Source organism: Muscardinus avellanarius (assembly GCF_963383645.1).
Source record: "Muscardinus avellanarius genome assembly, chromosome: X".
Classification (NCBI taxonomy): domain Eukaryota; kingdom Metazoa; phylum Chordata; class Mammalia; order Rodentia; family Gliridae; genus Muscardinus; species Muscardinus avellanarius.
In genome coordinates, this window is record NC_137792.1 from 31297070 (window position 1) to 31441248 (window position 144179).

Genomic DNA, 144179 nt, shown 5'->3' on the forward strand with positions numbered 1-144179 from the left:
CAATGAACATAAAAGTGCAGTTATATCTTCTTCAACATTCTGATTTCATTTTAATATATATTAAATAGTGTGATTGCTGGATCATATGATAGCTCTAATTTCAATTTTTTGAGAAGCCTCTAATGATATTTTCCATAATAGCTGTACTAATTCACGTTCCCACAAATGGTGTGCAAAGGTTCTCTTTCCCCACATCCTCTTTACTTGTTACCTTTTGTCCTTTTGCTAACAGCGATTCTAACAGGTTGGAAGTGATATCACACTGTCATTTTAATTTACATTTCTCTGTTGATTAGAAATTTTGAGCATTTTTCATAAACCTGTTTTCTGCATGTCTTTTCTTGAGAAATACTATAAATATGTTTCTCATTTTTAATCAGGTTATTCATTTTCCTCCTATTGAGTTTTTTTAGTTCCTTTATGTATTTTGAATACTAACCTCTAATCAGATGTATGGGTTAGAATTGGCATCCTTTCACTCTCTTCTCACGCTGTTGATTTTTTTTTTCTGGGCAGAAGTTTTTAGTTTGAACCATTTCTCTATTTTTGCTTTTGTTGATTATGCTTCTGGGGTCATATCCAGAAGAATAATTGCCAAGACCAAGCTTTCTCCCTATTTTCTTTTAGAGATTTTACCATGTCATATTTTACATTTACATTTCTAATCCAGTTTGACTTGACTTTTCTATTTAGTGTGAAATAAGGATCAAATTTCATTCCTCTGCATGTGGGTATACAGTTTTCCCACAACTATTAAGACAATAGGGATTGTCCCTTCCCCATTGTATAAACACACAATGGTACCTTTTTTGAAAATCAGTTGTCCATAAGTGTATGGGCTTATTTCTGGACTCTCCATTCTGTACCATTGGTCTATATGTCTCTTTTTATGCCAGTATTATACTATTTTAATTTCTTCAGTTTTTCAATGCTTTTCTTAAACCTTTATGTTTAATTTAAAATAAATAAATGCACATTCATATGCAAGTGTGCCAATATAGAGATAATCATGTTTAAATATGAATTCAGCAATTAAAATTCTGGCACATATTTTTGACATTAATTCTATTTTTAATGCATCATAATCAACAGATTCTAACTTGAGTTATTCTAAAGTAAAACAAGAAATTAGCAATACTTTCAAAGTAGCCTGAATACGAAATTCTTTTAGTCATAATTTTTTCTGATCTATTACAGCTTTAAGCTTGTGTATAATAAATCAATAGTAACTTTGTTTTCAAACTCTTGGTTCTTCTAAAGCACTCAACTTAATTTTTATAGTAACAATTGTCTTTTGCACTAATCAATTTGTGTGACATTAAATTATATAATTAAAATCACTACAATGCCTGCTATAAAGAGCTTGGGAGACTGATGCAGCTGACTTTTTGTGACTGATTCACCCAATCGAAGTACATACGTGATGGTCTTTATAAAGAGGATCCTTCCTGTTCTTCATTGAAGATGAAGAACATTAATCTTATGATTTATTTATTTATTTATTTATTTGCTAGTCTGGGGATGGGACCCAGGGGCATTCAACCTCCAAGCTACACCCCCTGCCCTGCTTTTATTCTTTATTTTGAAACCAGATCTCACTGAGTTGCAGAGGGCCTCACTAAGTAGCTGAGGCTGTCCATGAACCGCGATCCTCCGGTCTCAGCCTCCCGAATGCTGGGATTACAAGTGTGTGCTACCACGCCCAGCCTTTCTTATTATTCATTTAAATATGGGTAGATTAGCCAGGCGTGGTGGCACATGTTTGTAATCCCAACATTCAGGAGGCGGATTGTGTTTCGCGGCCAGCCTCAGCTACTTAGTGAGGTCCTTTGCAACTCAGTGAGATCCTGTTTCAAAATAAAGTATAAAAAATAGGGCTGGAGGTGTAGTTCAGAAGTATAATGTCCCTGTGCACATGCATGTGTGTATATTTGGTTCTTTGCAACAACTATTTTATCACACATGTAGCTTTGTGTATCTACTACCACAGTCAAGACACAGACCAGTTCCATTCCCACAAATATCCCACAGATTGACCTCCCTAACCACACCAACCTACCACCCACTTCCCCCATCCCTAATTTGGAAACCATTAATATGGTCCCCAAATATATAATTTTATCATTTTAAGAATGTTACATGAGTGGAACCATATAATGTGTGTACTTTGGAGACCAGATTTCTTCACCCACATTCTCTAGAGATTCATTCAATTTGTTGTGTGTACCAATAGTTTGTTTCTTTTTATTTCTGGTTAGTAGTTCAGGGTATGAATGTGTCATAATTTTTTAACCATTCACCTCTTATGCTGTTTCCATCACAAACAAAGTTTATATGAATACTAATGTTCAAATTTCATATGGACATAATTTTTCACTCCTCTGGGATAAACACCCATGAATATAATCTTTGGTTTGTATAGAGTTGCATGTTTAGTCATACAAGAAATTACAAAACAGTTTTCCAGAGTGTTTTCACCTTTTTTATTCCCATCAGTGATGTTTAAGTACACGGTTTTCTCTGCATTAAATTTTGATAATGCAAATTATCAATATTGGCTTCAATAATTGGCAGCCCATTGTGAATCAAGCATTTGTGACAGTTTTCCCTTTTTGGTCACTTAAAAAAGCTTTGAGACAGCAAAGTCAGACAGGAAAAGTAACTTCTGGGGCAGTTTTCAGTGGCAACTTTATTCCCGCCTCAAACTCCTACTATACGTGTAATTCAATAATAGGTCAATCCTCAATCTATCACAGATACTCAATAGCCATTGGTGGACAAGACATATGTATACATCTTCTTTCAAATTTCTTTTGTTTGAATGGTAAGAGTTATATATAAATATCTTAATGGGACTTTCCAGTCTTTCTTTTCTCAAATCTATGGCATCCCCAAACAATAAAATCTAACATTTTTTAATAGGATTGTATTGCTGCATTTAAGCCACCAAATAAATATCATATATTCAAACATGGGTCACAATATTACTCTTCCTCTCCATCTGTCTCCCCTTGGCCAGGTGGAGTTTGCTACTGACATTGGCCTTCAATACAAAGGAGAGCTAACAGTTGTTTTGCGTTATATTCCTCCAGAGGAGAATGTGGTGCTTCCACTAGGACAACTTCAAGGTAAAGTAAAATTGGATTCTGATCAATGACATTCTACAAATATGGGGTTGTAGATCAGGGATAGGTTAGAATATATTACTTTAGTACTACATAGATGAACATAAAGGGTAGTTAGGTGTCACTGTCTTTTGAAGAGAGTTCAGAAATACATACTAAATATGGAGAAGTATGTGTGATTCAGGCTTTGTGGTGAAATTTGTTTCCTATCATTTCCAGGGAAGGGCATGTAGGAAGCTGTTGTATAGATTTATCATTCACTTCTAGTCTTGAAGAAGCTGATGTAGAATGAAGAATTAAGAAGGAAAAATCTAGATGGAGTCAAGTTGTAAATCTCTCTGTCCCTTCTCCTTCCATCAAATAATCCAGGAAACCTCCATTATCCTCCTATTCATAATTGCCCTCTTCAGCGGGTCCCTGTGCTAGGAACTTACTATCTTCCAGCTTCAGTTAGCTCACATCAAAGGGCTGTTCTGAAGATTAAGTAAATACATTCATATAAATTCCTTCAGTTTCTGTTTGTCATGGAAGCTTCTTATTTCTCCATCTAATTTGATAGAAAGTTTTGCTGGATAGGAAATTTTTGGCTGGAAGTTGTTTTCTTTCAGAGTTTGGAATATGTTACTCCAAGCCCTTCTGGCTCTCATGACTTGGTTTGGGAAGTCTGGAGTGATTCTAATTGGTTTGCCTCTGAATGTCACTTGGCCCTTTGTTTTTGTTGCCTTTAAGATTCTCTGCTTGGCTTCCACATTGGTCATTTTGACAATTATGTGGTGTGGGGATCCTCTTCTCCGATCCTGTCTAAAGGGAGTTCTATAAGTTTCCTGGATCTGTGTATCAACCTCTTGTTCTATATTTGGAAAATTTTCTGCTATTACTTCCTTGAAGAGATTGTTGATCCCTTTGGTTTCACTTTCTTTTCCCTCCTCTATTCCAATTATTCTTAGGTTAGCTCTCTTAAGATGGGCCCATATTTCTTCCATGTCAGATTCCTGCTGTTGGATATTTTTTTCTAGATTAGAAACTATGCGTTCATTTTTGGATTGCTCATCTTCTAAGAGAAAACCAGCGTTAGAGAAAATATTCAAAGAGATTAACTACAAAGAAGAAATAGGTAACACTCACCAGAACCAGAGAAACAAGATTTTCCATCCAACAGACAACTAAGATTGGTTATCTGTGGAGATTCATTATTTTTGTTAGTCTTTACCTATCTCTAAATTGTATTGTTTGCCTTTATTGTTGTTAATTTTTAGGATTTCTAGTTGGAATATTAATATACCTTCAGATATAGCATTTGGAAATATTTTATCCAATTCTATTAGTAACTTTTAACTCTGTTTACATTGTCTTTGGATATACAATATTTTTTTTTTATTTTTTAGGGAGTTTGTATATTCTTCTGTTGCCTGTGCCATTGAAATCATATCCAAGAAATCACTGCCAATTTCAATGTTGTGAGGTTTTATGACCCAGATTTTCTTCTAAAAGTTTATAGTCTTAAGATTTATATTTAGGTCTTTTATCTATTTTGAGTTAATACTTGTATGTGGGATTAGGTAAGGGTCCAATTTTATTCTTTTCCATGTAATTATTATTTTTCAACAATATTTAGTTAAAAGATTATTATTTCCACCACCAAATGTTCGTGGAAACCTTGTCAAAAATAACTTGACAATATAGGGAAGAATTTAGCTCTAGGCTTGTATTTAACTCCAATGGTTTATATATCTGCCTTTAGAACAGTATTACACTGTTTCAATTATTGTAGCTTTATATGGTTTGAAATCAGAAAATATATATCTGCTAGCTTTGTTCTTTTTCAAGATCGTTTTGGGTATCTAGAATTCATATTCCATATTAGAATAGATTTTTTTCTGAAAAATAAATATATGAATATGATAGTTTCACCTAAAAAAACAGAAAAAATATGCTCTGGTAAGAAAGAAAGCAAAAAGAAATATTGAAATGTTATCTTTAAGTTATCAAAAGCTTGGTATCAGACAAATGAAACTGTTATGTGAGATTAACATTTTTAATTTTGGATAAATTGCTATAATACTAGATGTCAACCACTAAGCCAAGCATGGGAAGGAGGGATGGGGAGGGAATGGGGGGGATCGGGTGGGGGCTGACTGGGTGATGTGTGCATATGTGTCTACAAAAGTTTGTATCCCACTATGATGTATGAATACAGTGCACCAATAAAATAAAATTTAAAAAAAATACATTCATATAAGATGCTTAAAAATGTACTAAATAAAGGAGGTGGTTGCTATCCCTGTTGAATATATTTCATCAGAATAATAGTGTGAGGTGGAGCAGAGGTTTTTTTTTAAATGTGCCTGGGCTACAGCCTCTAGAACTGGCCCTCCCTGAAGTTGACAGAAGTTCAAGAAGAAAATTATGAAATTTGCTCTTTTGGATTCAGCTTAAAATATCAAAGAAATGTCTATTTTGGAGTCTTGGTATTTGTTTCTGGTTTCATCTTAGTTTCATCTTTCATCACTAGAGCAGCTTTGGTGAGCCAAGTGGCTCTCATAATCTTTTAAAAATATTTTTATTGATTCATTGTAGTCATACATCTTAATGGAGTATGAGATAGTACAGGCATACATGCACACATCGCTTATTTAGCCTCAGGATTTTTTTATTCCATTTCTTTAGACTCTTTGAAAAGATACACTTAATAGGAGAGTGGTTAAAATTTTTAAATATATTATTCATTTTCTTTTGACAAACATAAATGAATGATTTATCTGAAAGGAATGCCTCACAATGTAGTTCAGAGTTATAGTGATATGCATGCACATAGCACTTGGTGAGATTCCCCCAGCTTTCTCCCTACTTCCTCCCCTTCCCCATATAGGACATTGAGACCAGCATTGATATTCTCACATATGTACATAAAGTCAATGGAAGAGCTTCCTTTGTTAATTCTTCCTACCCCCATGGCCACACTACCCTGGACCACCTTCCTCACTCCACTGGGGTTTCTCCTCCACTATCTAAGGTCCCTCTTGTATTCCAATTACTCCCTAACTTCTGTATATGAGAGAAAACATATGACCTTTCACTTTCTGTGACTGGATAATCTCACATAACATAATATTTTCCAGGTTCATCCATTGTCCTACAAATAACATAATTCTGTTATTCTTTATGCTGAGTGCAATTCCATTGTGTGTATATCCCATAATTTTGTGATCGTTTGTTGATGGACACAAGGGCTAGTTCCATATTTTGGCTATTGTAAATTCTGCTGCTATAAACATGGACATGCATGTAAAATGAATATAAAATTTATGATAATGTTTATCCATCAGTAAATGAAATTTTGCAAATGTTCTTTGTAAATTTTGAAGTGGAATTCATGATCTCTCTCTCTCTCTCTCTCTCTCTCTCTCTCATATCTCATTTTTTGTGGCTGATATAGGAAAGAAGACCATTAAAAAGGGAAAGAAAAAGGAATCACCTGTAATCTCTGGAGGAATACTAGAAGTATTTATCAAAGAGGCAAAGAATCTGACAGCTGTAAAATCAGGAGGCACATCTGACAGCTTTGTGAAGGGGTAATTTTGTTTTATCACATTTTAGATACTTATTGATAGATGAAAGGATATAGGATCCATGATACTGTAAGAGTTCCACGTTATGCATATTGAAAATGTCCTGAGAAAGAGCTACCCTTAAGCATTGGCTCTTGCATCTAAAATAACATGAATGTAGAGGGAACTTCTTATCCTGGCATACACTGTTTCTAGCAATATTGGGGGAGTTTTTATCACTGTCACCCTCAAGACTGGCAGATTTTCCTATGATATTCATTTGTAAAAGGAAGAGAAAGTATGATTTTCTATATGTAATATAATTTAATTATACTATGTTAACATTTTACAATATGTAACCATAAAATTTTGGATAAATGCTCTTTTACTCTCTTTTACTCTCTTGGGGAAATTTTTTTAAATTAGAGAAGTCAGAGCATCTATTCTGGAGATATCTTCTAGAGAGTGCTTTGGAGAGCCTCAAGCATTGCCTTCTGGAAATTTATTCTCTTTTTATAGTGCACAGGGCAATTTCTTGAGGGAATATGGCACTTTAAATGGATATTCTTGCTCATTCTAGGCAACCAAATCAACAAATCCCTCTTGATTTCTGACTATTGGAGATTTTTATCCTGAAATTAGAGAAGCTAGTACTGAAAGAATATTATTCATTCATTCAAACAAACACATAAATGCACATATAACCAAGCATCAGATGCTGTGTTATCACAATTAAGTAAGACATGAGACCTGACCTCATGAAACACCAGAAAACACATGAGGTAAAGAAAATTCCCATGGTGCCAGGCCATGAGACTCATTCTTTGAGTCAGATGACAGTTTTTTCCTCTCTTCGAGACTTGGTAGAAAAGTGTATTTTTTTTCTACAAGAAAATGAGTCACGCCTCTATCCCCACATGTTCTAACTTTGGTAAAGCCAGTAGTGAGGAGAAGCAGATATTTGGGGCTTCCCCATTGGTGAATGTCTGTGCTCAAATTCTGGACCATCTATTCTTCATTCTATTTTGCATTAGATTTACACATAGGATAAATGATTTCTTGGGATCTTGATGCTATGATTTGCTTTACTAGCCGCTCCATCCAGTTACAGCCTCTGCTACCCACTATCTCTTGGGATGAGACGATGGCTCCTGGACCATGGCTTCACCTCTAAAACAGTTTTCACTTTCTCTTATTGAGGATTTATAAAGCAGAAGTGTTAAAGAGCAGTATCTTTGATCTATTTTTAAAAAGCCCAACTTTTGAGTAAATTATCCTCTACTTGCATTTAAATATTAAACTGACTTTAAAGGAACCTGGGATTTTCAAAAAAGAGTAAGAGAAAAAGCAATAGTAGACCTTTATGCAAACTTCAATAGTATAAATTTTTTTATTTATTTTCTTTTAACAATTTTTTTATTGAACATACATAGTATACATTTAAACTATATTTGGTGCCCTCTCCCCCTGCCCCCGTTTTCCCTTCCCCCCTCCCACCAATGGTTGTCCAGGTTAACCATGTCTTATTCATAATTTTACACATGTTCAGGTGTAGACCCTCATTAATCAAGATCGGCCTTCCTCCTCTCCTATCTTTCCATTCAAACTTAGCTAGTATTTCAACATTATGTTAAGTGAGATCAGCCAAGCACAGAAGGAGAAGATACATATGTTTCCTCTAATATGCCCAAACTAGGAAACACAAAGGATACCAGTGGGACTCCAAATAGTATAAATTTTAAAACAACATAGTTAGCTAATTATCTAATCACATTAGATCAGTCTGTGAGCCAAAATAACAGTGACTTAAATAAGAATTTTTTTTATTTCTCATACATGTAAACAAAGACTGAATGTAATGTACCCAAAAAAGTTATGAAAACATAACTAGCGGGACACAGATTCAATCGCGCTCTCTCTCTCTCTCTCTCTCTCTCTCTCTCTCTCTCTCTCTCTCTCTCTCGGTAGTACTGTAGATTGAACCTAGGGAATTCTAACTCCAAGAAACTATGTCCCTAGCCCTATTTTTTACTTTTAATTTTGAAACTGGGTCTCACTAAGTTGTGGAAGTCCTCACTGAGGCTAGCTGCAAGCCTGTGATCCTCCTATTATAGCCTCCCAATTACTGGGATTACAAGCACGTGCCACCATGCCTGGCTTTTTTTCTGTCTCTTTATGGTATCTATGTCCTGGGCTGAGATGACTAAGGTTTTAGCTGCTCCAGCCAAATTAGAGGCAGCAGGAAATTTTCCATAAGTTTTAATGCAGAACTCTTTCATATAATCCATTGCACAGAACTTAGTCATATAACTATACTAGCTGCAAGGCACGCTCAGAGGAAATAGTCTGTATTCTGGGAAAACTTATATCCACATTTCAAAATGGTCAATTTTTAGAAGAAAAAGGGGAGAACAAAATATTGGAAAATAACAAAGATTCTCTGTTCCATTAAATGAAATCTCATGCGATATAATTTATCTCTTTATGGTCACTTGATAGTGGTATTTTTCATTATTGTCCGATGTACTGATTCTATGTACATATCTGCCTCCTTCCTTTAAGCATGCATTCTGACAAAGTTAAATATAGCGTTCATCCTAGTAAAGTGTTTTGACCATAGAAAAGGCCTTGGGTACAAGTGTCCGTGTGTGTGTGTGTGTGTGTGTGTGTGTGTGTGTGTGTGTGTGGTATTGGGGATGGATCTCAGGGACATTCTATCACTGAACTACCCCCAGCCCTATTTTTTATTCTTTATTTGGAAATGGTCTCACTAAGTTGTGGAGGGCCACACTAAGTAGCTGAGGCTGGCCACTAACCTGTGTGATCCTCCTGTCTCAACCTCCCAAGTTCTGGGATTACAAGCATGCACTACCACACCCGGCTGCAGATATTCTTTTTGAGAAGAGATTCCAGGAAGCTACAGTGAAAGAGTGGAGGTAAGATAGAAGAGGGAGAGAAGCTCATAAAACAGATACCTTAGTGGATAGGTTTTCACTGAAGGTAATTAGGGCTCAATTCCACCAATAAAGCAACAAGAAACTTTGTGGAATGCTTCTTAGTATTGTCCCTTCTGGGGACAAGGAAGCTAGGGGATTTATCCACCAATTTCCAAAACTCATTGGTTAGAAGTTTCCCTTCAAGGCATTAAATCTTCAGTAATTGCAGGGTGCTCTGAACAGAAGGGGAGCCAGGTCATGTAGTGCCAAAGAAAGTCTATAATGGGAAGAGCTGAGGCACATAGATGCTTGAGGTAGGAAGCTGGAAGTATGCTTGAAACTGTAGAGCCTGGCTGCTAGTTAGCTCAGAGATGGCCCAAAAAGATACAAATAAGGGCATTCAGTAGTGTATGCCACAGGGGATATTTTCTTTACAGGATGGGGGGAAGCACCAAAATAAGAAAGGAAAGAGAGAGCATTTTACTATTGCCCCACTTGAAAAAATAATAAGCGATTCTACAAAGTAAATTCAGATTTTAGCATATAAGAACTTGGGAGAGAAAGATAAATACATGTGTCACACTTGTACCTACACACACATATGTGTGTTCCAGGAATTATGGGAAATTCAAATACTACGCATAAATGGCACTTTCTGCTTTCTGCTTCACTGATGGTTTCATTGGGATTGCTCTCCTGCAGCTACCTGCTCCCTGATGATAACAAAGCCACGAAGCACAAAACTATGGTCGTCAAAAAGAGTGTGAACCCTCAGTGGAATCATACATTCATGTTCAGTGGCCTGCATCCCCAGGATATAAATAATGTTTGCCTTGAACTTACTGTCTGGGACAAGGAAGCCTTTTCCAGCAACATCTTTCTAGGAGGCATTCGTTTGAATTCTGGAAGTGGTGAGGAATTTGGTAACCCTGAGATGGTTTATGACTGGGCATGACGTGAGGGTGCAATTCCTTGAGGTGTGGTGCTTAGTGGATGTTTATATAGTTTCAGAAATAACTGAGTCCTGAAATTACCACATATGCTCCATTCCTTTAGCTAAAGGTCTGTTCATTGTTAAAATATAAATACTATTGCTGCAACTTTACATCCTTAAGCTAGAAGTTCAGGAGGTATAAAGTTTATAGAAATCCTTCATAGCAATATATTTATTCATATTTTAGTCATATGCTTTCAGTATTTCTTGTGCCTTATTTTAGGTCTTGCTCAGGAAAGGCTCACCAAGACAGTGTAGGCTCTTTATAGGGCAGAAAAGAGGTTGATCTCATTGTCTTCTCATTTCTGTGTAGCACTTGCAGCCATTATTCACAGTGGTTGAACTGAAGGAAAATAATTTTTCTCTCTAAAAACAATATCTAATGTTTTGCATACAGGACATGGAAACATACTGGTATCAGATGGCCTAGCTATAACTGGGCAAATGAGGAGGACAAATCACAGTATTTGAGCACATGGACACTAGTAAAATACATACAGTCCTGCAAACTTTCTTTATTCCGTTGCTTAGGCCAAATGTAGGTGGTCTGCATGCATTGTGTCAAAATTTTTATTGATAAGGACCCAACTTCTGTGATACTTTACATGTATGTAGATTGTTTCCATCAGCATTCTCACTGTTGTAATCCAAAATAACTTACTACCACAACTCACAGTTCTGGAGATTTCAGGGGTTCTGTCTTTTTATGCCAGGGCATTGCAGCAAGAAGCAGAGGGAGAGAGCAAATCTTTTACACTCACTTCGTGCAGACCAGAAGCAAGAAAGAAAGCAAGGAGAGGGGGCCAGACATGGTGGTGCACACTTGTAATCCCAGTACTTGGGAGACTGAGAGAGGAGGATCGCAGATTTGCAGCCAGCCTCAGCTACTTAGTGAGGCCCTCCACAACTTACTGAGACCCTGTTTCAAAACAAAGAATAAAAAATAGGGTTTGGGTGTAGCTTGGAGGTAGAATGTCCCCGGGTTCAATATTCAGTACTGCAAAACAAAAACAAAAACAAAAACAAAAACAAAAAGAAAGAAAAAAAGTAAAAAAATAAAGAGAGAGAGAAGTTTGAGTGACCATATATAATCCCAAGACCAAAATCCCACCTCCAACATGGCTGCCTCATTTCTATGAGGGATAGGAGTTTGTCTGAATCCAAACCATTACATAGATTATGGATATCTAAGGATATCTATGTCACTAAAACTAAAAGTTTCAGGGTAAGAAAAGTGGGTGTGTTAGCAAGCAAAGCTGAAGTCAGCCTATTCTGTCATTCTGCCATATTAACTGAGTTCAGATGAACCAATTCTGTAGAACTACCAAAATGGGAATGATATGAACCATAAGTGCCATTCTGATTTGGCTCACATTGTCTAGATATAAGAAAGTAGTTCAAGCTGCAAAGGACTGATTCTATTCTAATATCATTCACTATACACAGGAAGTGAAAACATGCCAATTCGGGTCCCAATAAGGGCCCCTTAGATATCAACAGATTACTTCTAGAATGTCCAAACATCTCATCTGTGAAATGTAATGTTCCATTCTCCCTTTTTCAGGTCTGAGCCATGGGAAGAATGTGGACTGGATGGACGCTCAGGGGGAAGAGCAACGCCTTTGGCAGAAGATGGCTGATAACCCTGGAACTCCTGTAGAAGGGACACTCATGCTCCGTTCCAGCATGGGGAAGTGTAGGCTCTGAAGGTACCAGTTCTTCTAGAATTGGGCCTCTGGATGCTGTCTGGTTGCCATTTTCTAACAGTAGCAAGCTGGGACCTTGGATTCTGCTTCCCTGCAATATATTCATTTTTCATCTGAGTATATTGGGACATGATGGAATAGATGTCAGTGTTATGAACACTTAGGGTCTTGCTGAGTGCTTAAAAGCCCATGTGCTTCTCTATGTCCATAGACCAGGGCCTCTCTGATTGGACAATAGAAACTGTACCTACTGTCCTGTCAATAAGCAAAGTGTACAGTGATTTATAGGCCTTATAACAGAAATCACACAAGCTTGTTTGAAACTATAGTTGAGATTGAAGGCCCTGAACATTCTTTTTTAAATTATGAGTTACTTTAGATTTCCTCAAGCAGTTTGAGAAGAAAGGTGACCACAAAGAGGCATATTACATTAAGAGTACAAAAGAGGGATGCCAGCTACCTTTGCCCACCTTGGGAATCCCTGTGTTCTAAAGAAGACATAAGGGGTATTGTCGCTGGGTGAGGGGGGTGGTTATTTTAAGGTAGCAAACTTGGTTATTGACAAGGTAATGTTTCAAGATGGAATGACTGGTTTTTCTACAGTGACCATATAATTTATTGTCTAAATCAGATTACTCTTGAGAGTGAAGGGAGATCAGTAATTACAACAGAATGGTAGATGTAAATTAGGATCGACCTGGGGAAATTAGAATGCAGTGTCACCTTACTGATGACCTAGCTATTAGAGAACTCTGTTGTAAACATTCATTTTGCAAACTATTCTAAGCCATTAACTAAATGGAAATAAGAAATAATTGTCAATCAATACATCTTTTCACATTTTATTCATTGATAAGGCTAGTTTAGTGAAAAAGGAGGCACTCTATCTGCTGTTTCACTTCTCTCTTCTGCCCTAATATGGGGGAGTCAGAGGCTCTATTTGCTCTCTCCATTTCATTTTCTCCTCCCTAAGTTCTTGTTACCTCCTAATTCTATAATACTGAAGTTATTAGTTTAGCATAGCTTAGTAAGTATGCTACTTTTAAAAACCTTATATTCATATCCTTATCCTACCTTTCTTAAAATCAGAAAATATAAATATATTATCATCACTCCTTCACACACTGAAAAAAATATCTTCATACTTGATGTGAGTCATTCTGTTTTCAGTGACAATTTTAGGGGCAGTGAGAGAGCAATGATGGTGAAGTTTAGAGATGTCTCTGAAGTAGATACAACAAACTATAATTACTCACTAATAATAAATGTGGCAAAATAACAAAACCCAAAATTTATAACTTGAATTCAAGAAGAGCATGAACTTAGCTGGGCATGGTGGTGCACACTTGTAATCCCAGTACTTCAGAGGAATGAGACAGGAGGATTGCATGTTCGAGGTCATCACTATAACTTAGTGAGACTCTGCTTCAAAATAAAAGGTAAAACAAGGGCTGGAGGTTTAGCTCAGAAGTAGAATGCCCTTGGGTTCAATCCTCAGAACCACAAATAAAAATATCATACTTACGTATTCAGTGCTTTGCTGCACTTAGAGCAATTTTCCCTATCATGGTTTCATAAAATCCAACATCTAACTCAACATCCCTATAAGAGTGAAACCCAATTACACTGAAGTCTATCAGATACCTATTTATGTTCTCTTGAAAACAAAAGGCATTTTATTTTACTAAGTAGAGGTATAAAATAATATTTCAAAATATATCTAATTCTTGTAAATGACACAGAAATCAAATAGTTCAAAATTGAAGAAACTACATTTTTTCCTCCCTTTCCATATAAGAATATACTGACAGTTTTATTCTTTTTTATGACTATAGGATATTACATTATTGGAAAATATTAAATTTATTTAACCAAGCCTATCAAATTCCATATTAAATATGGTTAATCAAGCCACCTATATTTAATGGCTTTTCTAAGCAATCTTTTTTCAAAAATAAATACTTTGAAATTTAAATGAGGTATATATTTTACCTAGACATTCTACTACTGGGTATTTACCTTATAGAAATATATGTGTATAAGAGAGATGAATGCATACAAAGGTCTTTATTGCAAGAGCATGAAGCAACTCAAAGTCATAGATCATAAATGTCTACTCCAGAGCTTATTTTCCAAGCCCAATCCAATGAAATGATCTGCTGTAATTTTAAGATAAATTTACCTAGCAACTACCACTGTTCACCAATCAGATCTTTCCAGATCCCAAAATACATTACCTGCACCTATGAACTTGTTCCTGTAACAGCCTGTATAATGTTCTTTATCCATTAAAACAGTAATCTTTTCCTTTATTCTCTGGGCACTCCAGAGACTACCCCAGTTTGTATATATTCTGATTGTATGTTCCTTTACTTCCAAATAAAATGCTTTTGCTTGAAAATTTATTTCTATGGTTTTATTTGAATTTAACAATCCACATCCAACTCCCTACATGACATCTCCACCAGGGTAGTTTGCGTTTTCAACATACTCAAATCTGAACTCTTCTTCCAACCCTCATCCTCACACCCACATTTTCATGATCCAGTGTGTCTTCTCTCGGTACTTGGTATCATTATCTACCCAGGTAAAGTAACCAAGCATCTAGTGATTTTCTTTGATTTCTCTCTTTCCCTTGCCCTGATAGAAAAATCATATTGAGAAAATCATATTGACTCTACCTTCCAGATATCCTATAAAACCTGTGAACATCTCATCTCTGTGGCATCAAACAAGTCCAAGCTGCACTCAACTCTTCCCATGATTATTTCAACAGTCTCCTAGCTGTGATCTGTGTATTCATTCTTGTCTTCTTTCCATCCATTCTCCATACTGTGGTAGAATGATTTATCATAAAATGATATTTAACATGTCATTTGACATGCAGGAAAGCTGAATGTTATGATGAAGATATTTATACTAACACCACCTATATTCAGCGTCTACCACTTGCACTTGATCATATTTGCACATCATTGGAAATCTGTCCATCCTCAGAAGGATTTTGGCTTTCTATTATTCTGAGAATAAAATAAAAAATCTTGTTCATGGTCCTTCATACGAAGCCCACTGCCTTCTTTCCAGTTTGTTCCAGGCTGTGTTTACCCTTCTTTCTCTTCAGCCACACCACATTATTATATTTCTCAATTGAAGGCTCTATCTCACCTTGTAGTTTTTGCTATGAACCCCCTTGGCTCTTCTCCTTAGCAGCCTGATTCCTATTAATCATCCTGGTCTTAAATATTATGTTTTCAGGAAAACCTCCCTTGATCCTTTGCTGAACTAGCTCATAACATTCTGCCTCCATTTCCCTTTCACTGTACACACCACATTTAGAATACATTATTCAAGTAGTGAGTCCTTTAATATCTATATCTGTTCTTTCCCTACCATGTAAGATTTATAAGGACAGAAACAATATTTTTTCACAACTTTGTTGCCAATGCTTAGTTCAGAGTAGGTAGTCAAACATATTTATTAAATAAGTGGAAATAAAATATGACATTGTAGAATTTTAGAACAATAGGTATCTTAAAGACCACTTTTTTCCCAGTGCTGGGAATCAAACCAGAACCTCACACATGCTAAGCAAGCACTGCACCCTGAATCATATCCCTAACCCAAGATCACCATTTCTTTTTTTTCTGCAGTACTAGGGATTGAACACAGGATAATTTTATCCACGAGCTATATACCCCAGCCCTATTTTTTATTTTTTATTTTTGAGTTTCAATAAAATTTAGCAGTTTTAATAGACCCTGTGGTTAAGTCTTTAGTATCAGTTTTGCTCCAGATTAATGTAGGAACAATTAACAGTCATCCCAAGTATTCTGACCGGCCAGTAAATGAAGACCTGACTGGCCTAGCCATTTCAGGAAAGACAACATAGATGTATAATGCCATCCTACTCTCTTCTGAACCACTAGTTGTAGGGTAAAGTTAGCGTTGTAGATAAGAACAAGAATTGGAGTCCCTTTACCACATTATTGGTCTCTGGATGTACTCACCTCAAGGGCAGTCCTTCTATAGGGATATAGTTCTACCTGTTGGAGCTTATCCATTTATTTTTTTTTTTTTTTGGTACTAAGGATGTATCTCCGGGGCATTCTACCTCTGAGCTATACTCCCAGCCCTATTTTTTATTCTTTATTTTGTTTTTTTTTAAATTGATGCATTGTAATCATATATCACATTGGAATACAAGACTTGAGAGGATATACAAGCACACATCATCCAACTAGCCCTCATCCAGCCCCCATCCCATTCCCTCCCCCTCCCTCGATTCCATGCTTGTTTGGTGATTAACTTTGATATATTTGTTTATGCACCTCCTGAGTTTTAAAGAGGCTCCATCCTCCCCTATTCCATACCCTCTGATTGGTCACCTTAGTTGCTTTATTATAGGTCCCTTTCTATAGCTCGACCTCTACCTATTGCCCCTTTCCTCCTAGGTTTTGCTTATTGGGGGAAGCATTTGATTTTTATTTTCTGTGATATTTCTCTGTGCATGCCGTGTTGCAAGTACCGATCCCACTCTTGACGGCCCCAGTAGTGGCCTGGCTACCCGGTGGACTGATCCAGACCTCACTGGCTCAGGCAGCGGCCTTGCCTCATGGGAGGTCCCGATTCTGGCCTCACTGGCCCCCCACAACAGCCTAACCCCTCGGCTGGCCCCAATCCCAGCCTCAGTGGCCCCAGCACCTGCCTTGCCTCAAGGCAGGCTCTGTCCCAGCCTCGGAGGCCCCAGCACCAGCCTTGCCTCATGGTGAGCTCCAATCCCGGCCTTGCTGGCACCGGAACCGACCTAACCCCTCGGCAGGCTCCAATCCCGGCCTCGGAGGCCCCAGAATGGCCTTGCCTCATGGAAGGCACTGATGCCAGCTGTTGGCCCTGGCACTTGCCTAACCCCTCAGCAGGCTCTGATCACAGCCTCGAAGGTCCCAGCACTGGCCTTGCCTCACGGTGAGCTCCCATCCAGGCCATGCTGGCCCTGCCACCGGCCTAATCCCTTGGCAGGCTCCGATCCCAGCCTCGGAGGCCCCAGCACCAGCCTTGCCTCACGGCAGGCTCCGATGCTGGCCGCTGGCCCCGGCATCAGCCTAACCCCTTGGCAGGCTCCAATCCCAGCCTCGGAGGCCCCAGTAGCAGCCTTGCCTCATGGCAGGCTCCGATGCCCAGCCCTATTTTTCTTTTTCTTTTTTTCTTTTTTTTTCTTTTTTTAAATTTTATTTTATTGGTGCACTGTATTCATACATCATAATGGAATACAAACTTTTGTAGACATACATGCACATATCACCCAGTCTGACCCCACCCGATCCCCACCCCATTCTCTCCCCATCCCTCCTTCCCATGCTTGGCTTAGTGGTTGACATCTAGTATTATAGCAATTTATCCAAAATTAAAAATGATAATCTCACATAACAGTTTCATTTGTCTGATACCAAGCTTTTGATGACTTAAAGATAACATTTCAATATTTCTTTTTGCTTTCTTTCTTACAAGAGGATATTTTTTTCTATTTTTTTTAGGTGAAACTATCATATATTTATATATTTATTTTTCAGAAAGAAATCTATCCTAATATGGAATATGGATTCTAGATACCCAAAACGATCTTGGAAAAGAACAAGGCTAGAAGATATATATTTTCTGATTTCAAACCATATAAAGCTACAATAATTGAAATAGTGTAGTAATATTCTAAAGGCAGATTATAAACCATTGGAGTTAAATACAAGCCTAGAGATAAATTCTTCCCTATATTGTCAAGTTATTTTTGACAAGGTTTCCACGAACATTTGGTGGTGGAAATAATAATCTTTTAACTAAATATTGTTGAAAAATAATAATTACATGGAAAAGAATAAAATTGGACCCTTACCTAATCCCATATACAAGTAGTAACTCAAAATAGATAACAGACCTAAATATAAATCTTAAGACTATAAACTTTTAGAAGAAAATCTGGGTCATAAAACCTCACAACATTGAAATTGGCAGTGATTTCTTGGATATGATTTCAATGGCACAAGCAACAGAAGAATATACAAACTCCCTAAAAAATAAAAAAAATATTGTATATCCAAAGACAATGTAAACAGAGTTAAAAGTTACTAATAGAATAGGATAAAATATTTCCAAATGCTATATCTGAAGGTATATTAATATTCCAAGTAGAAATCCTAAAAATTAACTACAATAAAGGCAAACAATACCATTTAGAGAAAGGTAAAAGACTAACATAAATAATGAATCTCCACAGATAACCAATCTTAGTTGTCTGTTGGATGGAAAATCTTGTTTCTCTGGTTCTGGTGAGTGTTACCTATTTCTACTTTGTAGTTAATCTCTTTGAGTATTTTCTCTAGTGCTGGTTTTGAAGACATAAATTCCTTCAGTTTCTTTTTGTCATGGAAGCTTCTTATTTCTCCATCTAATTTGATAGAAAGTTTTGCTGGGTAGGAAATTTTTGGCTGGAAGTTGTTTTCTTTCAGAGTTTGGAATATGTTACTCCAAGCCCTTCTGGCTCTCATGACTTAGTTTGGGAAGTCTGGAGTAATTTTAATTGGTTTGCCTCTGAATGTCACTTGGCCCTTTGTTTTTGTTGCCTTTAAGATTCTCTGCTTGGCTTCCACATTGGTCATTTTGACAATTATGTGGCGTGGGGATCCTCTTCTCCGATCCTGTTTAAAGGAATTCTATAAGTTTCCTGGACCTGTGTATCAACTTCTTGCTCTATGTTTGGAAAATTTTCTGCTATTACTTCCTTGAAGAGATTGTTGATCCCTTTGGTATCACTTTCTTTTCCCTCCTCTATTCCAATTATTCTTAGGTTAGCTCTCTTAAGATCGGCCCATATTTCTTCAATATCAGATTCCTGCTGTAGGATATTTTTTTCTAGGTTAGAAACTATGCGTTCATTTTTGGAATGATCATCTTCTAAGAGCGAGATTCTGTTCTCCATGTGGTCTAATCGGTTGTTTGTGCTTTGAATTGAGGCCTTTACTTCATTAATTGCATCCTTTATCTCTTTTTGGCTCTCTCTGAGTTCTTTTCGAAGCACCTCTATTATTTCTACAGTTATTTTCCTCATTTGATCTTCTAGAAATCTCTGATTTTCTGTTTTATCGGGTTCTGATGTTGTGGGGTTGTGGGCATTCATTGCTCCAGTGTTATTCCTCTTTCCCATGATTTCAGAAGTTTGTGCCTTCTCTGGGTTCTTCCCTTGGGTCACTATGACTTCACTTAAGGAGCTCTGGATCTCGAGTCTGTAGTATCTCAGACCCCACTACTTCTTTACTGGGTTGTATCACAGAGTCTCCGACCCAGGGAGTCGATAGAGGCTGCTTTAGACTATGGGGGGTGCCAGGTTGCACGTTCTCCTAGGGTGTGATATCTCTGCCACCGCCACTCCCCCACTGGGTCAAGTCCCAGGGAGTACAGTACTGGGATTTCTCCTCTGTGACCCGCAATTTGACTCACTGTTCTTGAGTTCGCAGATGTAGCTGTACTGGACTCGGTGAATTCACTGCTGCTGCAGCCGGTGACAATATGGCGCCGCTGTCACGCCCTCGGCCGTGAGGCTGGCGTATTTTTTCTTCTCTGGTTTTGAGTTCCACTTTGAGTCCCTGCAGCGTGTGCTGAGCTCAGCCACTGGGAGCTTTAAATACTCTCTGCGCCGAAAGATCCCGCCTGGCTGTTCCTCAGCGGCTCACCTCGGCTTGCTGTAGCCATCCGGTGAATTCACTGCTGCCACCGGCAGTATGGCGCTGCTGCTGCGTCCTCGGGCGTGAGGCCGGTGTATCTCCTCTGTGGCTCTGAGCTCTGTTCTCAGTCCGCTTTCTCTCTGGAGCCTGATGGGTTTTTTTGTTTCTCTGGTGATGGTGTTTTCTGGCTATGAAAGGCGCTGATTTTGTGGTAATGGAGATTGGTTGTTAGCGGGGCTCTTAAGCCCCACTTTTCTCGGTTGCCATCTTCCCGGAAGTCATCCTATTTTTAAATCTTTATCTTGATACAGGGTCTCACTAAATTTCAAAGGGCTTCACTAAGTAGCTGAGGCTGGCCTTGAACCCACAGTCCTCTCTCAGGCTCCCAACTAGGATTATAAGCATGTTAAAGAATTAGTCACCAAGTTGGCACTATAGGAAGTGGTGGAAACTTTTTTTTTTTACTTGATGGTACTGGGGTTCCTGGAAACCCTTCTACTTCCGGGCTACACTCCCAGACTTACTTTTATACTTTTTTATTTGGAAAAAGTCTCTTAAGCCAGCTTGGCTGGCTTTGAACCTGTGCAATCCTCCTCTCTCCACCTCCCAAGTGCAGGGATTACAAGTGTGTGCCACCACGCCCGGAGAAGTGGTGGAAACTTTAAGAGGTGAGGCCTACTGGAAGGTCTTACAATCATTGGGGGTATACTCTTGAAGGGGATATTGAGAACTTGGCCCTTTCCTCTTTTTCTCCTACTCATCCCAACCATGAAGTGAATAGTTCTTCCACACATTTCTTTTGCTCACAATAGGCTGCCCTTTTCACCAGAGGCCCAAAAGCAACAGAGCCAATAGATCATGGACTGAAACCTCCAAAACTGGGGGCCAAAAGAAGCCTTTACCCTTTATTAGTTGATTTTTCTCATGTATTTGTTATAGTAATGGGAAACTAACACAGATGCTAATTATTTATAGGCTAGAATTTTTATCCTTCATCCTTCATCCAATGAGATAATGAATATTACAAAAGGTGTTTATTTTGATGAAGATCAAAATCAGAGTCAGCTTTTTGTCAGCAGGTTGCATAACTTGCTACCCAGCCATCTTTCCTCCCCTTTCCACAAATCCTTTTCCAGAGGAACATCTCTTTCTATGGTCCATATCCTATCTACCTATCTACCGCATCGGAGAAATGAAACCTGCTTTTCTCACAGGGATGTTGTTCAAAAAAATTTTTTTTTGGTGTGTGTGTGGTACTGGGGTTCCTGGAAGCCCTTCTAACTCCAGGCTACACTCCCAGACCTGTTTTATTTTTGGAAACAGGGTCTTTTATGCCAGCATGGCTGGCTTCGCACTTGCGCGATCCTCCTGTCTCCGCCTCCCAAGCATGGGGATTACAAGCGTGCGTCACCACCCACGGCAAAAGTGTTTTTTTTTTAAATCTATAGAGACAAATGCACCATTCTTTCAAGACAAATTCCATAGAAACACAGACTAATGTTGTCCCTATGAGTTATACATAGTGTTTCAAAGATTATCAACTGTATCTCATTTACCTGACTAGAATTCATCAAAGTATTCTGGGGGTATATATAGTTAATAGTGCCTATGAATGGCCCAAAACTTTTAAAGTGGTAGATCACATTTTTCTTTCCAGTATTTCAGCACAGAGACTTGCCTCTGCTCTCCTTTTTCTCTGAATGAAACAGAAATTAATGCAGCACATAAATCAAACATGATTGTAGTAATTAAAGCAAATGTCAATCACTAGAATTTGCTGAGGAAAAAAGTTTCCTTCTAGGAGGGCAGAGAATTAGATATGGGTTTAAATCAAATATTTTACTTCACCTATTTATTATCATGCTTAATTTGAGGAAGAAATATCATTATACCTTCTAAGAATTTTTTCTCCAATTAGGCAATGGCTCAGTTTTTTCTTCAGAAAGTTGAAATTTCTTTGTACAAACTATGGGAATTGATGAGTCTCAAAAATAAAACTGATTTTTAAAAATTCTTTCTCATTTGGAAACAAGAAGGGATCCAGTCCATCAAAAAGTGATCATTTCAGTCACTAATGGTTGAACTGTAGTTAGAATGATTGGGAGTGTGAGTATACTTTTCAATCCTTTTTTAGTATTCATTATTCATAGATGGACATTCATAAAGAGGGATTATTGGCTTTCAGTTGATATAAATAGATATCTGGACATTTTCTGAATCTTTTCTGGTGTCTATCTAGCTGAAGGGCCACATGATAGAAACTTAGGAATCCCCATTAATGTTTTCACATAGGTTTATAGGAATATTATTACTCATTTTTAACTTTTTCCTGTCACCTTGGTGTCCAGATCTGTGAGAGTTATTTGCTTGCAAAGAACCTTAATGCTCAGAGTCAAGAAAAGAAGTCCCTGGTGTTCCAATTATAAGAGGCACTAAACATCACTGGAAATGTAATGAGTAAGAATATAATATTAAGCCTGGTCTGGTGGTGCACACCTGTAATCCTAGTACTTGGGAGGCTTAGATAGAAAGATCACTGGTTCAAAGCCAACTTCAGCAATTTAGCAAGGCCTGCAGCAACTTAGCAAGACTCTGTTTCAAAATAAAAAATAAAATAGGCCTGGGTGTATAGCTCAGTGATAGAATGCTCCTCCTTTCAATTCTCAGAACAGAGAGAGAGAGAGAGAGAGAGAGAGAGAGAGAGAGAGAGAGAGAGAGAGAGGACATGGTATTCACAGGAAGAAATATCTATTTGGGTTGATGAAGTATGGACCCCATGCCCGAAGAACAATTCATGATTGATAAATAGGCTTCTAAGGGACAAATTTGGTGAGAGGAAGGGCTTTTATTTTACTGAATGGAGCATACATTTCTAACCAGACATGAATTGATAGGAACACAGGGAAAGATGGAGTTTGCCCTTACTTAGGACTTCTTTTGTATCCTTTTCACCAGGTAAGTAGAGATCAAAATAAATGCTATATAAACATTTAAAGCGCATCTGAAAAGTGCACCACATCATCAGCCCAGGTACTGGTTCAGCTCTCTGGGAGCTTACTAGATTTGCATTCCAGGATTGCACATATTATTCATGAGCAGGCTAGGTATTTCTCTGGGACCTGAAGATGAGTCCATACCTTTAGTGGGCTGGAGAAAAAGAATGCACTTTCAATATCCTGTAAACATCTACAAATCAGTGGGTCACTGGAATGTTGAAATATTGACTCTTTGAAATAAATAAAAGGGGTAATTTTCCAAACTTTGCCATATATTAAGTAATCTACATGTATGTTCATTCCTACTTTGCCACCTACTTACTTCATCTGCCAATTTACTTTCCTAAATCCCATGCTCTTTTAGAAAGTTGATCTCTTTTGTTTATTAACACATATTCTTTCTTGGAACAATTTTATGTTTATAAAAATTGAACAGAAAGTACAGAGTTCCAATATATTAGTCCCACCCTCAGTTTCTGTTATTATTAATGTCTTTTTCAATTGATGGACCAATACTGATATATTATTTCAACTAAAGACATTATTTATATTGGGGTTCAGTCTTTGTGTTTTAGAGTTTTGACAAATATATAACGTTATATACACACAAGTACACCAAACAGAATACGCCCATTGCCCTTGAAATCTTTTGTGCTCCAGACCCTGGCAACAACTGACATTTAACTGTTTCCATAGTTTTTCATATATTCAGAATGTCATATAGTTAGAATCATATGGCATACTGTCTTTTCTTTAACTTCTTTTGCTTATCAATATGCGTTTCAGGTTCCTCCATATCTTTCTGTGACTTGATTCTTCAGTTTTTTTGTGGTGAGAATACTTAACCTGAGATTTATCATCTTAACACATTTTAAGTACTTTTATTAGTTTATTTTAATTAAACATCATAGTAAGGTTCAAAGTGATACAACCATACATGCACACAGATCCCACTCCACTTCCCCCTCCCTGTGCATTTTAATGAGATTGGTAGTAATACCTTCATATAAGAACATATTTTTATATGAACTGTCTCCTACATCCATTGTAATGTACCATACATAATTTGATTTTATGCTGTTGTTATTTTTAAGTAGAGAGAGGAAAAATATGGAAGAAACAGCATTTTTTAAATCCCAGGAGATGATGAGACACCTACATTCAATTTGATAAAGTTTTTGTTTGTTTATGTGGTACTGGGATGGAACCCAGGGACTCTACAACTGAGCTACATTCTTAGTCCTTTTTATTTTTGAGACAGGGTCTTGCTAAGTTGCCAAAGCTGGCTTTGAGCTTGTCACCCTCCATCCTCCTGCCTCAGTCTCCTGAGTTGCTGGAATTACAGGTATATACCACTGTGCCTGGCTTTATGCTGGATTCATTGTTGTTAGTGGTGATGATGTTCCTTTTCATTTATCTTACCATGTTTAGTGAAAAAGTAGTAGCAGTACTTAAATGTTAATATTCTTTTGAACATCTGTATGGAATATATATCCTAGATCAAAGCTTTGTGCCATACTCTACATGCCACAAATTGTTGTGTTTTCTTTATTAAATTCACTTTTCTAATAGCTCTAACATGCTCTATTATGAGTTATTCCTGAGTTCTAGAAGATTGATTGTATGTCCTTGAAGATTATATGTCACCTATTCCTCCTTTTCATACTTGTCTTTGGAGAAAACTGACACACACAGATTGGATGAGTGTCTAGTTTCTGATTTTAAGGAGAGAATCATGTTGAACACCCTTTTAGTGTTCACCTATTGAATTTGCCCCTTGTTCCATTTTTGCTCGCTCATCTTCCTCTAAGTAAGAACTTTGACACGATCCACCATTCACTTTGCTCTCCCCTTAATGTATCATAAGGAATAACAAGGATCAGCATACTATTGTGTAGGTAAAGACAATCAAGTTTCTAACAAAGAGTGAGGGAGATAATATAGTCCTGAGATTGAAAAGCAAAAGTACCCTGTCATGTGAATGTACTACCACACTTATATTAAAAAAATTACATGATTCTGACCAATAAACTCACTTTACAATGGAGAAAGAACATCTGTGGGCTCATGATATGGAATGCATCCATCATACCACATGCCTCATCACCCCAAAATAGCTTATTTAGTGAAACAATAGAATAATTTGTTCCAAGTTCAGTTATAGAATCAACTGATAGGCCGGGTGTGGTGGCACACGCTTGTAATCCCCACACTTGGGAGGCAGAGTCAGGAGGATTGCGCAGGTTCGAAGCCAGCTATGCTGGCTTAAGAGACCCTGTTTCCACATTTAAAAAAAAAGGAATCAACTGATAGACAATACTTAGTGAGGCTGAGGTGGTAATATACTTTATGTAGAATATGCCAGCAGCCAATATATGGTGCTATTCTCCTTGTATGCAAAAGGAATGGGTGCAAGAACCACTGCATAGCACTATGAATGGCCCTTATTATTATTATATTTAATAGCCCAGCCAAAGATTTTTACCCATATTTTCCATGCACTTGTGTTCAGTGAATCTAAGTATTTTGGTGCCCAAGGAACAAATGCTTACAGAAGAAACATGGTTTATATTCTGCTGGAGATTTAAAATGCCTTTTAACCATTTCTGGTTCCTCATACCACTGAACCTATAGGAAGAGAAAGAGATTCTTATATTGGCTGGAGTGGTTATCAAGAAGATATTGAAGATTTTCCTCTTCCTCCCTCCTTTCTCCTTTTTTAGATTGTCTTGTTTGCTCCTCTATAGGATTTCCTTTTTCATCTAGCGTTCCTCCTATCACCCATTTCTCCTTAGCTATCACATATTAGGGAAAGCATATGATTTCTTATTTTTTGTGACTGACTAATCTCACTTAGCATAATGTCCTCCAGTTCCATCCATTTCCCTGAAAATGATGTAATTGAGTTTTTTTTGATGGCCGAGTAAAATTCCATTGTGTATATATCCCACAGTTTTGTAATCCATTCATCTGTTGAAGGACATCTTGGCTGATTCCATAGTTTGGCTATGGTGAATTGTGCGGCTATGAACATAGATACACATGCATTAGTTTGGTAGTTTGGTTTCTTTTCTTTTGGGTAGATACCCAGAAGTGGTATTGCTGGATCAAATGGTAGATTTGTTCCCATTCTTCTGAGTATTCTCCATACTGTTTTCCAACGTGGTTGCACTAATTTGTAATCCCACCAACAATGTTTTAGAGTTCCCATTTCTCCACATCCTCACCAGCATCTGTTGTTGTCTAAGCCAAGCAAGGGAAGGAGGGATGGGGAGGGAATGGGGTGGGAATTGGGTAGGTATTAAATCAGTGGTGTGTACATGTATGTACACACAAGTTTTTTTTTTACCCCAATATGATGTTTGAATATAATGCACCAATAAAAATAAAAAAATAAATAAAAATTAAAAAATAAAAAATAAAAAATAAAAAAATAAAAAAGAGGATATTGGGTCACTCATGCACAATGGTTACCAGAAGAACTAGGTCTAGTGGTCACGGGATTTACTGAGAGATCTCTTATTATTCCTTTGATCAATAGTGCTGGCCAGTGGAAAACTGCAACAATGAATAAAGCCAGAGCCACTAAGTAATTGTATCCTATAGGATTGAAGGTTTGGGTCAATACCCCAGGATAAAAAATACATATAGCTGAAGTGCTGACAAAGCATAAAGAATTGGAATAATTATCAATTCAGATTACATGAACAGCCACAGAAGTGGGACAGAAGCACTGTTTTGTTTAATGTTTCCTTCCAACTTCATTCTTCCCCAGCTTTCCTATATATATATAAAAAAAAAAAAAAAAAAAAACCTTGGTAGCAAAAGTTTTAGATTCTGTAGGGGAGAGTAGTTACAGGTCAGAACATTTTCTTAAAGGACTACATAATAAATCAGGCTTTATGGGCCACGTGGTCTTTGTCACAGCTACTCACCTCTGCTGTTGCAGCACAAAAACAGCCATAAGCAATACATAAAAGAATGAGAATAGCTGTGTCCCAGTTAAAACTTTACTAGTAAAAACAGATGGCCAGACTGTGGGCTATGGTTTGCTGCTTTCTGGAGTAGATGATGAGGAAATACTGTGATCTTTGGACTGAGAAATGAGATTTTTCTTCAGATGAAAAAAAGTAAATGCTGAAAACTCTCAATGTACTTTTTTCTGCCTTTTTGAATCGTAAGGTCATTTATTGTTATCTATAGCAATGCTACTGTACAATGGTGCAGCAGAACTTCTTGCTCCTAACTGATAAGATAAAAATGCTCAAAAGAAAAGAATTGATGCCGAGAGTAAAGGGATGAACCATACTAGGTATTTCCAGTTTGCTCTACTACATCTATTCACTACAGCTTTCCAAACTGCTCCAGTGCCCTCTGGCTTTCAGATGCTTTTAACCAATTGCAGCCAATGACTGGAGTTCTGAGGATTGGAGTAGAGAGAAAAAGGCTAGAGTGTTTATTTCCCATGCTTCCCATGATGAGCTGAAATTTGTTAAAGGTTGTGTTCCTGTCATAGCACCTCACATGCGGTTTCTCCTGAAACCTCTCCATCCCTGTCTCCTTTAAATATCCTACAGCAGCTAGCTTTGACATGCTTTAATATCTCTTACTGAGTCCCTTTAACCATGCCCACATCATTATCAAACAGCCCTTTCATTATGCCTTCTTCAATTCCCACTATAGTCTGTCATCTCTTTCCCACCAGGGCTTTGACTGAGAATAATGTCATCAATATTAAGATACTATCCACTTCAGAAGTGTTAAAATGTGGGAAAAATGTGCACTCTAGGGTCAGTTAACTATGCTAGTTGGCAATACATTGCTGGTGAATGAATGAATCACTGAGTGATTAGCATTCACCGGGAAGCTTATCTCAAAGACCAATACAGTGAGTGATGTAATCAATTGGATGTTGTTCAGAATGAACTAAAAAGTCAGAACAAATACTGCTTCTTCCTGAGTAACTAACAAATAGATCATGGTCTTGCCCAGGACTCCTAGCTGTTATACCAGGAGTCAAAACATTAAAATGCTATTTTGTCATTTCTCTTTCTCATGAAATGAGGTTGTTCCAAAGCAAATGCTACCACATGGGTAGTTTTGCTTTTTGTGAAGCAGCACAAGTTACTGTTGTTTGTGACTCTTTGAGAACTGAGATCTGAGCTTTCTGCAAGAAGAGAATGGCCCACCACTGTGGGGACATATCAGATTCCTTAGGGGTTACAGTTAATTCACAATCACTTCTCTATTAGAAAACTGGCATATATTCTGGCCAAGCCTATTTTATTTATTTTTTAAACAATTTTTAATTGAACATAAATAGTATACATTTACACTATATTTGGTGCCCTCTCCTCCCCGCCCCCATTTTCTCTTCCCCCCTCCCACCAATGGTTGTCCAGGTTAACCATGTCTTATTCATAATTTTACACATGTTCAGGTGTAGACCCTCATTAATCAAGATCGGCCTTTCTCCTCTCATATCTTTCCATTAAAACTTAGCTAGTATTTCCCCTCTAATATCTGGAGTCCCACTGGTATCCTTCTGTTTTCTAGTTTGGGCATATTAGAGGAAACATGTGTATCTTCTCCTTCTGTGCTTGGCTGATCTCACTTAACATGATGTTCTCCAGGGCTTTCCATCTTCTTGCAAATGATATAATTTTGTTCTTCTTTATGGCTGAATAGAATTCCATTGTGTGTATTTCCCACAGTTTTGCTATCCATTCATCTGTTGATGGTGATCTGGGTTGGTTCCATATTTTGGCTATTACAAATTGTGCTGCTATGAACATAGGTATGCATATGTTGCTGTAGTTCTCTGAATTCAACCCCTTTGGAAAGATACCCAGGAGTGGTATAACTGGATCATATGGTGGATCTATTCCCACCTTTCTTAGGAATCTCCACACAGATCTCCATAGTGGCTGAACTAGTTTGCACTCCCACCAACAGTGTAAAAGAGTTCCTCTTTCCCCACATCCTCGCCAGCATTTGTTGTTGTTTGATTTCTTTATGCTTGCTACTCTGACTGGGGTTAGATGAAATCTCAGTGTAGTTTTGATTTGCATCTCCCTGATGGCCAGTGATGAAGAACATCTTTTCATGTATCTATTAGCCCTTTGTATCTCTTCTTTGGGAAGTGTCTATTTAGTTCATTTGCCCATTTCTTGATTGGGTTGTTTGTTTTGCTAGTGTAGAGTCTTTTGAGCTCTTTGTATACTCTGGATATTAGCTCCCTATCAGAATGGTGGCTGGTAAAGATCCTTTCCCATTCTGTAGGCTTCCTCTTTAGGTTATTGATAGTTTCCTTTGATGAGAAGAAACTTTTTAGTTTGATGTTATCCCACTTGTTTATTCTTGCTTTAATTTCCTGAGCTTTGGAGGTTTTGTTGAGAAAGTTACTGCCTGTGCCAATATGTTGTAGTGTTGAACCTATGTTCTCTACTAACTTCACAGTCTCAGGTCTAATTTCTAAGTCTTTGATCCATCTTGAGTTGATTCCTGTGTTAGGTGAGATATAGGGGTTTAGATTAATCTTTTTACAAATGGTTAGCCAGTTCTCCCAGCACCACTTGTTGAAAAGGCTGTCTTTTCTCCAGCATATGTGTTTGGCCCCTTTATCAAAGATTAATTGACTAAAGATGTGTGGGTTTGTTTCTGTATCTTCTATTCTAATCCACTGGTCAGTATATCTGTTTTTGTGCCAGTACCATGCTGTTTTTACTACTATTGCTCTACAGTATAGTTTGAAGTCTGAGATTGTAATGCCTCCTGCGTGTTTCTTGTTATTGAGAATTGCTTTGGCTATTCTAGGTCTTTTCTTTCTCCATATGAAGTTCATGATTTATTTTTCTAGGTCTCTGAAGAATGTCACTGGTATTTTAATGGGAATTGCATTGAACCTATAGGTCAGTTTTGGCAGAATGGCCATTTTGATGATATTTATTCTGCCTATCCATGAGCACGGGAGATCTTTCCATCTTCCAAGGTCTTCTTCAATTTCTTTCTTTAATGTTTTATAGTTTTTGTTGTAGAGGTCTTTTACATCGTGGGTTAGGTTTATTCCTAGGTATTTTATTGGTTTTGAGGTTATAGTGAATGGAATTGTTGTTTTTGTTTCTTTCATTGTGGATTCATTGTTGGCATAAAGAAAGGCCACTGATTTCTTTAGGTTGATTTTGTAACCTGCGACTTTGCCGAATTTGTCAATCAGCTCCAGAAGTCTTTTGGTTGAGTTCTTTGGGTCTTCCAGATAAAGGATCATGTCATCTGCGAATAAGGATAATTTTACTTCCTCTCTTCCTATGTGGATTCCTTTTATTTCCTTCTCTTGTCTGATTGCTGCAGCAAGAGTCTCAAGGACTATATTGAAAAGGAGTGGTGATAGTGGGCATCCTTGTCTTGTTCCTGACTGTAGCGGAAATTCTTGCAGTTTTTCCCCATTCAATATAATTTTGGCTTTGGGTTTGCAGTATATTGCCTTGATGATGTTGAAGTACTTTCCTTTTATCCCAATTTTTTGCAGTGTTTTTAACATAAATGGGTGTTGGATTTTGTCAAATGCTTTTTCAGCATCTATTGCTATGATGATGTTGTTTTTGTTCTTGGTTCTATTTATGTGGCGAATAACATGTATTGATTTGCGTATGTTGAACCAGCCTTGTTTTTCTGGGATGAAACCGACTTGGTCATGATGTATTATTCTCTTGATATAGTTTTGAATGCGTATAGCTAGTATTTTGTTTAGAATTTTTGCATCTATGTTCATTAAGGATATTGGTCTGTAGTTTTCCTTTCTTGAGGTATCTTTATTTGGTTTGGGGATTAATGTGATACTGGCCTCATAGAAGGAATTTGGAAGAGTTCCATCTCTTTCAATTTCCCAGAACATGTTTTGAAGTATTGGTATTAGTTGTTCACAAAAGGTTTTGTAGAATTCAGCTGGGAACCCATCTGGGTCTGGGCTTTTCTTTGGTGGAAGAATTTTTATTGCCATTTCTATTTCTTTGGTTGTTATTGGTTGGTTTAGGCTTGCTATGTCCTCTTGGCTGAGTGTAGGAAGGTTAACTGTGCTTATAAATCTATCAATTTCTTCCAGGTTTTCAAGTCTATTGGAGTATAACTTTTTAAAGTAGTTTCTGATAATCTTTTGAATTTCTTCACTATCTGTGGTGATATCTCCTTTTTCATTTCTAATTTTGATAATTTGAGTTGATTCTCTTTTTCTTTTGGTTAGGTTGGCCAGGGGTTTATCAATTTTATTAATCTTTTCAAAGAACCAACTTTTTGTTTTATTGATTCTTTTAATTGTTTTTTTTTTGTTCTCTATTTCATTTATTTCTGCTCTAATTTTGATGATTTCTTGTCTTCTGCTGGCTTTGGGAATAGACTGTTGCAGAATTTCTAGATCCTTGAGTTGTGTCATTAGGTTCTTTACTTGGTGGTTCTCCGTCCTTTTTATGTGGGCACTCAATGCAATAAACTTTCCTCTTAGTACTGCCTTCATGGTGTCCCATAGGTTTTGGTAGATTGTGTCTCTGTTTTCATTTGTTTCCATAAATTTCTTTATTTCTTCCCTAATTTCTGCTCTTACTCATTCGTCATTCAATAGTGTATCATTCATTCTCCATGAATTTGAATACTTTCTTTCGAGTTTCCTGTTGTTGATTTCTACTTTTATTCCATTGTGGTCTGAAAAGATGCAAGGAATTATATTACATGTTTTGAATTTGCTGGTATTTTATTTGTGTCCCAGGATGTGGTATATTTTGGAGAAGGTTCCATGAGCTGCTGAGAAGAAAGTGTATTCTGTAGTTCCCGGTTGAAATACTCTGAAAACGTCTATTAGGTCTATTTGGTTTATGGTTTCCTTTAGTTCTAAAGCATCTTTACTCATCTTTTGCCTTGAAGATCGATCCAGTGGTGTGAGAGGTGTATTAAAGTCTCCCAGAATTATTGTATTTTGGTCTACTTGGGATCTTATGTCCAGAAGGGTTTGTTTTACAAATGTGGTTGCACCCATATTTGGGGCATAAATGTTTACTATCATTATATCTTCTTGGTGTATTGTTCCTTTTAATAAAAGGAAGTACCCTGATTTGTCTCTTTTGATGTGTTTTAGTTTAAAGTCTGTTTTGTTGGATATCAGGGTTGCTACCCCTGCTCTTTTTTGGTCACTGGTGGCATGGTATATCTTTTTCCATCCTTTCACGTTCAGCCTGTGAATGTCTTTGGCTGTGAGGTGAGTTTCTTGCAGACAGCATATATTTCGATTATGTTTCCTAATCCACATTGCCAGTCTATGTCTTTTTTATTGGTGAGTTAAGTCCTTTGAAATTAAGAGATATTATTGAAATATGATTTTTGTTTTCTGCCATTTTGTGTTCTGTCTACTCTTGGGTGGTGTGATCTTTCTTCTTTACTTAAATGGCCCACTTATTAACTTCCTCTCTTCTCTGATTCTGAAGTCTGCTTCTTTTTTCTTCCTTATGGTTTATTTCTTTAAGAATTTTCTCTGGTGTTGGCTTTGAATTCATGAATTTTTTGAGATTCTGTTTATCCTGAAAGACTTTGGTTTCCCCATTGATCTTGAATAGTAGTTTTGCTGGATAGATGAGCCTTGGTTGGAAGTTATTTTCTTCCAGGGTCTGAATCACGTCGTACCAGTCTCTCCTAGCATTCCTGACCTGGGTTGTATAGTCTGGGGTGATTCTTATTGTTTTACCTCTATATGTCACCTGTCCTTTTGTTCTCACTGCTTTTAAGATTCCTTCCTTGGCCTCTATGCTAGTCAATTTGGTTATTATGTGGTGTGGAGTGGTTTTTCTTTGGTCCTGTCTCAGTGGAGTTCTGTATGCCTCCCGGACTTGAAGATTCAAGTCTCTTTCCATATTTGGAAAATTCTCTGAGATTATTTCCTTGAAGATATTACAGATGCCCTTGGTCTGTACCTCTATCCCTTCCTCAATGCCTATTATCCGTAAATTAGGGCGCTTCATATTATCTCATAATTGCTGGATGTTTAGGTTTTGTTGCTATAAAGATTTCTGTATATCACTGACTCTGTTTTCGGTTTGGGATGTACTGTCTTCTAATATTGATATTCTGTTTTCCATTTCATCTAATCTTCCAGAATTTCTTTCTATTGCTGTCTTCATTTCACTTATTACCTCTTTCATTTCATTCCAGACCTCTTTCTGATTCTTTTTTAGTGTTTCTAACTCACCTTTCACCTCCTCTATACTTGTTTTAAATCCTTTCATCATATTGTACATCAAGATTCTGAACTCCCCTTCTTGCATTTCTAGTAGGTCAGTATTCGTGATTTCTGCTGTCTCTTCATAATTCCTGGTTCTCATATTTATAGCGTTCTCTGTCCTGTTTTTCTGATTTCTACCCATCGTTCGTGAGTAATGTGCTTAGGCAAATCTTAATATTAGGAGTTTAGGGGTATTGGCTAGTCAGCAGAGCCTTTCCAGTGTTGAGGGCGGGTGATGTGTGAGGAGCTGGGATGATTGGTAAAGGAGTTGGATTAGGTAGAGGATATGTTAGGTTGAGAAAGACTTTAAGTATGATAAGGTAATAACTTGCTAGGGATGAGAGAGAGTTAACTACTAGGACTCTTGTCATTAGTAGAGTAATTATGGATATAAGAAATACTTTGAGTATTAAACCAGGAGGTATATTATGGGGAAAAGTTTTGGGGGAGAAAAGTATGTAGGTTAGTGTGGGAAGGTTTGTAAATAGGGGTGATGGAAGGAGCAGACAGACATAAAAAAAAGAATCCACACAAGATACCAAGACTATTATGTAATCCAAGAAAAAGGAAGGAAAACCAATCAAAGGAGGAAAATGAAAAACAAAAGGAAGAAAAGAGGAAGAAAGAGGAAAAAAGAACAAGAATAAAATAAAAGGAACTAGCAGCTGTGTGAAATAAAAAAATAAGGCAAACTATCCAATGTGTATATATATATAACAACAAGTTAAAGTAAAAGAAGTGTGGGTTAAAAGAAAAAAAATAAAACAGCAATAACCATACCAAAACAAAAGCACTGTAAAAGCAAAATAAAACAAAACATCCACATTAAAAGTAAAACAAACAGTCCTCCTTATTTACGCATATGGGGTCAGGTCCATATAATATGTGCGTATCTGATTGCTTTGGTAGCTTTCAGAATACCATCCAATGTCTCTTAGTTTTCTTTGTACTCTATTTTTATCTTCTTAGGTCACTCTGGGTGTTTGGACACCTTTCTCTCCTTTAGCTGCTTTAGGTTTATGTGTCCAGATGTCTGGTTTCACTGTTATTTGATTCTGTACAATTCACAGGTTCTGCGAAATTCTAACCTGTGGTCAGCACCTCTGCACTCACCACCCTAGCCTCCAGCCTGTGCTTCCCTACAGCAGGGGTGGAGAATGACCAAAGTATAATTGGAACCTCCCCCTGAGGTCCTGTGCAGATATTGTGGCCCGATGGATTTTCTTGTGTCTCTGGAAATTCCAGCTGGGCTAGCCGGTGTGGTCCCAAGATGTACCCTGGGCAAATGGATGCTGGTTCCTGGATGCCCACACTTACTTCCAGAGCTCTGCCTATTCCAAGAGTGCAGGCTAGATGCGCTGCTAATACTGGACCCAAGTGAGAGTGGATGCAGCTGTCTATTGCTGCTGGTATGCTCTTCCAAGGTGTATTGAGCTATGTTCTCTCTTAGAACTAAGCATCTGGCTACCAGGAGGGTGGGAACACCCAGCGGTGGGCCAGGGGTTGGCCAAGCCTATTTTAACAGACATGGTCTTTCAACCTTGATTTCTTTTTTATTGCTTACAATTTTTATTGGTGTGCTGTAATTATACATCATATCAAGGTTCAGAATTATAAATACATACATGCACTTAGCATTCATCATATGTTTTCCTCTAGTTCCCACCCCTCCCCCTCTCCCCATACACAGTCTTCATATTAGTACAAATGACTTCATGTATGAACAAAGGGTTACTTTTACCATCATCAGATCTCCCCCTTTCCTCCCCTACTTTCTTCTTTCTAGTTCCCTTCCCCCATTCCACTAGTGTCTCGCCTTATTTTTCTGAGGTTTTAATTTCCCAATTTCTCTCTAGCTTCCACATATGAGAAAAAACTTATGTGCTTTTACTTTCTATGATTGGCTAATCTCACTAAACATAATATTTGAGTTTCATCTATTTTCCTACATTTACCATAATTGTGCTATTTGTTATGGCTGAGTAGAATTCCATTGTATGTATGTATGTGTGTATATATATATATATATATATATATATATATATATATGATTTACAATCCATTCATCTACTGATGGACACCTAGGCTGGTTCCGTATTATGGCTATTGTAAACTGAGGTACTATAAAATGGAAGTGCATACATTCCTATAGTAACTTGATTTCAATGCCTTTGGGAGTACCCCCAAAAGGGATATGATTGGGTGGTAAAGTGGCTTTATTTCCTAGTCTTTTAAGGAATCTCCACATTGATCTCCACAGTGGTTACACTAATTTTCCATCCCATCAACACTGTATAAGAGTTCCTATTTCACAACATCTTTCCCAGCATTTATTGTTGCTTGTATTCTTGATGATTTCTGCCTTGATTTCTAAAATACTTAGTCTAAGCTGCCTGTCTTGGACTTACCAACTCTTCAGCAGTACTTACCCATCAGAACTGCACAGGCTGTCAGATTACAGAATAACAGGAACCACTGAGGCTACTCTATCCAAAACAAAAACTATTATACCTTTGAGAACGTCTATTGCTTTTCTATCCTAATTTCTAACCTCCTAATTGTTTGTATGTTTGTTTATTATGGTACTTGGGGTTGAACCCAATGGACATTTTACCTCTTAGCTACATCCCAGTCCTATTTTTATTTTTTAATTTTGAAACAAGGTCTTAGTGAATTGTGAAGAGCCTTGCTATGTTGCTAAGGCTAGCCTTGGACCTGTGATCCTCCTGTATCAGCCTCCCAAGTACTGTGACAAGCATGCATCATCACAGCCAGCTCTAATTGTTTTTATAGAGATAACAAACAAGTGTCTTACCTCTGACCTTTCTCAATGCTATGCAGAGTGCTGCTCGTGACTAGATATGGAGCTTGCATAACAATATAACTCAATGTGCTATTTCCTTCACTGAAAAATCTTGCTATTTAAAAAATAATAGCTGAACTAAATAATGTTTTTATTTACATTGCTGATTAAAATTCTTGGGCAAACTCCTTATCTCTTTGGGAGCTCTAAAGTATCCAGGGACCAGAAATCAATAGGAAGATCACACTATGAGGAGCACTGTGTTGAAAATCTTAGAACACAGTACCTTCACAAGTTCACCTTCTACATTGCTGCAAAATGTAGAGAAATAAGAGCATTTCTTCCTATTCTCTGTCTTATATATAGCAGAATGAGACATAATTAACTTTCGTTTCTGGCTTGTTACTTTCATTGCCTACTCTGCCACGTGAGAGCTCTGTTCAGTTGAGTTCCTGACATGACTACATATTCCTGTTCCTAAAATATCATAAAGAATCACAGTCCTAAAACCACTGAAAAAGTATGGCTGATGCTCAGTCAACAAAATGAATTGTAATAAATTTGCTCCAAAACATTTTATTAAGAAAGTTTTATGTGGACAACAAAATAGAAGAAAGATATGTGTTACACTGGATAACATGTTGAAAGCATGTGTATGATCATAGTTTATAATTTTTCTACAATGTTAACTAGTCAAGATGGAATAAGGAAAGTTAGACTGAGTAAATATATTCATATATTTGAAACATTTCAAAGTAAAAAAGTGAGCATTGTGCCAATTTTTAAGGGCGAGGAAAGCTCATAATAAAATAGACTTTTAAAATTACAAATAAAATCTGTACATCAAGGATATTATTAAGGCCTTCTTATGTGCATGGCACCATGTAGAAAGAAAAGAGGCACCAGTGAGAAAGAAACATCACATCAGGTGTTACAGGTCTGGCCCATTTCAGCTTGCAGAACCATCTCCTCTTTTCTCAGAGGGAAAGTATCGATCAGATTGAAAAGGGCCACAGGTGTCACCAGGGAGATGTAGCGTTCCTTGTCCATTCCATGCTTATCCACTAGCACCATACTGAAGGAGTAGAGTGGGATTCGCAGCAACAGCCTGGGGAAAAGAGAAAAGAGAAGGTGAGGTCAAACCCCCAACTCCCAAGAGTTCTGGTGAGCCCTGTGGTGACACCACCTGGAGAGAAAGTCTTGCTATCATGAAGGACCTGAACTATCTTTTTTATTCAAAGTATGGTCCCCCTCCCCGCTGGACTAGCAGCATCACATGGGAAATTGTTCAAAAAGGAGATTCTCACATCTTAACCCAAACCTGCCAAATGAAATTGTATTGTTGGAAAGATGCCCAAATAATTGGTATACACATGAAAGGTTCTGCTTCAGATTATGGTCAGGAGGACTTCAGGCCTGCAATGAGGCTCTGTGTCAATAGATATTTCAAGTCATATAAAACAAGGTTAACAGATTTGGGGGTACATTAAATTGGAGAGAATATAAGTTTTTAGACTAGTTTTGATAACCTTATATACACTAGGGCTGTATGTATCAGTGGTTGTCAACAGGGATGATTTTCATCCCCCCAAGAGATATTTAGCCACCTATAGACACATTTTTGTTCATTACAATGGGAAGTATAGATGCTAGTGATATCTAGTGGGTAGATGTCAGAAATGCTGCTAAACATCTACAATGCATGAGAGAGCTTCCATGACTAACAAATCCAGCCCATATATGGAAAGGATCAAAGCTGAGAAACCCTGATCTAGATAAAATTGAATGAAATAATTTTCCATACATTTTATTATGTCCTATTCAGTGGCCACCTCAGGAGAGCATACTTAGAAGGAACTAAGCTTAGTTTTCATCCCAGGTATTCTGACTTTGTTAATTATAATTTGTACCCCAAGTAATTCCAAAAAACTAATTTGACATAGTTTCATACGTCTGGGGTTCTTTCCACTCTACTATGCAAGAATTTAATTTGTGTAGATGTTTTATATCAATACCAACATGTTCAGATAAGAAAAGTCAGAGAAATAAAAATTATTTCATTGAACCCAATAAGATAATGAACCCACTTTGTCACGTGTGTGTGTGTGTGTGTGTGTGTGTGTGTGTGTGTGTGTTTTCAGTTGAGACATCTTGAGATTTTGTGTGAGGCAGAATGTATGTTACCATCTGGAGTTAAAGAGAAACATGTTTCTCCTCATACAAATGGTTCAAAGTTGTTTTTTTTTTAAATAATTCCATAAAACACAAAATGACTGCACTTTTTCTGCCTTTTAAGAGGTTTTTCAAAGAAGAAAATGATAATTTATATTTTATTTCAGTGGGAAGCTAAATTGCTAATCCATTTCTAGTGGCTAGAAATAAATGAAAAATAACATCACACTGCCTCCACCAGGTGTCTTGTGGTGCTGAGAGCATGAGAGTATATGACTTAGTAGAGCATACTACTGATCCTAAATATGTTAATATAAACTGTGTGGATAAGTAAGGAACAGAAGAGTAAGGTGGGAATAGAGAGCTAAATTTCTCTGCATCTCTTTTTGAGGAAGGGGTGTACTGAGAATTGAACCCAGGGACATGCTACATCTGCATGCCCCTCGGCCCTATTTTATTTTTTATTTGGAAACCAGAGCCTAATTAAGTTGCAGAGGGCCTCATTAAGTTCCTGAGGCTGGCCTTAAACCTGCAATCCCCCTGCCTTAATCTCCCAAGTACTGGGATTATGGGTATGCGGCACCATGCCTGGCTTGCTCTGTGTCTTTAAACAGAGGGACAATAAGTTTTTGGGAGAAGACCTAACACATGGGGTTTCCAGGAAAATAGAAGTTCAGGAAATTAAGATCTTGAGGGAGAGAAGGGCCAAACACAGGGTTGGTTGGAGCCTGTGGGAAAGGGTGTCTAATGGGACATTAAAGCATTTGGTTTTGAGTGTTGATGAGGCTAGTATGAAACCACTCCCATGGCTACTATACACAGTTCTCACATAAGCCTCATGCTATGATTGACACTGAATATAAAAAGGGAAAACTGCTATGGGATGACATGAGTTGTGGGATCATCAGGGTAGCAACAGCTATAGGAACGCATCCCAGTGGGGCCAATAAACCCTGGAAGTCTCAGCAGTGGATGATCAGATACCTCACAGTTGGTAGGATGAGGGCTGGTGCCTGTAGGGTGTCTGAGTTACACAAATATCTGTCATCAGATTGTTAAGTTCTTCCTGGAAAACTTCCCAGGGCACTCTGGCAGACTGAAAGATTAATGTGAATATTAAAATCATGACTTGGTCCTTATCATCTTTGGGATTGGTAGAAAATCATGCTCTAGGGAGTATGAACTAGCCCATGTATCTAGATCAAAAGGAAATGAGGGCCAGAAAAAGACAGGTAGTACAACAGGTTTCCTGCTTCCACTTTCTGCTGATTCCCTTCAATAGTTGTGTCATGGTATCTAGCTATTTGAAAAAGAGTGTTCTAACTGGCCAAAGAAAAATTTAGGTTATGCAGGCATTGTTTCTCCTTCTCTTTTTTCCTGTTTTCCACTCTTCATATAACTCTAACTCATTACCTTTGCTCTGTGCTAGACCTGAAGCTGGAAATCAAAGGGCAAAAGAAGATAGCATCCATCTGCCAAGTTATTTGTGCCTCACTGATATATCTGATAAAGGAAGCATGTGGCCTGATATGGAATCCATTAAGAATGCATTTGAGTAAAAAAATAAAAAGAACATATCTGAGTGATGACCTCTGTTTTATGTTTATTTGAACTATCTTTTAGCTGACTCTCTTCTTAAAAGTTGCTTGGCAAAAAATTTCTATTTCAAAACTGACACAACCAAGTGTGGTGGCTCATACTTGTAATCACAGTACTTGAAAAGCTGAGACAGGAGGATTGAAAGTTCGCAACCAGCCTCAACAACTTAGAGAATCCCTCTGCTAAGAACTTAGTGAGACACTGCTTTAAAATAAAAAATAATATAGGGTTGGGGAGTGTATCTCAGAGGTAGAATGCCCATGGGTTCAATCCCCAGTACCAAACACACACACCCCTACACATATACAAACTGTGACACCTTTGGTAAAACACTAAACCAGCTGTTCTCATGGTATGGACCCCTGGGAACTTGCTAGAAATGCAAAATTTGGGGGCCGCACCCTAGCCTTACTAAATCTGAAACTGTGGGGGTAGAACCCAACAACATGGTTCAATGAGCCTCCCTCCCAGGGGATCTTATGCAGGCTTCAGTTTGAAAACTACTGCATAATTAATTTAAATGACTTACTCCTTACTTAAATCATTCTCATCCTAAAAAGTTTATAGCTTCAATATTCACAAACTAAATAATGGGATTTTTTCCCTTAAACCAGATTTTTCTGGTTCTCAAGTTTAAACAAACTTAAAATGATATCAAAATGTTATGAATGTATGTATTATGAATATATATATATGAATATATATGTATATACTATTCAGAGGAGACCATTTGGCAAATTCTGTAATAAGTTTCTAAAAAATTCATTGACACAGGAAATAACCAGGTAATTCTGAATAAGCAACAGCTTTACAAGGGCTACTTTGGTATGTTCATTATAGATTTTTAGATATCGGCTCAATCCTTTGTCTTGAGTTTTGAAGACTTCAACTCAAGGTATTAGTAATTATAAATACACTTAAAGGCCCTTCTCATACCCTGGAAATAGTAAGGTTGTTTCTATCACATTTAGAGTCATTTAATCCACCTTACTTAACACCAAGGAAGTGCCAGGAAGTATGTGATGCATTAAATAGCAAATTGGGGAAAACATCTGGTATTGACCTGAGTGTCACACTCTGGTGGTACTAGATGCAAATGCAGTAGGATAAAAATACACAAATTTGTGAATGTGCTCAACCTTCTCTCATTGTCATTCAACTAAAGAGAGCTCACACATTCTTTCCACCCTCCCACATCCCTAGATTGCTGAATTTTTGGCCTTGATAGTCATGGAACAGACACCTTTTGGTTGCAGAGAAGTATGAATCAAACCCAGAATGGGTCAAAGGCAGCTGGAAAATAGAGAAATAAGAGAAAGAAGCTATTAGATCCAACTATAGCATATTTTGTTAAGTGTATGTTTCTATTATAGTGTTATAGTGTTTACCAAATACCATTTCATTTTCCTCCTGAGAATATAGAACAATTGAATTTCCCAGCCTCCCTTGAAAGTTCAGTCGTAAACAAGTGACTTGTTATGGCAAATGTGCTAGAAGAGCAAGCAATGAGTGATACTCCGGGAGTGAGCCATAAGAGTGGGTATATGCTATAGTTTGGATGTTGAAAGTCTTCCAAAAGTCTATATGTTATAGGCTTGGTACCTTGGATGGCACTATTGAGAGGTGGTTGACCCTTTAAGAGGTGGGACCTAGTTTAAATCTCTTACGTCATTTGGAGGTATTCACTAGCAAAAGATTATGGGACAGTGGTCTCTTTCTCTCCCTGTGTCCTAGCTTTTTATATAAGCAGGTTTTTCTTCTATGTGTTCCCACTATGATATGTCACTCCCACCAAAATCCCAAAGAAATGGGGCCATCTGACCCCAGACTAGAATCTTCAGAATCATGAGCTAAATAAACATTTTTCTCTTTATAAGTTAATTGCCTCAGGTATTATGTTATAGTAAGATGAAGCTGACTAATATGGTGTGGTTTGTTTTTACTCTCCTTACCATTTTGCAAAATCCTGGAACTTTGTGTTCTGGAATTTGATCTACAAGATAATATAGCCATCTGGGACCCTGAAAGCCAGGGAGAGAACTGGGACCCTGATGTGGGGACAGTCAAAATGTGGTGAGCTCTCAACTTCCTCACCTCCTTCTGGTGAAGGCCACTGTTTTATGAAAAATAGCTTATCATGTTCTTGAGGGTGCCCTTTTGTCTTATGTAACTCTGTGCCCTGGCTAGTTGCCACTTTTGTTCTGAATTGTTATATAAACTGGACTGAAAGTCCAGTGCACAGACAAATGGGTGCATGGACACAGAGATATTTGGCTGTGCAGCTAGGCAGATATGTAAAAATCTCATGAGAAACTTACATATACTCAGTAGTCACCCCCTACCTCCCAGGTACTAGAGGCCTAGGCCTCATATTCTAGCCTGCTGCATTTGGAATAAAGGTATGTCTTATCCTCTGTCATCTCCTGCTTCTTCTTTAGACTGATCAGATCAAAATCACAACTTCTCAGCCTTAGTCAATTGTACAACACCTAAGAACAGAGATCTGTACTCTTCCCTGCAGGATGTGAGCGAAAAAGTTAGGCTGAAAAGGAAAATTTTAAGGATAATTAGAACTTTAGCCTAATTATCTACTTCACAGTGGTCAAGAAAAACAGAGATTTATTCTGAAATTACCCTTTGGCTGTTGAATACTGCTTCTTTAACATATTATTATTACTCAGTCTGAATACTATGACTCCAACTTTGTAAGTGTGATAAAAATCAAATATACTTGTAAAAAATAGTATGACTGGTGCTCTGGAATCATGGAAGAAAAAAAGGCCAAACCTGGAAAGGCTAACTGCATGTTTGCCCTTCTAAGAGCAAAGATTGCTTAGCTCCCTTTTTTTCAAATCTGCCTCCTCAACCCAATACACACACACACACACACACACACACACACACACACACACCCCAAAAATATTTGGGTGGTGAAGGAAAGAAGAGAACACTGGTAATTACTTACTGCATAATTTACTTGGCCAAGTAACAACATACCAATTAGTATGGTTATAATACTCCCAGAATAAAAGCAATTAAACCTTGAAGGTTGCCTGAACTCAATACCAAATAGAAAGAAATCAGGGAACCTGATAAAACACGAGTGCATTCAGAGAGGATCAAATTGAAGGGCAGCATGTACGAGGAAGGGGAGGAAGTGGGCTGGGAGCCGGAGGGAGGGGACTCACAAAGTATGGTGTGCATGTATGTCCCTATCACTCTGAACTTCATTATAGCATGAGATTACAATGCACCAATACAAACGTATTAAAAAGAGAACAAACAAAAAAATGAAGGGCAGAACTTCCCCCTACCTGAGCTGCAGAGCTAGGGCTGGAGGCATAATCTTTGTTCTTATCCTGCCGATGAGGGTTGGGAACACACCCACCAGCTCCACCACCGTGATGTGTCGAAGATCCAGACCACACTGTGCTTGCTGAAAGAGGGGAATCAACAGGGTATATATGAGTATGGCTAAGGAAAGGGACCTTTGTGTTAGACTGCAGACTGACAAACAATGGTCTGTTTGTGCAATATTATTTGCCCACTTCAAACTTCCCTGGAAACAGCTGAGAAATTGGATTAAGCTAGTGGCTATAAAAACTAAATACCTTCCGAGAGGGATCATTTAGAGATGGCTTGGCAAAGGGATTTTGGAAACCTAAGCAAAATGGCAGTCTATGGTATTTCCAAACAGGGTGAGACCTTGCATGAGTCAAATTTCCTAAAAAGCATCCAAGACCACCCCAGAAAATTCTAACATTTTGCAGGGAGAGAGAATATTTCCAGTGTCCCACTCTTTGCCCTTGTTTCCATCCTCCACATCTCCTGTCTTGTGCCTCCCCGCATCCAAACCCAGGGGAAAAATATATAAGGTTATAGACCTCTGATCTGGCCCTAGGCAATAGTCTTGGGAATATGACCCAATCAACCATATACCAAGAGGACTCACCAAGAGCATCAATGTCAATAAGAAACAAGAAATTAACATACAATGAATAAGATGAATCTGGATAAATAGAAAAATGTCCTAAATTATTGAGAATCAAAATGACTGTTGCCATAGTTCCACTAAAACATCCCTATATGGAGTGACAGAATTATTAGGAAAGTTAGAAATAATACTCTTCTATTATTCTAATTGAAATGCCTAAGCCAATAAACCCTTTCTTGAGGGCTTTGGTTTAAATGCAAATATTAAGTATGCTAGGAGAGAAAGACATATATAAAAACATCTTGATTGAAAATATTAGATCCAAGCTAGACATGGTGGTGCACACATCTAATCCCAGTACTTGGGAGGCTGAGACTGAGATGTGGAGGCTGAGAAAGGCGGGTCTCAGATTCAAGGTCAGGCTCAGCAACTTAGTGAGACTGTTTAAAATAAATAAAAAGGGCTTGTGGTGTAGCTTGGAAGTAAAATGCTCCCTTGACTCAGTCCCCAGTACTAAGAAAAAACCACACCAAAATATTAGATCCAATTAGTTGCTTCAGAATTTATCCAGTATCTGAAATGAATAGGGATAGACAAGGGTAAAGGGTAGCAAATATTTTCTGCAATGAGAGAGTAATTATTTTAGGCTTCTAGAGGCCATATGGCCTCTATCTTAAGAATTCAAAACTCTGTCATTATAGTGCAAAATCAGTCATAAGCAATGCACAAATGAATTGATGTGACTGAATGCAATAAGATTTAATTCACAAAAACTAATAAGGGGCCAAATTTGGCCTATGGGCTATAGTTTGATGTTGTAGAGGAAAAACAAGTTGTTTGGCTTATTCTGTTTCCTATGGAATTAGAAGAGGCCATGGAATGTATGATCATGAAACAGGTCATAATGCCAATACCCCACAAAATAGAGAAGTGTAAGCTTGTGTTTCACTAAGAGTAAGCCCCTAACTGAGACAAAGAAGTGCAGGGAGAGGTAAGGTAGCAGGACTAAGAATAGAAATGCAATAAAGTTAGTCCTTATCAAATGAGCACAAAAATGTTTCATATGGCTCTTCAGAGCTCATGGGCAGTCCATCAAGTACATAGAATAGTGAATAAAAACTTATTAATTTTATTAATCCCATCATGAATGACAAGTTGTAGCTTTGATTATACCAAGATTATTCTAAACACTCAGTTCTAGTTGCAGTAACAAGTGAAATATTCTCAAAAAATACATGAAGCACCACTGTGTCCATGACATAGCTTATATCCTGTTTCTTTACCATTTTGTCAGAATGGTCATTCTTACCACAATCCAGCCTCATGTTGAACATCTATCATCTTCTTCTTTGTTCCTTATAGGTTCTAGCCCAACACACCTACTCCAAGTCCAAGATTCTGGTTATTTCATGTAGTACCCACAAAATTCAAACAACTCAGAGAAACATATTTCCTGAATATAGGTTCTTGAAAGTTTATAATACTTATATATCACTTGGGCACCTTATTAAAATATAACTTCTGATACAGTATGACTGAGGTGAGGTCTGAGACTTTGTCTTTCCAATAACCTCCCAGGTGGTTCATAGATCACATGTTGTCAATCACTCTTCTGAGAAACTATGTCACTCTCTGAGAAGCTTTGAGAATTGTTGAAATTCCTTGGGGAAGGATGTAGAGCTTAAGGTCTCCTGGACTTCCCTAATCTCCTGGACCAGCTTTCTGGGCAGATGCTAATTGACTGCCTTTGGCTGAAGCATATCCTATATAGATTCAACAAGAACAATTGTTCCAAGGCCTGGACAGTATGTCAATTAAGCTTATTAGTGAAAACAGACAAACCTCATTAGTTGGAAAGCAATTGGGTTAGCTCGGGAGAGTCAATGTTAATCAGGTTATGTTCCAGCACCAGAGATGAATGGGTTGCTCTAAAGCACTGGCTCCTGAAACTCACTCTAAATGGACTAGGCAGTGAACCTTGTCTTTTCTTTTAGTGAAATTTCTGGGCTTTTCCTGCTAGGACCTCCTTCTCACCTTCCTCAAAGACTCACCTGAAGCATCCCCAGTTGTAGCCGGTAGAGGAGGTTTCGGGCTGTGGGTGTGGACACAATGAGAAGTCTTCTTTTCTCATAAAACTGATCCAGAAGTGCAGCAGCTGTTCGGACGCCCACATTGACATTCATGGCTATAAAGAGAAATGACCACATGGGTCAGAAATATTATGTGTGTTTTTGCTTGACATAGCCAAGGGTAATACAGTCACATGTGTAAGAAGAAGACCCGGAGATAAGGATTCAAGTATAAGTTTACCTGGAAGGTGATCCCAAGAAGTACAAGTGAAGAAATGGGAAAATGCATTAGTTTCCTTTTGCTGCTATAACAAATTACCTTAAACTTAGTGGCTTAATATAACACAATTCCATTCTCTTCAGTACTAGAGGTTAGAAATTTGAAATGGGTTTCACTCGGCTAAAATCAAGGTGAGTGGTCAGCAGGTTGTTGTGTTCTAGGGGAGAATATGTTTCCTTGTCTTTTTCAAAATTTAGAGGCCACCTTTCCTTGGTTCATGGTCCCTTCCTGCATCTGCAAAGGCGATAGTGTGGTATTTTCAATTCTGTCTACCCTCTGCCTTCTCTTTCATCATCTCTCTATGACCTTTTCAGCAGTTTTGGCTGCCTTACAAGAGGACCCTTGCAATGGACCCAAGATACTATTCTCACTTCAAAATCTGTAACTAAATCACACCTGCCCTATTCCTTTTTCCATGTAAGATCATATATTCACAACTTCGGGGGATTATGATGTAGATAACTTGAAGGAACGTTATTCAGGCTACTTCAGGAAATGGGACAGGGAAGGAAAGAAAGCAATACAGAGCAGGTTACCAAGCAAATTATTTCTGTAGGTATCCGGAGTTCAATCCCACTGGGTGACTCTGAAAGGCAGTGCATTGCAGACTTCAGAGTTATCTCACTAGAGGAAATGAAATAACTGATGCATTTATACATCAACTACTCTATCATTGTTTCTTGGCTGCTTCAGGGAGGCACAAATTCTCTGTCACTTCCAGGTGGACTTTGTGCATGAGCACATAATGCTCTCACAGTCAAGATAAAGCCCTGACAGAGAGAGATAGACAGCCGCAGTAAGTAGCTTGTGAACATACATGGGAATGTCAGAGGTATATGGGCCAAGTACTACAGTGCCTGCTGGGAAAAAGAATATGGCGAGGCAGAAGAGTGAAAGGATAAGCAATATTTTTCATGGCTTTGGAATAGCTCAGAATCCCTGAAGTCTGACTCTTTGGTACAAGAGAGACATAGAAATATGGCACACAAAGAGACCCATAGCAAGCAACGTGAGCATAGAGGACATGAGACAAGACTGATTAATAATAGGTCTGCCATTTAAGCAAATAAATGGTGCCCAATCTCAAGCTGATTGTCCATCCAGGATTAATTAAGAATGCCTAACATATAAGTCAGCAAATAAGTCTGGCCCTGGAGAAGAAATAATACAAGAAAAACAAGGAAATTTCATGTATGGTTTATAATCTTGATACTCATATCTCAGCTGAAGATTTTTGCATTATTTGTTAATTTCCACATGCATTCATTCAGCCATCATACAGTGAGTGCCTGCAATGTGCAAACCTCCGTGCCAGGCATTAGCTTATTTTACTAAGTGATAAAGAGTTCTTACTCCGTCCTCCCCTCAGGGGCTCAGAGTCTACCACAGCCATGGCCAATAGAAATATAATGGAAACCATAATGTCATTTTAAATTTCCTGGTAGTCTCATTACAAATTACAAAGAAATAAGTGAAAATAACTTTATGGTATATTTATATTTTTGTTAAACCCAGTATATCCAGAATACTTAATTTCAACAGGTACCTGATTAAAAAAAAGTAGGGATACTTAATACTGTTTTTGTACTAAAATTTTGAAATCAGTATGTTTTTCACATTCATAACACATTATAATTCAGATTAGCCTTATTTCAAGGGCTTAATAGATACATATGGCTAGTAGCTACCATATTGGACCACACAGGCCTATTAACTCATTAGATGTCATATGCCAGGCTTTAATGTCAGCATGATGGGCATGATGTTGGAGGACAAATATGTTCTTTCTACCTTAATGTACAAAACTGAAGAGCCTTGGGCACTTAGTTGATGGTGTATACATCTCCCATCTGACTCTGGAGAGCTGGGATTAAAGAAAGTGGGTAAAGATGAAAAGGTACCAAAGAAATGAGAAAAAAAGAGAAGTACATAAACACAGAGATATGTCTAGAGTTTTCTAGGTAGTCCAGATTTCATGCTATTATTTTTATCCAGCCAGTAAGAGTAGCTGACATGTATTGAGGGCTTACCCTGTGCCAGGCACTGCTTTATTCTACTTTTCAATAGATGACCTCATTTAATCCCTTTCAACAAAAGAACTAGGTGAGGCACTGTTTTCCTTATTTTAAAAAGTGGGAAAAAATCTAAATGCTCAAGTTCTCCGTGAATTTAAGTCAGTGCAGCCACACAGGCTTTATATTGTACATACACAAGAGCATTCTGGCTTTGTAAACAAGATCCCCACATTTGTGGAAGAGAGGAACAAGGATAACTAGGGCAGATTCTGCTGCTTCATCATGTCACCAAAGGCTGGTCCTAGGTTCCCACATCCAGCTTCTTCCTTAAAAGACATAAAAAGAAAACCAGAGGACAAGCAGCAGCAAAAGAGAAGGACAGGTGAGATGAGTTGTAGCAAGAATTTAGGGAATATATTCACCTACTCAGATCCAAAGGGCAGTGAGGAACTTTACAAAGTACATAGAATGAAACCCTCTTTTCCTTCACTGGAATCTACAATAAAGAGGTCTTCAAATTCTTTTGCTCTCTGGAGAGAAGGCTGCACACATACCTGCACAGGTGGGCTCCGTGCCAGACCAAGCCAGGTTGGATTGACACACTCGGGCAGGGCTACCTTGGAGCTCATAGCCGCCAATACAAGAGAACTCACATGTGGCTCCATAATTGTCACCATCACTAGAACACTTCATGTAACCATTCTCTGGAGCATTGAGTTTGCCACATCTTCTCACTGTAAGGACACAAGCCCAGAGGAGTGTCAGTGCTAAATCACCCTTCCATAGGGTAATCGGGGAACATGAGGACTCGGAGACCCCAGCTTTGCAATGAGGCCTCCACATTGGCCCATGAAATGAGTGAGGAGCAGGGAGAGCTATTTGGTCAGTGAGTGCGTCTTGGACTGGTCACCATCCATACCAATGACACTGAAATCAATCAGTTTAGCTCCTTGTGTTATAGATGAGAAGGCTAATCCCAGAAGGGCAAATACAATTAGTAATTAGCTAATTGTTTATGAGGCATTAAAAAAACTTTTTTTGTTTAGACAAAAAGAAACATGATCTCCTAGTAGTCCAAACTAGGAGACTCCTAACCACCCTAACTAGAAGCACTTGCGGGCTTTAGCTAGTCACTCATCCCCAGGAATAAAAAAGTTATCAAGAAATATTATGCTGGAGCAGCCAACTATGAAATCATGTCATTCTAGTCCCATGGAATTTCTTAAATAATCCACCAGTACTAAACCATAGCAGTGAAATCCAGGCATTAGGATGGGACACTTCCCCCAGCTTCATCAGAGGCAAATTCGAATTCAAAACTGCCAAGTATCCGTGCTCTGGTGGGCACTCAGGGAGTTCATGCTTGAGGTCCTGCTTCCCTTTTTCCGTTGCTTTTCTATAGAGAGGAGAAAGGCCCGTAGACTGCGCCACTGCAGCCTCTCCATCAGTAGTACTCTTACCTCTTACTTTAACTCGAAATTTGCATGTGCCCTTGTTCTCAGCTCTGTCATAGACTGTGTATTGGATCTTGTGGTCCCCTTCTGGAAAATTTGAACCTGGAGGGAGGCCTTTTAGAATAACACTGAGAAAAGAAAAACACAAACACCAAAGATGATCCTTATGGCCCTAGAATGCATTTGTTGAAGCCTCACTTTGCATAATGGGATCATTCAGGATCCATTTTAACCAGAGCAAAGATTTCTTAGCCAGGCCTGGTGGCACACACCTGTACTTGGAAATACTAGGCCGAGACAGAATGTTAATGAGTTTTAGTCTCAGCTAGTGAAAACAATAAGATTTCTTGTTTTTTTTTTCGTTTTTGTTTTGTGTAGTGTGTGTGGGAGTACCAAGGAGAGAACCCAGGAACATTCTACCTCTGAGCTCCACTTTCAGCCAGATTTTTTATTCCTTATTTTGAAACAGGGTCTCACTAAGTTACAGAGAGCCTTACAAGTTACTGAGGCTGGCAACAAACCTGCGATCTTCCTGTTTCAGCCTCCCCAAGTACTAGGATTACAAGTGTGCACCACCAAGCCTAGCTTGTTTTGTTTTGTACTGGGAATTGAGCCCAGGGCCTCACACATGCTAAGCAAATGTCCTATTACTGAGCTACATTTCCAACCATACAAGAAAGATTTATTGAAAAAGAAAATCTCCTGAGTTTTCCTTTGTTTCAAAATAGCAGTTTGGAACTTTAAAGTGGAAGTCCCCAACTATTGGAAAGTTTAGATTATTTTTCCTTGCTGGAAGGTACAACAGATGATGGGGACTCAAATCTTCCTCCAATTTCAATTCAAGGCAGACCTGAATTGCCTCCATGTTGGGAAGACAAGTGAACTTTTTTGTAAGGAAAATCATTTAAGCATATAGTCAAAGCAGTCATTGGCAATTTGAGCATGCAGGGGTCACTAGAACTTTCTTTGCTCTTTTTTATCTGGGCCAGTGGAGAACTTTCCAGAGCAAAAGGTAAAGTATCTGTTAGTCTTCGATTATCCTAATAATATAATAATAATAACAATAAATTTTCTTTGTACTTACACAAATCTTATGTATGTTATGCATGGTTCTAAGATATTTTACATATATTAGTTTATTAAATGCTCACAAAATCGCTCTTAGGTAGATAATAGTCATATTTCATAAATGAGGAAGTTGAGGCACCAAAAGATTAGAAAGCTTCCACAAGATCACATAGCTAAGGTGATTCCAGTACTTTTACTCTTAACTATGTGTTGAATAGACACCTCACAAGCATGCTTTTTGCATGTGTGCTTAAATAAATCCACAAAAATAAAAAAGAACACCAATAGGTACAATATAATAAAATGCCAGCTAATGTTTGTTTGTTGTTCAATATACAGATAATTTTCCTTCTTTCTACAGACTTTGAAATTATGATAATATTTGTTCATAATAGACCACTGAGAAAAGCCTTATACATAGGCAGGCAAGGTGACTTCTCTGTTTTGGGGGAAGAAAGGGATCACAGGAGAAATGCCAGAGAAGCAAGAAGCCAAGTAAAAGCTGAAAAGGGAATGAGACCGCCTTGTCTCAACTCTTCATTTTGTTCATGCGCCTTCCCTAGGGCAGCCTGCTCCAAGCTTACGTAGGCTCTGGGCTGTGGAAGACGGGAGGCAGACAGCTATGCTGAACAGAAGAGCATGGGGTTACTAAGGTGCTCTTTTAAAATGTCACATTTCTCATCATAATACACAGGTTACCCACAAAAATCCCAGGGTGAATATCTTTGCAAAACTTTTAGATAAATGGGGACATGTGGTGTCTTAATACTATGTGTTTATTATATAGGATTTCAACCACAAGCACAGTTGCAAAAATTTAAGAACCCACTATTTGCTGGGAACAGGGCTGGGCATCATTCTAGACCCTGAAGAGTCAAAGATCAATCCCCGATTATGTTAACTATGACTTACAATTTTTTTTTTGTGTGTGTGTGTGTATGCGTGTGTGCATGTACACATGTGTCGTGGATTACTTTTAACTCCTAATCATCTAAAGTTTCTCCTAAAGGATCTATGACAAGTGTACAAGACAAAAAACAAAAAAAGTTTAGACAGGGTCTTGCTGAGTCACCCAGTCTGGCCTCAAAATCTTGATCCCCTGCCTCAGCCTCCCAAGTAGCTGATATTTTAGGCATGTGCCACTATGCACAGCACATGCCTGTAATATCTTTATATTTAAAGATAATATCTTCATCTTTTAAAACTTTATCTTTGAGAAGTTATAATGAGAAACACAACTAATACTGTTACTTAAATTAGATGATGCACTAGGGGAAGATTATCAGTTTGTAGGAACAAAACGTCCTGCTAGGAGTGAGAGTCTTGACTCTTGGTAGATGTTTTGCTATTGTTGATAACTGTATAACAATGTCTTGCACAACCAAGATCAATAAGATTCTAGAAAGTGTCCCTGTTTTATGGTTCACTAGGGGATAAGTTGGAGGCATCATTTTTTCCATAAAAGGAAACTCTATTGGAAAGTCTGTTGGGCCATGAACTTTAATACGTAAATGTAAGAATGCTGACATGAAGTAGTGGCCTCCAGAGAACAAGCTTCCAGGGTACAGGCCCAAAGAGCAGATTAGAACAACACATGCTAAACTTCACCAAAAGGAACCACCCATTTCCTTATTTTTTTGTGGTACTGAGAGTTGAACTCAGGGATGTTCTCATTTGAACCACACTCTCAACCCTATTTTATTTATTTATTTATTTATTTATTTATTTATTTACTTACTGGTGCATTGTAGTCATACATCTTAATAAAGTACAAGATGGTAGAAGCATACATGCATATATCTATCACTCATTTAGCCCTTACCCAATTCCCATCCAGTTCCCTCCCACCTCCCTCCTTCTCATGTTTGGATTACTGATTGATTTTTGACAGATCTCACTAAGTTACTGAGGGCGTCACCAAGTTGATGAGGCTACTCTCAAACCTGTTATCGATCCTCCTGTCACAGCCTCCCAAGTAGTGGAATTATAGGCATGTGCCACCATACCCAGCTGAAACCACCTATCTCTTTCTTTCTTTCTTTCTTTCTTTCTTTCTTTCTTTCTTTCTTTCTTTCTTTCTTCTTTGGTGGTAGTGGGGGTATAGGCTATACTCCCAGACCTATTTCATATTTTATTTGGAAACAGGGTCTCACTAAGTTGCTGAGAGCCTCACTCAGTAGCTGAGGCTGGCTTAGAACCTGTGCGATCCTCCTGTCTCAGCCTTCCAAGAGCGGGGATTACAAGCATGTGTCACCATACCTGGTGAAACCACCCATTTCTAAAAGCATCTCAGAGGAGCATAAAATTATTAATGTAATGGGTTCTAAAGAATGGGGTTTAGATGAAAAAAAAGACAGGACACGTTTGCTTTATTTGTAAGTTTCTGCAATATTTGGTGTGGTCAAAGTTCAAATAATAATATAGCAATATGTAAATGTATTTTTACCAATATCCCAAACTCATTTGGAGAGGGAGGAAAAAGAAGCATGGTGGGATATGAAGGGAAATAAAGAAAAAGTTGTTTTAACATATGCATGTTTTAACATATAGAATTTTATTATGATGCATAATTGCAATGTATCAGTAAATTATAAAAATAAGATAAAATATTATTTACTTAAAAGTTTAAAATAAATTAAAATTAAATGCTCTGAAAGTAACAGGCACAGCTGAAAACAAATAAACAAACAAACAAACAAACAAAGGAGTAGAAGAGTTCTATACTGAACTGTACTCATAGAGACCAAATGGGAGGAAGAACCTGTCTAGGCCCCTAGCGGACACAGAAGGCTTTCCAGAGATAATGGCTTAATAAAGCCCTGGGACATGATTGGAGCTCTCTGGATAGACAATAGAAGTGTTTTTATTCAGCTGCATTCTTTCTTTTCCTTCTGTTTCTCTTCTTCTTTTCTCTGTCCCTTCTTACTTCCCTTCCTTTCTTCAATACATATTTACTGAGTATTCATTATGTTCCAGGCACCCTTCTGGCCTTTTAGGATATGACAATGACTATATTGTAGTGGAAATAGGCATTAAACAAATACATAAGAAAATATACAGTATGTGAGACGGAAATCAAAAGAAGGACGCTGAAAAGCTAAATAGACCAACATAGATAAACTCTGGGTCAAAAAATGTGTCACATAAAAGAGGAAACATGAGCTAGGAGGTAGTTCAGTACGAGAACACTTGAACACTTGCCTGGCATGCACAAAGCACTGAGTTCCATCCCCAATGCAGAGAGGGAGAGGGAGAGGGAGAGGGAGAGAGAGGGGGAGGGGGAGGGGGAAGGGGAGAGGGAGAGGGAGAGGGAGAGGGAGAGGGAGAGAGGGAGAGAGAAAGGAAAGAGAGGAGAGAGAGGGGAGAGGGGAGAGGGGAGAGAGGAGAGATAGAGGAGAGAGAGAGAGCGCACGCCTCATGCCAGCTGCCAGATTTCACATACTCAGTAAGAATGCCATCAGCTGTATCTCTTCCTTCTGGAGTCTCCCAGGTTACTCGAACCGTCAGCTTATTGGGTTCAGCAATGCGTTCCTTCACACTTGGACACTTGATTCTAGGAGGTTCCAAATCTGAATATATAACCAAAACAGTCTCACAGTCAAGAAATATCTTTCCAAATTCTTTGACATACTAAGACCTCTAGGTGTTCCCCATTTTCGAAGAGCTTGTTCACTCTCTGTATTTTTCTTCTCTCCTTCCATTGCCCTTTCTTTCCTGCTGAGTTTTGAGTATTGTTTGAGTACTCACATGCACAAAACTAAATCTGCAATCTTCTGGCCTTGCTAAGTGCTCTGTGGGATAATGCATTACTTACAGCTCCATCCTCTCCATACTTCCGAAGTCCACCTACTGACTTGGCAACACCACAGTTCCCCAGCTGAAGCTAGAGGTGTTCAGTGTTAGTGAATTTCTCCTACTACAAAGACAACATCATAGAATACTAGAGAAAGGGACCCAAGCTATCATCTACTTTGATTCAGCTCAAGGCAACATATCTTTCACAAGTGCCTACCTTACCAAGGTTTCATCCCAACTTCTAGGATCAGAGGCATATGAGTTCTTCCAACTTATCAAAGAGTTTACTGTCTATTAGAAGTGTTGTGTCACTGGGAAGTAAAAGTGAATACTACAGAGGTATAAAGGAGCCACCCAACTCTCATTTTACAGATGTGCAAACTAAAACTCAGAAAGCTTTAGGTGATTTACTTAATATTTCTGTAGATAGTGGCAGTGTGAATTATAACCCAAATCAGAGCACTCATCACTGGCCCAATCTACCTCTCCTCATGCTATGTCTAGTCCTATGATAGCTCCATATCTTAAAATAATCAATGGTCTTTCCGGGCACTCTCCCCTTCAACATCCACTGAACCACACCTGTGGTTTTGTGTTCTGAGAAGAAGTTTTACATTGGTTATGGCCCTCCAAAAGCCTCCCAAATTTCCCATACTAGTCTCTATCTGGTAGTTGAAGTTCTGTCCCCTCACACTCAAGAGGGCTAGATAAGGAGGACTAGAAAAAAATGAGATGTCAATTCTACACTGGGTTGTGTTTCCTCTTATAGCTAAAGTGAATCCACAAGAAGATATTCAGCCTTTGCAAATTATACTTGGTAATTCTGAACAGGTAGAAAATGTATTTAAAGAGAGCATAGAACATACAGCTTTCCATTGCTTTACATATCAACTGATAATTATCTAAATGCTATTACAGCCTGAATGAAAATTCAATGTCCTTTTAAAATTTTTTATTTCTGCATTGCAATTGTTTAAATGTCATTTTGATTCTGAATCACAGATATCTTTGAGAGTTAAATGAACCCATTAAAATTCTTTTTATACTTTATCCTGCATCTTTTCTAATAACTTCTCATTTTACTTAAGATAAGAAATCATGAATAATTTGTTAAACAACTATATTTTAGCTATCTAAATTCATCTTCATTCTATGTTGTGAGTCAATGGAGTATGAATTGATGGCCTTAACACACTAATCCTAAATTGGATAACTAACATTTTTTTTTTTTGGTAGTACTGGGGTTCCTGGAAGCCCTTCTACCTCCGGGCTACACTCCCATACCTATTTTTACATTTTTACTTGGAAACAGGGTCTCCTAAGCCAGCGCGCGGGGCTGGCTTCGAACCTGCGCGATCCTCCTGTCTCTGCCTCCCAAGCGCGGGGATTACAAGCGTGCGCCACCACGCCCGGCATGGATAACTAACATTTTGTTGAATCTAAGTCTCTACTAATCGTGACAGGCATCTCAATTACAAGAATATTAAAATATGAAAAACATGCCCCTTAGAACTAAGTATGTAAATGTTATGAAGAAATGTAAGATGGTTTAAATGCACTTGAGGTGTTTATATTCAGTTGCATAGTTTTTAAAGAAACAATCCAACATTTTACTGATAGGTGACAGAAAACATACTCTTATAATACAGATGAGCATCTCACAGATTTGGGTGAATCTGAAAGATGAGTATCAATGCCTGCCTCTTTCTGGTCAGATTATAACTAGCAACAGCTTTATAGAAAATATATTTAGAGAAAAATTAAAAGAAAAGGAGAGGGGTCAAGGAGAGGCTAGAGATCTCCATGTAGAATCATGCTGTGTTACCATACTTTCTTGGAGAGATATTGTCAGAGTGAAGACAGACTCAGTCTCTGTGTGAGGTAAACTAAACTTTTGGATGTTACACTGGAGTTTTGTCCTGTATAAACTATATGTACTGACAGTGTGAGTAAACACACTTCAAAGTAGGTTATCTGGGCAATGAGTCTCAGAGCTTTCCACCGCCAATTTATGTCTGGGCAGTGACATCAAGTTAAATTTGCCCTAGTTTTTCAAAAGTAGCAATATTCCAAACCAGAAATAAGAATAAATAAATCATTACACATAATAGCTAATATTTGCTGAATCCTTCCTATGTGCCCACTGCATGATAATCACTATCTCTGTGTCATTTCATTAAATGCTCACAACCATCCATTAGACTAAGCAGTATCTATTATCATTCCATTTATAGACTGGGAAATATTTCCTCTTTCTCTTTCTTTGTGACCTTGGATTTTAAGACACCACTACATATTTTAATAAGCCAAATGCTTCTGTGAGTCTGCTGGCTGTTGACCTGATGTTTCCTTCAAACCTTTGAACACATATTCTTTTGGGATTGCTTGCTAGAGCTTCCCCATAAATCCTTGAGGAGGAACAGCAGGACTCCATTTCTAATGCATCTTCAAGCAGCTGTCCTCTCTGCTGGTCAGAAGAACTGTGCTACAGACCTTGGCCTGTTATGCCCCAGCCATGGCCATCATAGCTTTTTATAAGTTATGGTAAAGTTGGGCATGGTGATGCATGATTGTGATTCCAGTATTTGAGAGGCTGAGACAAGAGGGTCACAGGTTCATGGCCAGCCTCAGCTACTTAGTGAAGTCTTCTACAGCACAGTGAGACCCTATTTCAAAATAAAGGATAAAATATAGGGCTGGAGTGTAGCTTGGAGGTAGAGTGCCTTTGGGTTCAATCCCACTATCACACACACACACAAAAAGTCGTGGTAAATTTCCATGAATGAAATTAAGAAAGTTATTATAGAAACCTTACTATCCCTTGATCTTGGGTGCCTGCAGTCAGTTATTGAAGGCTCAGTGAAAATCCTGGCCTTTGCTCTCTGCACACTCATTGACAACATCTAACAAACTATCTCTCTTCTCTGTGCTCCAGTTTCCTCTCTGCATATACAATACAGAAGCAACTACTGAAGTTTTAACTATTTTACTTGAGAAACCTTAACAGGTCCAAACAAGCAGGTGACAGAAATAAGGAAGGCATTGGAAAAGATAATGTCTCAGTCAACAACTAACAATAAAGCGTAAGAAAAGTGACTCCATGCTAGTTACACCCCTAGGTTCTTCAGAAGTCTGGTACCTTTGGCTTTCACTAACTTAGAAACCATCTGCCACCTAAAACAATACAATTTACTAGAGAGGCCATAGGGAGAGGATGAGAGAGATAGAGACAGACTCAGCCAGACTCCAGCCCAAATCCTCAACTAAGATACCAGATATGAGAGAAGCCATTTTGTATCTTCCAGCCATGGTTGCCTCAGCAATTACCAGGGACAGCAGAGATGAGCTACCCCAATGGAGCCCTGCCCAAATTTCCAACCCAGAGAATCTTTAAGCAATAACATAGTTGTTTAAAACCACTAATTTCTAAGTGGTCTGTTGTGCAACAATAGATCACTGATACAAATATAAAATAGCAAGGTCTTTTGGTGAGGGAGGAAGGAAGAGATCATTTCATGGAGGCAGAGGAAGTGAGGGCCTGACAAAGGCCATTAAAAACTTGCCCACCTGTTTGCTCTCACCAGCCAAAACACAATTCCTGTGGATGGCTCTGGGATATGGTTCCATTTCTTTGTATCATTAAAATATCAGAGAAATTTTCAGAAAGTATAAAAGAAGCAAGATGGGAAGCACTGAATTCCATAACTAAAAAGCCAGCAACAACATTACCTGAATGATGCTCAACTTAAAATCCATTACTGGAAGGAAAAAGTTCAAATAAGGCTATTCCATATAGGAAAGTATCACTACCAATCTCACTAACATGTGCAGGGAGGGAGGGGGAGCAGGGTGTGATGTGAAGAGGAATATAAGTGTTGTATGTATGTACATTTGTATCACCTTAAACCTCACTAAAATATAAAATCACAATGCTCTCTTATGATCTTCCTGTCTCAGCCTCCCAAGAACTGGAATAAGAACTAGGATTATAGTCATGTAGCATCACACCTGGCACAATGAACCAATAAAGGCACAATAATTAATTTAAAATATTTAATTGTTAATACCTTATTAGAGCGGGCTACACAAAGTTTATCTACCAGCTGGCACTGGCAAATAATGTAAGGAAAATTGGATCAATATCAAATGTTTGATATTGATAAAACTGAAATTAGATTACTGAAAGTTTGCAAAAGAATATGCATCTGTTAACCCAGAAAAAATTATCAGAATTTAGGATCTCTGCAATATTGCATTGATACATTTAGTCTTAGCCCCATTGATATTTTTATCTTCAACTTATGTAGCGTCAATTTATGTATCATCAACAATTTAGCCTAGTAAATGTTCCTATGGGTCACTGGGTAAACTCAGCTGTCAGACAGTTGGGAAGCAAGAAAAGTATGCAATCAACTTACATATCTCAAGTCTCCGAGATTTTTTCATTTCAGAATTTCATTTGTGTTAATAAATATCTATATATTCTACTATGTAGAAAATAGAAAATAAGCAAGCAATTCCAAAAACCAAATTGATTTGCACACTGTCCTTTGTTAAAGTAATTAAATGGGTACTATCTGCATGTTGAAAAATATTTGCTGGATTTTCTTTGTCTGTGGTTTTGAACTCCTGAATATTTTTCTTTCTATCTTGGCCTAGAAAGATGTGTTGGTCTAAAAGAAAGATCATGTGTCTACCAAATTCTGGTCTCTAAATGAGAACTTGATGCAATTCCAAGTGTCCATTGTTCTATGCAACCAAAATAACTAAAAATGGAAAGAAAAATATCCTCCAAAGCAATAGTGCTTTCAGTTTAAAGGTTTTTTTAAAAAATGTATCAGTGGAGGCTATGATGCCTTAGATAGTACCCTCCTGAAATTTGCAGTATCTTGTGTCTCCTACATTGTATTATCTATTTCTGTTTCTGAAATAACTATGAATTTGAATCTACTGCCACAGTGTAGTCTAAATAAGAGAATTAATTTTAACTTGTGGCACTTTCAAATTAGTCAGACCACAGAACTAACCACCTCAGAGTCAAAGAAAGCCCAGTCTTCCCTCTTCCCTCCCAGTCTGGACAAGAACTGGGTTGATTTTCTTAGCACTCAGCACAGTTCTAGCCAAGAGGGTTCAAGATTGTGTGGAAACCTGGGAACTGCTCAGCCACCATGTGTCAGCTCCTAAAATAGGCTAGGCTCTGAGTTATGCTCAAGGATCCCAATCACTGCCAACACACAAACTTATTAAACTTATTGAGTACATTTAAAGCCAAAAGAGTAAATGATACCTTTGGAGTAAAATTTACTGGGGACAAACTCCAGCTTGTCTGTCATCAAAATCAAAGAACTCATTGCCAGCTTGCTTTGTTTCATTCCTCTTTTTCCTGGGAGCTCTAAGCAATACGGCTCACTGCACCCCTTTTTTCCCACTCCCACCTAATTATATGCACAATTCTCCTTCCCCCCAAAATATACTTGAACCTTGTCCTGGCAAACAGTAAGATAAATCTCCCAAAATTGGGGTTTATTTCTTAGCTCCTCTTACTCTCTCTGGGAAGGTTCCAGGACCATCTGGTCCAGCTTTAGACATGCTCGTTGCTTTTTGAGAACAATCAGCATTTAATTTCCATTGTTGCTCACAATCTGGAAATCTGAACAGTATGATCCCTAGAGTGCTCTGCCAGAGCTCACTTAGCAGAAATATTTTTTAGCTTTTCCTTCCCTGCCATCACCTCTGCCCCTTTCCGAGTAAGGGAATAGAGATGCGTTCGGTTTTCCCTTTAGTTTGTTTTCTAGAGCTAGTTTGCACATACCAAAGCACAGGGAGATATTGAAAGCAACACTTGGGAGGAGTCCTTCTGATCTAAACATCTGGTCTTAAGCCATGGCCTTTAAGAGGCGCAGGTCCAAAACTAACCCCTAAAATACATTCCACCCACACCCACTGAACAGGACTGCTCGGAAGTCTTTTCAGCTTCAGGAGGAGAAAGGCTTTACCCCAGAAGAACAGGGCTATGCCAGAAATTCTATTGGTACTCATTTTTCATATAATATCCCCTTCATTGACAGCACCAAAAGTCTCAAAATGGCATTCTTACAGATTCCTTTACCAGCTTGGGTTCAGATAGGTCTGCCAGTGGGTCTTTCGACTTTTGGATGACACTCCCACCACACTTTTGCTCCTCTAGTACTTGGTGAGTAGTGACTTCCTGCTGTAATCATTTGCTGATAATAGCAATGTTCCATTTCTATTCATTCTGTTATTCCTATACTTTTGCAACTAAGTCCCTAGCTTAAATTCATATGTGTTTGATATTCCTGAAGTGGTTTCTGTTGCCCTGAGTACCTCCAAATACAAATACTTATCTATAAACCAGAAGAAGCAAAGCTCAGAATAAATCTGAGTTAGTTATTTGAGTTTAAGGGGCTTTTTATTGGTATGTATTAATTGTACAAAATACTGAATTTCATTGCAGCATGTTTGTACAAGTACATAAGATAATTTGATAAGTTATATTTCCCAATGCCACTCCTTGGTTTCCCCCTCCCTGTTCCTGGTCCTCTTCCTCTATTCTAATAATCTTTTTTGTATAAGACTTTGATTTGGGCTTACTACCCTTATCAAATGGATTCAAGGTATAATCCAGGCTGTGACTCTGATATAAAAGGATTTGGGTCACATCTTCAGGCTGTTGCTTAGATACAAATTATAGACAACATAACTTTAGAGTAGGAGTGGCTGATGCTGCTAGGAGCAATGGTGAACAGTGCTGCCATAAGGAAAACACCCTTGGATTCCAGGCCAGGGAGTTGTCTTTCATTATTACCCCCCCCCCAGAGGGTAGCATCAGATTTTGGTTTTATTCTCAAAGTTGCTGCCCCAACACTGAGCAGTAAGGAAGTAATCCTGGGGTAGAATACATTAGCAGACTGAGCTGAAGTGTTCTCTGGAGGATGAGCATATACAAGCAGGGCAGGAGCCAGGCTCCTATCGCCAGCTACCTCGATGCCTTTCTAACAGAGCTAGCCCTGGATTCAGGAAATTCAGGCCTGAGAACCTGGAGATGCAGTCCCCAGCTTGGCTCTGTGCAGCCTCAAGCAAGTCAAGTAACTTTTCAGGCCTCATCTGAAGAATGGGGGGTTGGACTGAAATGTCCTATAAAGACAGATTCCTGGCAGCTCTGGGTTTATGAGTACATAATACCCTAGGATGATGGTTCTCAACCACTTTGAGAAAAGTATCTGTGCCCCAGAGTTTCTGATTCAGCAGGTGAAGATGTGTGTGAGAATTTGCATTTCTATAACTATTACTCAGAGGCTGTTGCCACCACTGCTGCTGCTGCTCCCAAGGCTACATAGTGAGAACCACTCACCACCCAGTTGACTCAGAGTAAGGTAAAATATCCCAACCCCTTTCCAGCTATGCAAATTGAGTACTTGATGACTACCAGTTAATGACAAAAGAATAACATCTCCCTGCTAGAAGACATATACATGCTTTCTGCAGTACTTTCCCTACAAATGTCTGCAAATTCCCCTGCAAACTCTGCTCAATGTTACAGGAAAGACCCCTGAACTAAATTGGCAGGAGTGTGTCACACCTCTGTTCACCAGGAACTAGAGACAAAGTCTGATGTAAGCCATTAGGTTCGAAGTGAGGTCTAAGATAGAGACTAAGGTTAGGTTTATGGCTCAGCCCGCAAACCAGGGATGAAGAGAGCTATTGAAAACAAAACTGGTGCTTATGGTTCACACATGGATTACTGATGCTCATATTAAAATACACTATATGAACACCCCCTTTTTCTAATATACATTCGCCCTGAGGGCAATGGTATTTGCTTACCCACACAGGAGGCTGGTCGGCCACTCCAGGCCTTATTGTCCATACATGTGACCGTTCTCTCCCCTTTCAGTGTATATCCTGGTGAACAATAATACTCACACCGGGAGTTAAAGTAGGCACCATCTACACACTTAAACCCTCCATTTGCGGGCATGGCAAGGGTAGGGCATCGTTTTTCTGAAAAAGAGAAAATCAGATAGTCAGTGTTTCTTAATTTTTGTCCATAGAATTTTCAAATCCAGAAACCCTGGAAGCATATGATGAGTCAACTGAGATACAACAGATGGAATTAGAGAAACAATGGCTGGTTGTATGTCACACCAAAGAGAAACAAATTTTCATGTAAGAACAGATTAAATTGGCATCATGGGTAAGCCACTGCCATAGACTGGGTTCTCCAGATGCAGACTCTAAGATGAGGATCTGTGTGAGAGTGGTTTAGTAAGAAAGTACTCCCAAGGGAGACTGAGGTGAGGGAAGCAGAACAGTGAAGGAGAGGGAGCCATGCATGAGGTATCCCAAGCACCATCAGCCTCAGCCTGCTCCTGGGGACAGCTCTAGAGAGTGAATGACAGCTCCAAGTCTATCTGCCTCCCTTCAGGCAAGTAAGCTGTCCTTCTTAATCCCTTTATCACTTAGTCACTGGGCAGCTACAGGCTGCCCATGGGAGATCCTTTCCCCTGTAAGAAAAAAATAGACTAATCCTCTGAAACAGCAGTTTCCTCTACCTCCAAAGACTGAAAGTGCAAGTCTTTAAGGGCACAGTGCTTTAAGCCCTGGGAATGGGTACCCAGAGTTGATAAAAGGGTACTGGGAAATATGAGTGAAGCATTGCTAAGTCTCCACTACAGTCACCAAAATGCCTAGTCTGCATGTCCTATTTTACGTGGCAATAGCACTGAGTCTCAACTTCCCCCCTCCCTAATGAAATGAAAGTACCAGCACTCTTGTCTGTAGCCATAGTGCTGTTGCAGAATTTGAATGTTTCATGAAATGCTTGGCAAAGTAGCAGCTGTTTTGATTGCCAAAGGTATCTAAAATGTGCTTCAATTATGCTGTATCGTGTGAAGCCTTCCAAATGAGAGAGGATTTGTCCTGAAGCTCACTCAGTCCCTAAAACACTCTCCCAATCTTCTCCCTTGACACACACTTCCTTCCACCACATAAGGATCACTTCCTCAGTTACTCTCCTGCCTTCCTAGGCTCTGCTCCTTGGGAGAACACTTCTTCATTATTATATTATTATATGAAGAGAGAGTATATATCAAGTATATACACTCAAGTATATCAAGGAGAGTGTATATCAAGTATATCTATCTATAAAAGTATATATATATATATATATATATATATATATATATACTTTTCATTTTTCTGTAATCTGCTACCATAAGTCCCTGTCTTAAGATCCTTCTTGTTTACACCTCTGCCCAGCTGTAACTGTGTTATTCTACCAGACCCTTCAGAGAAGAGCCGATATGTGTCATATTTGTTCCTAAATCCCTAAAACCTCTTAAGTATCTAGCACTTACTGTCCAACAAACATTGCCTATTTGTTGAACAAATCTCTTCTCTGTCCGTTTTCTAAACAGCTGGTCACAACTTCCTCTAAGTCCTTCCACCATGGCTTAAAAACTCAAAATGGCTTCCATTCAGAAGTGGAGTTTTCCCCATCAATGTTCAATGAAAAGCCCTAGTTACAGAGCAAATGAACATTGGCCCTGCTCATCCCTGAGGAACCAGGCACAGGCCTGGACTACTCACGTTTACAGATGACTTTGTCTGACCACCGCTTGTTCGACTGGCAGATCAGCTGGGAAGAGCCATGAAGCTCATACCCTTTCTGGCAGCGAATGTCACACCTGGCTCCCAGGGCTGTTTTGTAGTATCCTCCTTGAGGGGCCCTGCAGTATACATCCCCGTACTTCACCTTGATGAGGGAGCACCACGGAGTGTCTACAGTAACAGAAACAAAGGATGGGAAAAATAGGAAGTGACATATTCAGAAAATGCGTCATTCTCTCACTCTTGCAGTCCCAGGCTGGCTGCATTCCAGATTTTGGACTTCCAATAGTGTCCCATGTTTCCTTAGGAGTCTCTGGGCAAAGAAGTTATGACCTAGGAATTAAGTTTCAGACGTAGTTGAATACAAAACTAACTTCCTCTATACCTAGCTATGTGACCTGGGATAAGTTACACTATCTCACTGAGTTAATACCTATGTTAATGCCATAGAGCTATTATAAGGACAAAATTTTAAAAAGCATACCAAGCACCTACCACAGTGCCTAGCACACAGAAAATGTTTGATAATTCGCTTTTCTTTTTAGTGTTTCCCTTTAAAAGAAACACAAATCTCTTGAAAGTAATCAATATCATTGTGAATTATAACCTTAGCCATCCATTCTTAATGTGAGGGGGAGGGTCAATAATTGGTTAATTTGGGTTTCCTTCCAGCTGGATGTATATTTTCCATAAAATCATAATATGTTTATTAATTTGAATTAAGCTACAATTTTCAGGTTTCTTCAACAGAATGTAATTTTGGCTTAAAGTCATAAAACAATTGCTCCCCATAGGGAAGTAGCTCCCTTTTTCAGATGTCCCAAATTATGCACCATTTAGGTAAGAGGGTGACACCCTCCCTAGATGGCAAAGCTATCAGGCGCTTTGATTTCAGCTTTGTAGTTGCCCAGAGCATGGCTGGAATGACATTAATACATCAGAATCTGTCCTGTGTCTTTGGTAGGTGCTCTCTGAGACCTATAAAATACAAAAGCAAGACTAGCTCCTTGGTGTGGAAGTTTGCACCATCCACAGAGACTAGTGACAAGTTCCCTCAATCTGCTGATTCTCAACGCTGTGAACAAGAGCCACTTCCCTACAGCTGCCTGGCTCTTACCTCATAGAAGCACCTGAGCCGTCTGTGAGTGGAGTAAGTGCGCCATCATGTGGCCACAAGGGAGGACAGGCTCTGTTTTACTTTTTCAGGAATTCTTTTCTGAGGATGTGCTTCTGACTACTTCTCAGCCATGAAAATCAGTGGTCCTTTCCAGGTCATGTGCATGCATCAGGTGTGTGTGTGTGTGTGTGTGTGTGTGTGTGTGTGTGTGTGTGTGTGTGCTTTCACATTCATTTTGACTAATTTTTTGTTCATATAATGTTTTGCAATTTCAAGAAGGTCCTAAACTAAGGGCTCAAGTAATATTGTTTAGACTTTCTGAGTAAAAGTGATATTCTGAGAGCTGACTCCAGAGCTGATTAAACTCACGTAGAAACAGATTCTTAGGTGCTCATACCAGTCCTACAGATTTCTTTGAGCAATATCTTTCCTCTAAGAATGTGTACATATAGACTATATATTTGTGACACGCATATATACGTGTATATACATGCACCATAAACTTAAATTATTTTTAACAACATGCAATTAGCAAAGTTTGCTCCCTACACTGAGTTTTCCAATTCTCCTAGCAGAACTAATCATGCATCCAAGAAAGCTGTGTTGTTGTCAACATATGAGGGACAAAATCTTGTTTTCATTTATCTGCGAATGAAATTTCTTTTGGGTTACTTTCCAAGATAAATCTTTGGAAGACATTTTCACAATGTAAAAACTCTGCAATGATAGTAATTCAAATGTTAGTGTGTGCCTTGAACTTAAAGTGCATGCAAGCATCATGAGGTAAAGTGAATTAACAAAATGTCTAACATAGAGGTTTAGAAAAGGGGAACGCTTGTGCTGCTTCAGTTACAAAGGGTTTACTAAGTAAAAATTGAAATTGACTATTCAGGAAAGTGTTTTCATTCCCGTAGGCCAATGTGGTAAGCACTTTAGCTGAATGGAGTTCACGGAGTATGCGGTGTAGTGTAGCAGACTAACGAGGAGCCACTAGCAAACTCTGGATGTGAACCAAGACACCTGTTTGAACTCAGGTGTAATGTTTGCTAGCTGTGTGATTGACAAGTCACCTACACTCTATAACCCTTGGTTCCTTCATCTGTAAACAGGGGTCAACATTCATCTATTACTACATGTCTCTCCTCTTCCCTCAATTAGGGTAACTATATGATTGCATTCCAGATTTTTTTTTAAAAATGATACTTAGCACATACTGGGAACATGATAAATGTTGGTTAAATTTTTCTTTCTTCTTTTACATAACTTAATTTAAAAACACTTAATTTAAAAACACATACATACTCTGTGCCAGACACTGAGATTCTCTATCTAAATCCTCAGTTAAATGGCAAAAAACTTAAGGACTAAGGGTGTAGCTCAGTGGTCAAATGTCTGCCTAGAATGTATGAGTCCTACCCTCAGTGCTGCACACTTTATTTATTTATTTCAAAGTGTACAACATAATTTGATATGTATATGCATAGTGAAATGATCATTACAGGTAATTTTAACTGACAATAAGAAAAATTTCTAAGAATTATTTATTCTGGCCAGGTGCAGTGTCACACATCTGCAATCCCAAGTTCAAGGCCAGCCTCAGAAAAATTAGCTAAACTCTCAGTAACATAGAGAAACCCTGTTTCAAAAAATAAAAAATAAAAAAGGATTTGGGGTATAGGTAAGAGATAGAATGCCTCTGGGTTCAACTACCAGGATCAAAATAAAAATAAATAAATAAATAAGCACAATTACTGATTCTTGAACATTCAAGAAAGGTTCTAGGACAGGTGTACCTTTCAGCCATTTAGTCTACCTTCTACCTCTCAAGGCTGTGAGGTCATTGTGGCTACTGGGAGTACTGACTTGAGGACAGTACTCAATCCTACTGAATATGTGAAGGTTCACTGTACATGCAATATTTTAGGAAGGTTGTTCAAAAGGCGATTTTCAGAAAAAAATGGAGCTTTTCTAAAAACCCTCAATTAGTTGATAAGGTTTATGCATCAGAGTATCTCCTAACTTTTGACATCTATTTAACAAGTTTGTATTGTGTTTGACAAGTTAATTACTGAAACCATGAAGACAGGAACCAACAGGGTAAGAATGAGCTTTTGCATTCAGAAGTCAAGACAAATATGGCATTGATAGGCAACATGCCTGGGTACAGCAACCAAATGTTATTCAAAAAGATGGCTCACTTCCATGGGAAACACCCGGAAGACACTATTTAGGTTTAGGTTGACCAGTAGTACTTTTACTTTCCTGTAGCTCAGCCATGTCACAACAGAGTAGGGCAGTGTCCTCCTGCCAGAATGTGGACAAAGGTCCTTGGCAAAATGCCACAATAAAACTTTATTAACAAATTTTCTTTTAATCCTTCCTCCACTGTAAGAGGTACCAGTTTCAAAAAGAAAGTATCTCAATTTTCCATCATTTTCCTCAGGGCTCCCTAAGCTTAAGAGAAAGTCTCACTACTAGAAATATTTATGGACATACTTACCTGAGCCTGCATAAAAGGTTCTTGGTCAGGCTTTATAAACATGCTGAGGGTGGATTGCTGGAATTGTGTGGAGATGCAGTTCTTTATTATTAAGTCTCATTTGAGCAACACACTTTACTTATTTTAGGAGCCATGCTGGGCTCAGAAAGAGCATGATGAAATGAGCCTATGAAAATCAAGTTTTTTTCAACCTCCACTCAGCTCAGTACATTAGCAGCACTGGGTCCAGATTTGACCTTGAGTGGTTTTCACTGAGTGATTCTGGCTGTAATGTATTACTCAGACAGAACTCAGGGCTTGATTTTCACTTTCATCAGCTAGAGCTTGCCTTTGCAGAAGTAAGGACAGAAAGGAAATGTACAAAAATAAAATGACCATTGGGATGCTGAAGGGCAGCACTTCAGAGATTTTTAAATGCTTTTTTTTCTCACTTTTTTAATGGGAGCATATGTGCACTTATTTTTAAATATATTTTCCTGGACAGTTAAGTAGAACTGAAATGCATTGTCTGGTCTCTTTTATTACACTCTGCTCCACAGGGCAAAAAGGAAAGTTATCCTGGCATCAGCAGGTCCTCATTAGCACATAAGCAAAGCATTCACCTTTATATCTACTGTAGGAATACCCGACTTCATCGTCTTCTAGCGGTGAGTCTCCCGATCCTACAATAAAAAAAGAACAGAAACTGCAGCAAGAAAAGCCACATAGTATAGACGCATATTTCCAAGCGTCACTTTGGCATAGTCCATGCAAGAGGCGCTATTAGAACGCAGAGCCAAGAGCAAAAGCTTCTGCTGCCATTCATGAAAGGATAGGGGACCTCTCAGAGTGAACCTGGCTGGACTGAGATTGTCAAAGCCAATCAAAATGAGCCTCAAACCATTTTAGAAGCATTATATGCCAACTGAAATTCTGGAATAGGGAAAGAGTCAACTTCACTCTGAGAAGATGCCAATATATATGAATGTCATGCCAGGGGAGACGCAGTAAAATGTGTGTGACTCAGACACAACCCACAATTTCTCCAACAAACAAAGCAAACCCAGTAGAACCGAGTTTTTGCGGTACTTGGAAATGGATACATCTCATGAAATGAATTTTGATGGAGGATAAGTAGGTAAATTAAGATGTCTTAATGACAAAAAATGCAAAGCTGCTTTGTAATATTTGTAGGAAGTTAAGACTTAATAGTCTGGGTGTTTATTCAGAACAGCACACTAAACCAAGTTTCTTAATGGGTTTTTCTACACCCCCCCAAAAAAAAACACTTTAAAGAGAACATCTGTATATTAGTTTGAAATTAATTCATTTGAAAATTGAATCTGAATCATTTTTAGAATATTAAGTATTGAATTCCAGTGAGTGGTGGACCCTTAATTCTTGAAGTGGTAGCAGGTTCCAAACTTCAAAAGTCTAGAGGAAAGTTCTCTACATTTAAGAATGTTGTTTTGAAGTTTGGAATCTGCTACCACTTCAAGAATTAAGGGTCCATTACTCACTGAAATTCAATACTTAATATTCTAAAATGATTTAGGTTCAATTTTCAAATGAATTAATTTTAGAGTGACCACTGATGCTTAAGTTAGCACCATATTGGCCACACATGTACCTATGGGTACAAGCAACCATAACTGACAAAGACATTCTCTACTTTGAGGTTACCCAAATACCCATGAAAAATAAGCAAATAAATACTTGTCTTTGTTCCCCTGGTGTTCTGGATAAGGGATATACTGTGGAGATAGAAACTGAGGAGGTGATGAGGGCTAGATTACATTCCTTTGGAAAAAACTCCCTAGCTAGAGAAGCTCTGTTCTGTGTTCTGATTTGTTGTTTATTTCCTCACCTAGTCTCTGGCCAGCTGGGCATGCAGAAAATAACAAACTGTTCATTGTACCATGTAAAAAAGTGATCATGGAAACCAGGAAAGCAACCTAGAAATCTTAATCAAAAACCTTTGCCCCTTGATCACTGTTTCCACTGCTGGGAATCTATCTCAAGGAAACATAATTGCATGTGAATCTTCAGTCAGCCAAATTAAACACACACACACACACACACACACACACACACACACACACACACACCAGATGATTGCAGTCCCTGGACAGCCTCAGCTACTTAGAGAGGACCTCTGCAACTTAGTGAGACCCTGTTTCAAAATAAAGAATAAAACTTAGGTGTGACAGAACTAGGTAGTCAACTGTACCAGAAAAGGTAGGGAGGAATGATAGGCCGAGGCTGTCAGATATTTATGTAAAGCAATTAAGAAGTGAGTGTATGGTTTTGGAAGGTACTATATGGTTTTGGATCTGGGATTTCTACGCATTATCATTTAATCTATGCAGTAACCCTAACAGGTTAATGTTATTGTCTTGGATTTAATAGTAAGGAATCCAAGTCTAAAACTTCTCAGGTTACTCATTCAAGGTTACATAGCTAGTAAGTAGTAAATCAGGAATTCAAATTCAATCTATCATCTTCTTTCTTTTAGAAATTACTGCCTTTTCACACAAATGAGATTACAGGCTTTGGGATTATCAACTGGAAAAGAGCAAATGGCCTCTTTAGTAGTGCATAGCAATAATGCCAAAGAATAGTGGGCCTGACAAAAGCAAATAAAAAAATCTGTGCATGGCAGAAACTGCCTATTGTGTCTAGAAGATACTCTCTTCTTTCTTCTCAGTACAAGATTTTAGATTGTGTTAAGTGGTACCCTGGCCCCCAGGAAAGAACCATATGACTCTGTCAAAAATAAATTCCCCTTTGCCAATAAGTAATCCAAGAAAAGGCATTTAAAAAAAATAACGAGCAAATAAAAATACGTCAGCTTTGGGGAGAGGTGTCTTACCAGAAGGACTTTCTGACAAAAGAGAAACTGAACAAGGAGAAGAAGCATCCCTTTTTCTTTCTTCCTCCTTAGGAGGCTACTGTGTAAGGATGAATACGTGAGGCTCCAGCATCCATTTTGCAACCACGAGGTAAAATGTCCCAGAACTAAAGATTTTTAGCTGATGATGATAGAATAAATGGGTAAAAATAACCTGTGGTCTTTGATGATCTCATTTGCTACTAAATCAATCTTAGATTTCTTACCTCAATACTTCTTGTTAGGCCAACAATAAATGTCTTTTCAGTTTAAGCCACTGTGAATAATATTGTTACTTGCAACTGAATGCATCCAAAATGATATATAAATGAATGGAAACTTTCCTGCCTATTATTAATGGGAGATAAAAGAGGTAGAAAGAAAATATATATTAGCTACTACCTTTCCCCCAAAATAAAAACAACTTCCAGTTTATGTTCAACCTGAATGTGCATATCAAATTCTATTAAAAAAAAGTGATCACCAGTCTACAAAATAGATACCCTGAAGCGCACAGATCAAAGAGAGACTCACTATGTTCAGTATATGTTCAGTAGATTGTACTTACTAAAGCAGCAAAGAAAATACATATAAATTTTAGAAAGACTTTTCACAATTAAAATTTAAAAGAAGAGAAAAATAGGTAGTGGGGAGGGAGGAAGAGGTTTCCTACTAAGTTCTATTTATAAAAGGCCATTTCTTTATAATTTTGTTAATTGAAGTTTTACTATGACATAAACATTAATCAGTCTGCATATGGTTCAGATTACCACTCTTTAGAGAGAATACTTCAGTGCTTCCTCTGCACAAATACAAATTCTGTATTGGCTCAGAAATCAGAAACTCAAATTCAGGAAGGATTCTTACCCTAAACCATACCTGGAGCCAATTCCCTTTATAACTCTGTTCTTGTAGAAACTTCTTCTAATTCAACAAGTTTTTTTTAATCACTCTTATTTTCCCAAAGTTCAAAAAAGTGTCTTGGTGGGCCATTGCATCTCACCTTTTTATTCTGAACATTCAGGTAGATCACTGAGGCTCTGAAGTAATTCTTAAGTAATTTATTTCTATTTATTTGTATTGGAACTACATCAGGAATCTAGATTTTAAAAGGCTAATGGAGTGTCCCATTCCTCATTCCATAAGTTTTTTCACTATCAGGTAAATGAGGGGAAGAGATTTGAAAATAATGGAGAATTTAGTCAATTTGCAAAAACCATATATTTGTTTAATTGTGATATATAATCCAAATAGGCAGATTTACTGACTCTGTGTTATATTTTTAGCTAAAGGGGTTAGGTTTGATTTGTAGTTATTTTGAGGATAATTCTTCATTGTTAATATTTTTGGGAAGTTTTGTTTTCCCCTCATAATTATTCTAAATATACTTTTACTATTATTAAAAATCAACGTTTTTTTTTTTTTCTTATTTGGTGGTACTGGGAGTGGAACCCAGGGGCTTTTCTACCTCCAGGCTATACTCTCACCTTATATTTTATTTGGAAACAGGGTCTCACTAAGTTGCTGAGAGCCTCACTAAGTAGCTGAGGCTGGCTTCGAACTGTGTGATCCTCCTGTCTCAGCCTCCCAAGCACAGGGATTACAAGCATGTGCCACCACGCCCGGCCAACGTGTTTAATAATAAACTCAATCATCAATTTTATGCTGAAGATCAATGGGAAAGTAAAATTTTCTTTGCATCAGGGACTTTATCTCTTTTCCCCCTTTTTCTCTCCCCCTACCCTCTACTTTGGCAGTCCTGCAATTTGAACCCAGGGGAACTCTACCACTGAGCTATACAGAGAGACCTTGAGTCAGCTAAGCCATGTCCAGATCCTGACTTATAAGAATTCCAAAATAATAAATGGTGTTTATTTTAGATGCAAGTTGAGGAGGGAGTAGTGACTTAAAGTTAGATTTTAATATATTTCTCAGCCTTGATTTTATTTATTTATTTATTTATTTATTTATTTATTTATTTATTTATTTTGGTGGTACTGGGGAGAATGGAACCCTTCTCCGGGCTATACTCCCAGACCTATTTTATATTTTTATTTGGAAACACGGTCTCTTAAGCCAGGGAGGCTGGATTCGAACCTGCGCCATCCTCCTGTCTCCGCCTCCCAAGCACTGGATTACAAGCGTGCGCCACCACGCCTGGCTCAGCCTTGATTTTATAGCCTTCTTTTAGGTGACTGCAGTAGAAACTGCTTTATACCTCACTCAGGTCCCTCCTTTACCAGATTAATGTGTCCATATTCCAGTTGCCAGGGGCCTTTGAATACTAATGTTTCACCAGCTTCCCTGATCTTCAGAGAATTGTCTTCAGCTAATAGGAGCCATTTTACCCCCCCACACCTTTCCCAGAGGCATATGTGGTTCATATGGAGGGACATGAATAGACTCCTTTCTTCCAAGGGTAGAGTGGGAGTAGAGCCTTACGATGTTTATTAGCGGTACCTGAGTACTACTAATGCTACATATAACATCACTTGAGACTCTGTCTTTGCTTGACTTTCTTGTTTCCCCCTTCCTCATGTGCAGGTTTTCCTGAGCATTCCTTCAAAAAACTTGGGCTCTGCTTCTAGGCAACCATATTAAGATGTTTTTTGTTGTTTTTTGTTTTGTTTTGTTTTGGTGGTACTGGGATGGAACCCAGAGGCTTTCTACCTCTGGGCTATACTCCCAGACCTATTTTATATTTTATTTGGAAACATGGTCTCACTAAGTTGCTGAGAGCCTCACTCAACTCAGTAGCTGAGGCTGGTTTCAAACCTGTGAGATCCTTTTCTCTCAGCCTCCCAAGCGCGGGGATTATAAGTGTGCGCCACCATACCCGACTCATATTAAGAATTTAAATCTCCTAAAATCTCAGATACTTCAACTGGCCATGCCCCATGAGGTTGCCATAAATTAAACTGCATAATGCATATTTTTTTCTCTTTCTGTGTGTGTGTGTGTGTGTGTGTGTGTGTGTGTGTGTGTGTGTATGGCTCATAATTACATTTTTTATTTAATTCAGTCAGTATATTTTTAAGGCCTCTAATACCTTGAGGTGTTGTGCATAAAAATGAGTTTTGGGTCACAGTCACCCAGCATCTGAACTTAGCTTAACTTTAAAGGATGTCTTGATAAGGGCTTACATGTTTTAGCCTTTATGCGTTGAATAAACCTCATGACATTGTGGAAAGACAAAAAAATATGGCAAACATGCAGCTGGTATGACTTCTATTTTGTTTTTGGTGGTACTGGGAATTGAACCCAATCCCCAGTACCACCCCCTCCCAGCCCTATTTTTTATTTTTTAATTTGAGACAGGGTCTTCACTAAGTTGCTGAGAATCTCACTATGATGCTGAAGCTGTCCTTGAACCTGCAATTCTTCTGACTTTGCCTGCAAAATATTGGGATTGCAGGTATGTGCCACCATGTCCAGCTTACATGACATGTTTTTAAAAAATATTTAAAGAAAGAGTTAATTGGGTGTGGTGGCACATGCCTGTAAACCCAGTACTTGGAATGCTGAGACAAGACTATCATGGGTTTGAGGCAATGAGTAGTTGGTAACTTAGAGAGACTCTGTTTCAAACTAAAAAATAAAAATAAAAAGAGCTCAAAATGTAGCTAAAAGGTAGAGTGCCTCGGGGGTTCAATCCTCAGCACCATATCAAAAAGTAATTTTAAAGTATTAAACATAGGACAAGAATTTCAACGCTACCAAAAGTATTTTAAAAGTCAACTGCCTAAACCATCTTGTATGATTACTTAGAATATATATGTAGGTTATATATACATATATATTCAATTTAATAACCACCAGGAAAAGCTATATATTCAGTCTTCTCCAGTAAAAATAAACTATTGTCAAATTTAGTCTTGTAAGTTCAGATAATAAAATTTGTTTTAGAAAAAAATGATTTTCCAGCTCAAGGTATTATTAGAGTTTATCTAATGAGGTGGGAAAAGCCTATGGTTCCTTATATGTCTTCCTAATTTAAAACTCTTTATGAATTGGGGACATTCAGAAAATTATTTTATCGCTGAAATGCATTACTACTGAATATCTTGTATTCTTATGACTCTTTATCTTGTATTCTTATGGCTCTTGCTAATAATACACGTTGAGTATGCAAATATTTCTGGTGAACCCGAAGAAGGGCTTATCTATGTCCTTTGTGGACACAGGGTAGAAGAGTAACCCTTCACTCTTCCAAGGGTAAATCTGCAGAAGTTTTTTAACTAGAAAATCACAATATATGGGTCACAGTAGAATATATTTCTTCATGTGAATTTTAATTTTAAAAAACTAAAAAGATGGTGACTTAGAACACTTTGAAATTTATAGCTTTGTATAATTCTTCTCTGCTTCTCTCAAACAAAGGCATGTTAGGATCTGAGAAAGGCCCTAGTAGGGGGCTGCTGGTAGAAATTCTTGCCTTCCCTGATTTGTTCCTGACATAGATGCCATGAAACATCAAGTAGTTCGAGTTTTCAACTTCTCCAGTAGCATTCATTTCTAAGAGCCTTGGAATTAAAGTTCTTGCTCCACCAATAAGTGTATGATCCTGACTGGGCAAGCTACTTTCTCATCCTGTGCCTGTTTGCTCATCTATAAAATGGGGTGGCAGTAGTGAGCAGAATGGTGCAGTGCCTACTTTTAAATATATTCCTTTAGAACATTTCTATCATCCTTTAGTTAGGATAACTGCAGTCAAGCAAATCAATTACCTCCTCCTTTTCCAACTAGCAATAAATAATTAGTGTGACCTTTCACTTTAAAATTTCCCAAGTTCTTTCATTTCCATGCTTTTTTAGGTCCTCAGTGCAGCTACACTAATTTGGCTAGAATGTAAACCTAGGAAGGTCAATGATTCTTTGCTACTTTGACTACATTCTGGGCTCAGAGAATGAAGTGAATATCAATTATGGGGAGACAAGGATTGAACTTTTCTGACTCTAAATTTCATGCAAATTCAAAAGTATGAATGGTCCTTGATTTATGATGGCTGAGACAGGAAGATTGCAGGTTCACAGCCAACATCTTCAACTTAGCTAGACACTTAGCAACCTAGCGAGACCCTATTTCAAAACAATAAAATAGGGCTGGGGGTATAGCTCAGAGGTATAATGCTCCTGGGTTCAATATCTCGTACAACACACACACACACACACACACACACACACACACACACACGAGTGATATGTATTCAGTCCAAGCCGAACTTTAAGTGTTGAATTTGAATCTTCTTCTGGGATGTCCATAAGCAGTCCAATCCTGTCTCTGAGTGCTGTAGCTTCTACTCAGCCACACAATCATGAGGGACGATTCCCTGTATTGTGCTGTGCTGCTAAACTGGGATGGTTGGTAGGTTAGGGGGATTAAATACATTTTCAACTTAAACATGTTTCAACTCACAATGAGCTTATTGTAAGTCAAGGAGCACCTATAATTGTCTCTGTCTTCATGCTTTGCAATTCCTTTCCTGTTTTAAAAGCAATTTCAAAGCCTAGATCCTTTAGTTTGCCTTTTCTAATCATTATTTTAAATTCCATCCATATTATTTTGCTCTATTCACATTTTTGCATTAGTCCCAGTATTACATTGTTTTGGATTTTTCAGAAGCCATTTCAAATGTGTGTAGGTTATCTTCCAGGTTAGATATCAACCTCAGGGAATGTGATGGGGATTTATTTCCTCTTATTGTGCTGGGAAAACAAAGTACCTCTCTGGACAAGGAAGGAGAAACTATAGATGAGCAAATATGATAACTTAACTGAGGGAGATGGGAAGGGAAGAGGGAAATTCCCTACTGTACATGAGGTACATTCACAAATTTATCAGAGTCAATCACTAAGCCAAACATGAGACAGAGGGATGGAGGAGGGGATGGGGTGAGAATTGGGGAAGGGCTACATGAGTGATGTGTGCATGTATGCCTTACCATTTTGCACCCCATTAAGATGTATGACTACAATGCACCAATAAAAAATAGTAAAAAAGAAAAGGTACCTCTCTCTCCAAGAAGCCTTCAACAGTGTTCTTCCCCTTGAGAATTTACTCTGTTCAGACTGTTGCCCTGTATCATAACTGGACATCCCTCTCCCTCAATGAAGTCTGTACTTACAGAAACAGATACTATATTTAAGGTTCAAAAAAGCTACCCAAATAAAGATGTGATGGGTACATAGTTCTTGGAAGTCAACCAGTGGTATAATTCACAAAATTCTGGCACATCATAGTAAAACTGAGAATAACTGGATTTAAAAAAAGAGAGGTACTAAGAAAATAAAATTATCACAGAGAGTACTGAGAATGATAGGGAGAAAGCCTTTAATTGCTGACTGTAGAATAATATAGTAGATTAAATGGCAGAGAAAGAGACTGAGGAAAAGAATATTTCCAGCAAACAGCTCTGAAATAAACAACATGAAATATCTAAGCGACAGGCTGCAGATTACTTAGCTGAAACCTAGGGTTTCTTCTTTCTGGAACATTTTCTGATTCCCCAACAGAGGTTAGAATGCCAGCACCCAAGAATAAAAACTTGGACTACACTTGAAGTCTTTCATGGAAGATTATTTTAAGCCAGCTCTGCATGTTGCAAGAGGTAGAATGCCTTCTTTCTTGAGTAGCTTCTCTCTTTTTAAGACATTCATTTTCCATTAAGCACTCTCAAATTGACAGTTACATATTAGCTGCTTTCATTTATGAACTTCACTGGGATACTCAAGCTCTAGAGGGGTGGGACAGAAGGTGGAACTGAGCTGATGGCAACTCTGCTTTTCAAAATAATAATCTGCAGACCTGTGCAACACCTACTGAAATAGGCTGATCCCCAGCACACAAATGGTACCACCATTTTCTAGGTGTGACTATTGCCAGGAAAAGAAGGCTCCTAATTTTGAAGAATTGCATTACTCCTCATGTCATCCATGAGGTTCCAATATATATAAATTTGTCTTGTCCCTCAACCACAGGGATGAACATATGAACCAAGATAGAACAATCAGATCCTTCAGAGGATTTTTCTCTGGTGGAAAAATAAGGAAGATGTGAGCTCTACAGTCATCAATGAAAAAGGTTAAATCTCAGAGAGAATGCCAATCTGAGAAAACTAAATCATCAGAGAAAAGCAAAGACAAAACTGAATAAATGAGAGAGGAAATGACCCAATAGAATTTAAGTCCTTGCTTCTAATATTCCTTGGCCACAGCAGTGAACACTTTCATAAAACAATAAGCTGCCCTCCCCTTCTCCAAAACTAGCTCAAGATGTTACATACTGTCAAGAGTTCTGTCTTCAAGTTTAAATGCTAGACCAATAATTCACATTTTAGTGAAATGAATGGCTAAAATATGGCACAGCATCTGATTTGGGATAGGAAATTCAGTCTCAGTTTATCACCTTCAATTCTCAATTTTTTATTATTTATTTATTTTGCAGTAAATGGAACCCAGGGGCATTCTACTTCTGAGCTACACCCCCAGCCCTATTTTCTAATTCTTTTATTGAAACAGGGTCTCACTGAGTTGCAAAGGGCCTCACTAAGTAGCTGATGCTGACTTTGAATCTGTGCTATCTTCCTGTCTCAGCCTCCCAAATGCTGGGATTACAAGTGTGCGCCACCATGCCCGGCTTTCAATTCTCAACTTTAAAACAATCCTGTAGCTCAGATTTAAACACATTAGTGAGCACTTCCTTAAATTTGGCAGAACTAAGCCGGGCGTGGTGGTGCACTCTTATAATCCCAGAATTTGGGAGGCTGAGACAGGAGGATCGTTCAGGTTCAAAGCCAGCCTCAGCTACTTAGTGAGTCCCTTTGCAACTCAGTGAGACCCTGTTTCAAAATAAAGAATAAAAAAATAGGGCTGGGGGTATAACTCAGAGGTAGAATGACCCTGGGTTCCATCCACAGTACTGCAAAAAAAATGGAAAAACTAGCTTTATTTCTAATAATATGTATGAGATCAAAATTGGAAAATCAATATATACTCATAACACAGTACATAGTAAATCCCACACATTGACTTTTTACACAGCCTATTTCATGAAAATTTGTTTCAGTTATATATGTACACACACCATAAAAAATCACATTTTAAAAAATTTCATTTCTCTGAACTCAGGATAAGCTCTATAATTAGGGAAATGGCACATTTTAATTGGCATATTTAATTTTAATTTTAATTTTAATTTACTCTTTCCTTCTTAGAGATACTTAAAATAACGGTAAAACTAACAATTAACAACTGATGATATACTATGTATTTACCAGGGTGTTCTGGAATAGAATGTAATATCTGACTGTAAGTGGCAATGAAAAGAATTTGAAAACAAATGTATGACAATTTATGAAGGGATTCCAACTTAATAAGCCAAGTAGTCATTGCCACACATATCAGGTAAGGTTATTATCTACTCTCATATTTATATAATGTATTTTTCTTGTTTTTTTTTAAGGTGCATTGTAGTCATACATCTTAATGGGATAATAGACTTGTGGAGACATAAACACACACATCACCCCATAGCACAAAGTCCCCAAAATGGCTTCCTTCTCATTGTGGAAACCTCCTGATTCTTACAGAGAAACCTCACACTGGATCGCTAGGCTTTTGGCATTATCCATATACCCCTGCCCAGCCAAAGAGAAACCCACAGGGAGGTGCAATGCTGTTCACAAACCTGCCAGGACATAAGGGCAATGATGAATGGGGAGCCAAGTGGCCTCCCACCTAGAGATGGCAGTATTCGAAAAGTATATTTGTAAATCAGTTACTTATAACATAAAATTGTCATTCCCTTGTGCTATGGTTTGGAAGTGTCCTCCAGAGTCTCTGTGTTAAAGGCTTGGTCACCAGCCTGTGACACTATTTGGAGGTGATGGAGCCTTTAAGAGTTGGGGCTAATGAAAGAAAGTTAGATCATTAGAGACATGCCCTTGAAGGGAATATTGGGACCCTACCCCCCCACACACATTTGCCTCCGGCTACTATACAGTGAAAGCTTCCTGTGCTGCAAGTTTCTGCCATGATGTACTGAGCCAGGCAAACTATACCTTTGTCTTTCTTAAGTTTATGTGTCTCAGATATTTATCAAAGTGATGGAAAGCTGACTATAATAATCTTGTAAGTTATCAGACTTGATCTAAATAAAATAGCTAATATGGATATCAATACTTATCCGTGTATCCTGGTTTCTCTTACGGAGGGTCTGTGAGACAAGATTATCAACTTCAGAAATTTCAGACAAAACACAAATTATTATTTTTGTTCTGTGGCTACTCTCAAGGATGCTATAAATTGTCAATACAGGAGCCTACAGGCACATTGGCCCTTTCCCAACTCTTCATTAGAGAAAGGCCTGCAACGACAAGCTCATCTTGTCCCTCATCCAGTATATCAAGTCAGCAGTAAACCGCAGGGTCAAATCAAGACTGTGCACAGGGAGGAAACTGAAACTGGTGGGGCTGAAGTGCTCATTTGCAGGGATGAAGCTCATTCTCAGAAACCATGGGCCAGTGGAAAAGGAAGTATATGTTTTTAAGGGAGCTTTGCAAAAGTCAAGTCTTCCAGAGAAATTTTCCAGCATCCCAGTGAGCAGATACAGGTCAAAGGTAAGAAGGAATATGCCAAATAAAAAGACAAATGAAGCAAAGTTGCAGTTTTTCCTCTAACTTTTCACCACACAGGCACACCTTTGTGCAAAAACACCTTATTTGGCCTTATTGGCCTGACTAGACAATTGTGACTCCTAACACAGGTGTCTATAGCTTATTAAGAGAGAAAGAAGAACCTATTTTTAGTGAGCATACACTACCCTACACACTGCCTTGGATAATTTACATAACTTATGTAATTTATTCGGTGTATCCCATGAAACCTAACCAAAGAGAGGGAAAAATGCAAACATTATTTTGTATCCATTACAAAAACTGCTAGCAATTTTTTTGCTTTTTGAAGATTTTTCTAGGTGCATCTAGCCATGTCACATTCAAATTTTACAGGGCACCATCAAACAGGGAATGGGGTATTCTTACTTGTTAAGGATAAATCAGGAAAGTGAAGACATGAGCACTTTCAGAGTGTGAAAGCTAATGTCTCCTAGGATTGCCTCTGTTCAATGAAATCCTGAGCAAAGAATTTTGTTAAGGAAAATTAAAGCAGCCAGTAAATGGGAAAAATCTCAGGCAAACTTATGCTCTCTTCCCTTGGTGAAAATACACCAAAACCATTCTCAGATATTAGCAAATGGCAACATTCTGTTTTATTGGAAAATCTAGAACAAGTGATAAGTTAGCCATCTCCCCTGAGAATTCTCTAGTTTGAAAATCAGAGGAAGGCAGTTTGAGAAGGTCATTGTGTCCTTCAGCTCATCAAATTACTAGATTTATCTGGCCCACCTCCATGAAATGCACTAAAAAGTAACTATAGGTTGGAAAGGGTATCCATTTCAAAATCAAGCAATTAAGATTTTATTTCAAGCAGTATAGTAAGCCATTTGGTCCAACTGCACTGACATGGACAGCAACCAAAATTTCTGGATGAAGGGCTTTTTTTTTTAATACTTCAAAATTTCCTTTGAGTTTACAAGAAAGCGAGGAATACTCAAATGCTAAAACCTCTGCCAAAGCAGGATGCTAGCCAGGTAAGGAGATATTGAAGCTTGCCTTTCATTCTGAGTACAACTGCCAAAACTAAGCTTTAATTTCCATGGACTGGTGAGGTCTGGATTAAAGAAGACAAATTCCAGGGACCACGCAAAGGTAGCAGTTTGAAAGGAGACCTCCCACCCCTCTTACCTCCTCCTACCCCACACAAGTGGATACACTCACACCCTATACTTTTAGTGTAAAATGAATTGGAAATAAATCCATCCCTTATATGGAAGCTATAAAGAAAAGTTCTTATGTCCTGTACCCTGGCACTGAGTGAAAGATGACAAAACACTCTCTAAGGAATTTATAACCGTATTATTATTGCAATTATGTAATTAATAAAATATCATAAATAATTAAAACCACAATAATATCATTTCATACCCATCAAATGGGAAAAAATAAAAATCTAACAAGATTAGGTGTTGACAAGAACATTGAGCAATGGAACACACATTTGTAGTACAAGTTCAAAATAGTGATAATCTCTTTAGTAAGCAATTCGGTATTACTAAACAAAGCCAAAGATATACATCCATTATGATCCAGCAAATCCACTCCTATGTTTATTCTAGAGAAATGCCTGCACATCATTCCAAGGAAATGAACAAGTATCTTACCAACAGCAATGTTTGCAAGAACATGAAACTAACAACAACCCGAATGTGCGTCAAGAGTATCATGGATAAACTAAGATGTATTTACACAATGGAATCCTAGATAGTAATGTGAATGTGGCTTGTTTAAACCACAACTACATGCAACAATAGTACAAATCTCAAGAATCTAATGTTGAGCACAAAAAGCAAATTGTAGAAGAATACATTCAGTATAATTCTACTTATACAGAGGCCAAAAAATGCAAGAGTAAATTATATGTTGTTACAAATATAAACATACTAATACTATAAGAAAAACCATATGAATGGTAAATACAGAATTTAGGATACTGGTTACCTTAGAGGAGAGAGGGAGAGGAGCAGGATGCAGAAGGGAAATAATGGGACCATGAGGTAATATTTGTGTTGTTGTTGTTGTTGTTGTTGTTGCTACTGTTTGGCAATGTCCTTCTTATTAAACTGGCAGGTAAGTACAGTGGTGTGTGTTATTTTTCTTACTTTATCCATATCATATAAATATTATTCTGTTCTAATCAATATTTAATTTAAAAATTTTTAAGCCACAGCAATTAAAATGCCTGAGATGCAAAAAGTTTGTTTGTTAGATTCGTCTCTCATTTGTTTGCAATTATCAGAATTTGTTTATCCTAGAAGCTCTTAGAAGAGCCATTTGGAACTCCAACTAGAAGGCATGTTTTGCCAATAAAAGTAGAGAGTCTTAGATCTGGAAATGTTTTTGAAAGATCATCTGATGCAGACACCAACCTCAAGGACTGAGAGTGTCCCAGTAGAAAACCAAAGTTTGGAAACATAACCATTCCAGTCTACTCTAAAGCTGTTTTCTACATTTTACCCCTAGTGCAGTCAAAATTTCTTCCTTAAACTTCACCTAAAATATTTCTTGCTTTGAAATGTATGCAAGAAACAGCCACTGATTAGGAAGAGGAGCTTGAAACTCAAGAACATCTGACTGAGTTTCCTGAGCTTCTATATCCAGATTCAGGGAAACTATATTTCAGAGCCTGAAAGAATAAAGGGTAGAGAGTACAATTACACTTCATAATAACTAAAAAAAATAAGGAAACCTGTATTAGCCAGCTTTTCACCTCTCTAAAAACAATACCTGAGATCAACAGCTTAAAGGAGAAAAGATTTATTTTGGCTTAGTTTCAGAGGTTTCAGTCCATGGTCAACTGCCTTCATTGCATCTTGGCCTGTGGTGAGGCAGAACATCATGACTGTGCTGGAGCAAAGTGGCTCTCCTCATAGGAGACAAGAGGCAAACAAAAAAGAAGAGCTGGTGATCCAAATGTCCCCTTCCAGGTCACATCCCTAGTCACCCACTCCATTTAACTAGGCCCCACTGCCTAAAGTTTTCACCTCCCAGTCAGAACACCACCTGGGGAACAAGGCTTTCACATATGGGCCTTTGGGGGACATCTCAGATCCAAATCATAAGAAATACCAAGGAAGTTTTAAGGACTGTAGATGGGAAATTTTCAAACTTGTTAACACACAGCATGTGGAAAACATAGGTGTGCAATTTTTCAATTCTACCCTCAGCATTAATTTTAGGACATATTACCAACCAGAAAAGTAGGAAGAAGTTTTTAGAATGATGATAATTTAGAATCAGCATTGGCTCAAGATGAATATATCAGGTCAAATTAACCTCATTTCTTTGGTTTACTCAAGAGCATGCCTTCTCTGATATAGCACTTACAGCATGCATAAAGTCATACTGATTTTTTAAAGTACTGATTAATGAATTGTACTAGCAGAAAACAATAAGTTTTCACTTTCTTGGCCAACCTATGAGAAGACATGTTTTAGCTGGGTATGGTGGAGTATTTGGGAGGCTGAGATGGGAAGGTTGCAAGTTCAAGGCCAGTCTCGGCAACTTAGGGAGACTCTCAACAGGCTGGTAAGACTCTGTTTCGAAAAATTCAAATAAGGACTTCCGGGAAGATGGCGACCGAGAAAAGCGGGGCTTAAGAGTCCCGCTAACAACCAATCTCCATTATCACAAAATCAGCGCCTTTCATAGCCAGAAAACACCATCACCAGAGAAACAAAAAAATCACCAGACTCCAGAGAGAAAGCGGACTGAGAACAGAGCTCAGAGCCACAGAGGATATACACCGGCCTCACGCCCGAGGACGCGGCAGCAGCGCCATACTGCTGGCGGCAGAGGCGAGTTCACCAGACGGCTACAGCAAGCCGAGGTGAGCCGCTGCGAAACAGCCAGGCGGGATTTTTCAGTGCAGGGAGCATCTAAAGCTCCCAGTGGCTGAGCTCAGCACACGCTGCAAGGACTCAGAGTGGAATTCAAAACCAAAAAGAAATAAGCCAGCCTCACAGCCGAGGGCGTGGCAACAGCGCCATATTGCCACCGGCGGCAGCAGCAGCGAATTCACCGAGTCCAGTACAGCTACATCTGCGAACTCAAGAACAGTGAGTCAAATTGTGGGCCACAGAGGAGAAATCCCAGTACTGTACTTCCTGGGACTTGACCCAGTGGGGGAGTGGCGGTGGCAGAGATGTCACACCATAGGAGAACGTGCAACCTGGCACCCCCCATAGTTTAAAGCAGCCTCTATCGACTCCCTGGGTCGGAGACTCTGTGATACAACCCAGTAAAGGAGTAGTGGGGTCTGAGATACTACAGACTCGAGAGCCAGAGCTCCTTAAGTGAAGTCATAGTGACCCAAGGGAAGAACCCAGAGAAGGCACAAACTTCCGAAATCATGGGAAAGAGGAATAACACTGGAGCAATGAATGCCCACAACCCCACAAGATCAGAACCCGATAAAACAGAAAATCAGAGATTTCTAGAAGATCAAATCAGGAAAATAACTGTAGAAATAATAGAAGTACTTCGAAAAGAACTCAGAGAGAGCCAAAAAGAGATAAAGGATGCAATTAATGAAGTAAAGGCCTCAATTCAAAGCACAAACAACCGATTAGACCACATGGAGAACAGAATCTCGCTCTTAGAAGATGATCATTCCAAAAATGAACGCATAGTTTCTAATCTAGAAAAAAATATCCAACAGCAGGAATCTGACATTGAAGAAATATGGGCCCATTTTAAGAGAGCTAACCTAAGAATAATTGGAATAGAGGAGGGAAAAGAAAGTGATACCAAAGGGATCAACAATCTCTTCAAGGAAGTAATAGCAGAAAATTTTCCAAACATAGAGCAAGAGGTCGATACACAGGTCCAGGAAACTTATAGAACTCCCTTTAGACAGGATCGGAGAAGAGGATCCCCATGCCACATAATTGTCAAAATGACCAATGTGGAAGCCAAGCAGAGAATCTTAAAGGCAACAAAAACAAAGGGCCAAGTGACATTCAGAGGCAAACCAATTAGAATCACTCCAGACTTCCCAAACCAAGTCATGAGAGCCAGAAGGGCTTGGAGTAACATATTCCAAACTCTGAAAGAAAACAACTTCCAGCCAAAAATTTTCTACCCAGCAAAACTTTCTATCAAATTAGATGGAGAAATAAGAAGCTTCCATGACAAACAGAAACTGAAGGAATTTATGTCTTCAAAACCAGCGCTAGAGAAAATACTCAAAGAGATTAACTACAAAGAAGAAATAGGTAACACACACCAGAACCAGAGAAACAAGATTTTCCATCCAACAGACAACTAAGATTGGTTATCTGTGGAGATTCATTATTTATGTTAGTCTTTTACCTATCTCTAAATGGTATTGTTTGCTTTTATTGTTGTTAATTTTTAGGATTTCTAGTTGGAATATTAATATACCTTCAGATATAGCATTTGGAAATATTTTATCCCATTCTATTAGTAACTTTTAACTCTGTTTACATTGTCTTTGGATATACAATATTTTTTTTTATTTTTTAGGGAGTTTGTATACTCTTCTGTTGCCTGTGCCATTGAAATCATATCCAAGAAATCACTGCCAATTTCAATGTTGTAAGGTTTTATGACCCAGATTTTCTCCTAAAAGTTTATAGTCTTAAGATTTATATTTAGGTCTTTTATCTATTTTGAGTTAATATTTTTATATGGTATTAGGTAAGGGTCCAATTTTATTCTTTTCCATGTAATTATTATTTTTCAACAATATTTAGTTAAAAGATTATTATTTCCACCACCAAATGTTTGTGGAAACCTTGTCAAAAATAACTTGATAATATAGGGAAGAATTTAGCTCTAGGCTTGTATTTAACTCCAATGGTTTATATATCTGCCTTTAGAACAGTACTACACTGTTTCAATTATTGTAGCTTTATATGGTTTGAAATCAGAAAATATATATCTTCTAGCTTTGTTCTTTTTCAAGATAATTTTGGGTATCTAGAGTCCATATTCCATATTAGGATAGAGTTTTTTTCTGAAAAATAAATATATATGTATATATATGATAGTTTCACCTAAAAAAATAGAAAAAAATATTCTCTGGTAAGAAAGAAAGCAAAAAGAAATACTGAAATGTTATCTTTAAGTCATCAAAAGCTTGGTATCAGACAAATGAAACTGTTATGTGAGATTATCATTTTTAATTTTGGATAAATTGCTATAATACTAGATGTCAACCACTAAGCCAAGCATGGGAAGGAGGGATGGGGAGGAAATGGGGCGGGGATCGGGTGGGGGCTGACTGGGCGATGTGTGCATGTATGTCTACAAAAGTTTGTATCCCACTATGATGTATGAATACAGTGCACCAATAAAATAAATAAAGAAAAAAAGAAAAAAAGAAAAAAAAAGAAAAATTCAAATAAGAATTTGAATAAGAGCTGGGTAAGCTGGAAGGTTGGCAGCCCCTGAGTTTAATCTCCAGTACCACACATATAAAAAAAAAATTTTTTCTTGTGACTAAGTAAACACACTTGTATGACTGAAATATAAGTTTCACAGAACAATACTTAAGTTGTCATACTCTTTCATATTTCCTATTCTATTCCATTTTAGTTTTGAAAACTAGCACTGGCCGTGACCCAAGAAATGAGTATCACAACCCATTCATGGGGAACATCCTTGCAGGAGATGTGCTATAGGCCTCTGTGTGGTTCTATGAGTGAAAGAATTCAGAAGAAGAATTCTGCAGAACAAACCTGGAGAGGACAGTACCTGCAATGAGAACTTGAGTACACATCCTTCATTTGGGAGGTGATCCCTAGAAACATAGTGAAAAAGTAAAGAAAGTGAGGGAGGAGAAAATAAAAGGCCCATGAAAATTTGCTCATGAGCTGATGACATGTGGAGATAACCTGGACTCATTCCTACCATGGAACCTCAGAGAAAATATTATCCAGAGACATGGAAGCTGGGTGTTAAATATCCTACTCTTCCAGAATTTTCTGCTGAGCAAGTTCCCACAGCACCAGTCAAAGCATGGAGGCAAACGTCTCTGAGATATACAAATATCCAAGAGGGAGAAGCTGCCAGCATGTTTAGGAAACACCAGGTAAAAGCAGAGGTTGGCTGAGAGAAGATGGCACAGGGCATCAACAGTGCTCATTACAGATTGTCACAAGTGTCATAGGAAGAAATGCTCTGAGGTGGTAACTGACTTGAAACCTACAAGGGGAATTTAATAAAGATAATTAACATGGAATCTTATAATTTCCTTCCACACTAAGCAGTATACTCAGCATGGCAAAGACCTGCCCAGGTAGACTTAGGAGAAGGCAGCAAGCTAGTTGTTCAAAATATGAGTTAGCAAGTGAACCAGATTCTTTTTTTTTTCTTTTTTTCTTTTTGTTGCGGTACTGGGGATGGAAGCCAGGGGCATTCTACCTCTGAGCTACACCCCCAGCCCTATTTTTTATTCTTTATTTTGAAACAGGGTCTCAATGAGTTGCAAAGGGCCTCACTAAGTAGCTGAGGCTGTCTGCAAACCATGATCCTCCTGTCTCAGCCTCCCAAATGCTGGGATTACAAGCGTGAGCCTGGCTATGAAGCAGATTTTAAAGGAGAGGGAGAAGAAGGAGAGGGAGAGGGAGAGGGAGAGGGGAAGAGAGGGAGGGAGGAGGGAGGGAGGGAAGGAGGGAGGGAGGGAGGGAGGGAGAGACAGAGAGAGAGAGAGAGAGAGAGAGAGAGAGAGAGAGAGAGAGAGAGAGAGAGAGAGAGAGAGAGCAGTAGACAGAGCTAAACCACAAAAGTCTGGCTTGTCCTGGACTGAATCAACTACACTGAAGTATCTTTTAGGCCAGTTGGCCAGTTGTCAGGGCTACATTTTAAGAAGGATACAGATTCACTGGAAGATGCTGGAAAGAAAAAAAACAGAAAGTATAGAGCACTGTGGTACACATTTATAGTCCCAGCTAATCAGGAGGCTGAGGCAGGATGGTAACTTAAGCCCAGAAGTTTCAAGGCAGGCCTGGGAAACACAGAGAGATCCCATCAAAGAAAAAACAGAAAGAAAGAAAGAAAGAAAGAAAGAAAGAAAGAAAGAAAGAAAGAAAGAAAGAAAGAAAGAAAGAAAGAAACCAAAAGTCCCAGAAGGCAGCCGTGCATGGTCATTCCTGTAATGTCAGTACTTTGAAGGCTCCAACAGGAGTACCACAGGTTCAAGGACAGCCTCAGCAAGTAGTGAGGCTCTCAGGAAACCTAACAAGACCCTATTTCAAAATAAAAATTAAACAGTGCTAGGGGTATAACTCAGAGGTCAAATGCTTGTGGGTTCAGTCCCTAGTATCACAAAAAAAATGACCAATACGTGCTAGCTTTTATAACAAGTAAATGAATAAATAGCTTGTTAAATACTAAAGTTAGATCTGTAGCCCAAGGAAAATTCAACTTAAGATAGAATCTTTGAGTTCTGATCACACAGCCAAAACTAGAGAAAGACAGATTTCCTCTGTATAGTTTAAAAAGTGAGAAACAAGAACAGCCAGAAGTTATGTGAGGCTCATTTCAGCCAGCATGAGGCAAGATTTTCTAAGGCTTTGATACCACTTTGAGGCAGCATCCAAGCATACTGATTCTGGAAGTGTTCCCATGAGGCTAGAGGATGCTTACAATAGAGGTAAAATGGGAGGCGGGACACTGCACTTGTGACAGGGTAAAGCTGTATAGCCCTTTCCAAAGTTAAGACTCTATGGTTCTATGAAATTATAGTACCAAGCATTGTCTTGCACACAGATCCCATATGGACTTTGTTTTCAGTACTGGGGATTGAACTCTGGAATATTCTACCTCTGAGCTATACCCCCAGTCCTTTTTATTTCTTATTTTGAAATAGAGTCTTGCTAAATTCCTAAGGCTGTCCTTGAACCTGTTACCCTTTGGTCTCAGTCTCTCAGTCTCCCTAAACTAGGTTTAGAGCCTAATATTACAGGCCACCATGCCCACCTCCACTTGTTTGTTATGGAAAAGCAACCATCTAGAAGGAAGTTGTGGGCACAAAGGTTAAAGAGGGAATGAAACAAGATTTTAACATTAACTGGAAGCCGTGCATGGTGGCACACACTTGTAATCCCAGCATTCGGGAGGCTGAGACCAGAGGATCATGGTTGGTTGACAGCCTCAGCTACTTAGCGAGGCCCTTCCCAACTCAGTGAAACCCTGTTTCAAAAAAATTTAAAAAATAAGAAAATAAGACCGGGGGTGTAGCTCAGAGGTAGAATGTTCCTGGATTCCATCCCCAGTACTGCAAAAATAAAATATACAATAAAATAAAATAAGTGAGAGATCCTGGTGTGGTGGTGCATGCTTATAATCCCAGCATTTGGGAGGGGAGACCAGAGGATGGCAATTCCTGGACAGCCTCAGCTACTTAGTGAGGCCCTTTGCAACTCGGTGAGATCCTGTTTCAAAAATATAAAAAAAAGACTAAAAAGTAAGAGTGGGAGTGTAGCTAGGAGGTAGAATGTTCCTGGGTTCCATCCCCAGTGCCGCAAAAAAAAAAGTGGGAGAAATAATGAAAAGGCTGAATGATGGGTGCCCCCAAACGATCATTTCCTGAGCCCTGATGTAGGGAGAAGGATCTATGACTTTCCAATCCACTGTTGGGGCTACTGTCCCTTTCTGCTATAAAAAATGAGAAGGGAGAGAGAGAATGTGATAAAAAAAAAAGGGATCAGTGCTTCCATTCAGGAAATAAGCTACAGATTCTTTCGTTTACCTATTGTTGGAGCATACAGATGTGCCCTGGCTTGTTAGAAGCACTCAAAGCAAATTAAAAAAAAAAAAAAAAAAAACAGCACCCAGAGGTGGGAGCCAACATCACTGCATCATTATCACTGTGATTCTGGGTGGTGGCAAATGCCTTCTCTTAAATAGGAATCTGCAGCACTGATGGCACAAAAATGCAGGCGCTAGGGAGCGAAAATACCCTGGAGAGCAGAATACAAGGGCTTTAAGAAGAATAGGAATTGTTAAGGTAGAGGAGAGAAGTGACTTGTTATGTAATAACGGGCATTCATAGGATTTAAATTGTGGGCCCCCACAAAAAACAGGGGTCCTACTCTAAGACTTTGGTCTTCACTTCTTCCAGCTTTTTCTAACCTATCTACTACTGAAGTTATCCCTCTTTTGTATACATTTTACCAACATTTGGTTTCTTACAAAGCACACAGTTCAATGAGTTGCTGCACACTGAATATACCCATGTAACAGAACTCAGATATAAAAAAGGAACATAACAAAAATCCTGCTTACCATCCTGATTTCTAGTATTGCAAGTTGTTTTACTTACATGTACCTCTGTACCTCTAAGGCATTGAAAGAAAGTCCCTAATGGATTAAAAACTCAGTGTGCTATCCTCATGAGATAAGATAAAAGAAATAAAAATAGATACAAAGGAGACAGAAAGAAAGGAGAAGTAAATATAACTAATATAAAAGCCTGGTGCTAATGTTCCTCCTACCTTTATTTCCCAAGCCAGTCTCTCTACCAGACCTATCTCCCCAAAATTCCTGGGAATTCTGTAAATCTTAAAGTTAACTTCAAAAATTATAATTGTTTGTGTACTGCTAGCATGACAGATACAATATCTTGAGAAATATGTAATTTAGGAGACTTTCCAGCATTATCTATTGATCAGATAATGGAGACCAAAATCAGCTAAAGTATCTGGTAAATGATCAGACTGACATAAACAGGCTTTGTGATCACCAGACTGATGTCATTCTCACATACCTCTCCATACTACCCTTCACCAACTTTTTTTTAAAAGAGCATTGAACTCCCAAAGTGTGTCTTTCACTCTAGAGATGGCCTGCATTCTCCCTTGAATGCATATTTATTGCTTTCCTAAGTAAAATTCTATCTATATCTCTGATTGGCTTGTGCTGAAATTATTTTCTGTCTTCATAAGCAAAGGACCCCACAAGTCCTGAGTGGCAGTCCCGTTTCCATGACTGAGAATTCCTCCATATCCTTCAAGGAATCAACTCTTCTCTGGAGACATTCAGGGGTAAGATCCTGGCAACAGCTCAATCTTTCTAGAAGACTCAAACAATGGAGTTGGGTGCTTAAAATTCCTCTAGCTCATCTAGGTGGTAGCCATGAGACTTTGGCCAGCCCCACTGACTCGCAAGAAGCCTAGTTTCTGCGTGTTTAAACACAGAATTGATGTAGTCTATTCTCCAATAGACACAGGCATTGTATCTGAGAGAAAGACCTGATACCCAGAGTATACAGTAGAAGTAGTATACAGAGGAGGAGGGGGATGAGACTGATGAAATGACAGACTGGCTGGAGAAAGGGTTTCCAGAAGGCTTCAGATACCAGGGTTAGATGCTCGACTTAAGGCAGCATGACTCCAGTTAGACTTCAATGCTGGTTTAGATTCCTAAAGTGATTTTATGAGACAGTGGAGTAGTAGACTACATTTTAGCTTTGTTGATTCAAAAGAGAAGACTTCAAAAGAGCCTATTAAAGTGGGGGATTTGCCTTTTATTGATGATTTGAGTAGAACCTGGATGTTAGCACGAACACTGTTTTTCAGATCTCAGCTATCACAGGAATTAAGGTAAAGTCAGTTTCAGATGTTTGTTTGAAATCAGGATGTATGATTGGTGCATCTGTGATTAGAAATAGTTTAGATTGAGTAGGAAGCTGAGCCAAACACCTGAGTTAGGACCAAGTAACACATGACCTGCATGGCTCATGGGTCTGCCTCAGAAAGTAGAGTCACCTGACTGGGCTGCGAAGGAAGCCACACAGTTCCTCATAGTTCGCTCTAATAAATAAGAGGATACCCCAATAATAAAAAAAATAAGAAAACAATTTCATTTGCATTTAAAGCTTTGTACTGTGTGATGATACCAATACAAAAGCCAAAATGAAAACAATTAATTAGAAGGTTTAATGAAGACCTCATGTGCATGAAAGATCATCTTTTACTAAAATTCTTTCAATGCCACAGAAATAGACATGGGTACAGAAAATATTCCAGGAGAAGCCCCTCCAGCTTTGACTCTTAGAGTAGGAACAGGGACTTCTAATGCTGCAGAGAGAATGGAAGAAATTTAGTTTGTTTTGTTTTGTTTTGTTTTGGTGGTGGTACTGGGGTTCCTGGAAACCCTTCTACCTCCAGGCTACACTCCCAGACCTATTTTTATACTTTTTTATTTGGAAAAAGGGTCTCTTAAGCCAGAGTGGCTGGTTTCGAACCTGCGCGATCCTCCTGTCTCCGCCTCCCAAGCGCAGGGATTACAAGCATGTGCGCCGCCACGCACGGCTAGTTTTCTTTTATGTTTGTTTCCTCCATTCTCTCACAGCCCAGCCCTCATGCAATCCTACATTGGCAAAAGGCAGGGATGATAGCAATTGTGGCTGTAGCAGTAGTAGTAGGGGCCTAGAACTACCTAAAACTCTGAGAAAGGGAAATGTTTCTCTCTGGAGAATATGCAATCCAGAGGGTTGCATGTCTTTCCATTTGCTCAAATAATTTTTTCTGATTTTTCTTTCACTTGCTCAGGGACTTGTGGGAAAAGATAAAAAGTCTAATATTTGAGTCACCAGATTTCAAGAAATAAAGGAGAAGGAGGTAAAGTTGGATGCTGTTAAAGCAGTGCTCTGAGGGAAATTTATGGCATCAGAAGCATATACTTGAAAAGAGAAATAAATTCAAAACAATATAAACTTTGACAGCTTAAAATGAACAAATGTCTCAAAAATCACAAACTACCAAAACTCATCCAATGTGAAATAGATAATTTTCTGAAAAGAAATCTTCACATATTACATATTTTAACCTGAATAAAATATAACACAAGAATCACATCAAATAAAAACTGGGGTTTGAACCCAGGGGCAGTCTTCCTCCAAGTTACATCCCAGCCCTTTTTATTTTTTGTTTTTCAGAATGTCACTATATTGTTAAGGCTGTCCTCAGACTTGTGATCCTCCTATCTCAGCCTCACAAGTACTGGGATTACAGGCGTATGTCATCACACCTGGCTCAAATAAAATATTAATGTATTATATTTCCCCATGTTATCTGTACTTTCTCATTTGTTAATCATTACATAATACTTTACCAACCAAATTCACTATTTATTTAACCCTTAACTCATTGGCTTATTGTTTTCAAGTTTGTTATAAAATATTGATATAATGAATACCAAAAAATTAAGAGATCCCCAAGCTCAGATGACTTCACTAGTGAATTCTACCAAACATATAAATAAAAAATGATAACAATTCTATAGGATCTCTTTAACAAAATGCCTTCTTTTCTATAGTTTAACTTTCTGATTTTGATAATATTCTAAACAATTGTTAGAGTCATGTTTTTTATTTCTTTTTTTCAAAATAAATTATCTAAGTTGTTTACAAAAAAAAGCACAGAAAACAAGTCCCAACATACTCCATGAGGCCAGCAGTATTCTTATACCAAAAATGCACAACTGTATGTGAATATAAAACTATACAACAATATCCATCATGAACACAGATGCAAAAATCCTCCACAAAACACTACCAATCAAAAACCAGCAATGAATAAACACAATAATAATGTTATGGCAACTCCAAATGGTATATACCCTGAGAATGTAAGGCTGACTTAATATTAAAAAATCAGTCATTCAATTAATTTAATCTACACCATTAACAGACTAAAGAAGAAAATCTGCATGACTATATAAATTGATATGAGAAAAGCATTTAACAAACTTTAATATCCATTTGTGATAAACGCTAGTAACAATCTTGAAAGAAAATAAAATGCTAAAGAGAGATTACAATTTACATCGTATTTCATGGCAAAAGACTTCCCACTGAGAATGGAAAGGATGCATTGATTTCCACTCTCTCTACTCCTATTCAGCATTACTCTGGGAGTCCTAGCCAGTGTGATAACACAAGAAAGAAAAATGAAAGACATAAATATTGGAAAGGAATAAATAATCCTGCCCTTACAGATAACCTAACAAATGTGCAAAGTAACACCTGAGATGAACAGTACCACAAGGTATAAAGTTAAAACACAAAAATTTAAAATCCCTCTTGTATGCTGATTACTCCCTAGCTTCCACATGTGGTAGAAAATATATGATCACTCATTTTCTATGACTAGTAAATCTCACTTAACAAATGTTCTTCAGGCCCATCCATTTTCTGCAAATGATATAATTTTGTTCTTTATTTCTGAGTAAAATTCCATTGTGTGTATATCCCATAATTTTGTAATTCATTCATCTGTTGAGTACATATGTGAGAATACCAATGCCAATCTCAGTATCCTGTATGGGGAAAGAGGAGTGGGGAGGGAGCCAGGAGAAATGTTGTGTGCATGTATGTCACTATCACTATGAAATACATTATAGTGAGACTATAATGTATCTGAATAAAATTATTTTAAAATCACAAAAATCAACTAATTTCTATATGCAAGCAATGAACTATTAGAAAGAAATTTTAAGCACACACACACACACACACACACACACACACGTGCACACACTTCCAATAGTGCCAGAAAATGCAATAGTAATAAAACTAGCAAAACATGTATTAAATCTATAGACTGAAAGCTACAAAATGCTGTAGAAATCAATTAAGACCTAAATAAATGGAAAGATATTTTGTTTAGGGGTGGAGAATAGTAAAGATGTCAATTTTCTCCAAATTGATTAACAGTTTTAAAATAATTCCAATCAGAATGTGAAGAGGTTTTTTTGTAGAAAGAGAAAAATCGATTATAAAGTTTATATGGAATATATAACCAAAACGACTTTGGAAAAGAATAATAAAATTGGAAGAATCATGGTATTCAATTTTAAGACTTACTATACAGCGATGATAGTTAAAACAATATGTGTTGGCAAAGAGATGGGAACATAGATCAATGGATCAGAATAAAGAACCCAGAAACAGATTGCACAAAAATTACCAATTAATTTTTGAAAAAGTTACAAGAACAATTTAGTGGACATTATTATGTGTCAAGCATACCTCAAGCACAAAGCTGTTTTTAAAACCCCCTGTGTGATGTCTTTACACTTTCCCAGCAATTTCGGGAATATTAAATGCATGAAGAGGGGCCTTTAAGATTCACAGAAATGGAAAATTATGTGGGACAGTGTGGTTATTTATTCAAGCTTTTTGTTCCAAACTGAAAAAGCTAGATAAAAATTGTTCTGTTACTCCTCACATAATCAGTGTTCTTATTAAACTCTTAGCATTGAATTTAACATTAGGTCCTAGGGAAAATAAAATGATAATATAAAATAATACATTTCAGACTTTACCACTGATAATAAATTAATTCAAAGAAAAAATCAAAATCAAAGTAAATCTCTTATACATCAACAGTACAAAGGAACACTAAAGCCCTTGCTATGGGTCCCAAATAGTGCAAGTTCCTTGAAATAAAGGACACTAGGATATTTGAGGACAGAACAAATAGGCAGCAGGAGATTTTTTAGGGAGCCTTAAAAACCAGAGTGTCTTGCAAAAGCTGGTGGGAGACACCCACGTCCACTTAAGCTTACAGTAAATGATCTGCCCCAAATTGCTAGTGGCCAGTGGTTACTTAACGGTCATGGCTAGCAATTTGTGGATGTGTGTCACATAAAGTCCAGTAAAGGAAGCAGAGAAAATGGCTAGTCAGCCCTCTACAAGGATCAGAAATGCATGCAGGTTGTTTGGGGGGCGTAATAACCATACCTTATATCTGTACTGCACATTACTAACCATTTCCCTGGGAAAGCAGGTGGTTTGGTTCGCATTTGGCAGATGAAAGCAGAAGTTGGCCAAATTCATCCAACTAGCAGGTGGATGATGATGTTGAGTATCTTTTAATATATCTTCTTTGGCGTAACTATTTGTTCAAGCATTTTGCCACCTTTAAAAATAGGTTGGTTGAGCCAGGCGTGGTGGTGCACGCTTGTAATCCCCGTGCTTAGGAGGCGGAGACAGGACGATCGCGCAGGTTCAAAGCCAGCCGCGCTGGCGTAAGAGACCCTGTTTCAAAAATATAAAATAGGTCTGGGAGTGTAGCCCGGAGGTAGAAGGGCTTCCAGGAACCCCAGTACCACCAAAAAATAAAAAAATAAAAAATAGGTTGGTTGAGCCCGGCATAGTAGTACACGCCCAGCATTTGGAAGGCTGAAACAGGAGGATCACGGTTAATGGACAGCCTCAGCTACTTAGTGAGGCCATTTGCAACTCAGTAAGACCCTGTTTCAAAATAAAGAACAAAAGCGGGGCGTGGTGGTGCAGGCTTGTAATCACGGTGCTTGGGAAGCGGAGACAGGAGGATCGCGCAGGTTTGAAGTCAACCGCACTGATTTAAGAGACCCTGTTTCCAAATTTAAAAAAAGTATAAAATAGGTTTAGGAGTGTAGCCCGGAGGTAGAAGGGTTTCCAGGAACCCCAGTGCCACCAAAAAATAAAGAACAAAAAAAGCAGGACTGAGGGTATAGCTTGGAGGTAGGATGCTACTGGGTCCCATCCCCAGTACTGCAAAAATAAATGAATGAATGAATGAATGAATAAATAAATAAATAAATAAATAAATAAATAAATAAATAAATTAGATGGATTGTTTTCTTATTAGTATCTTTAGAGATTTCTTTAGATATCATGAGAAAAAGTCCTTTATCAGATATGTCATTTGCATATATTTACCCCAGCCTGTGGTTTGTCTTTTTATTCTCTTAGTGTATTTTGAAGAGCAGAAGTTTCTAATTTGGATGAAGTACAATTTATCAATCAACACTTTTATAGACCATGCTTTTGGTGTCATATTTAATAACTCTTCCCCTAATTCAAACTCACAAAGATCTTCTCCCATGTTATCATAAAGAAGTTTTATAAATATGGGTGATATATTTAGGTCTATGATCAATTTTTAGTTAATTTTAATATAATAAAATGTTTGCCTTTGATGAAAGGATGAGCAAGAAGTCTGGAGAATGGAGAAATAAAACTTGAATATTTCCAGATATGCAGACTGATTCCATTCTGTGGACTTTCAGTGAATGCAGACATGGTATATTTTGTAGGTAAATAGCCTGATATATTTGGATAACTAACCTGGGGCCCAGCTTTTGCCCATTGGCATGTGAAGGTGTCCATTTACTCTGCTGGACAGAGAGGCAACATAAAGAAATACAGAAAGCCTAGACAATCTGAGGCTTCAAAGAAACAGATCCTTAGTGTTCCCAGTCATTGCAGTTGAAGTGACAAACATATGAGTGGGGCCTTCCTGGACCTTGCAGTCCTGAATGAGCCACCACAGCCAATACTGTGTAGGTAGATCAGTCCCCACTGGGCCTTGCCCAAATTGTCAAAGTATGAGCAAATAGGTAGTTGTTGATTTAACATTAAGTTTGGGGGATATTTTCTTCACAATAGATAAGTGAAATGATCCCCAAACTTCCATTATAGAAGTTCCCCTCACAGTTAACTCACCAACTGATTCAGCCAGATTAATTCATCAGTAGGAAGAATTTCAGATGGGAAACCAAAATCCTGGGTTAAGTTCCAGCTTAGCCATTATCTGTGTGAGTTTTCCCCAAAGCAAGCCCAAGGACAAGGTCCAAGTAGTTCATTTGGGAGGTAAGCCCAGGTAACACAGTGATGGTTTGGAGAACATAGAAGGAAAGGCAATAACGGAACTGCTTACTGGACAATTGCTATGGGTCACTGCTGCAGTCCATGAGGGGCTCCTCCTCCTTCTGTTGCACTCAGCCACCACCCTTATGTAACTTATTTCTTCATTAAGTCTATTCTTATATGCCCTTTTCTTTTTTTGTACTGGGGATTAAACCCAGGAACATTCTACCTCTGAGCTATACCCCTAGCACTTTTTATTTTTATTTTCATAATTTTGAAAAAAGGTTTCACTAAGTTGTTGGAGCTGGCCTCAATCCTGAGATCCTCCTGTCTTAGCCCCTCAAACACTGGGATTACAGATGTGTGCCACTACTCCTGGCCTTAAGTCTATTTAACTTGAATTCATTCATTTAAAAAATGGCAGTAGAGTGGGTAGCCAGTGAGCAAGTGATCTCTGCCAGATATGAGCTCCCAGAATCAGCCTCACTTTTGTAGCTGTTTAACCTAGGACAGTATTTCACCTTCTATTCCAACTCTTGGGTGTTAGGACAGTATTTCACCTTCTATTCCAACTCTTGGGTGTAAGAGCTCAAAAGAAAGGTTCCAGGCAAAGTGGATAATACTCACAGTCCCTAGGCATTCTGCCCTTAATTTTAAAAAAAAGCATGTGGCTTTTGAAAATTTAATTGTAGCCATATTTTACAGAGCTAACAAAAAGGACAACTTCATAAATGAAGGCATTACTCTGGTCCAAGGGAAAAAAAAATATTTTTTCAAACTAGTCTTCTGTTGCTTAAATATTATCAAGGGCCTAAGTATGACCCTGTCTGTTGCCTAGAGCTGAGAAAAAAGGGAAACACCTACATATGAAGAAGCCAACTCAAAGCAGGGCTCCATATGAATGCCAACTTCTGTTCCCAACTAACAGGCATTTCCAAAGCCCCAGAGTCTGCTCCCATTCAACAAACAGACAAAAGAGAGCTGGCCTTTAAAACGAAACCAGATAGTGGAATAAAATCAGTTTGTATAGTTCTCTGAGGGCTTAGCTCTTCTCTATAGAGGCCACTTGGGACACACTGAAAATCCATGAAAGAAAGGGAGGCTGCAGCCAGGCCTTCAAGAGGACCTCATACCAAGACACTGGCAGAGGCCATTGGTATCTCTGAGCTTCAGAACATGGGAGGGATACACTGAACTGGAAAAGAGTTCTATCCTGCATCACATTCACATTTAGGGTCCATTGAATTGAATTAGGGTCCATTGAATTGATGATTCCACTTCTTTATAGTTCTGTTCATAAAGCAAACACAAATTAAGACTCCACTCACCTGCATCAGCTCTTGAGGCTTCATCACCATTTAAACAAAGACAGAGTAAAGATCAAGGCAAAACTATTTCAAAGGCACAACACTGCAACATTGAAAACAGCATTTCTCAATATGGATGCTAAGATCATTTTGAGGGAGCAGGTTATATTGTGCAGGTTATACCACACGTTATAAGGTATTTAACATCCAGAGTCTGTGACCGATAAATGCTAGTAAGGCCGTTTCCCATTCTTGTGATTACCTAAATCACTACCTAATATCTGCAAATTGAAGACCGGTAATGGCATGAAAGTTTAACCAATTTTTTTTTTCAGTTAAAACAGTAAGTTGCAGAATTTTCTTAAGGCCATGTATACCCTGCCCTCCCCACACACATACCTTTTGTGAAGATTATTTTCTGTATGGTTGAGTTAAACATATATTGTTGAGTGAGTTACCTGCAAAGTTGAACATCATCAATTCCTCCCAATCTGCACATGCATACCACTCCTCCCATTAAGCAGTAGAATCTATACACCACTAACACTAGTCTTAATAAGGTGCATATAATTAATGCATTTTATATATAAAATCCCAGCCTAGATCAAGATCCTGAAAACTGCCAGCACCCTAGAAGACTCCCTTGCAGCCCCTTCCAGTTGCTACTCACCCCTCCGCCATGATAAATGCTATTCTGACTTCTAGCATCATGGACTAGTTTTGCACACTGTTTATGAACTTCATGTAAATAGCAGTGCCATATGTACTCTTTGTGTCTGCCTTCTTCCACCCAATATTATGCCTGTGATTCACCCTTGTGAATCCTTGTGAATACCTTGTATTGCATATGGCAATACATCCTTTCCATCTCTATTTATTTATTTAAATATCATACACATAGAGAAATATCTTGAAGTTTATACCAAACTATTAAGAGTGATAATGTCATAAAAAGCCAAAAGAGAATGGAGCCAGAAGGAAAATGAGGGGTGGGCCTGCTTTCAACTTTTTATGCTGCTGTTTGAATATTTTCATGATGATGAAAATGTACACACACACACACACACACACACACACACACGTTTTATATTTTTAAAAAGTGTTGTTAAAGCACATTCATCAGAAAATTTCAACTTACCTGCAACATCAAATGGGCCATTTCATTTTATTTAAGCAGAAGGTCATTTACCATGGTGTGCTGCCCCAAGCCATTTTTAGTTTTATTTTGAGATGAGGTCTTGCTAAGTTGCCCAGTCTGGCCTTGAACTTGCCATCCTTCTGCCTCGGCCTCCTGGGCAGGTAGAATTAATGCTGCTGTGGTAATCACATCTAGCAACCACATCCAGCTCAGATTGGTCATTTTAATGATAAGCATAACTATTCAGAACACAGAGCAAAGAAAAATAAGCTATAACATAAAAATTTTATTTTATTCCACCAAAGAAGCATAAAAACAGAAGTCATCAGTTGTCTCATTTACTTTTGCTGAAAATCAAGGTCTGGGTTGTTTTCTTCTTTTTATTGATGCATTGTAATCATACATCGTCATGCAGTTCAGAGTGATAGAGGCACATGGGATACAGCACTCACTGAACCTTCCTCCAGTTCCCACCCAACTCCCTCTCCCTCCCTACCTTCCTGTGATCAGCACAATGATTGGCTTTGATAAATGTCATGTCCACTGAGGTGTTTCTCCCTTCAGATCTTCAGATCTTCCTCCTCCTTCCCATATCCCTCAGTTCGAAGCCCCTCCTTCACTCCACTAAGGTTTCTTCTTTGTCTAGAGTTCTTTCTGTGTCCTAATTTCTCCCTAGCTTTTGCATATGAGGGAGAATATCTGACCTTTCACTTTTTGTGACTGACTAATCTCATTGAGAATAATATTCTCCAGTTTCACCCATTTCCCTACAAATGACATAATTTTATTCTTCTTTATGCCCGGGTGGTTGTCTTATCCGTAACTCCTCACCATTGCCCTCAGCAGCCAACCAATGGAAGGGTAGAATAACTTAGTGGCTTCTCCCACCTCTCCCACAACACTCAGTGTCACTGAGATTTTCAAGTTAAGTGACAGTACAGCAGTTACAAACCTCCTGAGAGCAAACAAGGAAAAGTGTTCACATGCAGGCCTGACCCTGTGACACCACTAGCCCTGAGAGAAAAGGCAAAGAAGTTCTAGACTGAGAAGGGCAGAGCTGAGCTCTGAGAAGCCAGGAGCAGCGGCTTTGTGCTGAGAGTCACTGCCTGGGGACTGGCACACTCCAATCTAAATTTTTCTAGGGGCTTTCTACAAGGTCACTTGCTGTGGGTCACCAGCAAAAGCCATTTGGGAAACAGCTGGCCTGGAAAGATGCATTTGGTAATTGGATGAAGATATTTTCAGAGAAGGGGGGGGGTTTCTAAAAGGAGGAAACGTGCAGAGAAAAACAAAATATCCCAAGGGCTCTTCCCCAGCTTTCTTCACATTTTAATACACAAAAACACATTTAAGAAACATATGTTTGCAACAGCCAAAAGTTAGTAGCTTTCAACTGAGGAAATTTTCCATAACCAAATACGTGTACAAACTGATTGGGGGGGACAGATGTAGAACAGATTATTCTACCCAAGGGTGTCCCCCTAAAGCATGCAGTAATCACTATCATGAGTAAATGCTGCTTTAAATTCAATGCCATGTTACCACATGTCCTGTCTTGAAATTAAAAAACACAGTTTTCATTAAAAGCAAATGTGAAATATTAGTCTAATGAGATGCTCTGGAAAAAAAACAATTTTGAAATGTCCACATCAGTGGTTTTCATACTTAAGTATGCATCAGAATCAGTTGGCAAGTCAGTTTAAACACAGATTTCTGGGCCCAACTTTCCCCATTCCCCTCTATTGATTCCATAGCTCTGGGGTGGGACCTTGCAATTTATATACCTCATATTTTCCCATGTGATACTGCTGTTGGTGGTGGTGTGGGGGCTTTGCATTGCAATTCTGTGGCCCTCACTATTCCTCCCTGTCTTATCTCAGAGGATAAAGGTAAATGAGCATACCATTAACCATTCACAGTTTTGTAACATAGAAACCTTCTTAACCCAAGGTGTTTGGTCATCAATTTCTGTTGCTATAACTCTATACCTGAAACTGGGAAATTTGTAAACGAAAGAGTCTTATTTTGGCTCATGGTTCTAGAGGCTGGAAAATGCAATAGTAGACAGCCACATCTGGTATAGGCCTTACTCTGCCACAACTCTTGGAGACAATGGGAAGGACAATCTGGCATATACAAAGAGCCAAAACAAAGGAGGCAGCCTCACTTTGCAATATCTCATTCTTATGTATCTAACTCAATCTTATGAAAGTAAGGACTCACTTTCAAGAGAAAGACATAAATCCTTCTTAATAACCTTTTAAAGGCCTCACCTCCTAACATCACCATACTGGCAATTAATTATCAACATGAATTTTAAAGGAAAGAAACCCTATTTCTATCACAGTACTTCTCAACTTCATGGCAATTAATCATATTGCACATGGGATATCTGTGAACTTCTCTGAAAAGCAGCACTTCAAGGAAGGGGTAGGAGGTAGTAGAGGGCTGTGCTTGAAGTATAGCTCAGAAAATGTTGTTTGGGCTCACAGTTTCAGAGGTCCAGTCCATGGTTGGCCAGCTCCAAGGCATAAGTATCATGGCAGAGTAAAAGCTTATTAGCTTATGGTGGCAGGAAGAGGAATGGATGGGCCCAGGACAGATATAGTTCACAAAGCTATGCTCTTGGTGACCTGCCTCCTCCAGTCATGCTCCACATCTGAACCTTGCTGTATTGGGAGCAAGCTTTCAACACATGAGCTTTGAGAAGGCATTCTAGACCCAATCCATAACACCAAGGATTGGCAAGAATAAAATAGAGACCTAGTTTCTAGAGGGTTTAAGATATACAAATGCCAAAAAGCTCAAATCTAGAAAATGGGCAGTGTTAGTTGTGCATGCTGGTCTAAACCTCTAAGATGAATCCCAAGCTGATCTTCATCATATGGGAAAAAGCAGTGTCAAACACCTACGCCTCCTGTTAAAAGGTACATTCAGATTTTGTAGGTCTGAAATGATGTTCAAAATTCTACATTACTACAAAGTTTACAGATAAGTCCCGTTCTGAAATCACATTTTCAGTAGCAAGGTTGTGGGTTGACAAGCATCTTCTGTAAGGGAAAGTATTTGGCTTTCAGGCCATATGGTCTCTGTCATGACTACTTAATTCTGTCATTGTATCAGCAAATAGCCATAGACAATTCTCAAATGAACAAACACAGCTATGTTTCAGTGGCAAGGAAATTTAAATTTTATATAATTTTCATATATCACAAAATATTATTATTTTTTTGCAGGTCTGGGATTGGAACCCAGGGGCATTCGACCTCTGAGCTACACCCCCTGCCCTATTCTTTACTCTTTATTTTGAAACAGGGTCTCACTAAGTTGCAGAGGCCCTCACTAAGTAGTAGCTGAGGCTGTCCGCGAACCAGGATCCTCTGGTCTCAGCCTCCCAAATGCTGGGATTACAAGCATGTGCCACGACACCCGGCTCACAAAATATTATTCTTCTTTTGATTTTTTTTCAGTCACTTAAAATGTCTGAAACTATTCTTAGCTCAACGGATTATATTAAAATCAGCAGAGGGCCAAATTTGGTTCTACTGGACTAGCTTGCCAACACCATCCTAGATTACTATTTCCTACCCCAGATCTACTAAATCAAAGTCCAGAGGTGGGACCTGGGAAACCTCATTTCATCAGATTCCCTAGTGATTCTAATTAATCTTGTCCACATACCCATCCCCAAAAGGAGAAAAGCCCCTTTTAAGTGCTCATAACAGTTCATCCTTCCTGACTTGTAATTTGTAGAGCTTGGGAGGCTTAATGTGAGGGGCTGGTTGTGCTCTCCCAACCTCTCCACTGGTCTCACTCTGACCCATTTTCCAAGAAATTGCTTCATCTCTAACCCAGCAACATTGGTTTCTGGTATGAATATATGTACTACAGCTTAGCTTCAGGGAAAATCCATGAAAGGCCCACTGTCAAGCAATGTGAAGATGTACTTTGCTCCCACTCTAGTTAGGCCAGGCAGTGGCTGCTCTTCTGGTAAGAAGATTTAAAAAGAGATGAAGCAAGTTTCCCTGAGATTTAGGTTTGTTTTTTAGTTAGGGAAAGGAGTAGAAGCCTAAAGGCTGTGCATGCTTATCTGAGGAATGTTGGAGACTTAGAAAAGGAAGTCTAACAGATATAGTGATGAAGGGAAAGCCAAAAGGAAAAGAGAGAGGACGGGAAGTGAGCCACTGTGGGCAGTTATAAACAAACACACCACCCAGTCTTGGCAAAGGGAAGCATTTGTTTATTAGACCAGTACTTCTCAAATTTCACTGTGTGGAAGAAGCATCAGAGAGATCTCATAAAAGTGAAGATACTGGTTCAGTAGGTCTTGGGTGGGGCCTAAGTTCCCCGCATTTTTGACTTGGTTCCAGGTGACCCAAAAATGCAAGGCTCCTGCTGACATGCAAGCATAGCTTTCTATTTTGTCCTGTATTTATTTATTTATGATACTGGGGATAGAACCCAGGAGCATTCTATGTCTGAGCTATACCCCAAACACTATTTTATTTTTTATTTTGAAACAGGGTCTCACTAAGTTTCAGAGGGCCTCACTATCTTGCTGAGGCTGGCCACAAACCTGCAATCTTCCTGTCTCAGCCTCCCAAGAACTGGGATTACAATCATATGCCACAAATTTTGCCCTTCTTTTAAGTAGCCACAGTATATAAAAACCTGGGGCAGAGGTGCTGACATTCAGAACTGCATACATAGTTATTTGGAGACTTTCTTGCACCACGCCACCTACTGTCACATCCACACAAAGAGCAAGTAGAGTTTTTTTGTTTTGTTTTGTTTTGTTTTGTTTTGTTTTGTTTTTTTGTGTGTGTGTCTTTTGCTGGAAATAGAACCCAGGAGCATCCTACCTCCGAGCTACACCCCCAGCCCAATTTTTTATTCTTATTTGAAAACAGGGTCACACTAAGTTGTGGAGGGCCTCACTAAGTAGCTAAGGCTGGCTGTGAATCTGGATCCTCCTGTCTCAGCCTCCCAAATACTGGGATTACAAGCACGGGCCACCACACCTGGCTCAAACCAAGTAGAGTTTCAACTCCAATATGCCACCTATTATCTAAATCTCAACTACAGATCCTACTTTTGTTTCCTGATTATCCCAAAGTCTGTATCCTAACCAAGCCCTATGCCCTTGGAACTATATGTAAACAGACAGGGCACCATTTTCTTATTCACTTAAAGGTGCATTAAGGGCCAGCAGTGGCCCTGCAGCCAGTTATGAGAAGGGATAGGCACCATTGGCTGACTCTTGCCAGTATCCTACCGTCGTTGGCAGACAAGACACTGCTTTATCACTCAACCCTTGAGTGGAAGTTGTTAATGAACTAGGATAAACTGATATCACTTAAAAAATGACCAAAAATATAAAGGTTGGCAAGGATCCATCCATTAGTAGAAGGAAAGTAAAGGGGTGCAGCCACTTTGGAAAACAGTCTAGTAGTTCAAATGGCTGAGCCTAGAGTTACCATGTGACCAAGCAGTGCTATTCCTAAGTACAAAGCCAAGATAAGTAACACATATCCACATAAAAGCACAAATTTTCTTTGCAGCATTATTCCTAATGTACTTAAATCAGAAACAACCTAAATTCCCTTTAAACTGATAAATGGATTAATCAAATGTGGTATGTCCATTGAATGGAATATTTGACCAAAAGACGGAATCAAGTACTGACACCTGTTACAACATGAATGAACCTTGAAAGCATCATGCTGAGTGAAAGAAGCCAGATACAAAGGAGAGTTGTATGAGTCCATTGATATAAAATGTCAAGAGTAGGCAAATGTATAGAAACAAAAAATAGACTACTGGTATCCTAAAGTGAAGGTGTTGAGGGATTGAGAAATGATGGTTAAGAAACATGAGATTTCTTTTAGGGATAATGAAAATGGTTAAACCCTATTGTGATGATGTATTTACAACTCACGGAATATACTAACATTGCTGAACTGTAGAGTTTACATGGATGCATTGTGTAATTTGAAAAATCATATCTCAATAATGCTGTTAAGACGCCATCACAAATCAAGTGCGAAAAGCAAAGCAAGTGGTATAGAAGCGAAACTTATAGAACCCTGATGTCCCCAGAAGGTAGCAAGGACTGGCCTTGGGGCAGCAACTTCTCAGAACTGTTGGATAACATCCAAGCCAACCCAGATATAAGCCCCTGAGTATGCAGCCATGTAGCAATATAAATATGAACACTAGACTTTGGCCTGGATAGGGGTTCTGTAAGTGCTGCAATATGATTTGTTCTTGCCTTCCCAGTCCTGAAGCCCCACGAAGTGCCTGACATGTGGCCAACACTCAAGGACTGAAATAAAATGCAGGCATGTGGTACCGAATTCATTTCACTGAGCTCTAATACTAGCTCTATTTATAACTCCCCATGTGACCCCTAACATATCACTTCCACAGGCTGAGCTCAGAAGCTCCTCCCAAAAATACAGGGAGAGTTCCTTCTGTAGCATCCTCTCAACCTGAGGTTTCACAATTCCATGAATTAGGCAGCCCACAAGGAAAAGCCTGGGTATGGATGAGATAAACTTTTACGGGAATCTAGATAGAACCTGAGACACCCACCTAGAGGCTTGGGACTAGCAAAGATGTCCACTCTGGCAGATGTTATTACCCATATCCACTGATAGCCAGGTTCCCTGAAAGACCATGGGATACACAAATGAATAAGCCCCCACAAACTGCTCACGTGACTAGGACCACTGGATCTATCAGTAGATAATGGTGAAACACTGTGATTCTACCCCCTTGACAATCTAAATGGAAACAATTTCAACAGTGGCTATCCAAAGAAATCAGAACCTTACTCTGACAATGCTGAGTCACTGGCAACATGTCTTTCAGAGTTCCTATATGTAGTGGCCACTCTGGGAACAGTTTCAGAAGGAAGAGGACATGGTCATACCACTACTTCCTCACCACTCCACAATGAGCCCACAAAATCTTGGCTCCATTCCTACCCTGTGGCCCTAATTTAACTAGTATTTTTGAACATCCTTGAATGCCTGGAATTGGCAGATCCATTCAGCTCAGCCACCTACACAAATGGCAGGCCAGGGTCAACCATCAGAGGATCTCGGGGTACAATTGGCATTGAAGACATGCTCATTAGGCACAATTGAACAGACATTATAGTCAGTGGCAACTGGAAAAACAAGTCTCTGGTACATGTGACCCATCACACTACAGGTCACTATAAGAGCAGGACAGAAAAATATTGCAGTGATATTTCAAGGCCATGGCAAAAATTCTTCCTTCAAACTTCTATCTTTGTATCTATTACCCATAAAATGTTTTAAAGCAAATATATGAAATTTACAACCCTAAATATCTGGGATAATCCAAGCCATTATATTCAAACCCATTTATCTTCTCCCTGGAGAATAATGCAAAACAATGCATCCAGTAGAAACTAAGAATTATGGGTGAGTGAATCATTCAGTTCAGGAATGAGTGGTTCAGAGGTTTCTGAGGGCAGAGTGCACCATGCTCCCCCATAAGATCCAGGTGCAACCAATTATCATCTCGAAACATTGAGAGCTTAGCTGTGCTACCAATGACTTCTTGCGCAAGCTTTTCCCTTAAATTTTTATCTAAAAATGATACCCAAGAACTCTGTGGAATTTCTAAATCTCTTACACTAGTATCCTACTGTAATATCCAAGAGTCTCAGCAATTAATTATGTCCTGACTGGTTGCCTGTCCAACTGGCTCTTTTGTTCAAGGTACTACAAATTTCCACTGCCATTTTGCTGTCTTACATTTTTTTCCTTTGGAAAGTATCATCTTTGGAAATTCTGGGTAAATCCTACAGGAATATTTGAAATAGAATGATTTGAGTCTTTGTTAAAATCACTTTAATCAATCTATCTATATCTTCATTCACAAATATTGACTCAAGATCCTCCCCCAGGTCACAGACATTGTGCTAAGTGGAGATAAGATGCCAGACCAGACCTGAAGGCAATTTCAATCGATGATTACATCTGTTTTGTTTGGTATTGTTTTTTAAATTTTTAAACTTTTTTAGGTGCTAGGAATGGAACTCAGGGCCTCCTGCATGCTAAGAAAGCACTCTACCATTGGGCCATATCCCTAGCCTGAGAAAGAGATCACACAATCAAGAACTGAGAGTTTGGCCTGAGACTTTCCCTACAAACCTGAACTTGGGAAAAGTGGTTATTCACAATGATGTTTTGGGAGAAAAACTTTAACCTAAATATTAATTACAATTTTTCCCAAATTTCATACTATACTATAGTCTGGCAAAAGTAAATCATCTTTGTTTAAGCTCTCTCTTTACTTACAACTACCAATTTCAGTTGTATTCACTGAAAGGGGAATTGATGTAGCACACATATTTGCATTTACTAAGGAAACCATTCAACTACTTTGGAAAGGCTCAGAGTAAAGTAGCCAACAAAAATAATAAATGCAAACTCCAGCTTGTGGCTGTACTCAGTGTCTCATCTTACAGCCCCCAACAGAGAAAGTCATTGCTTAAACAGAGAGTGTTCATGTATTTAAAAGGAACCTCTGTAGCCAGCAAGCCATAGTGTCTATGTATGTAGATTCCTGGTGGCACAAACCCGTTTACCTATGCACGTTTCTTTCAGGTCCTTTCCTGTCCAATGGCTCATCACCAGAATTGGAGGGAGCAGTTAATTCAATAAGCACAGTAGCTAGTTGGCACCAGGTGCACTCCTAGGCACCATGGGAAGTACAACTAAGGGTAAGACAGCATAGCTCCTGCTTTTTAAGAACTCAGAGGGCTGGAGATGTGACTCAGTGGCAGAGCACTTGCCTCACATGCGTGAGGTCCTGGATTCAATCCCCAGTACTTGGGGTGGGGAGAACTCAGGATCTAGGAGAAACAAAAGAGAGATGCATATAAATTGTTATAATGTATGGCATATGTGATTAATACCACAAGAGCCATGAAGAGCTGTGGGTGTTTAAAGGAAGGCAAAAGGTAGAGTTCAGTGGCAGAGTATGTGCTTAATATATGCAAAGCCATGGTTCTGAGCCCCAGAATCAAAAAAGGAAAGGTTCTAGCTGGGTGCAGTGGCACACGCCTATAATCTCAGGACTTGGAAGGCTAAGATAGGAAAATTATTGATTTGATGACAGCCTCAGCAAGTAGTGAGACTCTTAACAACCTAGCAAGACACTGTTTCAAAATAAAACATAAAAAGTTAGGGATGTAGCTCAAAGTTAGAATTACTGTGTTCAATCCCCAATACCACACAAAAAAGGAAAGGTTTTTATCAAAATGGGGAGTATCACTGGTGTGGGATATTACTGGAAAATAGGCAGAATCTGGATAGACAAGTGGCTGGGACAGGAGAGGCCCTCTAGGGTCAGGACACATCTGAAAGAAGGAAGAAGGAAATGATAACTCGAGTTCAGGTAGGGTATTTTGACTGGGTTTTCAGAAAATGGGAGAAGGGTTCAAAAATTAGGATGGAAGCAAACTATGTACCCCCTGACAATAATTGGAATTGTTCTACTTAAGAGAGGACAGAGAACTGCTCCTCTAAGTCTCTGAGTAGGGGGTGGGATAATGTGATTTAAATAAAAACAGTGCTAAAATAAATGTACTTAAAAAACAATATCTGGCCAGAGAAAGTAGAATGAGTTCAAATGAGAGAGACTACAAGGGAAAACAATACAGTAATAATCTAAAAGAGAAGGACTATACTTTGATAATGGTGATGAGGTGGGAAGTTGGTGCTTTAATGATGGTTTCTGGTATCTCATTCAGCTCACAAATCTGTAAAATGAGAAGTAGTAACAGCAATGTGCTGTATGGGAAGTGTTATCAGTGAAGACAATGCCAGACAAAAATGGCCTGCTCTGCCTAGCATATTTCCTTTTTGTTGCAGAGTAATTTTGTCAGCTGATTACATGTTTTAAACCTCAATAGAAATGTTTATCCTGCTCCTGGTGAGACCTTAATTGTATAGCTTGAGCCAGGTGCTCTGATCCTAATAGTTATCTGCAAATGTGGCATTTCAACACTGGTTGGGCTGATGTGATCTGCTTTGGCTTTTTACAAACCTTGCTTGCTTTTTCTGTCTGGTGAAACCACACTACTTTACCAGTTTTCTCCAGATCTAGGAAGATTTACAAAGTCTTTCTTAGTGGTCATAGCCCTCATTCTTTTGTTTGCAGAAAATGGCATGAACTTCCAAAATCACAGGTGGCTTCAAGAATACATTTAGGAATAGAATCATTCAAAACTCTCATCTCTCATAAGCACACAAACAAAATAAAACACAGACAACTTTACTAGGAACTCTCCATAAACTCATGTGGGTTTCTATAGACACTGCATCTTTGCTAGGCTGCAAGGAATAAATCACAGGGCCAGAAGAGCCGCATCAAATTCCAAGATGGAAGAACTCCAGAGGCTTTCTGGGATGGGAATGGGAATGATTTACTCTTGCTCTGACAGATTTGCTATAAAAGCTCAGATGGTTACATAATGAGGGTTCCTGATGGGGCCCTAGATCCCTACCTTCCTCTTTCAGAAGTTGCAGATTCAAGGCCTCTTACTTTCTCTTGTACTAGAGACATGATGTCTACTCTTAAATGATCTTTGTGCCACCAACACTTAGGGTGAACTCAGCTGGCCATGATTTTCTCCTGGACCCATGATTCTGAGATTTTCCCCTCCCTAGCTTTCCAAAAGCCTCTGGCTTGGACTGAAATTCTCTCAGATTTGACAGCCCTAGATCATTTCCCAAGATACCCCACTGAGGCAAGCTAAGAGAGAGCTCAGAGGATTGCTTTTCAAGTCACTCTGATTGACTTCATCTCTTTTTGGTCTGAACACAGTCTAAGGGCAGGTTAGGAATCCACAGAAGTGGTGACAAAGAGAAGTATGGTTGCTCCAGCTGGAGGAGACCAGCAGGCTGGCAGAGGGAGCCAGGTAAACCAAAAGCAAGTCCCAAAACATGGGGAGTAGTAAGTGCCCAAACTAGCCAAACCATGATCCCATGGGTGGCTTGGCCCTGGGAGCAAGCTATGCTATACAGGGTAGAAGCTGAGAGAAAGGAGTGGGTAGGGCAGCACAGGAGAATAGATGGGGTCAGATAGAAAAGGAGAGGCTTCAGCCAGAAAAAAGCTAAACTAGATGAGATTCTGAGGTGGCCCAAAGGTGATTCCCAATTCAATATGAAAGCCTGCCTCTACCTTCACATCTTCTTCCCCTTGCTCCCCTAAAGCTTCCCCTTGTATACTTAATGACTTCCTCTTTCCAAAGCAGGTGGGAATTGGGGCACTAACATGCCTTAGAGATGGCAGATAGAAAACTAAGACAAAAAAAGGGTTAAAGTCTCTTTTCCACCTACCTTGAATCCATTACATCTAACAATCTAAAACTTGTGTCAGTTCAGACAAACCATGAATGTTCCTGTTTATTTATTTACACATTCATTCATTTGGGAATGTGCAGAGGTTTTCCAGAAGTCGTTCCTACATCTGCTAAGCACCTATCTGGGAACCTTCTATCAGAATTTGGGAGGCTGTTCCTCAGACCCCAAATTTAAACAGTCCACAGTGTTAGAGAACATATAGTCAAATATTTAGGTGCCCCATAATTCACATCACCCACTTTCCCACTGACTAAATTAAAAATCCATACATGTGTTTTTTTTTCTTTATTCCATGGACTCAGGGGTGTGTGGCACATTGCCCTGCTACCCTGAAGCTCTCTGCTATGACCTAAGACTTCATAGTGAGGAAGTTAGGTAGGGCTTTTAAAGGGGCATTTTCAAAGATAATTTTCTCCACACCATGAGATCCCGAATAAATACCAGAGACCCCTTAGATGCTAGAGCAACGTGAAGTCGCAGGCCCACCAGAGCCACGTGGGCTCCTTTTTTTCCTGGGGCTAATCAAATGCATGCCACATGTCACAGCCCTCAGCTGGCACCTTTCCCTCTGGAGCAGACTTTCTTCAAATCCCCAGTAGGGCGTGGAGGGGTTAGAGGATGAGGGGGAGGCTGGGCCCTTGCAGTCCACAAGAATTGCTATACAGTGCCCCTGGTCAGGGGTTGCCATGGAGGGAGGGGGAGAGAAAGAGAGAGAGAGAGAGAGAGAGAGAGAGAGAGAGAGAGAGAGAGAAGAAGAAGAAGAAGAAGAAGAAGGAGGAGGAGGAGGAGGAGGAGGAGGAGGAGGAGGAGGAGGAGGAAGAGGAGAAGAGAAAGTGTGTGTGTTGGGGCCCAGAGAGGAGGGGGGATCCTTCCAGGATAAACTGCCTGTGAGCCCAGAGCCCTGACTCCCTGTGAGAGGCCAAAAGCCGGGTAAAGAGAAAGTAGCAAACTAGCCTGCAGCCAGACTTTCTCTTCTCAGCCTCCTATGTGAAAGAGGTTGTAATTTTAACCTGAGAACCCAGGACAGAGAAGGTTCTCCGGCTCGGGGCAGAGCCAGAGCACCCGCGCCTGGCAACCCGACGGTCCCTTCCATGTGCCCAGGCGCAAGACCAGCTCGGTTACCCCTTCCCCTCCCCGGGGCTGCGAAAGTCATGTTCTGAGTAAACAAAAGGCGTCCCTGCACCTCCCTCTATCCGGAGCAAAGGGTTCCAGAAGCGGCTTCTAGGGTCCCGTGCCAGCTGGGGAGAAAGCCCCACCTCTGGCTCCTACCTGGGAAGCCGCAGCTCAGCTGGACAAGCAGCGGCAGCAGCAGCAGCAGCGGCACGGGCCGAAGTCCCGGGCTCTCCATGGCCAGCGGGTCCTTTGCTGGGCTCCGCGGGGACTGGAGGAGGCAAGGGAAACCTGGGGGCTGCGCTGCGAACCGGCAAAGGCCGGGCTAGAAAACTCCTCCTCTCGACTCCTTCCCTCCCTTTATTCCTCCCTCCGGACTGGGGCCTGCCTCCTTCCTCCGCCTCCCCGGAACACCGCGCAGTTAAGGACTCCAACCCACCCATCTACCCCCGCCTTTTGTACCAGCGATAGGGTCCAGAGTAGCCCTCTGTGGCTGGGTACCTTTGCCACGTTCACTGATTTGACCCTCACAACAATGCCCCAAGTTTGGTATTACTATATCCACATCACCAAGAAGAAATTGATGCTTAGAAACGTGCTTAGTATCATCTCATTATAGGCAGAAGGAGAACTGGAACCTAGGTGTACCGTGAGGCAGGCGTTGAAGTCCGTACTAGAGGGATTTCTGTTTTTCTTTTGCAAAAGAATGAATCAGGCCCTGGTCCTGGTGCATGCCTGCGGTGCTGGGTGCTGTGTGTGGTTCAGAATGGAACTTAAAGCTCTTTTTCCAGGGCTAGCAGATGGGAGAGAGGAGGCATAGAAAGTTTCCTGGCTCACCCAGAGACTCAGAAGTCAGCTGTAGATTCCTGCAGCCATTTTCTAGATTGTTCTCAGTCACCTCAAGGATATTAGCACCAGCCCCGAGACTCCTCTCTGTGGCCTGGCATGGCTGGACCCTGGCATCAGGTATAAGGTTTCTAGGCTACCCCCAAGATGGATCTGGTTTCTTTGAGGCATTTGAGAAAACCTCTCATAGTTCTGTTTTTTTTGTTTTCAGTAAACCCATACAGCATTTCTGTATTTCATTGCTGCCCCAGGATGATAATTGGCTAATGGGGGGTGGGGGGGTGACTGCATTCAATTGCACAGAAAATGAATTCACTCAGGGATGCCATAAAGCCATGGTCTCATTCCTGTCCTGCCTGACATTGCTGATAACTAACTAGAAAAAGACATGTTTGGCATGAGACATAAAGATAGGAGGGCCAGAAATAAGTTCCAAATACCTCTACAGGAAGGAATGCTGCATTGACTTTAAACCTCAAAATACAGCAAGGACAAATATGATGCCCTGTGTTAGAGTTGAAAAATCAGACATGCATGAAGAGTCCAAGAATCCCTAGAAAACAAAATCGTTTCCATCAGGCTCATCTGTACAACGTGTTTATTGAGTAGCATGTATAGTAGAAAAAGGTCAGTAACATTTCTGCACATATAAACATCCATTAATGGGGAATCTTTTACTAATTATTTGTATCTATGTGATGGAATACCATGTGGCCATGAAAAATAATGAACAAGATGCATCTGTGCTGATATGAAACGTGCTCTGAGCTATTTTGTTTGTGAAACAATGAGGAACAAAATAATGCATACATCTTGCTACTATTTGTGTTTCCTATGCCAAGGTATGGGAAAGATAGAGTGTGTGGAATCATTTCTTTATTATACAGCCCCATGTACTGTTTAAATGTTTAAGTATGTGATATTTCCTTCCTAAATTAAACAAGTCAATCAATCATTGAAAATGTTAAAAGACTCAATGCCACAGATTCAGAGGAAGGAAAAGTTAGCTTTCCAGGAGTATCTGTGACAGCACAGCCCAGTTGCCCATGAGAAGACACCAAGGAGCCCCAGGGGCATGCAGACAGCATCAGTTCTATCCTCTGAAGCATTCCTGAGTGTTGGACAATGTGCTAGAGTGAAATGGAAGGAAACACAGACCGGTAGGAGTGGAGGTGTCTTTGAGCTCTGCACAGTGCTGAAGAGGTTGAATTCAACAACACAGTCTTGTCCCCTGAGGAAGGGCAGAAACAGATTCCAGGGATTTACTCCCACTTTCTTCCTTCAGCTTGCTACTCCACGCCAGCGCTGGAGGAGGACCTGGCAGCCACCCACTTACTGAAGAATAGGAGCTTCCTGGGAAAGTCAGAGTCATGGCCAGCCATTCTCTGGCCCGCTCATTCTTCCCACCACTCATTCTTACCACACCTCTTGTTTCTCACACTCTCTCAAAGTAGGTCTTCAGTTCTTTTCTTTCTACATCCTCTCACAATAAAGGGATAGGAATGGAAGAGGAAACATAGTGGCTCACTGCACCTTAAGAATTGACTGTGGTAGAATAAAAACCAAGAAGACAGTCAAGTGTGAGGCATTCTAGGGAAGCGCTTCTCAATCTGTGGCAAATGACTATTTTTCAATAATTTACAGTCCATCATGGATCCAGGCTTTTGTAAAATCACTAAATATGACCCCCTAGAAAAAAATAAGATGGAAAATGAATCAAATTCATAAGGCTCAATTGAACAGTTTGTCCCTAAGGGTCAAATACTTTCAATGATTCTTTTATTGTATTAATACATTGTAACGATGCATCATAGTGAGATTCAAAGTGATACAAACATACATGCACATGGCAGTTGGTGTTTTTCCTTCTACATCCCAGCTCACACTATGGTATCTATCCCCAAATACACAAGCATTACTTTAAGCTACATCACAGAGAGCTTGGTGATATAACTCATTACTTGCAAGTTGATGAGTCCTGTTTTAGCCGTAAAATCCAATATTATTGTGGTCATGCTCTGGAGAGGGAAGTATGGGCTTTTGTCATTGTAGATACTACCCATCAACCAATCAATCATTGGCTATTTCAGCAGCGATTGTACTGCCCAAACTTCCCTGCCTTTTGTGCAACACATAATTCAGTCCAGCTCTACCCTTCAATTGGATTCACAGGCTTTGTGTGGCAAAGTACAAGACCATAAGAGGAGTTTCTCACAATAGGTTGGGCTCTAATTTGGCCAGATTTATGTGGCACAATTAACTTGAAGATAATTTTCTTCAATTCCTATTTACTTCATATAGAAGAACAATTTTCTGCTAGCTAGCATGACTTTTTTTTAACCTACATATCAGAACCATTTCCTGTTATAACTATTAAGATGTTTTGACTTTGGGTTTTACTATGTTGCAGTAAAAATATTTAGGGACAATGTATTCAATTGAATACATCTGAAAGACTATTTGTTCCAGTGATCCAACATACAAAATAAAAGTCCAAGATTTTATTATTAGATTCCACAAATGTAAAATCATTCCATCGAATTGTGATAACAATTGTTAGTTATACTCTCCATTTCTTTACTTATTCCATTATAGACAGTATCAAGCAATTCAGAGAGAAACACTTGTCCCAGGACCATACTTTGAGTAGCATAATGATACTAGATTTAGTCTTTCACATAATACAGCTATACAAACTACAGACTATATCCGACTTTCCAAGAACTTAATGATAGAAAGACAAAGTTATTTGATAAGCATCTAATGGAATCATGCTAAATGCATGTCAGATGAGCAGGCAGAGTAAGGCATATTTCTGTTCACTAGTATTTTTGAAAAATCTAGTTCTGACAAATGAATCTGTTATGTGAGATTATCATTGTTAATTTTGGATAAATTGCTATAATAATATTAGATGTCAACCACTAAGCCAAGCATGGGAAGGAGGGATGGGGAGGGGATGGGGTGGGGATCGGGTAGGGGCTAACTGGGCGATGTGTGAATGTATGTCTGCACAAGTTTTTTTATCCCATTATGATGTATGAATACAGTGCATCAATAAAAAATTTAAAAAATCTAGTTCTGAAAGGGTTAAATTCAGAATGCTCAAGGTCAAGACTAAAGAAGCTAAAGACAGTCTAAGAAAAGTATCTGTTTACATTCCTCTGGTTTAAAGAGATTTATTCTATTTCTAGGATAAATATTCAGTATGAAACAATGCAATCTCTACAGGTTGAAAAATATGCAGTACAAGGGAAAGGGAATACTTTTAAAGATTCAAAGGAAAACATATGTTATAAAAATAAACTACAAAAAAGGAAAGACAAATTCAGAAAATATCTACTTGACGCTCACAGTAAAAATTTTAAAAAGTCCTTTTTTCAAAGAAGAATAGGAGGTCAGAAGAAGAATGGAGAAATGTTAGAATACAGAGATGAAGAATAAAATTAAGAACTTTCTGTTACAGCTGCCACATGCTTGGCAGCCATTGTTCCTACCCTTATAAGAAAAAGCTGGGCATACTAAAAATGGATGACTTCTCTCCAACTCAAGAAGAGAAACAAGCTTTCAGGACAAATTGCTGTCCTTTGCCATCTGGAAAGACAGGGAAGTCTAGAAAGTCATAGCCATGATCTGAAGCAGAAGACAGGCTGAAGCCATAAACTTAAATGGCAATTTAGAAAAAATGCTGGAGGTTTAGTGTAGAATAAGAGAATGAGAGACTCCTGGTGGTTAGTCAGAGAGAAATCTCACATAGAGTTACAGGCTTTACCTTCAAGAATCAAACCAAATGTTCATGATGAATGTCCATGAAAGTTCCTTTCTGATATTGTAGGAAGAAGGGAAAATTAATCATTTGAAATATGCTCAGAGTCGGGCGTGATGGTACACAGCTGTAATCCCAGTAATTGGGAGGCTGAGACAGGAGGATCACAGGTTCAAGACCAGTCTCTGCAACTTAGCAAGACCCTGTTTCAAAATAAAAATAAAATCAGTCTGGGGTGTAGCTGGAGGAAGAATAACCGTAGATTCCATCCCAATTACTCCCCTCCCCAATGAAATATGCTAGAAACTTCTCTATAAAAAGGACTACTCTATAAGGGGAAAGACATTACCAGGGTCTTGTTCCACCAAGAGGAAGGCCATTTCCCATTCTTCAGCCCTCCTGTCTCACCTGAAGCTAAGAAACACTTGTGAAGGTCACAGTGCAAGAACACAAGGCACACTTAAAAGTCTAAGATTTAATCATAAGACTATAAATCCCCTCTCACCGTACCTGATCACCATACCAGCAGGGCTCTAGCACAATGACTGTAGATTTCAGCTGAAAGAGAAGCGAACAGGCTGTCACCGGGGAGTAGTATTTTGAAAAATGAAGTTGAGAAGAAAGACAAAAACAGCACCTCTGGCATGAAGGGCTACCTCAAACATTAAATACAGCCCAAAGCCAGACACGCCCTAGAAGTCTAGGTCTGGATTCCTGTTTTCTTGCTAGTTATTGGTTTAAGTAGACACCACTCCCAGGTCTTCACCCTGTGGACACCCTATCTATACAATAGAGAACCTCCCTTGTATTGAATCTCCATCACATTTGAATCTCTTGTTTCCTCTTGGACCACTAGTCAGAATTTTTTTTTTTTTTTTGGTGTGGAACCCAGGGGCTTTTCTACCTCTGGGCTATACTCCCAGACCTATTTTATATTTTATTTGGAAAAAGGGTCTCACTAAGTTGCTGAGAGCCTCACTAAGTAGATGAGGCTGGCTTCAAACCTGTGCTATCCTCCTGTCTCAGCCTACCAAGCACTGGGGTTACAAGCGTGTGCCACCATGCCCAGCTCCCAAAATGTGTTTGTTTTTGAGGGGGCTCTTGTGATTAATTTAGGCTCACTCAGAAACTTCTACCTTAAAGTTAATTGACAAGTAACTTTATACATGAAAATTGTCTCTTGCCATGTAACATAGCATAATCATGGGAGTAGCATCAAGAGGTCAAAATGAGGGAGCCGGCCATGGTGGAGCACACTTGTAATCCCAGCATTCAGGAGGCTGAGACTGGAGGATCACGGTTCACAGACAGCCTCAGCTACTTAGTGAGGCCCTCTGCAACTCAGTGAGACCCGGTTTCAAAATAAAGAATAAAAAATAGAACAGGGGGTGTAGCTCAGGGGTCGAATGCCCCTAGGTTCCATGCCCAGACCCGCAAAAAAAAAAAAAAAAGAGAGAGATCAATTAGGGTCAAGAGGTCATCATAGGTCACAGCCAGCCTCAACAACTTAGTGAGGCCCTTCAAAACTTAATAAGACCCTGTTCTCAAAATAATCAAATAGGGCTAGGGTGTATCTCAGGGGTAGAATGCCCCTGTGTTCAATCCCCAGTACCAATAAATAAATATTTCTTTCTTGTTATAACACATACATGATTTTATATATACTAACCAGATATCTTTATTTTCTTTCCTTTCTCACTATCTTATCATATAACACACAATGTCTTAATAATAGTTTATTTTTTATCTTATATTTTATATAAGTTATAAGGTACCAAAGGAAATATGTGAATCAACTTAGAAAACAATCATTCAAAAGTAAAAAAGGAACTTTGTATTCTCTTCTGGGGAAAGGTTGTTATTTCATTTTTCTGAATTATAAGGAATAGTTGTATCATATTAAGCAGAAGTATGACTTTGGTATTGTCTTTATTTAGAGATTAAGTACACGTCAAGAAGATATGTCTGAATGCCAAATTGACTAGGGTGGATAGGCTTTGTAATATGTCATCTTGTCTGGGTTGAGCTATATTTCCCAGAATTTACTCTCTTGTTTGTTTCCAGTTAAAATTAGCCACAGGGGAGACTTTTGGAGATTTGGAGGCAATAAGGGAAGCACTGGCCATTCTGTAGGTCACATATGTTGCTGATCTGCTGACTCATCACCTTAGTGTGAAGCAACAACTGAGCATGCTACTGAGGACGTAGAAAGAAAATAGGCAGATAGGGAAAAGGCCTTGGTAGAAAAAAGTTAATTTCCTGAGTTTCCTGAGGGGCGACAAATGCCTAAAACTCCAAAGGCTCAGAGATAAGAAGGCCAGAGCTTCACAAAGCCATCCTGAGTTTCCTAATCAACAAACCCACCGAGCAAGTCTGGCATTCCTGAAAGGAGACCCTTCAAAGGACTTGCAAATACCCTATGCAAATTCTCCTTAGAACCCCAAAGTCACCCTAACCAAAGCGGACTAGCAAGTGGTCAGGCTTTGGCCAGTCGGATGGCAAAGGAGGACTTTCCCACTCGGGACCCCCTTCCCTTTTGGGGAGCTGTTCTCTTTCTCGCAGGTCATGTTGGCCCTGAGAGAAGGAAGAGTGCATCTGAGGGCACGTGGCACGTGGCACGTGGCTCGGGCGACTCTCAAGTAGTGACCTGAAGGCCTCTGCTGGACATCATGGCTGACCAGGCCCCTAGGGGTGACCTATACCTCTTTTCTGGCAGATCGTGTGGACTCTGGGAGAAAGTAGTTTGCAACTGATGGGCACTTGGCTCGGGCGACACTCGGGTAGTGACCCTGAAGGCAGCTACTGGACCCCGGAGTTCCGACCTCCCCTATGGGGTGTTCGGCCACTTTTCTCTATTCCCTTCTGGCAGATCACGTGGACTCTGGAAGAAAGCTGCCTGCACCTGAAGGCAATTCGGCTTGGGCTACTCTCAAGTATTGTCCTGAAGGCAGCTGCTGGACCCAGAGTTCCAGCCCCTTTGGGGGTGTTCAGCCACCCTTGCCCCATTCCCTGCTGCATCCAATAAACCTTTTACTCCCCTTCCTGAGGTCTGCGGGTGTCATTCTTCGCTCACCTTAGACAAGAACTCAGCGGGTTTTCTCTCAAGAAACCCCCGTTTCACTACTGATTCTCTTTCACAATTTCTCTAGGTCCTAGGCCAGGTGTGCTTCTTTAGTTCTATGACAAAGTCCCACTTCTGTTGGATGCCCTCATCATCAAGGACAGAGACAAGAACTAACAGGAGTTCCAGTCCTTCCTCATGGAGTTCTAGCTCATGCTCCTTGTTTCTAGTGTGTGTGTGTGTGTGTGTGTGTGTGTGTGTGTGTGTGTGTGTACTATGGACTGAACCCAGGGACATTTTACCCCAGCCCTTCTTATATTTTTTTGTTTTGTTTTGAAACAGGGTTTCACTAGACTGGTGAGAGTCTCGCTATATTGCGGAATAGTCCTCGACCCTGAGCTCCCACTGTCTCAGCCTCCCAAGAATTGGGATTATAGGCTTAAGCCACCACACTCAGCTCCTAATCTATTTTTGATCTTGCACACTTTACATCTGTCTTTCCTCTCGTACATTTGGCCCCATGAGTTTCAAATTCTGGCATCAGACTCAGAGACCAGCCATAAAGAGACTTCTTAGCCAGCTGCCACAGTTGCATAAAGGCAATTTTCTGTAACAAATCCATATTGGCCCAATGCAATATATTCCCTACTGATTCTGTGTCTCTGTTTGCTCTTTGACTGATATTGTTGAGGAGCCAGTGTAGAAAGCAAGTGAATTTACTTTTGAACATGGCAAAATTGCAATGTAGGTAGAGCTAAGGAAAGATTACTTGAAATCAGTAAGAGATATGAGGAGTTGGGGTAGATTTTAAATGCTTGCATGTAAGGAAAAGCAGAAGTCAACACAATGGATGAAATCATTGTAGATGTTGGAGGAAAGGAAAGAAAAAAGAAAACAGAACAAGCAACTCAAATAGGGGAGCGTGAAGGAAACATCACACTTTGAAGCAAATATCAGCATCTGAATCTTGATGCAGGACATCTGAGTCCCAGGGGGAAAAAAGTGCCAGATAGGACCCACGGGAATATATACAAAGGAACACGATCCAAGACTCGGGTGGATAAAATGAAACAGAGAGGAAACATCAGTTGTATTATGTGGTGAACTCATTTTCCTATAAGGATTGAGCCCCATAACTTCAAAGACCTCACATTGGGTTGTAATTTGGTTGGGAGCGCTGCTCTCCCTGCCTAACAGAGAAGCAGGAGGCCAGAATACTTCTAAAGCAGGAATACTTTAATGTGGTAATGAGGAGGCAATCAATTTGTATCCCTGGGGCTATGCATTTGAAAAGGAATATAACTGGTGAGAGGTTGGAACATTTTTTGCATGCACACTATCCTCAGAGGTGTGCCTCTACCCAATTATTAAGATAGTGTATCTCCTCCCCCAAAAAATCAACCCAGTTCCAAGTCCAGTGGGATCTGCTCAGGATCCTTCTGAGGTAGTTTTGCCTCTCACTACTTATCCTCAACATGATTCTTTGACTGCCAAATTTGAAAATAGTGCAATTGTACTCCTGTGCTAAAAACTGCATCTATTGGACTGTCTCTCCCCACTCTCTTCTTACTCCTTGCTGATACTTTGGATTCATTCATTCATTCATTCATTCATTCATTGTACTGAAGATTGAGCCCGGTGACATTTATCTCTGAGTTACATCCCCAGCCCTTTTAAATTTTATTTTGAAATAGATCTCACTAAGTTCCTGAGGCTGGCATCAAACCTGCAATGCTCCTGTCTCAGCCTCCCAAGCACTGGGATTACAGGGATGTGCCATCATGCCTAGCGTTTGCTGATTCTATTGATGCTTTTGCACAAATTGGGGATTCATTTGTTTAGAATGCTGATTCACTCAGAAAACATCTGCTGGAGGTACAGACTTGTCACATGTTTCAAGTCAAAGAACTATTTGTTGGAGGAGATGGAATGCTTTTATTTGCTCACTTGTAATCAAGGCAAAGTTCAACATTATTGCCAAAACTTATACTGGAACATTAGTCCTAGAGGCTAAAGAAAGGTTTCTCGCTGTGAGATCTGCTAACACACCTCTCATGTTTCACTCTGTCCTCCCTCCTTCCTCTACCTGTGCACTCAATTTAGGTTGCCTCTACCTGTGCACTCAGTTTAGGTTGTCTCTCCCTGTGCTTGAGGCCATAGCCTTTCTCTTCTTTTTCCTAAAGACTTCTCTTGGATGGTGAACATTTCTGACTCATTGGGAGGTCCTCAGGGAGGTCATAGAACATGCAGAAACCCCTGCTATCTGGCCAGAGCTCTGAGAGCTAGAGCCAAGTACAAAAACCAGACCAAGATTAGAAACAATGAGTTAATAGTTCTTCCAGGACTTACATCATGCTATTAGTGATAACTAATCAAATGCTTCATTTAGTGAAATCCTGTTGTATTTTTTTTGTTCTGAGTGCTGTCCAAGGATAAGTCTTTCACTGACCCTAGTAAATACCCAAAGAAAAGTTGATGATACATGAAAATATTTGCACAAAGACCCACATGAGTTGAACACATTCAAGCTAAAAAGGTGTCTGAACTACCAGTGTTGGGTTAGAGAATTAGGAATTACTGTAGACAGCATTCGGAAGGCTGAGACTGGAGGATCGCGGTTCGCAGACAGCCTCAGCTACTTAGTGAGGCCGTCTGCAACTCAGTGAGACCCGGCTTCAAAATAAAGAATAAAAAATAGGGCAGGGGCTATAGTTCGGAGGTCAAATGCTCCTGGGTTCCATCCCCAGACCTGCAAAAAAATAAAGAATTACTATAGAACCAGTAATATTTTTTATGCAGCCACCTGAAGCTTTCCTGCATTGCTCTGGCTCGTTCTCTGCCTCTGTCTCTGTCTCTGTCTCTGTCTGTCTGTCTGTCTGTCTGTCTGTCTGTCTCTCTCTCTCTCTCTCTCTCTCTCTCCCGTCTCTCTCTCTCTTCCCTTCTCCTGATGTTGGTGCAATTTCTGTTCATCAGAAACACATAAGCTACAAGCATGTTCCACATTTGTCTCATGACCCATTCTTAAGAAGGACACACAGTGACGTGTCTTCAGTTTATGATCTGGTACTGTGAAATCCAATGTCTTTTTTTTTGTATCGAGAGCTGAACCCAAGGGCATTCTACCTGCAAAGTATATCCCTAGCCCTTTTTATTTTGAAACAGGATTTCTCTAAGTTGCCTGAAGCTGTCCTTAGACCTTCAATGCTATTGTCTCAGCTTCCTCAGTACTCAGTCTCAACTTCCTCAAATTACAGGCATGTGCCACCACAACCTGCTGTTTGATATATTATTTTCAAAATGGGTTCTATTACATGATGACCATATTATATAATTTTCCTCCAACTTTCTCCTTCCCTTACAAAAACAAAGGTTTCTAAATTATCTGCTTTCATTATTGCACTCTGAAATAACTCTTGCTTTCATAAACTGCAGGTTTGGGGCCCCAATAGACATGTTTTAGTCCTAATATTTATAAACTTCACAACAGCATTCACTACTAATAATTACTTATCACTTCTATTAACACTAACAACACCTTTAGCCTTCAGGAGACCACACTGTCTTACCTCTAACCCCACTGGATGCTTCTTATTCTCTTTACCCACACATCAGTCTCCAAGAAACCAACAAATGCTGTATTCCATGAGAATCTCTATACTATTTCCCTCGATGATCTTATCCATACTTACAACTTGACTTGGCAGCTAAACAATGAGAACTTATGAATTTGCATTCTCAGGCTCTGGTATGTGTTCTTTGTATTACTGATAAATCTTTTCCTTTGAGTGCTCAAATGCACAATCAATAACACACATACAAAATAAATTGAGGACCTGTACTCTACAAGTCTTCCATGTTCCTATGGCTGGCACCATGATTCCTCCTTGACTCTTTCCTTGCACTACACAACATCCCACCCAACCCATTCCTAAATCCCATGATTTCCTTCCATACAGTGCTTGAATCCAGCCATGCCTTCTTCATATTCATTGCTACCCACTTAGCTGAAGCTATATCATATTTCTTTCTCAATAGGACTCCCATGAATGGCCTTCTTTGTGGTCTCCTTCATCCACTCCTGTCTTTCCTGAAACCTTAGTATATTCTTCACTTGCTATGGTCAGAACAAACTGTCACTCACTAGCTTAAACCCACTTTTTCTTTACCTAGTACATATAGATTAAACAAAGCTTCTAACATAGCCAGCATGGTTTGATCTGGGCTAGTCTACCTATCCAGCATCAACTTTCCCAGCCCTTCCCCATCACTCTCTGCACTGCATTCATACTGACCTTATTTCAGTGTGTGTTATGTTGCTTTCTGCCTCAGTTTCATAGCACACATCTTTCTGAGTATTTGCTTTTCTTATTCCTTATTCTAGGTAAAATCTTATTTTCAAATATGATCTTAAATGACACTTCTTCAGAGAAGCTTTCCCTGTCTTCGTAGTAGATAACTTTGTCTGTCTGTCTTATGAACTATTTATTTTGCAAGGTGGCTGTAACAATATCTTCCAACTCTCATGCACTTCTTACAGTGTGACACTGACATTCTTTCCATACAGGGTCTCTGGGTTCCATCCCTTTGAATTAAGGTGATTCTGTGGTTCTGTGACTATGCCATAAGTAACATTGTATGACCTTCAAGGACAGCTCAAAAAAGGTGATGCTGGTTTTTTAGGTATTCTTTGAAGCCAGAAATCATATCGGAAGACCCAAAGTGGGGTCACTGAGATTTCAGTCAATAGATAATATCAGCTGCAGGACATAGGGATAAAGAAACCCTTAAAAAACCTACAACCCCAATTACTGCATGACAAACCCTGAGTGGGGAGGTCTTAATTTGGCCCAGATGAACCAAATTAACCCTAGACCCATGAGAGATAATAAGAAGTGATAGTTGTTGTTTTAAGCCATTAAATTTTTAGTTGGTTCACTGTGCACCACTAAATAACTAAAATATGTGCTTCATAGCATTAATATATGTGCTTCATAGTATTAATATAATAATACATATATTATTTATTATGAATATATTCATAGCATTAAAATATTAATAAATTGTTTAGATTCATCATGGTATTTATTTGCATAAAGTATTTGAATAATATGTGCATTTCCCAATAGACTAAAACTTCTTTCATGCAAGTAGGGACAGTGTCCTATTTGTCCATCATTGTATTCATGGCATTAAAGGGCACATGGTAGTTACTCAAAAATGCTTTTTGAATAAATAAATGGATAGATTACATTGTTTTGTTTGGGAAAGTCTTAAATCTTTTCTACATGAAAACTTCAATGAACACTGTAATACATTTAATTATGTAATTTCTTAATTCTTAAAATAACATTTAACACTAAAACTACAGTTAATGATAGTGAATTATGATTCAACTATTCATTAATCAAACATTTGTTAGCTGCATGCAAAGGCACTTGGGGAATATGAAGAGTTACACTACAGGATTTCTTCCAATCCATTTGCTATGTGTAGAATTCTTTAAGAATTTACCAGAGATCATTGGCATTTAAGGATTATTGAGACCCTTTTAGAAATTTTTAAAAAATAAGGCTGGGGATGAAACTCAGAGGTAGAATGTCCTTGGGTACAATCCCCAGTAACACACACACACACACACACACACACACACACACACACACACACACATTCCCTGTTGCTATGGTCTGAATGTTTGTGTTCCTCCAAAATCCATATGTTGAAATCATAACCCCCTAAGATAATGATATGAAGGGATAAAGCCTCTGAAGATAATTTATTTCATAAAAGCAGATCCTTCATGACTGGGATTAGTGGCCCAAGAGTCTCAAGGGAGCTCATTTGCCCCTTCCACCCTATGATGATGCAGCCAATAGGTACAACCTATGGGCCAGGAAGCAAGCCCTCACCAGACACCAAATCTGCTGGTGCCTGAATCTTGGATTTCCCAGCTTCCAAGCTGTTGTTTATCCACTACTTAGTTCATGGTATTTTGTTAGAGAAGCCTGAATGGAATGTGACATCTTTCTTTAATTAAAAAAATTATCGAAACATTTATTTTACTCTTAAAGGTTTTGATGCTTAGCTAGTGAGTGGACTAGTTTGTTTAGCATCTACATTTGAATAGAATTTTTCCCATATGTTAAGTGTGTGTGTGTGTGTGTGTGTGTGTGTGTGTGTGTGTGTGTTTGTGTGTGTGACTGTGTATGTGTGTATTACTGGGGATTGTACCAAGGGGCATTATACCTCTGAGTTTTACCCTCAGCCTTATTTTATTAAATTTTGAAACAGGGTCTCACTAAGTTGCTGAAGGCCACACTAAGTTGCTGAGGCTGGTCTCAAACCTCCATGCCCTCCTGTCAGCCTCCCAAGTACTGGGATTAAAGATGTGTACCACCAGCCCAGCTCTGCTAAATGTTCTTAAGGTGATTAAGCCTTTGTTGCTATTAACTTGTAGTGTAGTCATGTCCAGCAATCACCCAGCTCTATAAAAATGTGATTAGGGAAAAGGCTAGGAACACATATACAAATATCTATATCCCATGTATGTTAGAGGCTGAGAGGAGGCTCACAGGTTCAAGGTCAGCTTCAACAACTTAATGAGACCTTGTTTTAATTTATATTTTTAAAATAAAAAATATAAATTGGGCCAGGGGTGTAGCGCAGGGGTAGAATTCTCCTCCTTCAATCCCCAGTACAGGAAGGAAAAACAAAAGAAATAACTACATTTGATGTCTTTGTGGTTTATAAAGCCTCTGTGAATCTCAAGCATCTACTGGGTGACCCTAAGGGTAGTATAGTAGATGGGAAGTCAGAGTGGGCTGGAAAGGGTCAAGGAAGCAGTTATGGAGGAGATGAGGCTTAAGACAGATTTTGAAAATAGAAATAGAAGAAGGAATGTGACCAGAAACATGAATTGGGTGTGATAATTCGATACAATTCACAAAACATATGTGTGTGAAGTAGAAAGTATGTAGTAGACAGTGGGAGAAGACACTGGAAAGGAAAATTGAAGCCAAAGTTCCTGGATCTTTAAAGAGTAGGCTAAAGTCAGCTTTATCCTAGAGCCTAAAAGTTCTAGATGAGTGATTCCCAAGGAGAATGCAATATGGCTCTGTGGACGTGTCAAAAACACAAGTTTCTGTAAGGCCTGATTTGTACCATCCCATCTGTGTGCTCTTCTCCTTTCCTGCTTTCTTAGAATCCTTGATGTAGGAAAATAAGAGACAGTGAACCCTTGTGACTGTTGAACATGTGTTACTTCTCTGGGTGGATTGGAACAAGAGAAAATAAAGTAATCTATGGGTATCCTTTGAAGGTGTGTGTGTGTGTGTGTGTGTGTGTGTGTGTGTGGAGAGAGAGAGAGAGAGAGAGAGAGAGAGAGAGAGAGAGAGAGAGAGAGAGAGAGAGAGCAGGGATTAAGAATGAACATAAAGGCATTCTACCTCCAAAATAATACCCCTAGCCCTTTTTTCTTTCTTTCATTCTTTCTTTTTTTTGGAACCCAGGGGCATTCCACCTCCGAGCTACACCCCCAGCCCTATTTTTTATTCTTTATTTTGAAACAGGGTCTCACTGAGTTTGAAAGGGCCTCACTAAGTAGTAGCTAAGGCTGTCCACAAATCGCAATCTTCCTGTCTCAGCCTCCCAAGTGCTGGGATTACAAACGTTCACACCATACCCGGCTCTCCTTTTTCCTAATTTTTATGTTATTTTGTAGTAATGAGGATTGAATCCAGGGGCATTCTGCCTCCAAGTTATATCCCCAATCTTTTTTTTTTTAATTTTAAAACAGGGTCTCACTAAGTTGCTTAAGTTCTCACATTGCTGAGACTCAAACCTATAATTATAGGCCTCAAACCTATAATTCTCCTTTGTACTAATATTACAGACTTGTGCCACTGTGATTAACCTCTGGAAGTGTTTTTGTTGTTTGGTGTGTGTGTGTGTGTGTGTGTGTGTGTGTGTGTGTGTGTGTGTGTGTGTGTAAGAGAGAGAGAAGGAGAGAGAGAGAGAGAGAGAGAGAGAGAGAGAGAGAGAGAGAGAGAGAGAGAGATTGAGAGAGAGATTGAGAGAGAGATACTAGGGACTGAACTTGAACTCAGGAGCATATTGCCTCTGAGCTTCATCCCCAACCCTATTTAAAACAAAATTGAAACAGAGTTTTACTAAAGTGTAAATTTCTGGGTCTGGCCTCCAACCTATAATTCTCCTGTCTCAACCTCCCATGTACTGGGATTATAGGTGTGTACAGCCACACCTGCTGAAGGTTTTTGGGGGGTGAGGGTACTAGGAATGTAACCCAGGGCATCCTGCTTCTGAGCTCCATATGCAGCCCTATTTTTTATCCTTTATTTTGAAACAGGGTCTCATTGAGTTGAAAGGGCTTCACTAAGTAGTAGCTGAGCTGTCCATGAACCGCGATCCTCCTGTCTCAGCCTCCCAAATGCTGGGATTTCAAGCCTATGCCACCACACCCATTAGCTTGCTGAAGGTTTTTAATGGTATAAAGTTATCTGAGTAAACACCAGACGTGGTGGCACACGCTTGTAATTCCCGCTCTTGGGAGGCGGAGACAGGAGATCGCGCAGATTTGAAGCTAGCCTCTCTGGCTTAAGAAACCCTGTTCCCAAATAAAACATATAAAATAGGTCTGGAAGTGTAGCCCGGAGGTAGAAGGGCTTCCAAGAACACCAGTACCACCAAAAAAAAGTTATCTGAATAAAGTAGTCTCTGAAGAAAACAACTGCTTCAGACATAGTTTCCAAGCCTGCATACATTGCCAGCCCTTTCACTGCTGCAGAGTCCCAGTTTTGTTCAATTCCCACCTCTGATCCACATAATTTAGGGAGTCTGTCCTTCCTCTAGCTCTAGGGGCAAATCCTACATGGTGTAAGCCAATTGTGAAGTTCCTTTTCCCCTACCAGGAATCCATTTAGTGCAGTGCATGTGGCTCATCAGAACATTTAGAGAGGAGGTGAAACCTCTGAAAACATTCTTTGCTTCTCATTGCAGATCAGGTTCCCTGAAAAGCAGGCTGTGAGATGGCAAGCAGCATCCAGGAGTTCCTGCAGGAGTGTGCTCCTATTCCCCAGGGAGGAAAGAAGGCAGCTGGAGGAGCCAAGGGAACAGTCAGCTGTGATGTATTTCAGTGTCGACTTTACCCCAAACAAAGAGGAACTCTGAAGATGGCCCTGTAGAGTTCTTTTGGGCTAAGACAAGGGAACAGGACCTTTATATGCTTGCAGAAAACAGGTACTGCATACTGACTGCTCCTCATAAATTTGGACAAGCTAGTTATACTCAGCAAAACGCATCTCTCCAAAAGGTTGCCAGCTGCAGGCTCTCTGCTGGAAACACTCCCAACAGCTGGGAAAATAAGTCCTTCAACTCTAAAGGGGAATATAGACAGCAAAGTGCAGTGTCCAACAAACTGTTTTTTTTTCTTTTGGAACTGGAGATTGTACCCAGGGTCATTCAACCTCCAAACCACACTCCCAGTCCTTTTTATTTATATATTTATTTTGCAATAGAATCTCACTAAATTTCTAAGGCAGCCCTCAAACCTGTGATCCTTCTGTCTCAGTCTCCCAAGCATTGAGATTATAGGCATTCACTACCATGCCTGGCTGGGGAATTACCTCTATTGTGAAAAGTCAAGTGGTAAAGAAGGCCAAATGGCTCTTCCTCCAACTATGGAAAGCCAACGATTTTCAGGAGGTAGCATCCATCTGATTCTTCCTTATTATCCTGATACAGTATCCAGGCGCCTTTTCTTAGCTATTTGCTCACTGAATCTAGAACCAGTGGCAGAAAAAGCGACCAAAAGATTGTATATTTTTTAGCCCTAATAGCATCATCCTGACTATCCCCACTGTGCCTATTTACCAGTCTTCTGCCATCCTGAATTCTGCCCTTTCGCTTATATCCAAAACTTTTTCTTCTGCATCCTAGTCATCATTGTGCACTCCAAAAACCATATGCACTTCACTTCAATATCCCATCTCCCTTTCTTCAGTAATAGAACTCCTAGGTTTTACCTAGAGACTTGGAGTCTAAACCAAGAAGCATATTTCACCCTCCTTTTAAATTTAGTGTGGCCATGAGTAAGTTTTGATCATTGGAGATAAGCAAAACTAATTTATGCTACTTTGAAGTCTGCAGTGCAGGGTCTATATGTTTCCAAAGGCTTTTCCTTTAATTGTGGCTGGGAGCTGATGAGAATTTGGTCAACCATCTTGAACCATGAAATGGAAGCCCCATATTGAGGATGGCAGAGAGGCTTTATTAGCCTTGCACTGCAAATCTCTGTACTATGATCTGAAAGATAACCACCCACTGGATAGTGGGTCTCTGTTGTAGCATCTTGGCATGGACTTGGAGCAATATAAATTCTGATAAACTCTTAATTTATTAACAAATAAACTTATCTGATATACCTAATAAATTAGTGTTAATAACATAAAATATTAATAAAATCCAGACTTCTGTGGGGTTTTGTAGTTCAAATATCCATAGACATGACACATTTAAACAGTTCTGTAGCCAAAAGAAGCTGCTGCAGACACTGAAGTATTTATAGTGGAAGACAGGAAGACTCATGGTATTTGTATTTCCATAGGACTGAGGAACCATTTTCATCTTGGATCCAATCTAGAAAGCATTTTTTTCCTGCCAAAGCCTAACTTGGACAAGATCCTCTCCTTCCCAAATGTGGAGCGGAAGCCATAAGGGAAGAAAACCGAGTTTCCACTGAGCAGAGAACAGAGCCACAGGATAGAGAATGAGATTTTATTTCCAGAGTTGTGTAATAAAAGCAGTGGCCTTTTTGCAGAGGAAGAAATGAGCCTTCAAATATAGTTGCTGCAGCTCAAGACTTAAAGGAGTTTTTGAGCAATTCCTCATGTACACATAATTTTTTACACATTTTAAGAAAGATCCTATGACACAGACATTTACTGACCACTGAGTATTTATGAGCTTCTCTACATTTTCTAGTCTTCTTTTAATTAGGAGGCACCACATAGCTGGTTCTAACTGTGAAAAATGTGATGCATCATTCTAGACTTAAGAATTTAAGAGCAATTTGTGCTGTTTTTAAAGTCTTTTCACAAAACAAAATTCAGGCCCAGCTGACTTTAGTTGTGATGTAATATTTAAGGAGGAATTCATACCAATTATCAAAATCTCTTAAAGGAAATTAAAGAGGAAGGAATATCTTCCTAATCATTCTAGGAAGCCAACATGATTCTGATAGCAAAACCAGACAAGATGATTGATTACAAAAAAGAATATTATGGCCAATTTTACTCATGACAATGTAAAAATTATTTAAATTTTAGAAAATTGAATCAGGCAATATGTAATATAAAAGTATAATACATCATGACCAAGTGAAGTTCATCCTAGGAAATACAAACTAATCTTTTTTATTGGTGCATTATGGTTATACACAATTGTGACATATTTGTACATATTCATAACATCATTTGATCAATTTTTTTGCAATACTAGGGATGGAAGCCAGGCACATTCTCTCTCTCTCTCTCTCTATATATATATATATATATATATATATATATATATATAACCCAGGGGCATTCGACCTCTGAGCTACACCCTCTGCCCTATTCTTTTATTTTGAAACAGGCTCTCACTAAGTTGCGGAGGGCCTCTCTAAATAGCAGAGGCTGTCTGCGAACCACGATCCTCGAGTCTCAGCCTCCTGAATGCTGGGATTATAAGCATGCACCACCATGCTCGGCTCCCTGTTTTTTTATTCTTTATTTTAAAACAGGTTCTCACTGAGTTGCAAAGGGCCTAAGTAGCTGAGGCTGCCCACGAACCCAGATCCTCCTGTCTCAGCCTCCCAAATGCTGGGATTATAAGCATGTGCCACCATGACTAGCTTGATCAATTTAATTTTAACATTCAAATTTTCAGTGTAATCACATTAAGAGATCAAAAATGAAAAATTGTATTATTATTATTTCAATTGGTGTAGTAAAGACATTCAACAATATTCAATATGTATATATATATATATATATATTTTTTTTTTATTGGTGCATTGTAGTCATACATCACAATGGAATACAAGACTTGTGAGGATATACAAGCACACATCATCCAATTAGCCTTTATCCAGTCCCCATCCCATTCCCTCCCCCTCCCTCGATCCCATGCTTGATTGGTGATTAACTTGGATACATTTGTTTACATACATCATGAGTTTTAAAGGGATTTCATCCTCCCCCATCCCATCCCCTCTGATTGGTCACCTTAATTGCTCCTCTATAGGGCCTTTTCTTCAACTAGATCTCCTCCTATTGCCTATTTCTTCCTAGTTTTTGCATATTAGGGAAAGCATCTAGTTTTATATTTTCTGTGATATTTCTCTGTGTATGTTGCATTGCAAGTTCCAATCCCACTCTTGATGGCCCCAGCATTGGCCTGGCCATCCAGCAGACTCTGAGCCCGGCCTCCCTGGCTCCAGCACTGGCCTTGCCTCATGGCAGGACTCAATCCTGGCCTCTCTGGCCCCGGCACCAGCCTCACCCCTCAGCAGGCTCCGATCCTGGGTTCAGAGGCCCCAGCACCAGTTTTGCCTCACAGCAGGCTCTGATCCTGGCCTCCCTGGCCCAGCACTGGCTTAACCCCTTGGCAGGCTCAAATCCAGGCCTCGCTGGCCCCATCACCAGCATAACCCCTCGGCAGGTTCAGAGCCTGGCCTCAGAGGCCCCAGCACTGGCCTTGCCTCATGGCAGGCTCCGATCTCGGCCTCACTGGCCCCGGCACTGGCCTTACCCCTCAGCAGGCTCTGATCCTGGCCTCGGAGGCCCCAGCACCCGCCTAGCCTCACGGCAGGCTCCAATCCCAGCCTCACTGGTCACAGCACAGGCCTAACCCCTCAGCAGGCTCCAATCCTGGCCTTTCTGGCCCCGGCACTGGTCTAACCCCTCGGCAGGCTCTGATCCTGGCCTTGGAGGCCCCAGCACCAGCCTAGCCTCACGGCAGGCTCCAATCCCGACCTCGCTGGTCCCAGTACAGGCCTAACACCTCGTCAGGCTCCGATCCCGGCCTCGGTGGCCCCAGCACTGGCCTCACCCCTCGGCAGGCTCTGGTCCAAGCCCTGGAGGTCCCAGAAACAGCCTTGCCTCATGGCAGGCTCTGATCCTGGCCTCGGTGGCCATGGCATTGGCCTCACCCCTCGGCTGGTTCCAGAAGCCTCAGAAGCACCAGCACCAGCCTTGCCTCACGGCGGGCCCCAATCCCGACCAGGCTCGCCCCAGCACCGGCCTCACCCTTCAGCAGGCTCCGATCCCGGCCTTGGAGGCTCCAGCTCCTGCTTTGCCTCACGGTAGGCCCTGATCCAGGCCTCTCTGGCCCCGGCACCGGCCTAACTCCTCGGCAGGTTCCAATCCCGGTCTCAGAGGCCCATACACTGGCCTTGCCTCATGGCAGGCTCTGATCCCGGCCTCGCTGTCCACGGCACCAGCCTCAGCCCTCGGCAGGCTTCGATCTGAGCACCCTCTTTACACTGCATGTTGTCCCAAGTTCCTGAGCATGCATGGTGGTAGCAGTGTTCTGCTTCTGGGGTTATTTCTTCAAAAGATCCAGGTGTGTTGCATCAGATTTCTGCCTCTCCTAAGTACTGGCCACTGCCGTTGCCGCTGTCTCCACCATCTCAATTCTTTCCCAAACTCTTTTCCCACACTGCATGTTGTCCAGTATTCCTGAGCATGTGCGACAGTAGCATTCCACCTTTGGGGCAATTTCTTCAGAAGATCAGGGTGGGTTGGATCAGATCTCTGCCTCTCCCAAATACAAACCTCCACCACCACCGCAGCCGCTGCTGCCAACACTGCCTTCCTCCTAGGTCTCTGCTGAGCTCCCTCCTTACAGATGATGTCCAGGATTCTTAAGCATGTAAGGAAGAAGCAGCCCCCCTTTGTGGGGAATTTTTCCAAAATTCCAGGTCAGTTGGATATGTTTTGTCTGCATCTCCAGAATCCTGGCTGCCGCCATGGCCATCTTGACCCCTCTCCAATATTTTTTCTTTTCATTTTTTCTTTTCCTTTTTTTATTTTTTTATTTATTTGAATAAGAAAAGATAGTATGTGTGGTTTGAAGAGGTTGTGGGATCAGGCACTCATTTCGGTAGCAATGAATTTTTTCTTCCTTCCAAGAGCGGAGTCCCACAGCCTCACCGTGCAGAGCAGGATCTGCTGTTCTAAGGACATCACGGCCCGGTGCAGCACAGCAGCTCTGAGTTCCTTGGTACCCACGGCTCAGCCTCCAGCCCGGCACTGGACCTTTCCGTGAGTGGGCCAGGCTGCCCGCCCCCAGCCTGACACTGGGCGTTCCTGGGAGTGGGGACAAAATTCAATATTTAACTTGGGTACAAATTTTTAGTAAACTAAGACAAAAAAAATTTCCTTGACTCAATAAAGAACATTTCAAAAGAACTGAAGGCATTTTTGCTTTGCTGTGTGTGTGTATGTGTGTGTGTGTGTGTGTGTGTGTGTGTGTGTGTTTTGCTGGAGGTTGAATCCAGGGCTTCATGGATGTTAAACAAATGCTCTACCATAGAGCCACATTCCCAGCCTGACTCTTGCTACATCTATGCAATATGTACTGAAAAGTCTAGAGAATGAAATCAAGAATGAAATGAAATAAAATATATTCATATTGGGAAGAAAAGTAAAACTGACTATTCAAAGACGGCATAATTGTTGACATAGAAAATCCAGTAAAATATACAAAAATGTGGCTAGAAAAAATACGTGAGTTCTCAGTATGATGCAAACAATTGGAAGTTGAAAATTTAATGCTTTTTCAGCAGTGTCAAAAGTATGAAAGATTTGTGGATAAGTCAGGCTAAAGTTGTGCAGAATCTGTATTCTAAAACAATAAAACATTGGTGGGGCACGCCAGCCAGGGCCCAGGTCGCGGAACCCTGGGCCCCTGGCCGAGCTGCGCGTAGCATGCCAGACCCCTGGAGAAACCGGGCCCAGTAAGACGCTGGGTTCTGGGCAAGGGTCGCGCGCGGGGCACACCAGCCGGGGCCCAGGTCGCGGGACTCTGGGCCCCGGGCCGAACTGCGAGTAGCACACCAGACCCCTGGAGAAACCGGGCCCAGAACAGAAAAAGATAAAGAAAAATATCGGAGAGGAGGTAAGAAAGCCGTTATGGATGCCAGGACACTGGAGATGCAGACAAAACTTATCTAAAGGCACTGGAACTTATGGAAAAGTTCGCCGTGAAAGAGGACTGCTATGTCTCTATATTGTTAAGAATCTCAGACATCACCTGTAAGGAGAGAGTTTAGCGGAGACCAAGGAGAAATGCGGTGTTGAAAGAGTTCTCCGTGATGGTGGTGGAGACTTGTATTCAGGAGAAGCAGAAACCGGATCCTACCAACTTTATTTTTTTGGAGAAATTACACCAAATGTCAAATGCTACCATCACGCATGCTTAGGAACACTGGACAACATTCAGAGTGGAAAAAGAGCCTGGGAAGGATTTGAAACGGTGGAGGCAGTGGCAATGCCAGTGGCCAATACTCAGGGGAGGCAGAGATCTGATACATTACACCTGGAATCTTTGAAATAATAACCACAGAGACAGTGATTGGAACCTGCTGAGGGGTTAGGCGGGCGCCGGGGCCAGTGGCCGACATCGGAGCTTGCTGTGAGGCAAGGCCACTACTAAGGCCTCCGTGGCCGGGATTGGAACCTGCCGAGGGGTTAGACCGATGCTAGGGCCAGCGAGGCCGGCATTTCAGCCTGCCATGAGGCAAGGCTTGTGCTGGGGCCTCCGAGGTCGGGTCCGGAACCTGCTGAGGGGTTAGGCCAGTGCTGGGGCCAGCGAGGCCGGCATTGGAGCCTGCCATGAGGCAAGGCCGGTACTGGGGCCTCTGAGGCCAGGATAAGAGCCTGCCGAGGGGTTAGGCCAGTGCTGGGGTCAGCGAGGCCGGCATCAGAGCCTGCCGTGAGGCAAGGCCGGTGCTGGGGCCTCCAAGGCCGGGATAAGAGCCTGCCGAGGGTTAGGCCGGTGCTGGGGCCAGTGAGGCCGGCATCGGAGCCTGCCGTGAGGCAAGGCCGGTGCTGGGGCCTCCGAGGCTGGGATAAGAGCCTGCTGAGGGGTTAGGCCGGTGCTGGGGCCAGCGTGGCCGGCATCGGAGCCTGCCGTGAGGCAAGGCCGGTACTGGGGCCTCCTAGGCCGGGATCGGAGCCTGCCTTGAGGCAAGGCCGGTACTGGGGCCTTCGAGGCCAGGATAAGAGCCTGCCGAATGGTTAGGCCAGTGCTGGGGCCAGCGAGGCCGGCATTGGAGCCTGCCGTGAGGCAAGGCCGGTGCTGGGGCCTCCGAGGCAAGGATAAGAGCCTGCTGAGGGGTTAGGCCGGTGCTGGGGCCAGTGAGGCTGGCATCGGAGCCTGCCGTGAGGCAGGGCCGATACTGGGGCCTCCGCGGTCAGGATAAGAGTCTGCCGAGGGGTTAGGCCAATGCTGGGGCCAGTGAGGCCGGCATCGCAGCATGCCGTGAGGCATGGCCGGTGCTGGGGCCTCCAAGGCCAGGATAAGAGCCTGCCGAGGGGAAAGGCCGGTGCTGGGGCCAGTGAGGCCGGCATCGGAGCCTGCCATGAGGCATGGCCAGTGCTGGGGCCTCCAAGGCCGGGATCGGAGCCTGCCGAGGGGTTAGGCCGGTGCTGGGGCCAGTGAGGCCGACATCGGAGCCTGTTTTGAGGCAAGGCCGGTACTGGGGCCTCCAAGGCCAGGATAAGAGCCTGCCGAGGGGTTAGGACGGTGCTGGGGCCAGCGAGGCCGGCACCGGAGTCTGCCATGAGGCAAGGCCGGTACTGGGGCCTTCGAGGCCAGGATAACTACCTGCTGAAGGGCTAGACCGGTGCTGGGGCCAGCGAGGCCAGCATCGGAGCCTGCCGTGAGGCGAGGCCAGCATCGGAGCCTGCCGTGAGGCAAGGCCGGTACTGGGGCCTCTGAGGCCAGGATAACTACCTGCCGAAGGACTAGACTGGTGCTGGGGCCAGCGAGGCCCGCATCGGAGCCTGCCGTGAGACATGGCCAGTGCTGGGGCCTCCTAGGCCGGGAACGGAACCTGCCGAGGGGTTAGGCCGGTGCTGGGGCCAATGAGGCTGGGATTGGAATCCTGCCAAGGGGTTAGGCCGGTGCAGGGGCCAATGGCCAGCATCGGAGCCTGGTGTGAGGCTAGTTCACTCCTGTGGCCTCCAAGGCCGGGACCAAAGCCAGCTTAGGGGTTAGACCGGTGCAGGGGCCAGCGAGACCAGAACTGGGGCCTCCCATGAGGCAAGGCTGCTGCTTGAGCCAGCGAGGTCTGGATCAGTCCACTGAGTAGCCAGGCCACTACTGGGACCATCAAGAGTGGGATCGGTACTTGCAATGCAGCATGCACAGAGAAATATCGCAGAAAATATAAATCAGACGCTTCTCTTAATCAGCAATAACTAGGAGGAAAAGGGCAACAGGAAGAGGTTGAGCTATAGAAAGGGCCCTATAGTGAATCAACTAATGTGACCAATCAGAGGGTATGTAATACTGGAGGATGGAGCCTCTTTAAAACGGGGGCGTGGGGGGAGAGGGCACCAAATATAGTGTAAATGTATACTATTTATGTTCAATTAAAAAAATTGTTAAAAATAAAAAAAATTTAAATGATTAAAAAAAAAAACGCAGGAGGTACATAAACATATGTATCAAAGTAAATCACCAAAGAAGCGTGGGATGGAGGGAGGGGGAGGAAATGGGATTGGGGCTGGAGGAGGGCTAATTGGATGATGTGTGCTTGTATATCCTCTCAAGTTTTGTACTCCAATGTGATTGATATATGACTACAATGCACCAATTTAAAAAATAAATTAATAAAAAAATAAAAAATAAATAAAACAATAAAACATTGTCAAGAAATTAAATTTTATTTATCAGAATACTGGATACTTTTAAGATGCCAATTCTTTACAGATTTAGACATTCAATTCAATCAAAATAAAATCCTAAGTAGGCTTTTTGTGTGAAAATTAACAAATATGGAAATGTAAAGGACCTAGAGCAGCAAAACAACTTTGAAAAAGCTGGATGAATCACAAAATTTGGGGAAATAACACTCTGTGACTATAAGATTTATTAAAAGCAACATCAGCCAGCCATGGTGGCACATGCTTGTAATTCCAGTACTTGGGAGTCTGAGACAGGAGGATCGCAGGTTCACCGCCAGCCTCAGCTACTTAGTGAGGCCCTTTGCAACTCAGTGAGACCCTGTTTCAAAATAAAGAATTAAAAATAGGGCTGGGGCTGTAGCTTTGAGGTAGAATGCCCTGGGTTTAATCCCCAGCACTGTAAAAAAAAAGCAATATTAATGAATATAGCCTGGTATTGGAATAAAAATAGACAAAACAATGAAACAGAATGGACAATTCAGAAATTGATCCAGACATAATATCAACTGATTTATAGCAATGATGCAAAGGCAATGTCATCAAGAAATTAAAGTATTTTTCAACCAATGATGCTATAACCAGCATCACATGGCAATATAAAAAGAACTTTGATCCAGATATCGAATAAAACAGAGAGGGATCTCTGTAACTTTGGGCAATGCAAAGCTTCTTAGCTACTACACCAAAAGCACAATCCATAAAATAAAAAATGTAATGTTAAGTGGATATCATTAAAATGAAAAACTTTTGCCCTTCAAAAGACAGTGTTAGGGGAACAAAAAGACAAGTCACAGATGGAAAGAAAACATTTGCAATCACATATTCAGGATATGGAAAGAACTCCTGAAGCCAATCATAATACAATAGGCAACACCCAAAATTTTGAATAGACTTTTAACCAAAATAAATATACAGGTGTCAAATAATAATAAATTCTATAGATAAATAACAATGCTCAACATCATTAGAAAATTTCAAATTAAAATGATGAGATATTATTAAATATCTACCTTCTACCTTTTAGAATGGCTAAAATATACTGAGCCAGGTGGTGGCTCAAGCCTGTAATCCCAGTACTTGGGAGGCTGAGACAGGATGATCACAGGCTTGAGACCAGCCTCAAAAACTTAGTGAGACTCTGGGCAATCTAGTGACACCCGGTTTCAAAACAAAAGAATAAAAAAAGGCTGGTGGTGTAGCTCAGAGGTAGAATATCCCTGGGTTCAATACTCAGTATTGAACTGGCTTAAGAGACCCTTTTTCCAAAAAAAAAAAAAAAAGCAAACAAACAAACAGTTTCTTGAAAAGTTAATTACATACTTACATAATTAACTACATATTGTTTCACTCAAAGAATTATGCTGAGTAAATGAAATCATACAAAATGTATATACTGCATTATTCCATTTATATAAACTCTAGGACATGCAAATTAATCTATAATAAGAACAAATTGTGTGTGTGTGTGTGTGTGTGTGTGTGTGTGTGTATGTGTAGTGGCCTAGGAGAGGAGACAGACAAATGGAAAAAAAAGCTACAAAGGGCTATAAATAAACTTTTGGGAGTCACATATATGCTCACTGTGTTAAGTTTGGTGACAGTATAAACATATGTCAAGACTTGCCAAGATGTACACTTTAAATACTTTCTTTCAGTATGTTATAGTTCAATTATATCTCAAGCTATTTTTTCAAAATGTTATAAGGTAAATATCAGAATAATGTGGCTCCTAATAATTTCTCTCTTGAAAAAATACCTAAGAGAGCCAGGCGTGGTGGCGCACGCTTATAATCCCCGCGCTTGGGAGGCAGAGACAGGAGGATCGCGCTGGTTTGAAGTCAGCCTCGCTGGTTTAAGAGACCCTGTTTCCAAATAAAAATATAAAATAGGTCTGGGAGTGTAGCCTGGAGGTAGAAGGGCTTCTAGGAACCCCAGTACCACCAAAAAAATAAAAAAATAAAAAAACATGAGAGTGTAGTAGTTGACAGAATAGGTTTCTTAAGATCACAAATCCTTTCACAAGCTGTGTGCACTTGGGTTAATTATCTTCTCTGTCACTCATTCATTTCTATATCTAAAAATGGGGATAATAAACTTTTCTCACAAGGTTGTGACGATTAAATGAATTAATAAAGAGAAAGCACTTAAATAGGACCATGTGTGGTACATATGTTCTTATAGGCTATAAATATTACAATTACTGTATATTATTATGCTTTAACTTTATTTTTGCATTGGGCATTGGGGATTTTTCTTTAATTGTGCATTATAATTATACATCATGTTCAGGTATAAAGTGATAGGAATATACTTGTACACAATTCATGGAGCATATCCCTCCCACCTCTCCCTCCTTTTCCGGGTACAGGTCATTGAAATTGGCGTTGGTAGTGTAACATGCACACATAGCATTATTTCAGTTGTTGCCTTCTTTATGTCTCTATCCCCCTTCTCTCTCCTCTAACCCCCTGCATTGCTTATCTGAGGTTACTATTGTTTCCCAATTTCTATCTAACTTCCACATATGAGAGAAAACATACAACTATTAGCTTTGTGAGGCTGACTAATCCTGTTTAGTATAATATTCTCAAGTTCCATTCATTTTTCTGCAAATGACATAATTTTTACTTCTCTATGGCTGAGTAAAATTCTCTTGTGTGAGCCGGGCGTGGTGGTGCACACTTGTAATCCCCACGCTTGGGAGGCTGAGACAGGAGGATCGCACAGGTTCAAAGCCAGCCTCAGCTACTTAGTAAGGCTCTCAGCAACTTAGTGGGACCCTGTTTCCAAATAAAATATAAAATAGGTCTGAGAGTATAGCTCAGAGGTATAATGTCTCTGGGTTCCACCCCCAGTACCATCAAAAAAAGATTCTATTGTGTGTATATGCCATGGTTTTGTGAACCATTCATCTGTTGATGGAAACCTAGGCTGGCTCCATAATATCGGCTGCTGTGAATTATGTTAACTTTATAATAAAATATGTATGTATTTATGGTTATCAATACATTTCTATGTGGTCTTCATGAAGTTCTGAGTGAAATGTTTCCTCTATGTTTTATGGCAACTAGATAACTGTAATGGGGATATCTCTCTAATGGTTTTAGGCAATATTCTGCTATCCAGAATTCGCAAAACCAAGTCTACAGTTTCTCTTGCTAAATGCTTCCACTTTAAAAAAAAGTCTGATACAATATAAACTTCATTTATATAAATTACTATCACCATAAAGGTTTTGTTTTTATAATATTTTTATTCAGAATTATAACAAAACCAAACAAGTTTTACAAACACACAGAGGAAAGGCATGTGTAGGGGGAGGTATCTATCTGCCCATCCAGCTCTGGCTTCCAGCTCATGTGGCTTTGGCAGAAATAGGGCCTGATATATTTGTCCTTCCAGTTAAAAATAGTGTAGGAAAGGAAGGGTATACAAAGCTGTGGAAAGTGGTGGAGAAAAGGAAGAGATGAAGTCAATTCTGGGTGTGCCACAGGTCAGAAGCCATTTCATCACATTTCTTATTGATCGAATCACTGTAGACTTCAGCCTTCTTTGCCTAGCAGCAAGACTAGTGTCTTGGTAGTCATGACAACAGCTATGTTGAAGGTAGGACTTCTGCCTGTGCTCTTGATATCAAGATCCATGGTAAATGCTCCATCCCGCAGCAGGGATCCCCAATCACAGAACATTTCTGTCCCTCGAGGGTCAGCTCATTTGTGAAATAATGTGACCAGGACTCAAACCTCAGCTGATACAATGTTCATGAAGTTTTTACCAAGGGTGGTGGCCCAGACAAAGGGTGAGTTCTTGTAGCCTATGGCCACATCTGACAGGTCCCCTTTGCCACAAAGTTAGAGATGTTCCCATTACACCAGGGTAGGGCACTACCACTGTGGGCAGGGGGACCAAGAGTTACAGTCATGCAGCAACCCTCACACTGCACCTATTTTCATGTATTTATACGTGTCATTGACACAGGAATTATGACCTATAAAATTATGTATTTACAATTTTACATAATCATATAGAAAATAAAATTTGTCTAGTTAATCCCTAATGTGTGAAAGCTAGGGTGAATGGGGTCATAGGAGGAACTCCAGGTGAAAAAGGAGATCCTATAGAGGAGCAAATAAGGCAACCTAACTGTGGGGATGGGAGGTGGGGAGAGGGAAACTCTTTAAAGCACATGATTTACTTATTTATATCAAAGTCAATCACTAAACCAAGCATGGGAGGGAGGGATGGGGAGAGAGTGAGGTGGGGGCTGGCTGGGTGATGTGTGCATTTATGTCTACACAAGTCTTCTAACCCCATTATGATGTATAAATACAATACACCAATAAAACAATTTAAATATAAAAATGACTAATCTACCCTATGTGATCACCAAAGGCTTCTTGCTCCTTGGATAACTAAAGCCAAGCTATTCAAGCAAGTGCCATTATGGTTTATCAGACTTATTTCTGGATCTGGGAATAATTTTCACTAGAATGTCTACACCTGTGTGTGCATGCATGCATATGTTTGTGCAAGAGGCTGTTTTAAATAGAAGCTTGTATTCAGTAGACTTTCACAGCTAATTTGGTTGATTCTATTTCATTAATTTACAACACTCAGTACTTTTCTTGGGGTAGGCCTATGGAGCCGTGATTGGGCAAGACCAAACTGGTTGAAGAAATTTATAATCAAACCATCTCCTTGTTGTAACATAGTTGTAGGTAGGCCTTTCTGATTTCTCTCATCAAAAAGAAGAGAGGTCTTTTATAACATATAAAAAATCACACAAGTCAGGTGTGATGACACACACTTGTAATCCTCGTACTTGGGGGGCTGAGACAGGAGGATCACGGGTTGGTGGCCAGTCTCAGCACTTTAGTGAGACTAAGTTTGAAAATAAAAACTAAAATAAGGCTGAGGATATAGCTCAGAGGCTGAATGCCCCTGGGTTCAATCCCCAGTACCACAAAAAATAACAGGAAAATGGTAAACCTGGTCAATGTAAATTTTTTAAAACTGAAGGATTAGTGAGACAGACTTCTGCTTAATCATAGGGTCCTATGAGACTGGGGGTGTAGCTCAGCAGCAGAGGACGTGGGCAAGGGCTTGGCTTGATCCCTAAAACCCTGATTTTTATATAGGTCCATTTCTTCTAAGAATAAAGAACTACATTTTTTGGTTTTCCTTGTTATAGGAATATAATCAAGTTCCAGCCAATGGACTTTTATGGAAGTGATGTATGGATGCAACTTCTATGAAAGAGTTTTAGAGGAGCAGACCAGTTGTCGGTTGGTGGTTATTTTTTTATTTTTCTTTCCTACCTGGAATATAGATATAAGACTTTTTTTTCTATAAATGTAAATGTGACCTGGTAAAGACATAGGGGATAGGTGGAATGGATTGATCTTGTCATTTGTTTAGGCCCATCTGAGAAAATGAGCATAAATTCCTATCTCAGTAGACCATAGACAATTTCCATTCTTCCTGCTCCTTCCCACACATAATCACCGCTACACAAGCCAAATAATCATTTATCTGGCACTTAGGCAGAGAGTAACGAATGGAATAAAACATATTCCCTTAGTTTGTTCTTCTTGGAATACTTCTGTGACCCCATCCTGCTGACTATATCCAATTCACTGTACACACTAAAATACATGGTTCACATGTTATGGTTAGGGATTCTAGCTTGACATACCATAATAAAGAATGTGAA

At 39.7% G+C, this 144179-nt stretch overlaps 2 protein-coding genes across 5 annotated transcripts in view; one reads left to right on the forward strand and one right to left on the reverse strand.

Annotated features, from left to right (window-relative positions):
- Positions 1-12310, forward strand: part of SYTL5 (synaptotagmin like 5) — a gene marked incomplete at both ends in the record, with an annotated part of 101495 nt that extends 89185 nt beyond the window's left edge. For all 4 annotated transcript variants that reach the window (XM_080719052.1, XM_080719054.1, XM_080719053.1 and 1 more), the window contains 4 exons: positions 3020-3128; positions 6562-6697; positions 10312-10520; positions 12168-12310. In XM_080719052.1, coding sequence (XP_080575178.1) covers positions 3020-3128; positions 6562-6697; positions 10312-10520; positions 12168-12310 — 597 coding nt within the window. The remainder of the gene's footprint in view (positions 1-3019; positions 3129-6561; positions 6698-10311; positions 10521-12167) is intronic.
- Positions 12311-37002: 24692 nt separating this feature from the next.
- On the reverse strand, positions 37003-113062 carry SRPX (sushi repeat containing protein X-linked; the record flags this gene model as incomplete). Its single annotated transcript, XM_080718519.1, has 10 exons — positions 37003-37186; positions 43164-43285; positions 45835-45968; positions 48702-48881; positions 49608-49729; positions 54112-54238; positions 62310-62486; positions 64074-64265; positions 68314-68373; positions 112984-113062. 10 exons carry the CDS (start codon positions 113060-113062, stop codon positions 37003-37005), a joined length of 1377 nt encoding a protein of 458 aa, XP_080574645.1.
- Between the last annotated feature and the right edge of the window lie 31117 nt (positions 113063-144179).